Genomic DNA, 144,179 nt, shown 5'->3' with positions numbered 1-144,179 from the left:
ATCTCTTAGTACTATTAGGATAGCATATAATTCTGACTTTTGTACAGAATCATAAGGACTTTGATCTACTTCACTTAAATTTTCTCATTTGTAACCTGCCTTTCTTGATTTATTTGCATCAGTATAGAATTGGTGTGTCCTGCACAATGTGAGAAAGGATCTCTTTATAAGTTGAATTCTCTTGCTTTTGGGATAGCGGTTAATTTATCCCAAAAAATTACTAGAATTTTGGAGCTGGAGAGATGGCTCAGATGTTAGGAGCATTGACTTCTCCTCCAGAGGTTCTGGGTTCAATTTCTAGCAACCACATGGTAGCTCACAACCATCTGTACTGAGAGCTGGTGCCCTCTTCTGTCATGTTGGCACATGTGCAGGCAGAACACTGTAAACATAGTAAATAAATAAATATATATATATAATGTATACTATATGTACATATATATATACATACATACATATATATTGCTAGAAACTCTTTGCCAGGGTTTACTTTCTTCCCATAATTTGTCAATTTCATCTTTATTAAAAGGTACAATAGTTTCTGCTGAGTCTATTCCTGCTAATTGATGAAGTCCTATAGGGAAATGTTTGGTGGGTAATATGACCAGAATGTGGTTAAGGTTTGGACCCACATGCATCCACAGTGTAGGCAAATGCATTACAGCTTTGGAATTGCAGAGATATCCTGACTTATCAGGAAGTCAGGCTATACTTAGAGCCGCAATAGGACAGCTCAGCCCCGGAGGAAAGGTGTCCTGATTATCCGGAAGCCAGGCTACCTGAAGCTGGGGTGCAGTTGGGGATAGTCTCCCCACAGGATATAGGGATCCTGCTCTTCTTCTGGAGAGCCGCTACAGCTGAGTTTCTGCTCTGATCCCTTAAAGGAACGTCCTAGCAATGCTATAACAGAACTATCGGCTTTTCTCCCGCCCAAGATGTTTCTTCTTTTGCTAACACTCTGCTAAAGTGGAAGTCCCTACAGAAATGTATTAATTTCCTCTGGCTTCAGTGAAAAGTTGTTACCTTTTCTACTCTGCCTGACTCAGCCCCTCTGAGGGAGCATCTCAGCAAGGTTTTTCAGCCCAGTTCCCCAAGGATGATCCCAGCCAGGTTCTTCTATTCTGCACTGGCTAATGAAGGTTATCACACAAGACTTTTGAGAAAGAGATTTGGGAGGAAGGAGTCCAGAAGAGTGGCTGCCTCTGCCAGGGAGGGATAAAAGTGGTCCCTAACTGAACAGGCAGAGAGGGCTATATAGGGCTTCTTAGGGGCAGAGTTTTCCCAGGAAGAAGAGGGATTGGCTAGTTTTTCCCTGCTCAAGGATTGGTTAGTTTAGTTGATCAGGGACCAAGATGACTCTGCTTTCACGTCCAAACTGTGTTTCTTTCACTGGTCCTTTTTAGCCTTTTGACTCAAATCTTAGGACCAGGGCATATTCCTTTCACTGGCTCTGATTCTAGGGACAAAGTGTGTTTCTTTGGCACTGGTTTGAGAGTCAGGGCTGTTTCTTTGGTTCCGGGTTCAGGGATAAAGATGTTTCTTTCCCTGGCTCGGGTCTCAGATCCAGGGTGTGTTTCTCTCACTGGCTCTGGGTTCAGAATCAGGGTGCTCAGTGATTGGTTGTTTTTCTGCTCCACTTGTCCCTTTTACCCTACACACACGAATCCACATGTGCCTTCTGCAATTTCAATTAAAGCCAATTCTCTCTTGGCTTCAGCAGATAATTCCCTGGAAATATTTAAGTCCTTGTCACCATCGAAGGTTTTGTTTAAATTAATCAGGTCATCAGGATCTATCCCAATAGTATGCTGTAGCTGGGAAATGTCTCCTCGCAATCTTTAAAAGTCATTAAGAGTCTGCAAGCAATCTCTTCTAATTTGCATCTTTTGGGGGTCTAATTTTTTGTAAACCTATTTTATAACCTAAATAATTAATAGAATCTCTTCCTTGTATTTTTTCAGAAGCAATTTGTAATCCCCAACAAGACAAATTTTTCTTTATTTCTTCAAACATTTTTTTCTAAAATATCTATATTTGAATCAGATAGTAAAGTGTCATCCACGTAATGGTAAACTATAGACTGAAGAAATTGCTTATGTATTATTTCCTTTTTTAAAAAATATTTATTTATTTATTATGTATACAATATTCTGTCTGCATGTATGCCTGAAGGCCAGAAGAGGGCACCAGACCTCATTACAGATGGTTGTGAGCTACCATGTGGTTGCTGGGAATTGAACTCAGGACCTTTGGAAGAGCAGGCAATGCTCTTAACCGCTGAGCCATCTCTCCAGCCCTTATGTATTATTTCCAACGGCTGACTTACAAAACATTGGCACGGGGGGAATAATTTAACATTCCCTGTGGGAGAATCTTCCATAGATATCTCTTAGCAGGGTGAGAATTATTTTAAGTAGGAACTATGAAGGCAATTTTTTTCTCTGTCTTTTTCTTGTAAAGGTATAGTGAAGAAACAATCTTTTAAGCTAATAACCATAAGAAGCCATCCTTTATGCAATAGAGAAAGCAAAGGAATCCCAGACTGTAGAGGTCCCATTGGCTGAATCACCTTATTAACAGCTCTTAGATCTGTCACTATTCTCCATTTCCCAGATTTCTTTTTAACAAATACAGGAGAATACCAAGGGCTGGTTGATTCTTCAACATGCTGAGCATCTAGTTGCTCCTGCACCAGCTGTTCTAAAGCCTGTAGTTTCTCTATTGTTAAACGCCATTGCTTAACCCATTCTGGCTTGTCTGTTAACCATTTTAAAGGTAGAGCTGTTGGTGCCTTTGAAATATCAGCTGCTGTTGCACCCTGTTCTTGAACATCCTGAATGGTTGGTGACTGTTCTTTATAATATTTTGTAATATTTTTCCAGATGTGTTTCTACCTCAAACGAAAGTTCTAAGGATCTGACTAAGGCCCCTGTTCCTTTAAGGAGATAACAATGGATTCCACCCAGGAATGGTTTGCTTACAGAATGTTTTGGTCAATGGTGTGAGAATGACTTGTTTTGCCCTAGCAACAGAATGTTTAACTATGGTAACTATGGATGGTAGCCCATGACCTTCAACTGGTCTGTTCATTTCCTTGTATCATGTTAATGCAATTTTTTTTTTTTTGGTCTTACTCCTATCTTTTGGGGTCAAGGGTATTTTAAGCAATTGGAAATTAAACATGGGCAATTTCAGTATTCACTGGAACTCCCTCCTTGTACTATTCTATGGTTTTATGTCTTATTATTTTTGTGTCTTTGTATTCTTTACTGTATTTCTAAATCCCAGCACCCCTACCATGGCAAGAGGTATTTTTGTCGAAGTTGGTCCCTAATATAGGATGAACCAGGAGATAATTCAATGCAGGATGAACTCTTGCTCTGCTCAGAGAGAAGCTCACACAACTCATTGTGACACAATACAATGCGCTATATGAGAAACCGCAGCAGAAAAGGACTTCTGGTGAGGCCTGCCATCTCGTGGCTTTTTGTGGTATTACAGACTTTTATTGACAGGCCAAAGGATTTTTTTTACCTTTATTGAATCTCTCTAAGGCAGGAACAGAGTCAAGATTTTGGAATGGCGGTGGGGGAGTGGGAAGCGGATTTGGCACGTAAAATGAGAAAAGATAGTTGTGTTTTAGCTCTTATGAACAATTTAGCACAGATTATCTTTCTGCACATATTCATATGCATATAATTGTGTGTGTATGTGTGTGTGTGTGTGTGTGTGTGTGTGTGTGTGGTGTGCTCTGTTCACATGTATGTGGGCAAATGTGCACACACGTATGCTCCTGTGTATTTTCCTCAGTAGCTCTCCACCTTATAAATTGAGCAGGGTCTCTCACTGAAACCCAAAGTTATACATACACACACACACATATGAATTATGTTATTATTCCTCCTTATGTTTTGCCTTATTTTTGTTTGTTTGAGTCAGGGTGTCTCATGTAGCCCAGGCTATCCTGTGTAACTGAAGATGACCTTGAATTCCTGACCTCCTGTCTTCATCTCCCAAAGGCTGGGGTAACATCTAGCTGTGCTTTTGAATGTTCACACAATGGATCTATCGTCTATGACACTGCACGTCAGTCTTCCTGGTGCATTTCCGTCCTTTTTAGACAGGTCACAAGCAGCACAGGCTGGTGCTCACTGCATAGCTGTCCTTGAGCCCAGGCAATGCTCTTTGTCACACCCAGGTAAGTGCTGGGGTTACAAGCCTGAGTCACCACGCCTACAGCCAACTCTCATTATTCATTCTCTCCTTTCTCTCTCTTTCATCTCTGAGACAGGGGTTTGCTTATATCCCAAGTGTTCCTTGAATCAGCAGCCCCTGCCACAGCCTGTGGAGTATGGCGTATTAAAGGCATGAACCCCTGTAAAGGGTTCACTACCTTACAAATTGGCACCATTTCTATCAATAGAGTTCCCTGGGAAACTGGTGTGCTTCCCATGACTCTCGTTTATGTTCATTTCCTTAGGCAGATGGATCTCCACGCCTCTTTGAGACAAAGCCTTCTCCATCTCTAAATGTCCTAGATACCCTGTTGTTTAATGCAAAGGAGTCCTACGGCACACCTCCCCCCCTTTTTATTGATATTTATTGAGCTCTACATTTTTCTCTGCTTCCCTCCCCAACTCTAACTGAGCTTGGAGCTCTCAGATCACTCCAATACATCGGACACACGGAGAGACTGAGTTTATAAACTTGTGTAAAAATAAAGGCTCTTTGCTTTTAGAGGACTTGGTCTTCTAGCTGGTTTTCGGGGGAACTCTGTCTTCAACAGCAAATTCCACATCATTGGAGCAGTGGACATTGGCATCGCCGTGGTGATGATCTTAGGCACAATTTTCAGCCTGATCCTGTGCTGCGCCACCCGCAGGAGCCAAGAAATGATCTAGAGTCTGCCCCGACCCAGAGCAGGAGCATTGGCCCCTAGTACTATTGGGGCTGTTTGGATTTTTTTTTTGCCACTAATATTAGTATTTAAAAGAACTGGATAAATCCAGACCCCCCCTCCCCCAGGAAGAAATAGAGCCAAAAATCTAAGCAGGGAGAGAAGAATCAGAAATCTGGGATTAGCCGGTTCAGTGACTCTGTTTCAGGAACTAGCTGAAGCTAAAGTTAGATTGTAATCTTGAGAATAATCTTGAGAAACAGGGAGTTGCCCCCTTGTGATCATCACTGGTATTTTCGGAATTTTCTATGACGCCCTCCCTGCCCCCTCTGGATTACTGGGCTGTGGTTTCTTCCCTTAAAAAACCCTTCTCCCAGTTACTCGGGGTTGAACTCCTCCCCTGCCTGGGTTATGAGTCTTGGCCCCAGTGCACTGGTACCTGTCAAAAAACCTTGTGTGATTGCAGCAAGGACGGTCTCTTGTGAGTTACTGGGGAGGTTGTGTTATCCCGAGACTTGCGTGAGAGTCTCTCCACACCGGGGGTCTTTCATATTCATTATGCATTTCTAAACAAAAGTTACTCTGTATTTGTCTTTTTAATGCTTTATTCATCATTGACATTTGTAGTTGAGGGATCTGGGGGTTCAATTTGCCTTGACTTATTTATTTATTGGTTATTTTTGCTTGTTATGTTAAGCAAAAATCCTGCAATGAGAGGTGCTATATTTGCCAGACTCTAGACAGTAGATATTGTACATAAAGAGAATTTTTTTGCCTTTAAATAGATAAAAAAGTCTATTAGGGGTGCTGGAGAGATGGCTCAGTGGTTAAGAGCACTGCCTGCTCTTCCAAAGGTCCTGAGTTCAATTCCCGGCAACCACATGGTGGCTCACAACCTTCTGTAATGAGGTCTGCTGCCCTCTTCTGGCCTGCAGAATATTGTATACATAATAAATAAATAAATAAATATTTTTAAAAAGAGTCTATCAGATTTAATCAGGTTGTAAGTTATGCTGAAGACAATTTGATACATAATATTATTACAATGTCTAAGGAAAAAAATTAGCCTGGAAGTAGTGGTGCATGCCTTTAATCCCAGCACTTGGGAAGCAGAGGCAGGCAGATCTCTGTGAGTTCGAGGCCAACCTGGTACAAGAGCCAGTTCTGGGACAAGCTCCAAAGCTACAGAGAAAAACAAACAAACAAAAAGATTAAAAAGATACATTTATTTATTTATGGAGGGTGGGGTGCGCACCTGGAGCTCAGAGGACACTTGTGGACTCAGATCTCTCCTTCCACCATGTGACTCTAGCCTTAGCAGCAAAACACCTTTATTTGTTCAGTCATCATCACCTTGCTTTTAAAATGTACTTATTATAGTGTATGTGTAGGCGTGACATGTGCACATGAGTACTGCTATGTTGTATGTAGGCATGGCATGCCCACGTGGGTGCTGCTGTGTTGTGTATGTAGGCAAGACATGTGCACGTGAGTGCTGCTGTGTTGTATGGGTAGGCTTGGCATATGGGCATGTGAGGGCTACTATGCTGTGTGCATAGGCATGACATGCACGTGAGTGCCACTGTGTTGTGTGTAGGCATGACATGTGCATGTGAATGTCGCTGTTCATATGTGTTGGCATGAATTAGGTACACGTGAGCACTGCTGTGCTGCATGGATGTCTGAGGACAACTTCTTGTTGGAACTGGTGCTCTTGCTCTTCCTTTATGTGGGTTCTGGCTGGAACTCTGGGTGCCCTGCCTGCTAAGCAAGTGCTTTCCTCTCTGAGCCATTGTGTTGGCTTCTATTTCATTTTCAAGATTCACATGCTGGCCGGGTAGTGGGGGGGCACGCCTTTAATCCCAGCACTCAGGAGGCAGAGGCAGGCAGATCTTTGTGAGTTCGAGGCCAGCCTGGTTTACAAGAGCTAGTTCCAGGACAGGCTCCAAACTAGATTCACATGCTGATCCTTTCAACCTTAACTTTTTTTTTTTAGCTATTATAAACGGTATTCCTGATTCATTTCTCAGCATTAAAAGGAAATCAGTGTATAGAAAACATACTGCTAAAAGCTGGGCATTGTGGCACATGCCTGTAATCCTGGTACTTGGAAGGTGGAGACAGGATCAGAAGTTCAAAGTCTGCTACTTTGTGAGTTCCAAGCCAATTTTGAGACTCTGAGTCAGCCCAAGAAAAGAGAAGAAAGAGAAGGAGGAGGGAAAAGGGTAGAGAGAGCTACTGATTGTGTCTATTTTCTACCCTGGCTCAATATGTTTATCATCTCTAAGAGCTTCTTAGGGTAAGCTTTAGGATCTTTTAAGTATAGAATCATATTTTCTGCCAATAGGGATAATTTCTTTCTTCTTCCTTCCTTCCTTCCTTCCTTCCTTCCTTCCTTCCTTTCTTTTTTTCGAGACAGGGTTTCTCTGTAGCTTTGGAGCCTATCCTGTAACTCACAGACTGGCCTCCAGCTCACAGAGATTCACCTGCTTCTGCCTTCCAAGTGCTGGGATTAAAGGCATACAACAACAACACCCAGCGGATAATTTTAAAAAAAGATTTATTTTTTATGTATACATGTTTTGCCTGACATGTATGCCTACAGGCCAGAAGAGGGCATCAGATCCCACTACAGATGGCTCTGAGCCACCATGTGGTTGCTGGGAATTGAACTCAGGTCCTCTGAAAGAGCAGCCAGTGCTCTTAACTGCTGAGACATTTCTTCAGTCCAATGTTTTTCTTTTCAAATTTATATCCTTTTTATTTCTCTCTATTGCCTATTGCTCTGGCTGAGAACTCTAAACCCTATATGGAGTAAGAATGGCAAGAACAGAAGAAATACTTGTGTCCCCATTTGGTACCATGCTGGGATTGCTGTGATGGACAGATGTAAACAGAGACTGCCCATTCACCTCCCAGCTGCACAGACCCGAATAATCACACAGAAACTATATTAATTCCAACACTGTTAGGCCAATGACTCAGGCGTATTTCTAGCTAGCTCTTATATCCTAAATTAACCCATTTCTATTCTGTGTATCACCATAAGGCTGTGGCTTACCCGGTAAAGTTCCAGTGTCTGTCTTTCTCTTTCTGCAGGTACATGGTGTCTCCCTGACTTTGCCTACTCTCTCCCTGTATATATCTCTTCCAGTCTGGTTATATTCTGCCCTGCCAAAGGCCAAAGAAACTTTATTCATTAGCCAATAAAAGCAACATATATACAGAAGGACATCCCACATCAGACAGAACACCGTCACCATTAACAAAACACAGGCTGGATTGGTTGTCCGCAGGATGAGAATAGAACATCACAGGAGAAACAAGATCGATGCACAGAGAAGTTGGGCTGTGACAGGAAACCTCTGAAGACCTGCAGCTACCCTACCATGGTCATGCTAGAGCTGGCAGGACCCCGCAGAGTTGGTACCAGCTGAGGTAAGGGAGCCTTCATCTCCAGTACTGTCAGCTGCTGGATGCTGGTTGGTTCTGGAATGTCTTCAGTCAAGTGTTCTCTAAGTAGGGTTGCCCATGGATGGTCATGGCAACCCTCTCAGGAGCTCAAGGGTAAGATCTGCATTCCCAGTGGGTAAGCTTAATGACCATGACTTCTGTGATCCAGAACCAGGTGGGGGGAATAGCTCCCGAAGCTTCTGAAGATGAATCTCGTGGCTTGCCCAGAGGGCCAGGAGATGCCCTCAGAACGCACAGAAGAACATTAGATGCTAACATGCAGCCAGATATAGTGGCCCTTCCTAGAAATCCCCAGCACTGAGGTTAGCTGAGGCTGGAAGAATCTTGAATTCAGGGCCAGCATGGGCAGCATGGTGAGATCCCATCTTAAAACCAAAACCAGAACAACAAAAAATAGCCACAAATGAAACAGGCTGGAGGGATGGCTCCATGGTTAAGAGCATCTCCTGGGAAACAGGAGGACCAGAGTCCACATCTCAGTGCCTGTGTATTAAGCTAGGTGTCCCATGAGTACCTGTAACTCCAGCTGCTTGTGTACACAGACACACCCCACTTCTGCACACTCACACAAACACGTGTACTTTTGAAAGGCTGTCAACTTGACTACCTTTGGAATTAACTAAAAACCCAAGCCCCTGAGCACACCTGTGAGGGATTTTTTTTTGTTTGTTTGTTAATTGGATTGTTTGAGGCGAGAAGATTCACCTTAAATCCAGGTCGCTTCATGGTGTGAGATCCACAGACCCACCCTAAACTGGGCCAGCCTAAATTGGCAGCCTCTGTAAAGGACAAGAAAGTTTTCTCTTTGCCTGCACTGTGGCCTCCTCCTTCTGGGTTCTGCTGTGTACTAAAGACCAGTTGAGACATCCAGCCCCATGGACTGGACGACTACTGGATTTTTGGCCTTTCTGTCAGAAAACATCCACTATTTGACCAGCAGGGACCCCAGTCTGTAAGCCATTTTAATACCCTCATTAATATATATATTAATATATAACAATATAATGCATTATGTATGTATATATCGATTATATTTATATAATCAATATATTTTTTCAATCAGTTCTGTTCCTTTAGAGAACCCTGGCTGATACACACATGAAAGGTGGTTTTTATTTAAAATTTTTTTCTTGGTTTTTCGAGACACAGTTTATCAAGTGAAACAGACCTAGCTATCCTGGAACTCACTCTGTAAACCAAGCTGTCCTCGGACATGAGTTCTGACTGCCTCTGCCTCCCAAATGCTGGGATTAAAGGTGTGCGCTCCCACCAATCAAGGAAAAGTGATTCTTAACCTAGAATTCTATCCTGACTCAAATTATGAATCAGAAACATGGGAATAATAGAGATATTTTAGAGTGTTTACTTCTCTCTCTCTAATTGTGAAAAAGTATCTCATTAAGTCTAGGCTGATCTCCAACTCACTACAGACCAGAGGCTATGTAGGCGAGGCCCTGCCCGGAACTCAGAGATCCACCTGCCACTGCCTCCTTAGTGCTGGGATAAAAGGCACAGGGCCTGGCTTTGAAGTCTTGAGACTCCGGCCTCCACCTTGCTCCCGAGAACCGGGAATTTGGGTGTGCTCCACCACGCCTGCCTTTGAGCGGTTTCTTTTTTTTTTTTTTTTTTTTTTTTTTTTGGTTTTTCGAGACAGGGTTTCTCTGCAGCTTTTTTATAGCCTGTCCTGGAACTAGCTCTTGTAGACCAGGCTGGCCTCGAACTCACAGAGATCCGCCTGCCTCTGCCTCCCGAGTGCTGGGATTAAAGGCGTGCGCCACCACCGCCCGGCCTGAGCGGTTTCTTAAGAAGTAGTTTGGTCTCGAAAAACCAAAAAAAAAAAAAAAAAAAAAAAAAGAAGTAGTTTGGTAGGGAGTCTGGTAAATCTGCAGGTGTGTGAGGACAGCAGTCTGCGCTGGCATGAGAGGCTGCAGGCAATGCCTGGAGGGAAGTGTTTATTGCTTAAACCACACCATATTTGTGGATGTGTGAATAGTCAGTAAAGTTACAAAGGAAAGTTAAGGATGGTCACTGTAAAAGTCAAGACTACTGGGTTTCTGGTAGAAGGCAGGGAGGGTTGGGAACGGGCACTGCTCTCCCAGAGGACTTCAGTGTGGGTTCCAGCATCCACACTGAGTGGTTCACAGCTTTCTGTGATTCCAGCTCCACAGGGTTTGACACTTGCACCCACATTCAAGTGCACGCATATTCACAGATCTCAGTCTTAAAAATTCAATTAAAAAAGAGGCAGGGATGGGGCTGGAGAGATGGCTCAGAGGTTAAGAGCACTGACTGCTCTTCCAAAGGTCCTGAGTTCAATTCCCAGCAACCACATGGTGGCTCACAACCATCTGCAATGAAATCTGGTGCCCTCTTCTGGCGAGTAGGCATACATGGCGGCAGAACACTGTGTACATAATAAATAAATCTTAAAAAAAAAAAAAAAAAAAAGAGGCAGGGACTGTGTCCAAAGGAGGATCTTGAGAGGCGCTGGTGTTCTGTCCGAGTCGTGAGACCCCGGACAAGACCCCAGAGCCGCTATCTGGTGCAAACACAAACGGGTTTAACCGATTAAACACCGAGCTTGGTCGACTGTCCAATACTGCCGCTCAGCGGGTGGAGGAGGGTGGCCCTGAGCATTACAGGGTTTATATAGGGAAAACCACAAGTGGGTCACAGCCTGGTCGGAGGGTTTTGGGGTCGCTGACATTTAACCTGATTGGTTATGGCGAGGGGAGGTACAGAATTGAAGAGTAAAGTAGTTAAAAATATATCAGGCGTGGCTGAGGCATGTGGCTAGCAGCTGGCGTACCCACGTGGTTAGCGGCTGTCATCAAGGCTCTCATCACTCATCCCAGGGTGGAGTTGGGCTCATTTCTGGAACCTGGGGGATCTTGGGATCCTAGAGAGTGCAAAAGAGGGGTAGTCTCAGCTTGGTTCGAATTTGACCCTCACACTGGCTTTTGTTTTGTGATCTGATTCTGTTTTAATATGTAGATATTTGCTTTCTAGTTCCACATAATGTCTCCTCTGCTCCTCCCTGGCCTTTCCTCCCTCTCTTCATGCATACACACCTATGGCACTTTTCCATTTCTGTGTGCACATGTCCGTTCACAGGTTTGCACACGTCACACTGTAAGGGTGCCCATGGAGTCCAGAAAAGCTTTGGGTTCCCAGGAGCTGGAGTTACAGGTGGTTGTGAGCTGGGTCCTCTGGAAGGGCAGCAAGTGCTCTTAACCACAAGAAGCCATCTCTCCAGCCCCTCTGTTATATTTTAAAATAAATTATTTAAAGGCAGTGAGGTCATCTGCAGCTATACCACCCTGAAGGATCCTGTCTCATCTACAAACAGCGATTTGTACTCCTGCAATCCCCAAACTCAGCAGGACTGCCATGGGATTGATGTCAGTGTGGGCCACATAGTGAGACCTTCCCTATCTTAAGTAAGCACTGGAATAGGGCATGGTGGCACATATCTAGAACTTGAGGGACAGAGGCAGGAGGATCACTTCAGGAAGCCCTGAAGCAGGAGGCCAGCTAGGGCTATACAGTGTGACCCTGTCTCAACAAAATAAAACAAACCAAAATAACCCAAAGTCACAAGGCTGGAGAGCTGTCTAGGTGAGTGATTGAGAGGATTGTGTTTTGCTGCCTTGCAACTGTCTGTGGGTAATTCCAGTTTCAGGGGAACCTAACGCTGCCTTCTGGCCTCCTCAGGCACCAGGCAAGCCATGCACAGACCAAGGCAAACATGCATACATATAAAAAATAATAAAAAATCCCAAACCAATCCCAAATTAACAAACGAACAATCAAAGCCAACCAAAAAGTGCCTCTACCCTCTGAGACATCTTCCCGGTCCTGTGAAGGTAATTCTTTTGGCCTCAGAACACAGTGGAAAATTTCCGACACACTCTGAGTTCTTGGAATAGAGAAAGTTTGGGAACTTCCAGTATATGAAAAGTCCCTGGCACATCCCAGGTGGCCAACAAACACTAAAGTCTATTAAGGCGCTTTCTCCAAGGGGGCACGTTTCTCCCATTGTATCTGTGGCTATAGTGGAAGCACAGTCAGAGTGACAGCAGGTTGGACATAAAGACCACAATGGCAGCAACAGGCACACGGAAAACGTCAGGTGACCGAGCGAGGGGGTTGAAGACAAAGGGTCTTCTCCAAACACCCGAGCGGGACCACCAGAGTAGCCCTGGTCTCATTCTCATACCCTAGAGTTGGCACAGGCCACCAAACCAGAATTCCTTCTTTCCCGATGATTTTAGTGTTTGGTTCTGTTCTATATCGTATCTTTCTGTTGAAGAATTGTTGCTTAAAAATGTTCCACGGTGGGCTGGAGAGATGGCTCAGTGGTTAAGAGCACTGACTGCTCTTCCACAGGTCCTGTGTTCAATTCCCAGCAACCACATGGTGGCTCACAGCTCATCTATTATGAGATCTGGTGCCCCCTTCTGGCTTGTGGGCACACATGGAGGGAATGCTGTACACATAATAAATCAGTAATTTAAAAATATGTTCCACCATAGTGGGCAGTGGTGGCGCATGCCTTTAACCCTAGCACTTGTGAGGCAGAAGCAGGCAGACCTCTGTGAGTTCGAGGACAGCCTGATCTACAGAGCAAGTTCCAGGACAACCAGGGCTACACAGAGAAAACCCTGTCTCGAAAAACAAAGAAACAAACAAACAAAATGTTCCCTAGACCCCAACAGGTTTGGAAACTGTTGGTGGCAGTCTGGACTGAGTTAAAAACAGGCCTCGCTACATTACGGAAGGTGTTTCAAGCATGAGTAGCATTATAGAAAAAGTAAATCAGCCATTGTGTTAGCCTAATTCACCAAGCACTGCTGATTTTGAATCATTATAGAACGAACAACAAATGATACTCTTAATATGTTGGCACTTGGAAATGCCACAAGAGCTCAGTGGGGATGTGGCTCGGTGGGTAGAGCGCAGGCTGGGCAGGTATGATCCCTAGCACTGCATAAACAGGCCATGGGCTACTTGCCTGTAATTGCAGCATTGGGGAAGTAGAGGAAGCGGGGATAAACAGTTCATTCTTGGCTACACGGTGAGTTTAAGATCAGTCCGGGATACAGTAAATAAATTTAAAATAATTTAGACAAAAAAAAGATATAATTAGCACTCGGGAGGCAGAGGCAGGCGGATCTCTGAGTTCGAGGCCAGCCTGGTCTACAAGGGCTAGCTCCAGGACAGGCTCTAGAAACTACAGGGAAACCCTGTCTCGAAAAACCAAAAAAAAAAAAAAAGGATATAATTACATTCCCTATGGTCTGGAGTCAACCACCCTCCTCAGGCAGCTCAGTATTTTCAACAAGCATGGCTTTTGTTTCTTGTTTGTAGACTAAGAGCTACAAACAAGCTCTTGTAGATAAGAGCTAATAGCTTTTAAAAAGCATTACATTTTATTCATTTGTGCACGTGTGTGAAAGTGGCATGTTCCTGCCAGTGTGCACATGCAGAGGTCACAAGCACAGCCTGTAGGAGTGGGTTCTCTTCCACCATGCAGGTCTTGGGGATTAAACTCAGGTTTGTCGGGCTTGGTGGCAAGCACCATTACCAGCTGAACCATCTTGCCAGACCCAGAGTTTACAGCTTTTACCCAGTGGGAAAATGTCAGTCCCCAGGCTGTGCCCCCTCCCCGTGGCTTTAATCACCAAGCAAAGCCTTTGGAGCTTGCAATCCTTTGTGCTCTGTCCTGTCAAGTAAGAGTTTGCGTAACAGGAAGATAGGTTTATTGAGTTCTTTATTCTCCAGAGTGCAAGCCATAAAGTTGGACTTTTGTTTGATCACGCTTCCTTGCTTTTTTTTTTTTTTTTTAAATTTAGGATGTCTTTTGGTGAAAAAAAATGGAGGATGCGGTTTATAAAGACAACTTTTAGAAAATTAGTTGTTAAAATAACAAACACAAAAACCAGAGGCTAGCCTGGCAGTGTGGTGGTGCACCTTTAATTCCAGCACTTGGGAGGTAGAAGCAGGTGGATCACTGTTTGTTAGAGCCAGCCTGGTCTGTAGAAGCTCCAGGACAGTCAGAGTTACACAGAGAAACCCTGTCTCAGAAAACAAAACCAAAAACTAAAACCAAAACCAAAATCATGTCGCAACAGACTGGTTAAAGTCTCTCTCTCTCTGTCTCTCTCTGTCTCTCTCTGTCTCCCTCTGTCTCTCTCTGTCTCTCTCTGTCTCCCTCTGTCTCTCTCTGTCTCCCTCTGTCTCTCTCTGTCTCTCTCTGTCTCTCTCTCTGTCTCTGTCTCGCTCGCTCGTTTGCACGCACGCACCCACGCACACATACACATACACCATAAAAAAAAACCAACCCAACCCAAACCAAATCAGAAAAACCAAAAAGCCAGAGGCTGTTTCTTCCGAATATTTTTCAGATTTTAAAATTTAGACAGAATCTCAAAGGGTGGGGTGGCGCACACCTTCAATCCTAACACCCAGGAGGCATTGGTGGGTGGATCTCTGTGAGTTCCAGCCTCATCTACAGTGCTGATGACTCTGCCTCAAAGAAATGAAAAACTGGTCTGGCTGTGTCAGTCCAGCAGAGGCAGGAGGATTTGTGAGTTTGAGGTCAGCCTGGTCTACACAGTATTTTTGTGTCAGAAGCAAAGAAACAAACTCAAAAACAAACAAAAGATGGGACTGGAGAGATGGCTCAGCGGTTAAGAGCACTTGCTTTAGTCCAGGTTCTATTCCCAGGACCCATGCAGTGGCCCCAGCTGTAACTCCAGCCCCAGAGAGTCCTGCGCCCTCTCTAGCCTCTGCAGGCACTGCACTTGGTGTAAGACATCCATGCAGGTCAGTCATACACAAATGAATAAAATAATAAAAACAAAAAAACAACAGCCCTAAGCTCTGCCTGCCTCTGTCTCCCAAGCACCAGAAACAAAGGTGTGTACCACTACGCCCTGCATTCATTCTCATACCTCATACTGTTCTGATTTTTGTTGATTCAAAATACAAAAAAAAAAAAAAAAAAAAAAAAAGTCTTGTTCCTTCTGGCAATTCCATTGCAAGTTTAGATAAAGATTAAGAATTTGCTTGCATCATCTCTTCCTATCTGCCCCGTATTTAGCAATCTGTTGCAGATGATTCCCAGTAATTGGGGGTGGGAGGTATACAGACCTCACGATTGGCTTTTAGTATAAGTAGGTATGCTTATCGAAAAGTGCGAGAGAAAGGTCTGTTGCTGCCGCAGCCTCCCACCCAATTTCCTTAGTTGAAAACAAGAGGCAGTGAGGGAAGGTGGGGTCGCATACGTAGTATTTGTTCCCTCAGAGGGTTAAAGGAAAGCTTTGCCCAGAGCATTCAGCCAATGGGGGTTTATCTTGATGAGGTAATGCTTTCAGCCTAGGCTTCGTTGGCAGCCCTTCTCACTGCTGGGTTTTCTATGGGAGGCTCGGAAGGGATGCGTTTTTCTGGAGCTTGCCAAATTCCCTCGTAATTCCTCGCCGCCTCTGGCAGAGCTGGTGTGCGGAGTTGCTGAACGCAGGTGACCTCTCAGAAGAGCTTGTCATCGCATCTCTTTCTTCAAGTACCGGGGTTCTCAGCAGTGAGAGCACGAACACCGGCAACCCAAGGGTCTGCAGCGTTTCACTTAGCCTTCTGTGGCTGCATGATACTGCCTCCAGAACCACCCCTACCCTCACACCCCACCCCACATCCCTACCCGTACTCCAGGGGCTTTTCTCCAGCCACCTTTCCTCTGTGGGTTTCTCTTTGGCTACTTCCCCTCCGGTGAAATTGCGTGGAGTCCTAGATGCAAGAATAGGCGTTTTGGTGGTTGTTTTTTGTCGCTGTTGTTCTGTGCTAGGGCCTGAACCCAGTGTCTCATGCCTGCTAAATGCAAGTCTGATCATTACATGCCCGGCCTGAGCTAGTTTCTCTCAGTAAACTTGGGCCACCTTCCTTACACTTAGACAAAGGAGGTCCTGAGTTCAATTCCTAGAAACCAACGGGGTGGCTTACAGCCATCCGTAATGAGATCTGGTGCCCTCTTCTGGCCTGCAGGCGCACATGCAGGCAGAACACTATATATAATAAATGGACACATAAAATTTAAAAAATAATGTAAACTACCAGCAATGCTGGTCAAGGAAATAAGGAAAACATCAAATTACAAGTTTTAGATAGGAAAAGGAGTCTTATAGCTTTGAGGCCTGTTCTAGAACTCGCTTTGTAGACCAGACTGGCCTCAAACTCACAGAGACCTGCCTAGGCCTCCCGAGTGCTGGGGCTAAGGCATGCGCCACCACTGCCCAACTGGGAAAGTGGTTTTTTTTTTTTTCTGTGACTTTGTTGACTGCTTTTAGGTACAAGAATCACCACTTATACACACACCACATACATACATACACTACACCATACACACACCACATACATACACCACAGACCCCCCCCACTATACCACTTACATACACACATACAAAACACACACACATGCATACATACAAACAGCACATGCATACATACATGCACACATACACCACACACACATACACTGCACCACATACACACACCTCAATATACATGCACATATATATACTATACCACATACACACATACATACAAAACATACACACACACCACATACATACATACACTACACCTACACACACACACACACACACACACACACACACACAGCCTCCTATGCCCTCCTGGTCTCTTTCCAGCTCACCCCACCCACCAACTGACAGATCTCACCCTTTCCAGATTAGATTATTGCAGGAAAACAAAAGACCAGGAAGAAAGGGATGATAAAAAGTCCTGAAGGCTGCAGGAGTTTTCCCAGAGCTCCAGCTTGAATACACAGTCTCCCAGCCTTTACTGGAGGAGGCTGGTACATGGCACGCTTTGGAAGCTGGAAGGAACACGGTAACCTTGCCATCCCCAGCTCTCCAGAGCCTAGCCCAGGGCCTGGCACACTTTTATTTTATAATTATTGGAAAGTTTTAATCAGATAGAGGTGGAAAGAGCAGTTTAATGTGCTTTCATGTATCCATCAATCATTTTCAAACAATTTTCAGTTTATCACCCGGGTATCTCTCTAATGTTCTGGGGGGAGAGAATTTAGCAGTTTCTCTGATGTGATTCGACTCAGCCTTCTCTTGAAAGACAACAAGTAATACAAGCAGGTCAGAGTCATATTTTGTATTTTATAGGTTACAAAGAGTTCAAGAAACCACAGCAAAGCACAGTAAAGAAACAAAAACCCCAAACAAAAACAAAACAAAAAATGTGCTTTGTTTTTGTTGATTTTTTGTTTTGTTTTGTTTTTGCTTTGAGAGACAGTTTTGCCACGCAACACTGACTGGTCCGGGACTGGTCTGGAACTGTGCAGCCCAGGTTGACCTTGAACTCAGAGCAATTCTTCGGCCTCAGTGCCCTGCTTGTTAGGATTACAGGTGTGAAATACCGCACTCAGAGGAGAAAGGAACAGCCTGTCCTGAGCTTTTAATGAGATGATCATAAAGTAATCTCTTTGATTACCTACAAAAGGAGATGCTGAGACTATATATATATATATATTTGTTCTTTATACCTGTGACTGAAAGTTCACCAAGGGGCTGGAGCGATGACCACCATGGTTATGAGCATGTACAGTTTTTACAGAGGACCCTAGTTCAGTTCTCAGAACCTACACCAGGCATCTCACAACCATCTGTAACTCCAGCACCAAGGAATCCTATGCACTTTCCTTTGGCCCCTATGCTCCAGCACACGCCCCACTACCACGTACACATAATTTAAAATGATATAAATCCTAAGACTATGTTTCTGAAGACCGTATGGCACAGTGTTATAATTCCAGCTACTCGAGAGGTTGGAGTAGGAGACTTGAAAGTTCAAGGCCAGCTTGGGCAAAATAGTGCGATCCTGTCTCAAAAATCAATATAAGGGGAGGGGGAATGACTAAGACGAAACTTCTGAAAAGTAGCTGCCCAGGGTTCAAGTCCTTGAAAAAAAAATCAAAGTAGTGCAGGACATGGCTTTACAAGATGATGACACATTTGTGGGAGGAGAGCAGTCACCTCAAGCGCTTTTGTCGGGTTCTGGGATCCCTGCACCCACTCTGACGCTGACTGAATGGGGCCAAGGTCTTCGCGTTTCTTGGTGTTCCCATTTTATTTATCTTTGACCCTTGTCCTGTGGGCTGGTTCTTTATCTTCTAAGGACAGAGATAAAATAGCCGGCTAAGTCTAAGTCTGCCTGAACAGCCTTTTGGGCTGCGCCAGCCTTGGCTCTGGGGAAAGGGCGGCTGCTGCAAAGCCCTGCTTTGCTGTGGACTGGAATGCGGACCTGCTGGGCTGGGTGAGTTCCTTCCCCCTGAGGTCTCCCTGCGGTAAAAGGAAGTTTTGGGAAATGGCAGAGAAAGTGGAACTTTCAGGGTAAAACTGACTAGGGTTTGATTAGGCCAGAGGTGGTGGTGCATACCAGACATTAGCACTTGGGAGGCTGAGGCAGGAGGATTGTCAAGTTCCAGCACAGCTTGTGCTACATTGCAAGACCTGTTTTAAAAAAGAAAAGCCCCATCTAAGGTGGTGACTGGCGCACTGCCCAGTGTTCCATGTTCATGATCAAAATGTGGAAACGGAAAGAAAAAAAAAAAAAAAAAACTAAAACCAAAAAACAAGGTAGCAGGGATGGACGGGCAATCCCGGGGTGACACTGTTACCCTCACCTGGGACACAGAAACTCAGTGCAATCAAAAAGAAGCCATGGCTTCTGCTCCTCAGGCCCATTAGATGACTACACGCCAGGTGTGCTGGCTCGGGAGCCTAAGGCAGGAGAATCAATCGCCTTCACTTTGACGCCATCGTGGGTTACGTCATAAGCTCCAGGCAACCTGACAGGGTGAGATCCTGCCTCAAAAAAGAAAAAGGAAATAGATCATGTACAGTATCTGTTGTTAAACGAGTTCAGGCAAATTTTAAGTGTTCATTTTTTCGTTGTCTTGATTTTTTTTTCTTTTTAAGATTTATTTTATTTTGAGACAAAGTCTTCTAGAGCTCAGGTTGGACTTAAACTTGCTAGTAGTTTAGGATGACCTTGAATTCCCGATCTTCCTGCCTCCTGAGTGTTGGAATTACAGGTGTGTGCTGCCACACCCAGGCCAAGTGTTTTCCTTGGTTGTTAGGGGCTTGCTCCATACAAATACATGCATAAATATACAAGCACATCATAGCACTAGCCTCATGGAAAAAGGCTGGAAACAATGTACTAATTGAACACGTGTCTGTGGAATATTATATGTAAAAAGTAAATGGGCGCCCTGGAGGTGCACGCCTCTACTCCCAGCATTTTGGAGGCAGAGACAGATCTCTGCGGGGTTGGGTCCAGTCTGGTTCCAGATTAGCCCGGGCTATGTGCGTGCATCTATGTATTATTCTGTCTCACAGAACAAAACCACCCACCCCCAAAGAGCAGATGGGCTATTAGGGGGATGCTTTTATTTATTTAAAAATTTGTGTGCATTTTTAGGATTATCTAAGAGGATACCCTTCACAAGATTTACTTTTGTCAAAAAGGGAGTAAAAGCTAGAGTAAAAAGCATTTTCTTTTGGTTTGTAAAAACTTCTTAATTTTGTATATATGCCTAAGTGTATATTGTGCAATGCATGTGTGTAGGAGCCTGTGGAAGTCAGATGAGGCATCTGATCCCCTGAAAGTGGAGTTACAGATGGCTCTGAGCTGCCTTGTGGATGCTGGGAACTGAACCTGGGTTCTCTGTAAGGGCAGTTGGTACGCACTCTTGACTGCCGAGCCATCTCTTTAGCTGTCTTCCTTTGGTTTTATGAGACAGGGTCTTCTTATTCAGTAACTCAGGGGGACCTGAAACTCAGGACAATTCTCCTGCCTCAGCCTTCCAAATGGACATGAACTGTAATACAGGGCATCCTTATGTAGCACAGGCTAGTCCAGAACTTAGTATATAGACCAGACAGCCTTCAAATCCACAGTGAGTCTCCCACTTCTATCTACCTGAGCATTGAGAGTGCAGGTGTATGGCCTAATATCTGGGTCATGAGAACTTTGATTTTTGTAAGGTGTTATCGTGTGGATGTGTGTGTGTGTGTGTGTGTGTGTGTGCGCACGCGCGCGCGCGGCTATGGGCAAGCTGGGCATTGTGAATGGAGGGCCTTGCAAGTGCTAAGCAAGTCACTGAGCTCCACGCTACCACTTGGTGCCCATTTTTTAATGGTGCTGAGTTCCTAATTACTATAACGTGGTCATTGTTTTGTGCCTAAACTCAGGAATGTGTAGTCCTTAAAACTTCGGTTCCATTCCATTTGCTTTTTAGTGTGTGTATGGGAATGTGTGCCACTGTGTTTGTATAGAGAACAGAGAATCACTTTGCTCCTACCATGTGGGTACTGGGATGGGTTGTCAGGCTTGGTGGCAGGCACTTTCACCCCCTGGGCCATCTTTCTGGACCCATATATTACTTTTGTACTTGAAAAAACAATGATGAGTTCAGATAAGGAGGCGCACATCTTTAATCCCAGCACTTGGGAACAGGCGCAGGTGGATCTCTGAATATGAGGCCAGCCTGGTCTACAGAGTGAGTTCTAGGACAGCCAGAGCTATGCACAGAGAAACCCTGTCTTGAAAAGAAAAAGAGGAGAAATAATGGTGATGGGAACTGGCCTGTTTCTCTAAGCGCTCTAGGCTCTTGCCTAGGTCTAGCGTCACAGTTGGGTGGAGCATGGTGAATCTTCATCCCAGATGCATGAGAAGGAAAACTTTAGCCACAAAGAATTAGATAAAAAACTAGAAAGAGAAAGGGGGAGACGAGTGGAAGAGGGCACAGTGGCTTAGTTCTTCCGGCTCTTGGAAGGTAGAGACCGAAGGATCAGAGTTCAAATTGCTCAAGACCAGCTTGAGCTAAATGAAAACTTGTCAATAAAGAGTAAAGGAGGGGGCTAGATGAGATGGCTCAGCGGTTAAGAGTGCTAGCTGCTCTTAAATTCTCACAAGTAACCATATGGTGGCTCACAATCATGTGTAATGAGAGTTGGTGCCTTCTTCCGGCCTGCAGGCATACATGCAGACAGAACACTGTATTTATTACATACATACATACATATATATATATATATATAATAAATCTTTAAAAAAGTAAATGAAAACATCCATGTTATGATGTTACCGTTGTTGGGGCTTGTCTTACAGGGTTACTACATTCAGGTGAGGTATTCTAAAGTTGGCAGATTTGTCCCCCAACTTTTTGTTCCTTTTTTCCGTTCTTCCCATTTTTTTTATAATTTTTTTTTTTTGTTCTTTGAAATAGGGTTTCTCTGTAGCTTTGGAGCCTGTCCTGGAATTAGCTCGTGTTGACCAGGCTGACCTCGAACTCACAGATATCCGCCTGCCTCTGCTTCCTGAGTGCTGGGATTAAAGGTGTGCTCCACCACCACCCAGCTGTCCCCCCAACTTTAATGCTACCCTGGGCTCCTGAGGACTCAGAGGAATGGAGCCCTGGACCTGTCAGTTCTTTCCCCTATGAAGCATGAGGCATCCTTCCCTCTTCCAATCTGGGCATTCATTTTCCCAGTGTCCTTTTTGCTTGCAATAAGCACATTGTCCTTCTCTAGCCCCTCTTGCAGGAGATTCTGGATTCCCCCCACTCCCGGGGTCTCTCTCATCAGTGTCCCTGAGCACTGCCACTACTGTCAGGTCAGTCTTTTATTCTGCTTTTCTTCTACAGAGTCATGGTGATTATGAAGCTTCTGAGCAGTCTCCAATAATTGGGACCCATTCATACCCTCAAGCCCTTCTGAGTTCTGAAGTTTCTTTCTACCATCCTGGGAGACTGCAGGACAAGAGCAGTAGTCAGTTGCTCACTGGTCTTCTGGTACATCACATCTGGGTCTATGGGTGTGAACATCCGGTAGACCTTGACGAGCCCTCAGGAACCCACAGACAATTCCTGGGGCTCTTGTATTACCTCTCTCACCTTAGGCAGATTGGTAGCTTTTCTAGCAGTGACCTTCATTCCTCTTAAAACGTCTTGAGAAAGTTGTTCAGAGCATCCTTCCCTAGGTGAGTGTTGGGGTCCCAGTCAGGTTGAGCAGAGGGGAAAATCCCTCTGCAGGCAAACATTTTTTGTACCACCAGCCAGCTCCCAAATAACCACAAAGAGACTTATTAGTTATAAGTACTCGATCAATTACTGAGGCTTGTTTCTAACTAGCTCTTATAATTTTAACTAACCCATATTTTTTTACTCTATGTACTACCATGTGGGTTTGGTTCCTTTTTCCAGCAGGGCAAGTTCATCTTATCCCCACATCTCCCCACCTCTTTCCATCCCTGAGAGCTCCCTCCCTGCCTGCAAGTCCAGAGTTTCCCAGGCAAGATACAGATACCATACAAACTTCCTTCAAGTATTTTAACATACACTTCATCAGTGTCTTGGGACTGCTCACTTCCCCTCTTAGTCTTAGGTAAGGTTTTATTGCTGTGAAGGGACTCTGTGACCACAGCACCTCTTATAAAGGAAAACATTCAATTGGATCGCACTTTCAGAGGTTTAGTCCATTTTCATCATGGCTGGACAGGGTGACATGCAGGCAGACATGGTGCTGGAGAGGTAGCTGAGAGATCTATATCTTGATCCACAGACAGCAGGAAGAGATACACTGGCCAGGCTTGAGGATCTAAGACCTCAAAGCCTGGCCCCCAGTGACACACTTCCTCCAAGGCCACACTGCCTAATAGCGTCACTCCTTAGTGACCAAGCATTCAAACACACGACTCTATGGGGGGCATTACCATTCAAACCACCATACCCTCCCATAGCAACTCCCTCCCAGCTAGCAGAATTGACAAACACACACAAGAGTCACACAGACAGGCAACAATAAAGTCACCAGGGGCAGTCACCATACAGGCTTAAACCAGAGCTCCAGTGACATCTCACACATACCTGCACGCTAGGATTTGGGCTGTGTCCAGCCTTTCCTAAGTGCACTTTTCATAAGGTGCCATAAATACACTCATCTCTGAAGGAGACAGATCCAGGTGACTTTCTGTAATTGTCCATTTAGGGTGGAGGCTCAGGAGCCTCTGGGGAACCGGGAGTAGAGGCAGAAGTTCTCGTGGCCCTGGAATGTCTTAAGGTGCACACTTCTAGGGACTGTCCTTTCTCCCTGCTGTTGCCCCAGAGGTGGTCTAAGACCCCCAGTTTCTCAGTCTTCAGAAAGTTGTGAGGTGAACACACACTTTTTTTTGACAGAGTATTTTACGTAGTCCTCACTAGTTCTGGAACTAGTTCTGGAGACCAGGCTGACCTCGAAGTCACAGAGACTTACCTACCTCTGCCTCCTGAGTGCTGTGATTTAAGATGTGCACCACAGCCACCTGTCTCCTGCTGCTTCTGCTTCTGCTTCTTTTCTTCTTCTTCTTCTTCTTCTTCTTCTTCTTCTTCTTCTTCTTCTTCTTCTTCTTCTTCTTTTCTGTCTGCTGATAGAGGAGGCATCCTGCGAAGAGAAGGAGCCTTCTCCTGCACGACGGCCGTCGAATGAAGACTTCCTTACTCCGCCTACAAGTCCTCCTCCCTGCTCCCCTCCCCTCCCCTCCCTCCCCCTACTATCTAGCCTCCTCCTCCTCCTCCTCTCCTTCCCCCTCCCCCTCCCCCCTCCTCCTCCTTCTTCTCCTTTTTCTCCTTCTTCTCCTTCTTCTCCTCCTTCTTCTTCTTTGGTTCTTTTAAATAGGGTTTCTCTGTAGCTTTGGAGCCTGTCCTGGAATTAGCTCGTGTTGACCAGGCTGACCTCGAACTCACAGATATCCGCCTGCCTCTGCTTCCTGAGTGCTGGGATTAAAGGTGTGCTCCACCACCACCCAGCTGTTCCCCCAACTTTAATGCTACCCTGGGTTCCTGAGGACTCAGAGGAATGGAGCCCTGGACCGTCAGTTCTTTCCCCTATGAAGCATGAGGCATCCTTCCCTCTTCCAATCTGGGCATTCATTTTCCCAGTGTCCTTTTTGCTTGCAATAAGCACATTGTCCTTCTCTAGCCCCTCTTGCAGGAGATTCTGGATTCCCCCCACTCCCGGGGTCTCTCTCATCAGTGTCCCTGAGCACTGCCACTACTGTCAGGTCCGTCTTTATTCTGCTTTCTTCTACAGAGTCATGGGATTATGAAGCTTCTGAGCAGTCTCCAATAATTGGGACCCATTCATACCCTCAAGCCCTTCTGAGTTCTGAGTTTCTTTCTACCTATCCTGGGAGACTGCAGGACAAGAGCAGTAGTCAGTTGCTCACTGGTCTTCTGGTACATCACATCTGGGTCTATGGGTTGTGAACATCCGGTAGACCTTGATGAGCCCTCAGGAACCCACAGACAATTCCTGGGGCTCTTGTATTACCTCTCTCACCTTAGGCAGATTGGTTAGCTTTTCTAGCAGTGACCTTCATTCCTCTTAAACGTCTTGAGAAAGTTGTTCAGAGCATCCTTCCCTAGGTGAGTGTTGGGGTCCCAGTCAGGTTGAGCAGAGGGGAAAATCCCTCTGCAGGCAAACATTTTTTGTACCACCAGCCTAGCTCCCAAATAACCACAAAGAGACTTATTAGTTATAAGTACTCGATCAATTCTGAGGCTTGTTTCTAACTAGCTCTTATAATTTTAACTAACTCATATTTTTTTACTCTATGTACTACCATGGGGTTTGGTTCCCTTTTTCCAGCAGGGCAAGTTCATCTTATCCCCACATCTCCCCACCTCTTTCCATCCCTGAGAGCTCCCTCCCTGCCTGCAAGTCCAGAGTTTCCCAGGCAAGATACAGATACCATACAAACTTCCTTCAAGTGCTTTAACATACACTTCATCAGTGTCTTGGGACTGCTCACTTCCCCTCTTAGTCTTAGGTAAGGTTTTATTGCTGTGAAGGGACTCTGTGACCACAGCACCTCTTATAAAGGAAAACATTCAATTGGATCGCACTTTCAGAGGTTTAGTCCATTTTCATCATGGCTGGACAGGGTGACATGCAGGCAGACAGTGGTGCTGGAGAGGTAGCTGAGAGATCTATATCTTGATCTAGCAGAATTGACAAACACACACAAGAGTCACACAGACAGGCAACAATAAAGTCACCAGGGGCAGTCACCATACAGGCTTAAACCAGAGCTCCAGTGACATCTCACACATACCTGCACGCTAGGATTTGGGCTGTGTCCAGCCTTTCCTAAGTGCACTTTTCATAAGGTGTCATAAATACACTCATCTCTGAAGGAGACAGATCCAGGTGACTTTCTGTAATTGTCCATTTAGGGTGGAGGCTCAGGAGCCTCTGGGGAACCGGGAGTAGAGGCAGAAGTTCTCGTGGCCCTGGAATGTCTTAAGGTGCACACTTCTAGGGACTGTCCTTTCTCCCTGCTGTTGCCCCAGAGGTGGTCTAAGATCCCCAGTTTCTCAGTCTTCAGAAAGTTGTGAGGTGAACACTCACTTTTCTTTTTTGACAGAGTATTTTACGTAGTCCTCACTAGTTCTGGAACTAGTTCTGGAGACCAGGCTGACCTCGAAGTCACCATACTTACCTACCTCTGCCTCCTGAGTGCTGTGATTAAAGGTGTTCAACACCAGCACCTAGCAACACATACACTCTTTTTTGTTTGCTTTTGTTTTTATTTTTCAAGACATGGTTTCTTTGTTTAGTCCTTGCTCTTTTGAAACTCACTTTGTAGACCAGGCTGGCCTCGAACTCTGAGACCCACCTGCCTCTGCCTCCCAAGTGCAGTAGAACTTTCTTTCTTTCTTCTTCCTTCCTTCCTTCTTTCCTTCCTTCCTTCCTTCCTTCCTTCCTTCCTCCCTCCCTTCCTTCCTTCTTCCTTCCTTTCTTTCTTTTTCTTCCTTCCTTCCCTCCTTCCTTCTTTCTCTCCCTCCCTTCCTTCCTCCCTCCCTCCCTCCCTCTCCCTTCTCTCCTTCCTTCCCTCCTTTTTTTCTTTTTTGGTTTTTTGATACAAGGGTTCTCTGTGTAGCTTTGGAACCTGTTCTGGAACTCCTGGAACTCTCTCTGTAGTTCAGACTGGCCTCAGATTCACAGAGATTTACCTGCCTCTGCCTCCCAAGTGCTGGGATTAGATTTACTTATTTATTAGTGTTCTGCACCAGACTTCATTACAGATTGTTGTGAGCCACCATGTGGTTGCTGGGAATTGAACTCAAGACCTCTGGAAGAGCTGCCAGTGCTCTTAACCACTGAACCATCTCTCCAGCCCCATAAAACTCACTTTTAAAGCCAAATGTAAAGTCTTTACTGCTGGCTAGCAGCTGCATGGGGAACTTGCCCAAATCATGAAACCCTGATCCTTGCAAAGGTCTTTTATGTACAAAAATCACATCCTGGTGACACATTTCAGTAAGCAAGAACAGTTAGCAAAAAGCAGAACTACAGAAGCCAAAAAGCAAAGTTAGTACATTTAGGGGCTTTCCTGGATCCTGGAATTGTAGACTCGATCTTCAATTGATTAGGTCTTTGTTTGCATTTTAGCAGGTGTTGGTATACCTGCTGTGCTAGGTTTTAAGGTCAGAATGGTGCCTCTAACACGGTGTGTCAGTTGTGCTAAGTTCTGGGGGCCTGCTACAAGTCCACAGAACTCCAAGATACCAGAACATCCTGTCACTTGGTGAGCTCATCTTTCACTGCAGGTTGTCCTTGAGCACCACAGCCTCCATCTAGCAAACAAGGACGATGGGCAGTGAGACTGTGAGAGAAGCTTCATTTTCCTGTTTGTGAGTAGCTCCTCGGTGAATTAAGTGGAGTTGGATGTTGGGTGAAGCATCTCTCAGGTCTGGACAAATGACTCTGCCCATCCCCTTGGCTCTCTTGTAAGCTTCTGGGATATTCTAATAATTATAGGTCCATGCATTCTGATCTCCAGTACAGATGAGCACAGCACGGCTAGAGAGGCGACCATGGACGGACACAAAGCCAGCTCTGCAGATACCAAGGGAACTGTAGGTTCCTGCCAAGGAAGTGAAGGCTTAGGCATAATCCCAGCGCATCCACAACAGGCAAGAACCATGTCCTGATGGCTAGAGAGCAAATACAGAGTCTATGGCTGCATTTCCAACACTTAGCGCCAGGCCTGGCAGACTGTAGGTGTTCAGCAAAAATTTACTGCATGGACATTCCAGGAGAAACAAGAAAGAAAACAAATAGCAAACCCTTACTACAGAGGCCCAGCTAGTAGAACAGCCTTTTAATCCCAGGATTCTGGCAGTAGAGGCAGGTGGTTCTGTCGATTCTAGGCCAGCCAGGGCTACATACTGAGACCCTGTCTGAAACACACACACACAAATATAAAAATATCGATACCCCCTTACTATAATCCAACACATTTTGTTAAACTGTGAAGTATGGATGTACTCTTCCTTTTAGTGTGGGTTTTTGTTTTGTTTTGTTTTGCTTGATGCAGGGTCTCCTGTAGCTATTTATCAAAGGCTGTCCTTGAACTCCTTATCTTCCTCCCTCTGTTCCTAATGCTGGTGTTATCGCCTGGGGAACCAGACTCTCTTTCTCTGAGACAGGGTCTCACCTTGTAGACTAGGCTGGTCTAGAGCTCACTATGTAGATCAGGCTGGAACTTGGATTCAGAGAGCTCCACCTGCCTCTGTCTCCTGAGTGCTGAGATTAAAATCATGTACCACTATACCTGGCTAATGTTCTTATTATTTCAATGAGTGTTTTCATGGCGATTGTTTTCAGTTATACTCTTGTAGTAAGACTGTAGTCTGAGCCGGGTGGTGGTGGTAGCACACGCCTTTAATACCAGCACTTAGGAGGCAGAGGCAGGCGAATCTCTGTGAGTTCTAGGTCAGATTGGTCTACAAAGCAAGTTCCAGGACAGGCCCCAAAGTTATAAAGAAACCCTGGCTGTAGTCTGTAAGCATTTGGCTATCAGTTCATCAGTTTGCTACAGGCAAGGCTCCAGTGAGAGATGGAGGAGGCGTCGGGATGGTCAGACACCAGACTCCAGAGCCTCTGAGGAAGAAATGGGCTCTACAGAATACTAAGACCTTTTCAGGCTAAAAAGACAGACAGCAGTTTATTGTTTTGTGAAGGTCACAGTCCGAGCCTCTGTAAACTTTGTTTCCCCTCCATGGATACAAGAAGAGGGAAAAAGAAGAAAGGAACAGCTATTCACTGATATTTATTTAACTTATTTATTTCTGACAATATTGTTAGATTGTGGAAAATAGATGATCACAGGCACTTCATCAAGAAGCCAAAACAAATTTGTCTACAGCAAATGCTCACATTATTGTCATACAAAGAATTCCAAATTGTTAGGCCAAAAATGTGAACTTGGCAAAGATGAGCATTACTGTCCATTGTTCCAGCTCCTCAAACTTGATGTGGCTGGCACCAGGGGCTCTGCGAGTGAATATAGCAGCCGAAATCCACAGTGTTGACTTTGGTCCTATTCCAAAGCCATTATATTTCCGAGAGATGTATGATGAAGCCTTTTCAGTGCAGAGATCATTAATACTATCCCCAGCACATCATAATAGCTGCTCAGGAAATACACACTAAGGGCACGAATGACACCAAGGTTACTTTGAGCTGCTAAGAGCAGAACAGTGTCGGCCATTATTTTGGGCTCTGGCGTGGGATTTGTACACTCTGGAACAGTCTCTTCTCTTTGCAGCTAGTTATGATTTTTGTTTATGAAGAACACACATTCTTGCACTGGTACAATGGTCCTGGGCAGAGTGGCACAGCCAGGCTTCTTGTGCATTCCTCAGAAGAGGCGGCAATGCCACTCTCTAATGGTGAGTTGCTTCTCCTTTCGGAAGATTGGAGTTTTGATGGGTTCTTAGTCTTTGCTCTTTTCACAAGAGAGGCAGGAGCGCCAGGCAAGGAGAAATGAACAAGCTAAGTTTGACTGACTTGGATAGCATTCCAGGGCTCTTCAGGAACCAAAGTGGACGAGCTCCTTTCCCTGTTTGTACAGCCTCCATCCCTCCCCCAGACTGCTTGTGTGTTCTCAGCCATATCTAAAGCCATGCCTTGGTTTACATGTACAACCATTTTTCTAATTAGGGAAGATAATTTCTTTCTTCCCTTTTTTTTTCCTTTCTTTCTCTTGCCTCCCCTTTCCCACCACCTGACAGGGTCTTTCTAGGTAGTAAGGCTAGGTTTGAACTTGCTTTGTATCTCAGGCTTGCAGTGATTATTCTGTCTCAGTCTCCTGAGCACTGGGATTGCAAATGTCCATCATCACGTCTGGCAAGAAGAAATGTCTTTGAAGTTTAGTAGGTCTTAAAAATAGCACCAAGAAGCGAGGTATGGTCCAAGAGTTTTGGGGTTATTGATTTTCATTTGAAAAGAAATTGACCAGGGATAGGGTATATAGCACACAGTTCTGGGCTGATCCCCAGAAACAAACAGGGCCAGCTGTGGTGGTGAATGCCTTTAATCATAGCATGGCAGAGGCAGGGAGGCAGAGAGAGGCAGAGAGAGGTAGGGAGAGGCAGAGATAGACAGAGATAGAGCGAGGTAGAGGCAGAAGCAGAAGGATATCTGTGAGCTCCAGGACAGCCAGGACTACATAGAGAAACTCTGCCACAAAAGCAAAGCAAAGCAAAGCAAAGCAAAGCAAAGAGCACATAGCCGGAAAGATGGCTAAGTGTTTGGTGACTTCTGGGAAGAGTTCCCACACAGGGACTCATCCCTAGCGATAAAGGTCTAAAGCAAAGTATTTCCAGAGATGCTTTCTGGCTCCCAGCAGGAGAGGAGTGGTAAACACTGCAGCACACTGTTTACTAAACTCCCTTTAACACACCAATTCACGTTAGCGGTCCGTGTTCCTGTTTGCCCACAGGGACCCTCGGTACTTGACCAGAGCCACAAGGCTAGTAACAGAGTCTAGAACTCAAAGCAAGTTTCTAATTTTAAGTTCAGTATGCCTAAATGGTTGTGTTTTTAATTTTTTAAGTTAAAGAACTGGGGATAGAAATATCTTTTTGTGCTTGTTAACTACTGTGGCTCAGTTTTTATTAACATGGCATTAAAGATATAATGGCAATTTAACTGAGCAAAACTGAACCCACTCTGAAACTTTGGGGCTGGATGAGATCAGTAGGGACAAGGGGACAATCAAGTCTGAGTTTCCTCCTAGCACCCAGAAGAGACGGGCATAGAAGCCCGTTACACTATGAAGAACTAAATTCTACAAAGGAATGGAAGGAGCCAAGAGGCCTATTTTCATCCTCTGCATGGGCTGTAAGGTGATGAAAGGCAGGGAAGTCCTGACTTCAAGTCTCAGCCCAGGCGTACTTCTGCCCCTAGGCGGCAGACATGCCTGGCATCCTGGACATGCTCTCAGCTGCCGCAATCGCTTGTTCCCTCTCCAGTGATCTGATGCACAGCCTTACCTCTGAGATACACATTACCGAGTTCAGAGAAGTTAGGTGGAATACTTGTTTTACTGTGTGAAAAGTAATCTCTAAAAGAAAAGGTGAAAGATAGCCCATTTCTAAATAACTTTCCTCATCTGGATTAACTTGAGGGGTCTTTAGAAACACAAAGGTCTGGGTGCTTCTCATCCTGGCCAAATAGCTATAGTTTTGACACTAGAAATATATCAGAATGTAAGTTCTAGCCCAGCATGACAGCATACACCTTTAATCCCCAGGAGGTGGTGAAAGCAGGAAGATCAGGAGTTCAAGGTCAGCTTGGTCTACAAGAGACTGTCTCAAAAACAAAAGACAAAAAAGGAAAACAAAACAAAAAAATCCAAATCAAATCAAAACATGACTTCTATGCCTATATATAGTTAAGAAAAAATAAAAATATATGTAATTCTGGAACATGACTGATGAGCTTATAGATCTTCATTACATCAGAAGCTATATTCTCAGTCAAGGAAGACAGGGCTTGGCTCACAAAGCTACTCGGGGCCAAGTGTGATGAATCCCAGGACCCATATTTTGGAAGGAAAGAACCGACTACTGCAAGTTGTCTCTGACTTCCACACAAGGGTGCCCCCCACCCCTAGTCAATCAGCGTAAAAGAAGCTACTGTGTTCACTGTGGAGCATTCTGTGCTGTATATGTGCGTCCTTGGTAGTTACAACTGGGTCTGCTCCATGTTTATCTACCAACGACATATCTACACACTGCCTCCGAACATCCTGGCTGAGAACTGTTGTTTTTGATTGAAAACATTTATTATGTATGTGCTTGGGAAGGGGTGGGCAGTGTGCTGTGGCGTGAGTGTGGAGGACAGAGGACAGCTTCAGAAAGTCAGTTCTCTCCTTCCTGTAGATGGGTTCTGGGAATTGAACTCGGGTCACTAGGCTTGTACAGAACCATTGACAGCTGGTATACTACTGTGTTAATGGAAGTACTAAGACATGACAACTCTTCCAGATTACCTACCCCACCAAATCACCTCATTAAAGCGCCCTTTGAGGTGCATCCTTTTTAGGAATTCCAGACAACAGCAGGACTGCAACACTAACTACAGTGAGCTGAAAGGTGAAGAAGGAACGACAGGATTTCTTTGGGGACTGCGGCTGTATGTGGCCATCTTCCCAGAAGCAGGCATCTATCCGCCTCTGACCTCCAGCAGGTGACAGGGTCCTCAGTAGACCACGCAGTACTTGCCATGCTTTTCTTGCAGTTAGACAGCATAGTGGGCTGTGTCTGACACCCAGGGCTGATGTTATTCTGGCCGCAGAGCAGAGGAATGCTGAACCCAAGCTAAGATGAGACGGCCCTCCCAAGTCTGGATAGGTTCATGTGAGCTTCCTGTGGTCCCCATGAAGGCTGCACAGAGCCACAGCAAGGTCGGAACAACAGCAAGTTCTCCCAGACACTGCATGGCTGCCATATTGTTAGTCACAGTAACTCGTACAGAACCCTTTACCGCCACCTGCAGGAAAGTCGTCAGAAGTAGACACATGCAAACAGACACACAGACAGACAGACACAGACATCTACGAGGAGGCGGCTATGGAGGACTGATCTTGTACAATGATAAGGGGTGGCCCAGGGCCTTATCTTATCTGATAGGGTGGGCCTCCACAAAGATGAATGGTCTTCAACAAGTGGCTGAAGGAAAAAGTAAAACTCTTGCTAATATGGTGTTTTTGCTCAGATCAAGGGAATTAAGGATGAGAAACGATGGGCAAGACAGGAAAAGTCAGCTTTAAAGGTCTAAGCCGAGGGACTATTAACTGATCACACGGAAGAAAGCCCCTTTCTGCGCCTTAATTCTCTCCCTTCCAGGTTGCTCTAGCTAACAAGGTGCAGGAGGAGGCAGACAGGCAGGTTTCCAAGGTGAATGATCTATTCCCATGGTACAAGTTCAAAGGGATGGCAAAAGAAAGGTTTTTGTTTTCGTGACAGGGGTTCTCTGTGTAGTTTAGGAGCCTGTCCTGGAACTATGTAGACCAGGCTGGCCTCAAACTCACAGAGATCTGTCTGCCTCTGCCTCCTGACTGCTGTGATTAAAGGCGTGCGCCACCACCGCCCAGCCTGAAAGTTTTTTTTTTTTTTAATGAAAAAGAATGTAATTTTGTGTGCATGTGGTATGTGTGTATTGGTCCAAGGTGACTCTGGGGAGTCAGCTCTTCCTTGTCCCTTTCACCTTGTTGAGGGGGGGGGGCTCTCATTTCTGCTGCTCTGTCACACCAGTTAGCTGGCCCATGAGCTTCTAGGCAATTGTCCTGCCCCATCTCTCATCTTGATAAAGGAGTGTTGGGATCACAGATGTCCCCAGCTTTCTGTGGGCTCTGGGGACTGAGCCCAGGTGCTCAAGCTTCTACCTGCACAAGCAACTCCACGCTAGTCTTTGTTTGTTTGTTTGGTCTGGTTTTATGAGACAAGGTTGTCCATGAATTCATAGTGATCCTCAGGTCTCTGCCTCCCATCGGGATTTCAGGTCTGTGCTATTATTTCTCACCAAACTTTATTTTTATTTTAAAGATTATAGCCCAATGCTCCACATACTGAATACTCTGTTATTAAGATCTAGAATTTGTCCTCTAAGATATGTTCTTGAATATCCCAGAGAGAAGATGCTCAGTGAATCAATTACCGGTATTGAAAATCTGTACTTTAATACTAGAGCACTCAGAGGCCAGAGAGACGCTCACATCTTAGGCTTCATAGGAAGCATGACTACAGTCAGTTATGCCAGCAAGGGCCGTGTAAGTGGGGCCAGGAGGACTCTGCATTTTTAGGTATTACTCATGACTTGCTTGCTTATAATTAAGCTTTTGGAGCAATCTACTGCCCTTATTTTCCAACTATGGACTTGCAGGTAAAGGCTTTATTTAAAATGTTTAACCTGGTGAAATTCTTTTCTTAAAAACATTCTTACATTTATTTACTCACTTATCTACTTAACATGTGTGGGTCTGTGCCACAGTGTGGCCAGAGGTCAGAGGATAGCCTGTAGGAGTTTCCTTTCTACCATGCAGGTTCTGGTCTCAGACTCAGGCTTGGAAGCAAGAGTCTTTACCTGTTGGTCCATCTCACTGGCCCAGCTGGCTGGGATTTTCAATGTTAACAGTTTCATAGTCTTGTGAAAATGTTCAGGGTTTTAAAATCTTTTCTCTTAAGGATTAGGAAATGTCTGATAAATTAACATGGCTATATCCCCAGAAGCCATTATTTGAAGAAAATGTAAAAGCTGAAAACATATTGTCTTTTCAATAGCTCTTAAGAATTTTATAGTATATTTTGATCTTATTCATCCCTTGCCTACACTTCCTCTAGATCACTACCCCTTCCTTATCCAGCTAACCTTGAGTCCTCTCCCACACCCTCCACCCCCTTTTTTTGAGATAGGGTTTCTCTGTGTCATCGGAAACAGTTACCTCTTTCCTGGATAGAGTGGGAGTCCCACTGAATGTATGTACACACGTGAATACTTTAAAGGCTTTGTTTTTAACTATCTGTGTGCTTCTCTGTGTGGGTATGTACCTGTGTGTGTAGGTGCTCACAGAGGCCAGAAGAGGGGTCCAGATCCCTTGGAGTTACAGGCAGTTGTAAGCTGCCTAACATGGGCACCATAAACCAAACTTAGTTCTTCTAGGAGAAAGGGCAAAGCTTTAGAGCAGTGGTTCTCAGCATGTGGGTCACGACCCTTCTGAGATTAACCGACCCTTTCACAGGGGTTGCATATCAGATAGCCTGCAGAGTGGAAATTTACACGGTGATTCCTAACAGTAACAAAATTAGTTCTGAAGAAGCCACAATCATACTTTTAGAGCTGGGGATGACCACACATGAGGAACTTTAACGGGCCAGGCATCAGGAAGGTTGAGAAGTACTGCTCTAGCGCCATCTATCCATTCAGCTCCCGCAGGGTATTCTTACTCAGGTTCTGTGGTTCTAGACTTCTTGTGGACCCCACCCTTCAGTTATGACAGCATCACCTGGGCACATGACCTCAGGTTACAGGTAACTTCAGTCTCTCTGATGAAGTCTGGGAGCCACTTTGGTCTCTGTAACATTTGCAGAGAGATCACTGCTGAGGGTGACTTATTTTTTATAAATCTTTGTGGGTTTTTGAGACAAGGTCAGGTTACCTTAAACTCATTATGTAGTCCAGGGTGGCCTTGGACTCCCAACCCTCCAGCCTTTACCCCGCAAATGCTGGGACGGCAGGCAAGGGGTACCACATCTGGCTGATCACTTTTTATAAATCTTGTGCCAAGGTCCGTGATTTTTTTATTTTTTACGTTTTCCAGGTTACTGACTTCTGACAAAGGCAGGTAGGTAGGAATTGCGGTGGTTTGCTTTTACTATTTTTGTTGTCTTTTTAAGTAGCTCAGGATGGTTTTGTTCTTGTTATATAGCCCAAGTTGGCCTCCAACTCGAGGTGATCCTCCTGCCTCAGATTCCAGAGTGCTGAGATTAGAGAGGGATGCCACCACACCTCTGCAGTGCTTTATATTTTAGAAACAACTATAGTTCACCTTGCCAAAAACTGCGTTTTTCTCCACGTAAGTCCTCAAAGGCCTTAACAGAAGAGACGACCTAGTCACATTAAGGGTGTGAGGGCGCTGCAAGGTTGGTCTACGTGGCCACACAAGGAAGGTCATAATCCTGGTATCATAGCATCTGTCTTCCTGCCTTGTAGCTCTGATTTAGCATCAGAAGTTCTCTGTGAGCAAGTAGCCTATTAACTTCCACATTCCGATTCCTCTGGGCACCGTGCTCGGAAATCTCTCCGGAGTCTAGGTCAGGTACTTAGGTAGAGCGGGGTAGGGGTGTGATGGGGGCGAGGCAGAGCCCCAGAAATCCCTCATCCGACCTAAATCGCAGGCAAAAGGCAACACTTGGGTCTGACGGGCAGCTTCCTGTGACGGTTTATGCATCCTCACCGTAAGGGTTTCCAGAATCTTCTACGGGGCTCGGGACACAGCTCCGCAGAGACCAGGCGCCCTTTCCCTTCTATGCCTCCTTAATCCTCTCCTTCCCAACGTTCCCGAGTCGACGACCCCCGGCCCTGGCTCGCGCCTGGCACCGGACCAAGGAACCCACAAGTGGGCGGGCCAGAGCCGCCGCAGTCCAGCGCCGAATCCGGGTTGACCGGGGCGCCGCGAGCTCGCCCCGCCTCCCGCGTCACTTCCGGCCCGGCCGCTCGTCCTCCACCCTGCTCCCCTCCCGCTCGCCGTTAGGGAGGCTCCGCGCCTCAGCCACCGCAGCCTCCGCCGCTCCCGCCCCCTTCTCCGCGTCTGCCGCCGCCGCTGCCCGGGGTCTCCGGGGGTCGCTACCGGGCTGGCCCTGCGCCACAGCCGTCGCTTCAGCCTCGCGCCGGAGGCCGCCTCAGGAGGAGACCCGCCGGCCGCCGTGTCACTTCGGGCCTCCGTTCTCGCCTTGTCGACGTCGCCAAGGGTTCTGGAGAAGCGGCCGAGGCCGGGGAACGGGGCTTCGCGGTTCCAACGGTGGGTAAACGGGCGGGTGCCCGGCACTGCGCATGCGCCGCTGTCTGCCGCGGCGGCCCTTCCCCCCCCTCCCACCCCTCCCTCCGAGGCCGCCCCGCAGCCCCGGGTCCCACCCGCGGTGGCCGCTGGGCGCTGCGGGTCGGGGTCTGGGAGGTCGAGGCACAGCCCCGGTGGACATTCAGTCGAAGGGGCTCCTTTTCCGCTGTGAAGGGGAGGGAGAGGCGCTGGCCCTGGCTGTCGGGGGGTGTGGCAGCCTTGGCTTTGCAGCCGCTGCAGTGCGTGCAAGCGGGCGTGCGCCTCAACTCCCGGCCTCGCCTGCCCCCCGCTTCTGCGCCACCTCTGCGCCCACTTCCTCCAAGCTGGGCAGAGGAGTTGCTGCGGGGGTGGGGTGGGGAAAGTGGTTTATTCCGGGCTCGACTGCGCCCCTTCTTAAGGTCACCTGAGATGAATGGTTGCTGACTTCCTTAAGTCGCGCAGAGACCATAGCCAAAATTGGGCTGTTGGTGCCCTGGGACCTCATTTAGGACGCCCTGCGCCAGAGCCAGGCCCGAGGGGTCCCTGTGCAGGGCGTCGACTTTCAGACGGGGCGCCTGGCTAGATAAGCTTCTAGGAAGTGGAATCCGTTGGCACACTCGCCTAGTGGGAATTGTTAAACTCTCTTTGTTTGTAATCAATTAAACCCAAACTGACTTAGAAGAACTGTTGCATAATTTCATCCGGTTTCCTCTTCTGCTTGGAGGAAGCCAAACTGAAAATGGCCACCACAGCTACAGAATATTTAACATTAGATAGCGGTGGCTTGGAAGTTTGTAGGAGATATTAAAAGGATAGTTTTGAATATTAACTTTGTGTTCGGGTTAGTGTGAAGGTGTGCCTCCAACCCCCGCCCCGTTACTCCACCCCCACTCCCACCCCCTTTGTAACCTCAAAGTACTGTTTGACCTGGGTTTTCACAAGTACTGTGTGCTTAGTAAATACTTATTCTGGTCATTACTTGTTTGCCTTTTAGGTACCTTCTCTTTTCCTTTTTTTTTTTTTTGAAGATTTTTATTTATTATGTATACAGGGTTCTTCCTGCATATATCCTGCAGTACAAAAGAGGACACCAGATCTTATTACAGATGGTTGTGAGCCACCATGTGCTTGCTGGGAATTGAACTCAGGACCTCTGGAAGAGCAGCCAGTGCTCTTTACCTCTGAGCCATCTCTCCAGCCCCCTTTTCCTTTTAAATTAGGGTATTTTCTCCAGTTTTACCAGTTAGGTGTCGCAACACAGATGAAGTTCTTACCGTGTGTAGAAGGGCCTATCCTAGTGGCATTATTCTTCGTTGGATAAAGTAGCTTCATTGTAGTATTTTTTTTTTTAATTAAAATGTTTTAGGATAGAAAATGGCTGAATTAAGCTGGGCGGTGGTAGCTCATGCCTTTAATCCCAGCACTCAGGAAGCGGAGGCAGGTGGATCTCTGTGAGTTTGAGGCCAGCTCTGGGCTACAAGAGCTAGTTCCAGGACAGGCTCCAAAGCTACAGAGAAACCCTGTCTCGAAAAACCAAAATCCAACCAACCAAACAAACAAATAAACAAAACAAAAACAAAAAAAGAAGAAGAAAAAAGATGGCTGAATTTAAATAGTGATTTGCCAGTATTCATCATCAGTTCTCTTTTAGGACAGGGTCTCAGTAGCCCCAGTAGCCTCACTCCCTCCTCTGTCTAGCTGAGGAAGAATAACCCTGCCCCTCCTGCCCCTTCCCAAGGGCTGGGATCAGAAGCACACACCACCATGCTAGGCTTCAGATTTTTTTTTTAAAATATATTTATTTATTGTGTATACAGTGTTCTGCTTGCATGTATACTTGCAGGCCAGAAGAGGGCGCCAGATCTCATTACAGATGGTTGTGAGCCACCATGTGGTTGCTGGGAATTGAACGCAGGACTTCTGGAACAGCAGCCAGTGCTCTTAACCTCTAGGCTTCAGATTCTTAAACAAAAAGAAATTTGTTGTGCAGTGTTCTTGTATCCTGGCACATACTGCAGGTCAGAGGACAACTTTCAGTTCTGTCTCTTTATCCTGGTTGGGTTCTGGGATGAAACCCAGGTCATCTGGCTTGGTGACGAGTGCCTTTCCCTTTAAGTCTTCTCATCAGTCCTCAAATTATTTTTGAAAGCATTATAGTAAATATATACCTAAAACTTATCATTTCACAATTGACGTACAATTTTATTTTTGATAAGGCCTTTGTGTATCCCTAGCTGGCGTCACTCAAAAAATCTTACTGAAGCTTCCTGAATGTCGTGATTACATTATAGGTGCGCATCACTACATCCAGCTGGAACAAGTGTTTTTTCCTTCTTCATAGAACCACCAGGTTCTACCTATAGCATGTGCACATATCCCTCCCCCAGCTACAAAAAAAAAAAATTGTGTGTGCATGCAATTTAAAGGGCTTCTGACAGTTGAATCTAGGTGTTCTCCCTGACCTCGAGCTTCTGATCCTCCTCCTTCACCTCTGTTGAGATTACCAGCTTGTGTCACCTGTTGATGTGGTGTTGGGACCGAGAAGGGCTTTGTGCATGTGAGGCAAGCACTCTATCTAGGGAATCACATCTTCAGCCTCTCCTGTGCTTTTGATTGTCGTTTCCCTAAAGGCTGGTTGGTAGTAGGCAACTGAACAATTTTTTTTTTTAAACTTAAGCATAAGAGTAGGCTCACGTGGGCTGGAGAGATGGCTCAGAGGTTAAGAGCACTGGCTGCTTTTCCCGGGGTCCTGAGTTCAATTCCCAGCAACCACATGGTGGCTCGCAACCATCTGTAATGAGATCTGCTGCCCTCTTCTGGTGTGCAGGAAAACATGCTGTATATAAGCAATAAATAAATCTTAAAAAAAAAAAAAAGAGTAGGCTCACGTGCCATGGAGTGTGTAGTGGAGGCCAGATCCCTGGACCTAGAGTTCCAGGTGTTTGTAAACGGCCCATGTGTGTCCTCTGGAGGAGCAGCTAGTGCTCTTTACTACTGGGCTCTCTCAAGCTCTCATTCCATCTTCTTGTAGGTTCTGGGAATTGAACTGCGAGGCTTGTGGGGCAGTGAGCACCTTTCCCTGCTGGGCTGTCTCTGAGCCATCTCGCTGGCCCAAGGATAGCTTTTCTAAGCTTACTGCCCTGGATAGGGCTCTCTTGCTGGGGTGAAAACACCATCACTCACAGTTTAGGCAGGGAAGGGTTTATTTCACCTTTAACTGGTCAGTCTTTGACTGAGGGAAGCCAGGGCAGGAACTTGAGGTGGCACTGAAGCAGAGGCCATAGGGAGTGCTGCTTACTGGCTGCGCATGGCTGACTCAGCCTGCTGTCTTGCGCAGGACCACCTGTTGGGACAGCACCTATCACAACATCAGTCCTTAATCAAGAAGATGCTCCGCAGACCTGTCCATCAGCCAGTCTGGTAGAGGCATTTTCTCAGATGACCCTGGCCTATGTCGAGGTGACAGAGCTAAACAGCTAGCACACTTACCATTTGCGTATTTTGGGAGAAGTGTTTATTGCAAACCCATATTTTTGGTTTTTTGAGACAGGGTTTCTCTGTGTAGCTTTGGACCCTGTTCTAGAATTCATACTTTTTTTTTCCATGTTGAGTTATAGATAAAGTTAGTCTTTATTTTCTGCATGAGTTAAATCTTATTTGAAAATCTAATATTTCTGAACATGAATTACTATAATTTTATATAATCTGTTTTACAGATAAGCAGCAAAGAAGCTGATTTTATATCAAAAAAAGGTTCTCAGCCTAAATTTAGTTCTTAACTAGGCACATCAATCCCAAGAATCTGTTTCCTTCACATCGTCACATCAGTATTAAAAAGGCATCTGATTACACACCTTTATTTCTAGTACTTTGGAGGCAGAGGCAAGCATATCTCTCTGGGAGTCCTTGTCTGTGTATTAAGTTCCAGGCCATCCAGTACTGCATAGTGAGACACTCAAAAAACAATAGATAAAATCTCCCCATTAAATGAAGACCCTATTCTAATCAATGGATAAGTGTTTTTCAGAGACTATTTATTAATAAAGTATTTTTTGTAGCATGCTAAAAATGTGGGAGGAGTTACTAATGTAGAAGAAGGAAGGATGGAATGTTTAGATGAACCCACGTGAGTGAATTGGGACTTCTCCAAGAGAGAACAGTAGGTTCATTTTAACTAGAAATGGGAACAGTGAGGGTGTGGAATAGAGTGTAATGTATGCCACGTTAATACAACAATCACCCTGTGGCTTCATGATCTCAAGGGAAATGGAAGTAGCAGTTTTAGTGAGGTCTATATTTGTTAGCTAGAAAGGACATCCACTTAGGAGCTAGCTGCAGCTTGTAGTCACAGCTCTGGACTTGACCAGTCTTCAGCTGAGCATTTTCTTCTTTTCCTCCTCATCTCACAGGATAGTTGGAGGACTCCGATGGGTAGTGAACTGGAAAGTACTGGAAATGACAGCATCAGTTCAAACAATTGGACTCTAGTTGTTGATTGCTCAAAGCTCACAAAACAAATAAGGATAGTCTTGACCGTTTTTTGTTTGTGGAGTTTAGGTTTGGACCCGTGGCCTTATGCATATCAGGTCGGTGCTGCTTTTGCATATGTGCCTACTTTGTGTGTGTACATCTGTATCTGCTTATGTGTACATGTGGGTGTGGATGCTAGTTTACCTGTGTGAGTTTTCGATTGAAGACCAGAGACAACTTGGAGCGTTGTTCCTCAGGAGCCATCCACTTTGTTTTTTGAGATAGTCTTTCTCCAGGAGCTGGGGCTTGCAGATTATACTAGACTAGCTAGCTAGTCTACCATTGAGCCCCAGGGATCTGCCTGTCTCTGCCTCCCCAGCACTGTGGTGACATGGGCATGTCACCATGCCTAGCTTTTTCTATGGGTGCTGGGGATGGAATTTGACTCTTCATTCTTGTGGGGAGAGCACTTAACTCTCTCTCCAAATCCCACCCCTCTTTTTATTTTCAGAGGAACTTTTTGCAAATTGTGTAAAATGAGATGAGAAAAGTTTTCATCTCTGAGAACCCATTTGTCTACAATAAGTTAGAGAATTTCTCTAATACCCTTTTCTGATTAAAAACAAGTAAATTGTAGTTTTATATTAAATAACAATAAAAATGATAAACTATTTTATTCAGTCATGGTTTCACATGCCTGTAATCCCAGCATGTGGGAGGCTGAAGCAGAAGGATCTTGAATTTGAGGTCTTGATTACATAGCATGACCCTGTCTCTAGAAAGAAAAAAAAAAATTGTTTGGAGAAGATGGTTCCGTGATAAAGAGCTCTTGCTGCTCTGCAGAGTACATAGATTTGGTTCTCAGCATTCATATTGGGTGGCTCACAACTGTGTCTAAATTTGACTCCAGGGGATTGATCCAACAGCTTCTTTTGGCTTCTGTGTGTGTGCGCACATAGATAATCTTAAAAATTATGAGGGGCTGGAGAGATGGCTCAGAAGTTAAGAGCCCTGGCTGCTTTTCCAGGGGTCTTGAGTTCAATTTCCAGCAATCACATAGTGGCTTACGATGTCTGTAATGAGATCTGGTGCCCTCTTTTGGTGTGCAGGGTTACGTGCAGACAGAGCACTGTATTCATAATAAATAAACAATAATACATAAATAATAAATCTTTTAAAAAATATTAAGATAAGGTTATCTTCTTAAGGTCCTGTTCCTCTTAGGCCTTGGTTGTGGTCTACCCTGAAATTAGATGTCAGTATTTTTTAGGTCAGTTATCTCAAAAGTAAGGTCTGACATTTGGACAGGCAAAATAGCTCCTTAAAGTACATGTCTATAGTATTGAGGTTGACTTCCTTCTGTAGAGCATGCTGCATTTAAATTCACAGAGATCTGCCTGCCTCTGCCTCCTGAGTGCTGGGATGAAAAGCATGTGACTGCACCCTCAGCTTTATTACAATTTTCATTTCATTCTCTCTGTCTGTCTCTCTGTCTCTGTGTCTATCCCTCTGTGTGTCTGACGTGTATACCCCACATGTGTATGAGGAAGGTGTTAGGGGAAAACTTTCAGGAGTTGGGTTTCTCCTTCCACCATAGGTGTCCTAAGGATCAAGCTGAGGTCATTAGGCTTGGCAGCAAGTACCTTTACCCGCTGAGCAATCTCTCTAACCCAGTGGTTCTCAACCTGAGTGTCATGACTCTTTTGGAGATAGATATCCTGCATATGAGATATTTATATTACAATTCATAAAGTAGCAAAATTACAGTTATGATGTCACAATGAAATAATTTCATGGTTCCAACCAATTAGGAAGATTGAGAATCACTGTTCTAGCTCCTTAAGCTCCTTGATGTGTTACATATGTGTGTGTTAGTGTTTAGTTATTGTTCATTACTCTGCGTTAGAAATGCCGGGTGACATGTGCTTATAACTCCCCCTGAAATAACAGAACTGTGGGCAATGGAAAACAGTTGAGAAATTTTGTGCGTTTGAATGATTAGATTTGACTGGGAGGCACAGGCAGAATAATTTCTGTGAGCTTGGGGTCAGCCAAGTTTACAGAGTGAGACCTGGGTTTTTGGTTGTGGTGGTGGTTATTTTTGTTTAAGATTTTTGTTAGTACCTAACTAGGAATAGTTGCTAGATCATGTAACCCCAGCATTCTGTGGTGGAGACAGGTGGATCCAGGGAGCTTATTGACTGACTGGTCCGTCAGTAATATAGTGAGAAACTATATCAAAAAATAAAATGGGGAGTGATTGAAGACTCTAGACAAACACATGCAGATGAGAATTGAAAGTTGTTTTCTTTCCTTGTAGATTAACTGCTGAAGCACTGATCGAGTTCTGCGTTTCTTCAATGAGGAACTACAGGCTGATCTTCTGCCATAATCTCAAACAACCATAAATGACAGAAGGATGCTTGCTCAGTGAGGGTAGCTGGTGCAGAAGCCGTTTTTTAAACTTAGGTGTTTAAGTACTCAAAGGTAAGCTTTCTCAGTGGGAATTTTCTGTAAGTATGCAAATCAATGATTCTTGTGGTTAGCTGCTGCTTGATAAACTTTGAGATTTTTAATTAGCTGGCACCAAGTGCATCAAAGAGTAGATGTTGCTTGTATAAGACTATGTAAATTTATGGTTATCTTCTTGTTCCTAAGTACCATTCCTGAAAATTGGTTGGATTGTTTCTTGTTATGAATTAGCTAATACAGCTAATTCAGTGTTACTGTTTTAAACTTACAAATCTTGGGATTCACCTTTTATCTGGCGTATCAGTACTTGAAAAAGTGTTTCTTTCTTTTTAAAAGAGTTACTTATTGTGTATATGGTGTTCTGTCTGCATGTGCATCTGCAGGCCAGAAGAATGCGCCAGACCTTACTACAGATGGTTGTGAGCCACCATGTGGGTGCTGGGAATTGAACTCAGGACCTCTGGAAGAGCAGCCAGTGTTCTTAACTGCTGAGCCATCTCTCCAGCCCCCTAGGTTTTTCTTTAAGATAATCTTTTCTCCTTTTGTTTAGTGAATGGATTTTTATTGAGATTAGTTAGTAGTTTGGACTACTTGTTATCTAGTACTTCAGATACTAGAGACTCACTTATTTGAGGCATTGTCTCCTGGCTTTACGGGTCTCAATCCTGCAAGGAGACAACCATTTCTTCTGAACTAGCTTGGGGGTCTGGAATTTTTTTCCTCACTAAAAATGGAAGCTTAGAACTAAACATTTTTCCTGGAAAAAAAATAATGAGTTACAGCTGCTCATATAGAAATAAATGATTATTCTTGTTCTTATCAGGCCTCGGTTTATAAAGTGACTGATAGCTGGACATATGGTTGTCCTAGCAGTTAGGAGGCCGAGGTAGAAGGATTTCAAGTTTAAGGGCAACCTGAGCTATACACGGAGACCATGTCTAAAAAGGTCCATTAGTTTACAAAGAGAGATTCTTTTTCTGCGTACCCAGTTTGTGAATTGAGGGTTCAGAGATGGATTAGGTTTGACTTATTCCTGCAACTGCTTTATTACCACACTTTCAGAGTGAAAGTCTGCTTGGGGCAAATTTGGCCCTTAATTATCTTGGGATATTAATGCCACTCTCCAGAAACTTTTGGATGACCTTTGACACTGTTAAAGTGTTCAGATAGCCGGGCGGTGGTGGCGCACGCCTTTAATCCCAGCACTCGGGAGGCAGAGGCAGGCGGATCTCTGTGAGTTCGAGACCAGCCTGGTCTACAAGAGCTAGTTCCAGGACAGGCTCCAAAGCTACAGAGAAACCCTGTCTCGAAAAACAAACAAAAAAAAAAAAACAAAAAAAAAAAAATAAAGTGTTCAGATATCACAGAGCATTCAGACCAGATTCTATAGTAGAGGAAAGCTTTTGTAATTACACTGAAATTTGTTTGTAGACTGTATCATGGGCCTAATAACCAGAATATATTTAAATAGTGTACATTCAGGTGTAAAAGCATTTTTCTTTAATGTATTTACTCAAATAGTGCCGCCTGTTAATTATTATAGTCCTTTTTTTCCTTTTTCTATTTTCTTTTTTGTCTTTCATTTGGCAGAAAAGACAGCTTTGATTTCTGGCTGCAAAAAGATATGAGGAAGAGCTCCTCCCCTTCCTTGAGTAACTGCAACTCCGATCTTGCTAACAAAATATTTGGAATTCCACTGGATGAGCTGCAGCAGGGAGGACATCCAGACAATGAGGTTCCATTCATAGTCCGCCACGTTGTGGACTATATTGAGGAACATGGTATACATTTTCTTACTTTGAGGGCTAGCTTTTGTTGTAATAAATACAACTATTCCTTTTTGATTTTGGATTTAGTTTTTTCTTAGTATGGATAATGCAAAGCATGAAGAACAGTATAAACTGTAAGGCTTTAGTATATTTTTCTTAAACTGATTTACCTAGTAATTGCCCAGCTGAGAACATTTTTAGTTGGGGGTAATAGAAACTTTTTAAATGGATATAAGGGTGGGATGAAATAGACTGTCCCTCAGGGATAGTGTGTTGCTAGATGACCAGTTTGCTTTTTTAGCCAAGTCTGGGGAGCCAGGAAGGCCTTTCCAAAGCTTAAAAGTTCTAAGTTGAGAATGAATGTGTGTGGCCAAGCAGTCAAGGTGCAGCTTAACTCTTACCTTGAACCAACATAGGAGGTCTGGAGCAACAAGGGCTGTTTCAAGTCAATGGGAACGCTGAGACAGTGGAGTGGCTTCGACAGAGATACGACAGTGGAGAAGAGGTGGATTTGGTTAAGGAAGCGGACGTCCCCTCAGCCATTAGTCTCCTTAGGTTTTTCCTGCAGGAGCTCCCTGAGCCCGTCATTCCTGGCAGCTTGCATAGTCACTTGGTGCAGCTTTCTCAAGGTAATAGTCGGTTCTTATTTCAGTTATTTATTATTAGTTTTACAGTCCTTTTAGAAATTTGACATGTGGTCAGTTAGTATAGAATTTCAGAGATTTTTTTTTTTTATTTTCTCCATTGCTCTTTGAGTCTTATGTGGTATAGTAAAGGCAACGACAGCTTCTTAGATCTTTGTAGTTGTTTACAATTTTTAAATAAGTATTTTTGTGTATAATGTGTGTGTATGTATTTGTGTGTGGACATTCCTCACCTTCCCACTTCATGGATTCTGGAGACCCAAACACTCAAGGCATCAGGTGTGTGTGGCAAGTGTTTTATCACAGAACCATCTCTTTTAAAAATTATCGTTTATTTCGTTGTGTGTATGGATGTGCACGCTACAATATGCCTGTGTAAGTTAAAGGACAACTTGCCAGACTTGATCTCTATCATGTAGGTTCTGGGTATTAAGCTCAGGCTGTCTTGCTGCTCTCCCTTCCCTGATTTTTTTTTTTTTTTAGAATTGATGTTATTGAGTCAAAGACACAAATAGGTATTCTCTTGGGAAGTTGTCTAGATCATTGGACACAAATTCTATTTATTGTAGGTAAATATGCTATGATGTATCATTCAGGTAATTCATTTGTTTATTGAATGCTTGCTATGTGCCAGGGCACTGCTTTATACTGGGAACACCAGCACTGATCAAAGGTAGTTAAGACTCTTTTCCCTCTTGGAGCCAAAGTGAGAGGAAGAGTGTGTGCCTGTGTGCGTGCGCGTGAGCTTGCTTGAAGGCCAGTGCCAGACATGGGTGTTCTCTCCTTCCACCATGTAGATCTTGGGAGTTGAACTTAGGTTGTCAGACTTTGTGGCAAGAGCCTTTACATGCTGAGCTAGCCCTCTGGTCTGAGCTAAAGTTTTAAAGGTGATATTTAGAGGAATAGATAATAAATACAAAATAAATATGTGGGTGTGATATGTGATGATAAATTGGAGATGTTAGGTATAATTAGTGTTAATTGGATTTTGCTTACGATTGTTATAAGCAACTACCCCCAAAAGACTATTTATTTATTTATTTTTGAGAGACAGGGTTTCTTTGTGTAGCCTTGACTGTCCAGAAATTTACTCTGTAGACCAGGCTGTCCTGAACTTGCAGAGGTCTGCCTACTTTTGCCCATGCGCCACCACTGCCTTGCAAGATTTATTATTTTATTTTTTAATTATTTTTATATGCATTGGTATTTTGCCTGCATGTATGTCTGTGAAGGTGTCAGATCCCCTGGAACCAGAGCTACAGTTTTAAGCCACCATGGATTGAACCTGGGTCCTCTGGAAGAGCAGCCAGGATTCTTACACACTGAGCCATCTCTCCAAATTTTCAAAAATTTATAGTTTTGAAAATTATGTATATACGCGTGTCTGTGGATATATGCGAGTGCAGGATCCTGCAGAATCCCAAGAGAGTGTCAGATCCTCAGGAGCTAGGGAACTAAGACTCCCTACAAGAGCAGCACACGCTCCGAACCGATAAGCCATCTCTCTTGCTCTGCTCTTCACAGAAGTTACCAAATACTTATTGATTTGTCTTGGCTATGTGCTTTTTGTTTTTGTTCTTTGTGTGGCAGGGTCTCTAGTTCGGCTGTCCTGAAGCTCACTATATAGTAGACCAGGCTGTCCCCCAATTCACAAAGCCCTTCCTGCTTCTGCCTCTGGAGTGCTGAGATTAAAGTGAGCACCACCATAGCCAGCTCTTAATAGATTCTTATAATTGTTTCCACCAGTTATAGGTATGATGTTTTAAAAAAACACTAAAATTATAAAACTATTAAGTATAAGAATAATAAAATCATGTGGTGGTTTATGCCTCTAATCCCAGGCATGTTCCATTCAGTTATGACTTCAGAGTACTGGTGTATTTGAATGGACAGTTAACTAATATCACAAAGTATAGGAAAGTTGTTGCATTTAAAAATCTTAAGTAAATCCTGTGACTTTCCCCTCCTGATAGACTTTGGTGTGTGTGAATACATGTGTGTGGAGGCAGCGAGTGATGTCAGTTGTCGCCAGTCATTTTCCTCCTCATGTTTTGAGACAGGGTCTCTCATTGTGTTTGGAGCTCTGGCCTCTGTCTCCCTGGTCCCGGGATTACAGGGGTGTATTACTGCATTTGGCTTCTTAAGGGGATATTGGAGACCTGAACTCAGGTACTTAGTCTTGTGCAGTAAGAGTTCTGCTGATTTAAGTGGTCTCTCCTGACCTGATAAACATTTTAGACCTCTGTTATCTTCCAGAAACGGCCAGTATTATCATGACCGTAGATAATCTTTTACCATTTTTTTCTGTAAGTTAATTTTAAAAACCTGCAGAAAAATTAAACAAAAAATATGAAAGTAATAAATTACTTCATTTTTAAGTATATCTGAGAAGTTCTCCAAAATTAGACCATCATCCATTAATGGGGTTTCTCAAGGCCCCATTTCTGTTAGTAAAAACTCACTGACATAACAAACACAAGGCCTAGCTTCTGTAATCACATTCACTTGGTAAAAAATGAAACCAGAGCCAGGTGTGGGTGGTTTGTGCCTGTAATCCCAGCACCAAGGCAGGAGGATTGCCTGAGTTTGAGGTCAGCCTGGGTCAGTCAGTCTAGGCTACCAAGAGAGGCTGTCTCAAAAACAAAAAAAAAAAACCAAAAAATTTTGAGGAGAAATCCAAGTGAGAAACAGAAACCTTCCTTTCAATTTAGTTGGACCATACAGTGTAGGTTGATTGGTTCTTTTCTGAATCCTGTCACCCTGTTCATTTCTTATTTTCTTCATTGTTCATATAGGAGATTGTCATTGATACTTACTTACTTGTTTGATGGCAGGACAGTGTATTGTGACTTCTTAGAGTTGGCATTAAATGGAAACAGTAGTATAGTCATGCAGGAGACAGTATGATGAGAAAAGTTAGAGCCTGTGAGTATTAGGTGAGGAAAACATCCTACAGTAATCGAGGCTGAATCCTTCCCCGCCTCCCCCTTTCAAACTCTTCTTTCACTTAAGTGAAATGCAAAGCCCTAAGGCGTTGGCCTCTCTGGAGGAAGTGAAGAGGTTTTGAATTATAGTAAAAAAAAAAAATGGCGTGGGTGGAGTAATGTGAACCTGGCAAAATATCTGAGCTTGACTTTTTACTTCATTAAGAAAACCTGTCATTATGTTTTATAGATTATAATAATGAAGATGAATTTGGAAGAAAGTTGAGGTTCCTCTTGCAACAGCTTCCACCTGTTAATTACAGTTTGTTAAAGTTTCTGTGTAGGTTTTTAGCCAATGTAGCATCACATCATGAAGAAATTTGGTCTGCAAATTCTTTGGCTGCTGTTTTTGGTCCAGATGTCTTTCAGTAAGTTATTTCACAACTTTGTTTAATTAAAAAAAAATTGGATTTGTAAGATGGGATCACTATATCATTTCCCAAAAATCATAGGATGCTTGGTGAACCATTATTTTTATTATTTTTATAGTCTATCTGATTAATTCTCACAACATTACTGTGTTCAGGGTACAAATTAGGTGGGTTTTACAGATGGGAAAACTGAGGTATGGAATGATGACATAAATTGCCCAGTTTCATAAAGTGACTCACTGGTTCTTTTCTCATTTTACCTGTAATTAATTTAAGAACTCAGCTCAATTTAAGCTTTTATTCTCAGCATTTACACGGATGTGGAAGATATGAAAGAACAAGAAATTGTGAGCAGGATAATGGCGGGACTTCTGGAAAATTATTATGAGTATTTTGAGAATGAAGAGGAAGATTTTTCATCAAATGATCTGAGTTCAATTACTGAGCAGGTGAGCATACTTAACATTCGATTTCTTAGAAAATAGTTGTGAGAGTGCGCTCTTAGTGACTTGACAGAAACATAATTTACCTGCTAAACTAGAGGTGGTTCTTTTGGTTATCTTTGTAGTGAATGGGCTACACATCCATGTAATGTATGATTGGATTCCATACCCTTATCCCTGCTTCTTGATCTTATTTTAAGGTACTAGGCCAAAAGCATTTATTATTTATTTGTAGTTCTGAGCAGTGGACCTCAGTCTTTCTGCATGCTAGGTAAGCATTCTATTACTGAGATAAATGTTCAACTAGGAAAATGGCAGAGTGCATAGTAGAAATTCCTTTGTACTTCACTCTCCAGCCTCATTATTCACTTAGAAATTGTGCGGTGGTGGCGCACGCCTTTAATCTCAGCACTTAGGAAGCAGAGACAGGCGGATCTCTGTGAGTTCGAGGCCAACCTGGTCTACAGAGCTAGTTCCAGGACAGGCTCCAGAACTAGTCTCCAAAGCCACAGAGAAACCCTGTCTCGAATAAACAAAAACGAAATTGTTGACAGCTAGACCTAGTATTTATTATAGACTTCTCAAATTTGCAGTGTATGCTTGATTATACTTTATATTGTTGTATACTTTTGTGGCTTTCTGTCCTGCCTTCTCCTTATGTCTACATGTCAGCGTTGCTTACATGTCACTACTTTTATATTGTTTCAAACATTAGAAAAATTGGCTTTAAAATATATCGTATTGTACATTACATAGGATGATACTTAAATTAAGCAAGGCTGAAGAGATACGTTGAATTCTGTTGGGTTTGCCCATAGATAGAAAAGGTATTAGTATATTGATCAAAATATCTCCAAGAAGTAGGGTAGTGAGGTGTTTTTCAAGTTGCTGATTACTGGGATTTCTTTTTCTCCCTTCTTCCCTTCCTCCTCCTTCCTTCCTTCTTTCCTTCCTAAGATTTATTTATTATGTATGCAATGTTTTGTCTGCATGTACACCTGCAGGCCAGAAGAGGGTACAGGATCTCATTACATGGCTGTGAGCCACCATGTGGTTGCTGAGAATTGAACTCGACCTCTGAAAGAGCAGCCAGTGCTCTTAACCCCTGAGCCATTTCTCCAGCTCCAGATCTCTTTTCTTTAAAAAAAAATGTTTAATTTTATGTTGTATGTATGGGTGTATGTTATTACGCCATGTGTATGTATGCTTAGTGACTTCAGAGGTCAGAAGAGGGTATTAGATTGCCCGAAACTGGAGTTACATATGCTTGTGAAGCACCATGTGGCTGCTGGGTCCTGGAAGAGCAGCCAGTGCTCTTAACCACTGAGCCTTCTCTCCAGCCCCTGGGATCTACTTTCTTACCCATTAAAAAAAAAAAAAAATAAATTTCTTGATTAGATTGAAGTAACAGAAGTACAGATTTGTGAAGCTTGTTTTTCTTTAAGCAGTTTGGTAAATTCAGTTTGATTTGTTAGTAGAATTGATGAGGTATTTGAGTGCAAGTAAAATAGTCTCAAACTCAGCAGAGTTGTGTTTAAGTTACTTTAATACTTAAGTTAATTAAGGATACTAGCAGGTATGGCTGTCGGGCAGTTCTTTGCTTTTTATTTTAATTTTGATAATTGAAGGAAGCCAAGTTTATTCTTGGCACTGTTTTGGAGTGTCATCCATTAAATCACGTATTTAGTTGTTAAACTCTTGTGAAGGGAGTAGACGTCTGATGCAGGATGTGTTGAAACAGTGAGTGGGGGTGCTTGAGAAACAACTTGACAAAAGTCAGGTGGACTTTGATTGGGCTCTTCAGATGAATGAGAGTTCAGTAGGGGGTTTGAAGTGACAGTTGTGTTTCTTTGTACGGTTGAGAAGGCAGCTAGCAGTGTTCTCCAGTCTGGAGTCTGGAGAGCGGGCATTTCACAAGGCCCTAGAGAAGGGAATTGCAGCAGTCAAAGAAAGAAGAGATGTAAGTATGGGTGAAGGTTTCTGTAAGTGAAGTTGAGGCAGCTTCAAGCTACAAGTTGAAAATAACTATGAATAAACAAGAATTGTTGAGCCAGAAGATCAAGTGGACAAAGGAAAGATGAAGAACTTTTAAAGATTAATGTGGAGTGAAAGGACTTTTTACTCTGCCGTTTATGACCTCTCTGATATAAATAATTGAGTTAGTTATTACTGGAGAAGTTCTCAATGATTGTGCTAGGAATTGGAACTGAGGAGAAGAAAATCCTACAGGCTATATTTTTAGTTGTGATTATAATAGTGTTGATGAAAATATTGGGGATTGCTGGTTATGGAAGGTTTATTGACTTGAATATGATACATTCAGTATAAAGTACATAAGGCTTTCATAGTTCCTAAGAGCTATTGTCTATAGAAGTGCTTTTTTTAAAAAATAATTCTTTTTTTGTGTGTGTGTTAGTGTGTGTGTGTTAGATGTCTATATGTGTATAGGCTAGAGGACAACGTTGGGTGTCTTCCCTGTTGCTCTTTATGTTACCTAATGAGGCGGGGGTCTCTCACTGAATCAGGTGCTCAATGACTGGTTCTATTAGCTGGCTATATGTGCTGGGGATCTTCCTGACTCCCTGTCCCCAGCTAGATTTACAGATGTGCATCACCATGTCTGGCTTCTATGGGATCTTTGAATCCAGACTGAGGTCCTAATGCTTATGTGGCATGCCATTTGACCAACTGAGTTATCCAAATGAGCCAGCTCCTAAAATTATCTTATTTTAGCATGTTTTTTAGCATGTTTGTTATGCATATGTGTTTGTATGTATGTGGACACACTTGTGCAGAGGTGCACACATATGTATCTTATGTGTGTGGAGGCTAGAGGTTGACATTGGTGCTGTCCTTGAATACCTTCCTCTTTGAATATTGTGGTAGGGTCTCTCACTTATCCCCAGAACTTACTGAATTGGGCTAGTCTAGCGAGCCAATAGCTTTGGGAATCCGGTCTCTGCTTCTTGAGCACTGGGATTACAGGTGGACCACCATTCTTAACCTGGCTTTGCACTTGGGCTCTGGGAATCTGAACTCTAATCCTCATGCTTGTGTTGTAACCATTCTGTTCTTTGAGCCATCTCCAGAGTGATTTATGGGAGTGATACATGTTCAAATAGGAACAAAACAGGTAGACTGAATGTTTATTGTTTTTTTTTAAATATTTATTTATTATGTATACGATATTCTGACTGCATGTGTGCCTGCAGGCCAGAAGAGGGCACCAGACCTCATTACAGATGATTGTCAGTCACCATGTGGTTGCTGGGAATTGAACTCAGGACCTTTGGAAGAGCAGGCAGTGCTCTTAACCACTGAGCCATCTCTCCAGCTCCTGAATGTTTATTGTTTAAATAAAAAATAGTTTTAAATTTAAATGCTGTGTATGTATGTGATGTGGTATCATGGCACCCGTGGAGGTCAGAGGACAGCTTGGGGAAGTTGGTTTTTTCTTTCAGCTGCATAGGTTCTAGGGAACAACTTGAGGATGTCCACTCAAGCTTGATGGTAAGTGCTTTATCTGCCGACACTGTCTGTCCAGCTCACTGCCCCCTCTGAAGTTTTTTTTTTTTTTTGTAGCTGTTTTATTGGTAGATGAGGCATTACATTTGTAAGTACAAGTTAAATGGAGTCTATCAAACATATTTACAAATTGAAGTCATTGACTTTTTTTAAAAAAATATTTATTTATTATGTATACAATACTCTGTCTGTGTGTATGCCTGCAGGCCAGAAGAGGGCACCAGACCCCATTACAGATGGCTGTGAGCCACCATGTGGTTGCTGGGAATTGAACTCAGGACCTTTGGAAGAGCAGGCAGTGCTCTTAACCTCTGAGCCATCTCTCCAGCTCCAGTCATTGACTTTTTAAAGAAAATTTTTTGAGATGTCCTAGGTTGAACCTCTAGCCTTGGGTGTGCTAGAGAAGCAGCCTTCACTGAGCTGCAGCATCCAGCCACTGACTGTTTTCATCTGACAGATGATAGCAGTTAGTGTTGAAGAGCTCCTGCTTGGGCTTGTGTAGTCTAATTTAGCTAGCCATGCTGGTAAGACTTTATGGGCTAGTCTGACATTTCCTGGAGACACAGCCTCGCAGCACTTCCTGTCTCTCTGGCTTTCACAGTCTCCATGCCCACTTCCCGGATGATCTCTAGCTGTGGGTGCAGCTGTGGTGTGAGTGGGGCAGTTAGGGCCAGTACCCCACAATCCCTTGTCTGTAATGGTCTCTCCAGTACCCCATAATCCCTTGTCCGTAATGATCTCTCCAGTACCCCATAATCCCTTGTCCGTAATGGTCTCCAGTACCCCATAATCCCTTGTCCGTAATGGTCTCTCCAGTACCCCATAATCCCTTGTCCGTAATGGTCTCTCCAGTACCCCATAATCCCTTGTCCGTAATGGTCTCTCCAGTACCCCATAATCCCTTGTCCGTAATGGTCTCTCCAGTACCCCATAATCCCTTGTCCGTAATGGTCTCTGTCTGGCTAGTTTGATGAGACTCTGGCCCAAGATCTGCTGCTCAGTATTTTAATGATTAGTATTAATTTATAAAAGCTTTTAGGTTATTTGTAGATAATTTCTTTTTTGATGTAATTTATTTTTGAGACAGGGTCTTGCTGAGTAGCTCAGGTTGGTCTGGAAGTCACTGTGGAGCCCAGATAGACTTGAACTCTTACAGGTTTGTGCCACCACATCCAACTGCTGCTTTTGGACAAACTTAAAATAGGTTTCACATAACAACCGTGTTTTTGGCTGGGCAGTGGTGGTGCACGCCTTTAATCCCAGCACTTGGGGGCAGAGACAGGTGGATTTCTGTGAGTTTGATGCCAGTCTGTTCTACAGAGCTAGTTCCAGGGCAGCCAAGGCTACACAGAGAAACCCTGTTTTAGAAAAAAAAATGTTTTATTGACTTTCCCTTTGTATCTTGGTTGTTCATTTTTGTTAGTGTTTACTTAATATAAAGTTGGTTTCATGATGGAGACTTTTTTTTTTTTTTTTTTTTTTTTTTTTTTGGTTTTTCGAGACAGGGTTTCCCTGTAGTTTCTAGAGCCTGTCCTGGAGCTAGCTTTTGTAGACGATGGAGACATTTTATAAATCCTACTAAAAATTACAATTTTGTGCTTAATAATTAAAATGTAAGTCCTTTGTTTCAGGATTTTTTGATGGGGACTGAACTCAGTCCCTTGCAAATGCTAGACTAGTGTTCTATCACAGAGCTACATCACTAGCTAGGGTCCCATTTCTTCATGAAAAATGTAATCAGAAGTTAGCCAGCAATTATGAAACATAGCTAACACATAAAGCATCTTGCCCCTTTTTCCCCCTTGGTAGGGTCTGACTGTGTAGTGAGAGCTGCAGGCAGGCCTGCTTTTCATCCTGCCCAGCTCCCGACCGCCTGGCTAGCTTATGCCCCGAAATAACAACACACCAATTGTATTCTTTTAAACACTGCCTGGCCCATTAGTTCCAGCCTCTTATTGTCTAATTCTCACATCTTGATTAACCCGTTTCTAAATAATCTGTGTAGCACCACAAAGTGGTGTCTTACCGGGAAAGATTCAGCATGTTTGACCTGGTGGCTGGCTTCATGGCAACTGTCTCAGAGAGGAGAGGCATGATGATTGACTAACTTCCCTTCTTCCCAGCATTCTGTTCTGTCTACTCCACCTGTCTAAATCCTGCCCTATCAAAAAGCCAAGGCAGTTTCTTTATTAACCAATGAGAGTCCTCCATCATGACTGTGTGTCTTTGCTTGCCTAGAGCTCACTCTGTAGACCAGGCTAGCTTGGAACTTACTGTGTAGACCAGGCTGTCCTGGAACTAGAGAGATCTGTCTGCCTCTGTCTTCTCAATACTAAACACAAGTGTGCCAGCCCAGCCACAAGCAACATTTTAGAATATCCCCCACCCCCATTTATCCTGAGCTGCCCTCTCAATTTGCCAGGATGATCTTGACCTTTAATAATTGTGCCTCTGTCTCTCATTTACTGAATTTACAGATGTATTTCACGAAACGCAGGTTATTTGTGCCTTTTTTATACTTAATATTAAAATGAGTTAATATCCTTAGAAAATGGAGAAAGGAACTGGAAGTCTTTCGTATTAGATTTGTAAGATTAATTAGGAAATTACTAGATATATAAAAGTGGTTAGAAAATGAAGCTTTAAAATAATTCATTTTGAGACAGGTCTTCTGTGTAGTTCTGGCCAGTGGAGCTTGCGGCAATCCTCCCAGCATCACCTCCCTGGTACTGGAATTGCAGGCGTGTACTGCTGGGCCCAATGAAAACATTCTTACTGTTAAGTGCAAGCTTTTTCATAGGTTATAACATTATTCATATTTATCATGTATCGAAATGCTGTTTGACATAAGCAAAATTAAAAAGTTGCATTGTTCTTGTTTATACACTTGTTTACTTTTTATTGTTATTTAGTTTTGTAGTGCTAGGGAGTAAAACTGGGATCTTGTGCATGTTAGGTATATGTTTTCACGTTCTGTAATTTTATTTCGATATAAAAAAGTTGACACTTTAGAGAAGAGATTGGTATTAGGAAATGAAATTTAAAATGAGTTCTTTGCATTTACAGTATTTTTTTAGAGTAAGACTTAAAATTTTATTAAATTTAATCCTGAAGTTCCTTTTTATGTAGGTTAATGGGCTTTCTGAGGAAGAAGAGGAAGATGAAAAGCTGGAACATATAGAAGAACTTCCAGAGGAAGGTGTAGAAAAGGCAGATGGCATGCCAGAGGGGTTGCAGTTGAGGATGCCTGAGAACACCCTGGAACCAGACAGTGTTGCGGCATCGGCAAGGTAAAGACCTCAGCTGAGCATCTTTAGCTTCTCAGTGTTTCATTCTTACTGTGACTTTGTGAGGCTGAGCTTGGCATGGCGGGGGATACAGTTAGTGTTGGAGAATTAGCTAGCAAGTGTGTTCCCCTGCAATCCCAGCATTTGAGAGGCAGGACCAGGAGGCCAGACCGTGCAGGTTATATATAGTAAGACCCTTTCTCAGGAAAAAAAAAAAAAAGACAATATAAAAAAAAAGCAAAAAGAAAACTAAAAGCCATTAAGGGGTTTTCATTTACCAGTGTTCCACATTTCTCAGAAGAGTTTGTTTTTATGTTGGCTAGTTAGTTGGGTTTGTAAGGTTTTAGAACCTTTGAAATAGAGTTTCTAGAGATGGCAGTACTGTTATTGAATTGACCGACTTAGTTACTTTACTGCAGGATTATGGACTTGTGCCACCACAGCCAACATAGGTCATGATTGTTATCTGATTGTTTCAAAGGCCTGATCCTGACTTTTTAAAAATCTTATTAGGATTGATGCTGCTGCTCATACTGCTAATACCAGTGATGGTAACATAAAGTGTTCAAAGCCTGTGGCTGTTACTACCGCAGATAATGAAGTCATGCAGCAAGATTTTATATTTGAGGATCAGAAAAATAATCAGGTAAGAAATGCTGGAAGCATCATTCTAATTGTCCCATGTGTTCCTTTGATAACAAAAGTAATTCTGCTGACATACTTGTCTGTGTTGCAGATCCCTAAGAACATAAATTCTCTGTAGAATTTAGGAGTCATGTTAGAGAAGTGTAAAGCATCTTTTTTATTATTTTTAATCTTTTGTGCATATTTGTGAGTAAGCTTATGTGTGCCATGGTCAGAAGACTACCTTTGGTGTTAATTTTTGCATTCAGTCTTGTTTGAGACAGGATGTGGTGTTTTGCTTGCATACACACCAGGCTGTTTGGCCCAGGAGCTTCGGAGGATCAACCTGTCCTCCAGCCCATTTTGCTGTAGGCACTAGGATTGCAGATTTGTACTGCTACGTTTTACATGGGTTTGTGTGGCAAGGACATGTACCCAGTTAGCCATCCCCCATCCCAAGGGCCTTTTTGTTTTAGGCAAGGTCTTATTGTATAGCCCTGGCTGACAGGGAACTCTACTAGACCAGGCTGCCCCTGTTGTAAAACAGCGCGAGAGGGACCCTGGTGGGTGGGTAAGGGCTGTGGATGGAGACAAATACGCCATGCAGGCAGAGCGTAAGTCATGAGTTTTTGTTGAGAGAAGGGTAAAGAGGAGGGAAGAGGGAAAGAGAAATACAGAGAGGAAGAGGAGGCAGGACCAGCCTGCAGTGGGCGGAGCTTGTCTCTTAAAGGGACCTTTGCACCTGTGCAGTGGCTTAACAGCCATAGGACTCTGGGCTGGCCAAGGTACTGCCTGGGTTCATCCTGCTAGGTACAGGGCCAGCATAATACCTGAATCCTAACAGCCCCCGCTCTGCCTCCCAAGAAAAGGTATTAAAGGTGAATGCCACCATGTCCAGCATCACACATTTTAAAAGTATTTCTTGGAAAGGAAGTTTACGATGTCCACTGAGGTAGTTAGTGGTATTGTGTTGAGCTTCATTAGTTTCAAAGCTTTCTGTATTTCTTAGTACTTTTGAAGAACATAATTTTCCCCCCTCTTTTCCCTTTACAGTTCTTAGTTGAAGTAGACTCCTATAATAAAAGACAGATCTAAATAAAATCTTTTTGTTGTTCTTATGGGTATAGGTGTTTTGCTTATACCCCATGGTGTGCTCAGTGGAGGCCCAGAGGCCAAAATAGGAGGCATTGGAACCCCTGGGAAGGAAGGAAGTTAAAGTTGTGAGCTGCCGTGTGGGATCTGGGGATTGATCCCAAGAACAGCCAATGCTCTTAACTGCTAAACTGTCTTGGTGGAGGCCACTTATTCATTCCCTAGTGCCCAGACCACAAAAGAATCACACAGACACTATATAATTTGCAATACTGTTTGACCAATAGCTTAGCGAATTTCTGGCTTACTCTTATATCTTAAATTAACCCATTTCTATTAATCTGTGTATTGCCATGTGGCTGTGGCTTACTGGCAAGATTCCAGGTGTCTGTCCCCATTGGTGGCTATATGTAATTTGGACTGGCCGGAACTTGCTATGTAGACCAGGCTGGCCTTGAACTAACAGTGATAATTTACTTTTTTCCCTTAATTTCTGAGATTAAAGGAGTGAGCCACCACACCTGGCAACAAAAGACACAAAAGAGGAGAAAAACAAGCTTAATAAATTATTCCTCAAACCAGGTGGGAATTAGAAGCAACAGTAAATCTCTTAACGGTGACTAAGTGTGTAGATGACGACCAGGAAGGGTGTTTGAACCATAAATAGGGTTTGGTTCTGTTAGGGCAGAGTGATAGGGATTTCTTCTTCCTGGTAGAGGAGATGCGGTACAAATGGAGATACCTTACTGTGTGAGATGTTCTGATGCGAAGGTGGTGCTTGTTTCCTTGTTATTTTCTAAAGCAGTCAGCTCAGAGTAATGTCTGAGAGGCCAGTGTTGTATGCACGTTCAGAATGCTAAAGATCTACAGCTACAGAAACCTGTGAACACTTGAACTGTTGGTGCTGCTGCATAAGCCACTGCACAGTTTTCTTTAAAAAATAATTTAGAGTGCAAACCTAGGATCTGGGTCTGTATGTCAGCAGTATAGAATCTGCCTGCATTGTGAGCGCTTCTGGATTTGGTACCTAGGTCTGAAAAAGAGAAGTATAAAAGCAGCATCTGAACTATAATTTTTTTAAAAGACGTATCTCAACACATTTATTTATTTATTTACTTATTTTATTTATTTATTTATTTTTTTTTTTTTGTTTTTTGAGACAGGGTTTCTCTGCAGCTTTAGAGCCTGTCCTGGAGCTAGCTCTTGTAGACCAGGCTGGTCTTGAACTCACAGAGATCTGCCTGCCTCTGCCTCCCGAGTGCTGGGATTAAAGGCGTGCGCCACCACGGCCCGGCTTCACATTTATTTATTTAGTCTTTTTGAAACATGGTCTCACTGTATAGCTTTGCCTGGCCTGTAACTCACTATCTAAACCAGGTTGGCACTCAGAAATCTGCCTCTGCTTCTTGAGTGCTGGTATTAAAGGTGTGTACCGCCATACCTGGCATTTTTTTTAACACTTTTAAATAAATGAATACATAAGTATGTTACCATTGTAAATCATACAGAAAAGTAGGTGTAGTAAGCAGCTTAGAGTTGTCACACTTACCCATCTTTCCCGTCTTTCCTCTTAATGTAGTCCCTAAACTTACATCCTTTTGCCTCTTAAGTATATGCTGTCTGTTTTGAATATTTTTTTCTTTTGTATGTAGAAATTGGCCTCAGTTACAAAATAGTCCGTTTCGTTAGTGCTCTGATTGCAAGCATAAACTACCACGTATATAACATTTTTTTTCCCGAAGATTTGTTTTAACTGTGTGTATATTTGTGGGTTGAGATATTTATTGCTCACAGAAGCCAGATATTAAATCTTCCTGAAGCAAGAGTTACAGACAGTTGTGAGCTGCCTGATGTGGGTGAACTCAGGCCTTGTGGAGGAGCAGTAGGGAGTTCTTAACTACTGAGCAATTTTTCCAGCCCCTATTTTTATTTTTTACTAGCTTTATGACTTTGGTCAAGTTACAGAGCTTCTGAGCTCCTTTTGACTTCCCTGTAGGAAATGATAAGGTAATATCTAGTACAAGATTAAGATATGGAGAAGTAAATAAAGGTGCTGTGGAATTTCTTACATTCATGAACTTCTGTATTAGACGGATCTGTTTTTCTTATTCTGTTCCTGGTTCTCTGGTTGTTCCTTTACCCTTCTGAAATTTTTATCTTATATTCCCCTAAATATAAGAAATATTCCTGACCTACAAGGTAACCAAAGACTACCTTCACCCCCTTTTGTCTTGGTAATGTGGATGTTGTGTTCTCCAGACTGCTTCCTGTTGAATGTGGGTGAAGAGAGAAAATCTGAGATAATGGCCAAGTCCTGGGAAGACAGTTATGACCTTTGCTGATAGATGTCACCTGTCAGGTTTCAGGAGGTCTCCCATGATCCAACCAGATCCAAATCAACCTGGAACTGTAGTGCCATTTCAATTGTATTTTAATAAATAAAGCTTGCCTGGGGATCGGAAAAGTATAAAAGCCACACTGGCCAGCCTCACAGACCAGGAAGTGCTGACATATACCTTTGATCCCAGTAGCCACACTAGTTGCCATAGAAATCAGGTGGCACGTGCCTTTAATCCCAATGGTGCACACCTTTAATCCCAGAACTAAAGAGGATTATGAGACGGGAGGAGACAGCTCTCAGACACAGTCTCATTCTGAGAGTCCATTTTGGACTGAGGTTGAGATAAGAGCCAGTGACTGGACTGTTTTGCTTTTTGGATCTTCAGGTTGAACCTCAGTTTCTCTCTGAGTTTTTATTGATTGTGTTTCATGGAACGAATGCACAACCTATTGTTTCCTGTGGAAACAAAAGCAAAATCTGTTTTCCAAAGCATTTTTGATTTCCATTTGACAAATACACTTTTGACTTTTTTAAAAAGTTAAGGCATTCTTAAAATATCTAGGCTTATTTTCACAGCAATCAAAAAATTCAAAATCAACACAATACAGGGTCCAGGCTCCCTGTGTTTCCCATCTTTACGTGGCTTTTTTCTTTTACATTACTTTTACTCTCTCTTTAAAGACTTACTTTTAATCTATTTCTATGATGGCCTTGACCCATTTTCTTTCTTAAGCCTATGCCCAGTGTAGAACACACTGGAACCTGTTTAGAGTTTTTTTTTTTTTTTTCTGTCTGACCTCTTTTACTGCCTCGCTCTCTCGCTCTCTCGCTCTCTTGCTCTCGCTCTCTCGCTCTCTCTCAGATTTATTTATTATGTATTCAGTGTTCTGCCTGCATGTATCCCTGAAGGCCAGAAGAGGGCACCAAATCTCATTACAGATGGTTCTGAGCACATGTTGTTGCAGGGAATTGAACTCAGGACCTTTGGAAGAGCAGGCAAAGCTCTTAACCACTGAACCATCTCTCCAGCCCTACTGCATCTCTTTTAGCCTTTTTTGATTGCATGAGCAGACTTTAGACTGTTAAGCTACACCTGGAACCTCAGTATGCTCTCGCGGCTGGCTCTGCCCACTTCTCAGATTGGGTTGTGAAAGCCAAGCCCAGAGCTTGCGCCCTGGTCGGAGTTGTGGAAACCACAAGCAGTTTTTGCTTAGCTTGCAGTTTCTAGTTTCTATTTAGCACTGCCTGCTAAACAGCAGCAGCTCCTCTTAAAGGAGCGGCGTCTTTATTTTTTATTTTCAGCTTTCTCAGGTCCTACATGGAAATTCGGGTCCATGTTGGAATGCCAAAGTGTTGTGTGATGTTTATTCTTTTGCTTTTCGGGGGGGGGGGGGGGGGCTGTCACTCAGCCAGCTTATCTTACCTTAAATTATCCTGTCTACCTTTTGCCTCTGGGCTTTTGTTTTTCTCTATTTCTGTGTGTCTTACTTTACTTCCCTCCCCATGACTTGCTGGTTGTCCTTGTCTCCTTCTCTCATTGCTCCTCCTCTTCCAGATTTCTCCTATTTATACTCTGTCTGCCCCACCTATCCTTCCTCTTGCCTTGCTGTTGGGCCACTCAGCGCTTTATTAGACCATCAGGTGTTTTAGACAGGCAGAGAATCACAGCTTCACAGAGTTAAACAAATGCAGCATAAACAAAAGCAACACACCTTAAAATAATATTCCACAACGTAAGCTGCCCTGTGTGTGCTGGGAATTGAGCCCTAGCCCATTGAAAGAGTATCCGGTGCTCTTAACCACTGAACCACCTCTCCAGTTCCAGGATAAAACATTTTAGACTCCTCCCCCATTCCCCATGTTCAAGGAAGAAGCTTTATAGTTTAGCCACATCTTTGTACATCTGCTTCCCTTTATAATAAAACTGCTAGGAGTTGTTTTATTCCTCACTCTTTCCCTTTTTAAAAATATTTTTGGGACAGAGTTTCTCTGTGTAGCCCTTGCTGACCTGGAACTGACTCTGTAGACCAAACTGGCCTTGAACCCAGAGATCCTCCTGCTTCTGCCTCCCATTCTTTCTTAAACTCATTCCTGCAATCTAGCACTCTTGAAACAGGAACATCTCCAGTTGAACGCTAGTGTAGATTAGGCCTTGTCTCAAAGAAAGAGAGGAATTTTTTCTAAAAACATGGCCATAGGACATATGGATATTACTTCTGTTAATCTTTGTATTGTCTCTGTTATTTCAAGGTCAGTAAAAGTATAGATCAAGAGTTGGTGGTGGGATAGTTTGCTTTTATAATACAGGTTTCTAGATTTTCTTGCAATCTTTTTATTTTTGTTTGTGTGATTTTTAGACCACTGGTTCTCACACTGAGTTTATCTCTTAAAACTTGTTGAAACATCTTAGAGATTTTTAAAATAAGAGTATATCAATATTTATTATACTAGTAAAATTGACTAGTTTTAAATAATTTATTAAGAATAAATTTATTCAGCCGGGCGGTGGTGGTGCATGCCTTTAATCCCAGGACTCGGGAGGCAGAGGCAGGCGGATCTCTGAGTTTGAGGCCAGCCTGGTCTACAAGAGCTAGTTCCAGGACAGGCTCTAGAAACTACAGGGAAACCCTGTCTCGAAAAACCAAAAAAAAAAAAAAAAAAGAATAAATTTATTCATAATATTTTCATTTTATTTTTTTATGTGTATGGGTGTTTATGTGTATGCTGTCTGCCTGCATGTATGTATGTATATGCATGATGTGTATGTAGTGCTCTTGGAGGCCAGAAGAGGGCGACAAATACCCTGGAACTGGAGTTATCGTTGTATGAACTACCATATGGGTGCTGGAAATTGAACCCCATTTTTTCTTTTTTTCTTTCTTCTTTTTTTGCGATAGTAGCAAGAGCTAACCTCTGAGGCACCTCTCCAACCCCCCCCCCCCATAATATTAATAGGGTTGTTTTCCCCTCCCTCACTTCTTCTTTGAAGTAAGGTCTCAGTATGTTGCCCAGTTTACCTTAAATTTGTGTCCAGCTTAGGCCTAGTCTAGTCCCCTGAATAGTTAGGACTATGGGTTCCGTTATGTTTGCATCTATGCATCTGTCCGAGTTTATGCACATGTGTGCAAATGTACACAGAGGCCAAAGGTTGACATCATGTTTCCTCATTATTCTTTGCCTTGTTTTTTGAGATAGTCTTTTGCTGAACCTGAGGCTTGCCGCTTTGGTAGATTTGCTGGCTGGTTAGCCCAGTGGATCCTCTTGTCTCAGCCTTCCCATTGCTGGGATTACAGATGCGCACTGCTGGGCCTGGCCTTTTTACGCTTGCAGAGAAGCACTCTGTTAGCTAACCTGTTGCCCCAGACCCCACTTTTTTTTAGAGAGTGGGAAACAGTTCAGCCTCATGGAGATTTAGTTTTTTCACACAGTCAGGCACTTTTCATGCCAAACAAAATGGATTCTTAAGAATCTAAGAAGGTTGCAAGATGGTCAGTGGATAAAAGTACTTGCCACACAAGCCTGTCGATTTCAGTCGCCATAACCCACAGTGGAGGGAGAGACACAGTCCCTAAACTTTGTCTTCTGACCTTACATACGTGCTGTGGCATGTGTGCTCATGCAAACACATACTAATCGAATTTAAAAATTAAGAATTTAAGAAGAGTCTAAGAATTGAAGCTTTTCTTGATTTTTGATCAAGAATATGAAAATGTTTATGCACATTGTAATATTGAAAGGAGTTATATTATACTTTGGAGACTTGGTCCTTCACATAGCTTAGGCTGGTCTGTAGAGCAGGAGGAGCTAAGATTTTGAGGCTTCCTGCCTCTGATTCTTGAGTGTTGAGATTATAGGCATGTGCCCACACACCTAGTTCTTTTGGATCATTTTTAATTCGTAAATTCATTGAAGAGTAGATTCTTCTGTGCTTCTGAGGCCCAAGTCCCATCCTGTTGGCCCCCCCCCCCCCCGTATGGAAAGAAGTTGCTATTTCAAATGTACCCAAGCCAGAGCCCGTGCTCTGCTAGGCAACTGCTCTACCACTGAACTAGCACTGTAATTTTTGGAGGAGAGAATTCTAAGGAAAGAAGATACTTGTGATTATTGCTTACAAGGAGACCGAAAAACAAGGTCCCTGCAAGTACTTAATATAGCTCAGGTTTTGGGTCGGGTAATGGTGGGGCACATCTTTAATCCCAGCGCTCGGGAGGCAGGTGGATCTCTGTGAGTTTGAGGTCAGCCTGGTCTACAGAGTGAGTTCCAGGACAGGCACCAAAGCTATAGAGAAACACTGTCTCAAAAAATAAAAAACAAGAACAAACAAAAATAAAAAGGGGGAAAAAAGTTCAGGTTTGAGGGAGGTTAAGTTTTGTGTACAGAAACTGCCAGGTCCTAAGACTGTTACAGTAGTGGAGAAGGGATGGTTGCTAATTTGTCCTCTGCCGTCTTCTCTGCTGTGACTGGGAGCTGTTAGACAGCTGTATTCTTCTGTTAGTCTGCAGGTGTGCTGTTAGAGCCTTGTAGTGACCACGGAGACAGCGAAGACGGCCGTCCCGAGAGGTGAGCCTCCTTTTATTGTTGCTGACAAATGGTTTTGAGAATTGGAACAACCTTTTCACAGGTTTTTGGTTGAGAACTTTGGATGAATATATCCATTATAGCACACAGTTTGGGTAATCTTAGAAAGAAAATCAGGCTTTTTACTTTAGCGGTAGATTAGAGTATATTAAGAGCCACAAATAGGCTTTCCCAGCTGCAGACAACCATTAATTATGAACATACATTATTCAGAGATAACACAACCTTAGAGATGACCAAAACTTTCATTTATAAAAAAATTGGAATTTATCGATATTGTAAATGGACATGTCAGTGAGTTAACTGATAGTTTGGGAACTGTGGCCAGCCAACCAAAAATGTATAAAATACTTGCTTCAATGAATAAGTGTGGGATAATTTTTTTGTCCCTGTTACTGTGTCAGAGAATAATCTTGCCCATTTGGTGCTTGTTTGCCCCATCCCTATAAGATGTCTGAGATAATGAGGCCCATCAAATGTAGAGTCCCCGCAGATAAGGTCCCTTTGAGGAAGGACAGTGTTTCAGTCCGTGGACAGAGGCTTTTCCAGTCACTTGACTCTAGTTGCCCTTTGTATCGTTCTGTCCCAAGCTGCCAAGAAGTAGATCCTAACATTCTTAGCAGAGCTGATTTGATACCCTGAAAATGGTCAGGAATGAGCGTTCTGATAGAGCATTACTGATTTGCTAATAGCCTATTGGTCAGGTAAAGTTTTGTTAATGATGTTGTATCTTTTTTTTTTTTTTTTTTTGTCTGAAAATCTTATTTTTATTTAAGCACAAAAATTGAGACATGACATACACATTTGTACATGGAGGAAAATACCAGAAAGTTTACAAAACCCTGGTGGCTGTCATTACCATTCAATGGCTCTAGGGATAAATGGCTGACATCATGAGGGTAGCCTCAGGAGGGCCCCAGTTCCCAGAGGCAGGAGGCTGGCCATCTTGGTGAACTCCTGCATCACTGACACAATACAAGGTCAGGTTTCAACAGTGATCTAAGTGCCACTGTAGTGACACAGCTGTGGAGTCCCCAGGACAAGTGGGGATCCCTCAGAAGGATGGCTCAGCAGTCCTGCCTGCAGGACATAGTTGTATCTTAATTGTGAGTAGGAACCTGCTGTTGGTGGGTAAGTAAATTCTTTGGAGCCATGTCTCTGGAGTGTCCTCATACTCTGAAGGTCCACAGATTTCCTGCTTACAGAGCTCCCTGTGCTTCCTTTCAGGAGGCAGGACTGATCCTCTTCCAGCCCAGGGAATTTTGGAGCTATGGGCTGAAGATATAAGATTAACAGGCATCCCCAGAGTGATGACATCGGGATATGGTAGAACAATAAGAATCCATTTAGTGAGGACCCAGTCTCTTTGGAAAGCTCTTTGTTCTTCAGCTCATGTCTAGGTTAGCAAATTTGTAGATCTAGAGTACTTTGGTTAGGTGGATTGCGTTTTGCATGGTTAATACTTACGTTTTCCAGATTTAGATAATTAGGTCTTTCAGAGTGAGTCTTTGAGAGTGAATCTAACTTATCCTACAATTTGCTCCAACCCTAAATAAAAGAAAGCCTTGAAGCGGTGATGGTGCACACCTTTAATCCCAGCACTCGAGAAACAGGCAGGCGGATCTCTGCGTTTGAGCCAGCCTGGTCAACAGAGTGAGTTCCAGGTCAGCCAGGGCTACACAGTGAAACCCTGTCTTGATTCCCCCCCCCCCAAAGAAAGCTTGTCAGAGAATTAATTTTATTTCTCAGGCCACCAAAGATAAGATACTTATATAAGGAATTAGCTTCTTGTGTTTAAATCAAGGCTTGTCTTCCAAGTGCTCACCACCTATTATGACCACTTAAAAGTAGCACTTAGGTATATTTATAACAAATTGGCACAGATCTCTTTGAGGAACATTTCCCACTGTGGGCATATTGATAGCTTACCCTATTAATAATAGATGCTTTGTTGACTGACCAAAGAGGGTAGAGATCATTTGTGACAGCTTAAAATATGGTTCTTACAAGGGGTTTCATTTTTCTGGAGAAGTAAAAGGTGAATGAAGTTTTCCTTTTTTTTTTTTTTAATGTTAGGTGTTAGGTTTTGCGGTGAGGGTTCAGGAAGCAGTTACTTCCTGTGACAGTGACAGCCTTCAAGGACAGATCCGTGGAGAGAATTAAACCTGTTGGTTAGAACTAATATTTATTTTATGGATTCTTTTTCCAATATGCATCACTTCTCACTGGTTTCTGTATTGCAATTTTTAATTTTTCCTTTCATAGAGATTTTTCTTTTGGTGGTGGTTTTATGTGGGGAGGAAGTGGTGGAGAATATCATTTAATTTTTCCAAATCTGAAGTGAATCTGTGGATCTTTTCAGTATTGTGTGACTTTCAGATATAGGGTTCCAGAGAATGGGACAGTAGTCACTGTCCTCCTCACTTTTAAACGCTAACTGCATTGGGGAAGAGAAGTGTCTAGGAATGAGGTAATAGCTGTTGCCTTTTTAGTCTTCAGATGCTAATAACTATACTTGTGTTTTTAGGAAGGAATATTTGTTATGTGACAGTGATAAATTGCCACACTTGATTCTGGTAAGAACTATCTTTATATTAGAGTTCTTAAAAATGTTGCTTAGATTAATGTGTCAGTTATGTCTAGCCCCTAATTCTTGCATTGGGAAAAGAGTATTGTGTGTTTTAGTTAAGCAGCAATTAATCTGGTTACAAGATTGTGGATTATGAAAGTACTTTCCTAAATTTGAAATTGAAACTTGGTTTCAATTAAGACAATTCAAGTAAGACATTATAAAATGCAAATTTATGTTTGAATATAGTTTGCTTGGACCTAGAGAGATGGCTGCTCTGGCTGCTGTGCTCTTCTAGAGGTCCTGAATTCAATTCCCGGAAACCACATGGTTGCTTGCAACCATCTGTAATGGAATCTGATGCTGTCTTCTGGTGTGTAGGCATATAAGTCAACAAAGCATTCATAGACATAAAATATATACAAACCCTAAAAAAAGAAACAAAACACTGACTCCTCTTCCAGAGGACCTGGCTTTGATTCTCAGTACCCACACATGGTGACTCATCTGTTACTCCATTCTTGGGGGATCTGATGCCATCTTCTGGCCTCTTCTGGCACTAGGCACACACATGTTGTGCATATCATAAGTGGAAGCAAGCATCCACACACACACGTAGAAACGGGACAGTTAGCTTTGTTGGCACAGTAAAGTAATGAAAAATACGTAGGGATATTTGTGTGCTGATTGTGTCTGAGCCAGTTATGAGAAACATCATGGTTATGAAATGCATTCTTTATTTTAAAATGCAGGATTCTAGTAGCAAGATACATGATTTGAATGCCAACACGGAATCAGAAGTAACAGACGGTCAGATTGGTGGTGTTCAAGGAGAAGCAGCATGTATACAGATCGCTCATTTAGATCTGAAGAATGTTTCTGATGGTGATAAGTGGGAAGGTAATTTTACCTAAACATTTTCATTTCCTGATACCTTTATTTGTAATTGAAGTAACCCAAAGCAGTGATGAGATCCTGCCCAGTTCTGGACAGTGTTTGTCATGCTGCTCTCTTTTCTCTTGAAAACAAAAGAAGTTTCTTGTTTTTGCTTTTTGAGGTTTTGTTTTGTTTCCCCAAGCATAATAGAAGGACAGTTCTTTCATGAGTAGAATGTAGCTATGTGATTTGCTTTGAGAATGAGTGCTACCGCTGGAATGGTGCATGTCTATAGTCCCAGCGTCTGGGAGATCAGCCTGGGCTGTATCATGAGATCATCTCAGAGCCACTTCTCAATTAAAAATAAAATCACCCTAGAATAGATTTGGTTAATTATTAAATCAGATACCATTTCTTGGTCTGTGAAGGTTCATTGTATTAGAGTTTAAACAGGGTGTTTAGCTACCTTTTCTTATAATCATCAGTAATATGTTTTTATTTTTTAATTCTTTAAGGGTACTTCTAAGCAAAGATTGTATTGTAGATTACAAAAGTATTTGGGGGAGACCATAAATAGTTTGTACAAAGGAATGAAGTTTAAATTTAACAAACAACATGGGCATAATGTTTTTTTGTTTGTTTGTTTTTGTTTTTGAGACAGGGTTTCTCTGTAGCTTTGGAGCCTGTCCTGGAACTAGCTCTTGTAGACCAGGCTGGCTTTGAACTCACAGAGATCCACCTGCCTCTGCCTCCCGAGTGCTGGTAGTAAAGGCATGCACCATGACTGCCTGGTGGGCATAATCATATTTTAAATTTAGAAAATGTACACTGAATTTTTGCTAAAGGTTTTACATTAAGAAAAATCATAAGTTGTAAACAAATATTGGACTTAATTTAAATGAATTATTTACACACTAGTTTTTTCCTTGGGAAAAATACCAGACTCTACAGTTGACTCTGAAGATGGCTAATGAACTCATGAATAATGCACAGCAGTGCAGCAGGTGTCAGTGCAGAATCTGTTGGTGTGTGTGGGCATGCCTTTACCCTTGCTGTATTTTTATCCACTTTAAAATATTGGAGAAGAGGGAAAAATAAGCAACCAGTTTAGGTCCATGAATCTTTATGAGTCATAAATCACCCGAATAAAGAGAAAGTCAGACAACTCAGGAGTCGTAAGCCGTCTCTGATCATGTGGATAGACTCCTGAGATTGTCGACATACAGTGGCAGTGACCACAGCAACTGCAGTGCCAATGCCCTGAGCTCCTCTTGCCGCCTGTAGGTTTTTGTTGTTCTTAGTTTTTAATGTAGGTTTTTGTTGTTCTTAGTTTTTAATCCCAAGTCCAGTCATTTTAGAAAACTTTCTACCAAATCTTTGTGCCAATTTTTAGTGTTATCCTCCCCGACCCACCAGTTCTAGGTCTCTCTTTGTGAGCCTTAACTTAAACTATATCAAGAAGTTAGTTGGTTTCTGTTTGACTTACTCAGAACCTTTAAAGACACTCTCTTGAGTTAGGAAAAGTTAGCATACTGGTGGTGGTGAAGATCACATGTCCATTACTGCAAAGGATTGGTGGCTAAAAGAGCACCTCTAGGAACCATGGTAGGAAAGGAGTCTCTGAACATGAGGGGAGGATACTGATGAAGCCCTTTTGTCTCTTCTAGTAGGAGATGCAAATAAATAGCCACTCACGATCTCTGCCTGGAGGCTCTGGCCTGCCTTAAACATGGAAGAATGAGGTTTCCCATTGTTTGGAGAGACTGGTGTCTCTAGTTCCAGCTTTCTGCAGGTTCTCAAAGAGAACCTGATACTGGGTGTTTCCCTCTGTCAGAATTCAGATATGACTTGTCAGATGAAAGGAAAAAGCCCCGCTGTTGATTGCATGGCTGCTTCATTATCCACCTGACTCATCGTCATGATAAATCCATGCAAATCCCTTTCCCATTTCCAGAAAGGAGTTGGTGACCTTCAGAAACTCAGTGCCAGTGGATAGATGAGTGAACTTCTAACCCTGGGAGAGCATGGTTGTCATTAGTCATGTTGTTCTAACCTTGCCACAACTGCCAATATTGATTTTCTGCAATTAGGTGTTGGAATATTAAAAAAAAACTTAATTTTTTTTAGCTTTGTGTACTTTGAAATCTGTAGACATATTTTGCTTGTTTGCTGTGAGTCTGGTAGTGAAATGGGGATGACTCGACAAACTGTGGCCCTTCTCTTTAGTCCCTAGTAAGTGGGGTTTTGTTTTTTCTCACAGGGTAGTTAGCAGAGCATAGTCAGCAAGCGGGTTGCACATGTCTATCACAACCAGTGTGGCTTTGTGGTAGCTGTTCAAAAAGTCTTAATGGTGGACATCATCTTTCCCTCAGTACTAAGTCTCTTAAGGAGCATGACGCATAACAAAGGGAGATTTTTGTTACTTTTCCCTTTTTGGTCCTGGGGATAGAACCTAGAGCCAGGAAGATGCCAAAAAGCACTCCATCACTTAATGATACCCTCAGCCTTTTATTTATTTATTTTTTTGGGGGTGGGAGTGGGGTTCAAGACAGGGTTTCCCTGTACCTTTGGAGCCTGTTCTGGCATTCGCTCTGTAGACCAGGTTGGCCTCACACTCCCAGAGATTCACCTGCCTCTGCCTCCCGAGTACTGGGATTAAAGGCATGCGCAACCACTGTCCAGCATCCTCAGCCTTTTAAGAGAGTGTTTTCTTTCTGTCAGTCTTACTAAAAGGTTTCAAAGGGTCCTGGCTAAGATGGCTCGGTTCTTCATCCTTTTTCTGAGATTTAATAACAGTCATTTTTGGGTTTGCCTTACTTGATAAAATATAAATGTATATTTGCTAAAGTTTGGTTAGTAATTTCTTTGCACAATGTTTTTGAGCAGAATGCCTAACTGGTCTTAGGGAAATGTTTTGGTATCCTTGGCTTTGTGTTATGTGTATGGTTTGTTCTGCCTGTGCTGTGTGTTCACTGTAGTGTTTTTTGCCATTTTTTCCATTTTATTAGCATCATGCCTTATCACTTTCCCCCTCATTGATTTCAAAACAATGCATCTGCAGAGAGATGGGGAGGGTAAGTATGGTTCACCGTAGTTTAGTTTTTTTCCTTTTTGTGGGTCACTTTGTCTGTCTTTTCATTAGCCCTTCTCCTGTTGTCCCCAAATCTTGGGAAAACTTGTGTTAAAAGCTCAGAAAAAAATGTTTTTGTTAATTTTTTTTCTTAAAAAGTGGCAATTTCTCAAAATCTTTGTTATTAGAGCATTTGCTGGGACACAGGTACAAGGGTTGCTTTGAAATCACTGTATTGCTGAGTTTGTTGTGGGATCACATACATGTTACCCAACTTTTAGTCACCAAACTGATCTAGGTTTCAAAAGCAAGCTATTTTCTAAAAACTGTTAAAAGATAATGTTTTAAATGGCTGATACATAACATTAAACGATATCGCTGAAGTGGTTATCTTGATTATTGTCAAAAGGAAAACTTAAAATTTTGATATGTTAACTCATTGTTCCATTAGGTTTTGCATTTTACAATAGCAGTATCATCAAGATTTAAAATTTAAAAGTCTAATGTATAGCTAAGCAGCCCTTCCTTTCCCACACTCCAGGGATGTGTAACGTTAGTGTTGTATGTGGCATGTATTTGTAGATGGTGATTGTGAGCAGAGGCATAGGCTGTATTAACATGGCTTCAGTGAGAGTATACAGGATGGACCAGTGCTGTTTTATGCTCACTTAAATACTGTTGCGGGGATTAAAGTGTGTGTGTATCCTATTTATGGGAACCTCATAACAGAAAGTAACTATCACTTTTAATGTCAACTGTTAACATTTTTTCATGTTTTTATTAACATATTGTGAACAGGGTAAGTTGGCTCCTCACTCCTAATATTAGAATTCTTATAGTGTTAGCTTCCATTTCTTAGTTCTGTGTAGTGTGGGGAAAACTTTCATATTTTAACATAGGCAGCCATACCATCTGCTAGTGAGAGAGTTCATACACCCAGTGAGTGTTGAGTGTTCATTGTTTCTAAGACTTGTATTGAAAAAGTGTTTTTCTGTGTAACAGCTTTAGACTATTGGGTTAGGATTATATTTAATACCATCTTTAGAATTAAATTTAAGAAACTTAATAATGTGCTTTCTTTATTTGTTACTGGGTTCAGGCATTTAAGGTGAATCTCTTAATGAGAGGATATCAGGAATGAAGCTTGGATATTTCTAAACCCCAGCAAGCATTATGAATATGCTATAGTGTTTCTTGCGTTGATGTTTTCCAGCATATAGATATATATGTGTGCATATATTAATAAACAAATACATAAGATGACCCACTGGAAATGTTACAGACTCAGGACACTCATAGCTCTGTCCTTGTGTTTGTCTCACAGAGCCGTTCCCTGCATTTAAGTCTTGGCAGGAGGACTCAGAGTCTGGAGAAGCTCAGCTGTCTCCACAGGCTGCAAGGATGACTCACCATCCCCTGGGAGAGGACTGCCCTCCAGTGTTATCACATCGCAGTTTAGATTTTGGACAAAGCCAGCGTTTCCTCCATGATCCAGAAACACTGGATTTCTCGTCCAAGGCCCTTTCCTTCACTAGGTACGTGATGTCACATATTTGAGAGGCAGTTCTTATTCTGTACACAGGTACTGCTAGGCCTGTAGTTTAAAGCTGCTGTCCCTATTTCTGGAGCCTCATGTTTTGTAATTCCCTGGTTGTTGCATTTTGAATTTATTGAGGTTTATGTAGTACTTGGGGTTAACTGTTAGACTGTAGGCACTTCTTCATGGTTCGGTCCTCATTCATTCATTTATTTATTCATAATTGGAATACAAGACTGAAGGGGAGAAGCTGACTAGTTCCCATTATTCTAATTGAAACTTAATTTTAATTGGATTCCTTAACTGTCGTGGAAGTAGAAGGGAGATAGTGGTGCTGGCATCCTCTTGCAGCGTCATAGAATGCACCTTATTCCCACGTGCCACTGAGTGGGCCAGGGTGCCTGCTGCCTAGTCAGTCTCTGACCTCCGTACTCTGTGTGTGTGTGTGTGTGTGTGTGTGTGTGTGTGAGAGAGAGAGAGAGGAGAGAGAGAGAGGAGAGAGAGAGAGAGAGAGAGAGTTCAAAAAGAAAATGCAAGAAAAGAAAACAACAGCAAAATCTCAGAAATGTTCAAGCTGTGGCAGAAGCATAAAGAAAATTCACATAAGAGGGAATATTGGTTCATCAGTTCCAAGACAGCAATGTCTGTCTTCCAGATTGAAGCTATAGTGCTTTTTCAGTTTATGGAGTTGGAACAGGGTCAAGAGCCAGACTTTGTTAAGAACTCAAACACAGCACTTCATGAAATAATAGTGGAAAGAACAGGTTTTTTTAGCAGGTGTCCTTGAGTTGCAGCTTGTCATTCATGTTTGACAAATTAATTTTGCTGTTGAAAATGAAAACTCTGATTACTTTTATTCAGATAAGTTTAAAATGTATTATTATTCCCGTTGCTGTGTGTGATGTGCTGGGGATGGGGCTCTCTCGTGCCATATGGTGCATGTGGAAGTGAGGGGACAGCTTTGTAGTCAGTCTGCTCTCCTCCTTACGTGGGTTCCAGGTGTCAAACACAGGTCATTAGTCCTGCACAGCAAACTCATTTATCTCTTGATTGTCTTGCCGTTCTAGGCAACTTTTTTGATGGTCAGAAAAGATAGGCATTGCTGGTGTTCATGAAGGTACAGACACTAATATGACTATTATACCTCTTCCAAAGAACGCCTCCAGATCAAGGGAGGTGTGCTTTAGGGTTGCTGCTGCATCTTTAGAAACGGACTGGTCACATAGGTCTGAGATTTAATACTCCTTTCTCCCAACTGGACTCGACAGTGAGCAGGGAGTATTACCTAGTTCTTAACACAAACAACCTTCTCCTTAGGGCAAGGAGGAGTTTCTCGGGATGGGAGCAAGTTGTCTCAGCAGATTTTGGAAGCTATTGTGTATATCTCGTAGGTAGAAAGGCTCATCACCCTCCTTGCTTCTGGGTATGCCTGCGTTCTGAGGTGGAAGCTCCCCCAGCTGGCTGGCCTGGGTACATACCAGGGAATGCTGTAAAGAACTGGGGCAGACACTAAAAACAGCAATGCCTGCAAGCAAACCTTTTCTGCCATATTGGAAAACTGCTGAGGCAGCAGCCCAATAGCCCAGCAGCATGGCAAGATACTTTTAGGTTAACTTTCTAAAAATAAAATTCAAGTTTTATAAGTGCTTGAAGATATTTTTCACATTTAAAATGACTGCAGACAAGTACTCTGGTCAATAAAAACAACTCAGAAATTATGAAGTTCTGACCTGTTTCTGTTATGCCTTCATATCACTGTGTTTGTGATTATTATTTGTTTATTTATAAACAGGATTTTGTTTAGCCCAAGTAGCTCCAGACTACCGAGATGCATACTGTGCCTGGTTTCTATGGTGTTAAGGACCAAACACAAGACTCCTATATATGTGCACTGTACTGACTGAACTACATCCCAGGACTTAATATTCTGATTTACATGGACTTTGTTTTATCATTTTAAAAGCCAACATTGAGATGGGGGTGATTAGAGGATCAGGTATTAAGAGCACCCACACTATGCAGCTTACAGCTATGGGTAACTCCAGCTTCAGGGGGCCTCATGGGCACTGCACGCACTTGTCCATATTGGGCTGAAAAGATGACTTAGTAACTTAGAAGCATACTGCCCTTGCAGAGGACCCAAGTTCCATTTTCAACACTCAGGTGGCTCACAACCACATGTAACTCCCATCTCCAGGAAGGTCTGGTCCTTCTGGCTGCTGAAGGCACCTGAATTCTTGTACATACCCCCTCCCCGCCATATACAAGAGTAAAATAAAAATTTAAGCAGCTAACATAGCATATACTTCCAAATGCTCTAATAGTAGGATACAGCTTCGAATATTTTCTGTAGGAAAAAATGCAACAAGCAAGCATCATTATAAGTGATACTAAATAGGAAGTGATTGTATTGTAGCACAACAGGGCCCTTTTTTCATTTGCTTTTAAAGAGCCTTTGTGTAGAGCGCATGCACTGCTCTGCCAAAGGACCAAAGCTGGATTCCAGCACCCGTGCCAGGCAACTTACAACTACCTGTTACTCAGGCTTCAGGAGAATCTGTCGCCTTTGTCTGACATGCATCAGCTTGCTCACATACAGACACAGACAGACATACACACATAATTAAAAATAATTTTTTTTGAGACAGGGTTTCTCTGTGTAACAGCCTTGGCTGTCCTAGAACTTGCTTTGTAGACTAGGCTGGCCTTGAACTCAGAAATATGCCTGCCTCTGCCTCCTGAGTGCTTGAAAGAGAGTGGAGGGGGAGGGAGAGAGGGAAGGGAAGAAGAAAGGAGGAGAGCGCTGTCTGGAATGAGAGACTGAACAGTTAGCACTGGTGAAGCTCAGACATGCAAGATAGGGTTTGAAGGCTTCACTGGGAGCTGCATGGTTTGTGTGGCTTCCTATCCCTGTGAGTCCTTTTTGGAGGGTTTTTATTCTCAGCATTGAATGTAAACACAGGTTTTAAACTCTTTGAGGAATGTGTATGCAACACACCACTTCCTTCCTTCCAGCTAGCATTCTTAACTACAGTTCTTTGGGGTTGGGACATGGTTCAATGGTTGAGTACTGGCTGCTCTTGCAGAGGACCCAGGCTCAGTTCTCCACACCCACATAGTGGTTCACAACCGTCCATAACTCCAGTTCCTGGGGATCTGATGCTCTCTTCTGGCTTCGAAGAACACTGAACACACAGTGATATACAGGCAAAGCACCCATACATATAAAATAATAGTAATGATAACATCAGCAATAATAATAAACAATACAAACCTTTTGACAGGGTTCCCAGTATTGTTTATTGTTGTTGTTGATGTTGTCATTACTATTATAATTCCCTGATGGTCAGTTTAGGCAGCCTTCTGACAGGCTGGGTCAAGTTGCCTAAACTGACCATTAGGGAATATCAGTAAAAAATCTTGGTCATTTAAATACATCCCCCATCCTAATTTTAATTATGTGTATATATGTTTTTCTGCGTGTGGGTTTGTGTGTGTAAGTGCAGTGCCCACAGAGGCCAGAAGAGTCAGGTCCCCCAAGATTGGAATTACAGATGATCATAAGCTACTGAGAAGGTGCCAGGAACCGAACCTGGGATCTCTTGGAAGAGTTGCCAGTGCTCTTAACTGCTAATTCATCTCCTCTTGAGACGCATTTTGTTACCATATGTGATAGCTAACTTGTTTATTGACTGTCCTTTAGTATTAGGAGTTTAATTTCACTTAAAATTACTATTTTCATTACGGTATTACATGCTCATGCCACAGTGTTTATATGAAGACCGGAGGGAAAACTGCTGCATCTAGGCGCTGGCCCTTCCTTCACTTTTATGATGTCCTTACTAGTAATAGCAACACATCAGGACAATAAGTAATACCATTAATTATTGAAAATTACAATAAAAATTACAATAAAATTACACTTGAAAATTTAACACACCATGTTGGCCTGTTGTTTTAATTCAGAATTCGAAGGTCATCCTTTAGTTCAAAAGATGAAAAGAGAGAAGACAGAACACCATATCAGTTGGTCAAGAAACTTCAGAAAAAAATCAGACAATTTGAGGAGCAATTTGAAAGGGAAAGAAATAGCAAGGTAAGTTTGTCATGTGGCCTATAACAAGTTTAAATTCATACTACAGCCGAGAGAGGAGGGTCTTAGAACAGGTGCTCCAGCTCTCTGCTCAGAACATACCCGAGATCCTAGAGAAGCAGTAGTGGTCCTACACCCCTGCGAGCCAGCAGGTCCTCAGGTCTGGATTGCAGGGGCAGTGTTCTTGTTTTTATGTTTTCATGTGCAAACAACATTTTAGAATTTTTAAACTAAATTCTTTACATTAACAGATCAAAGTTCTGCTCTGATATAAACCACAAGTAACAAAAGGGGAGGGAGGGAATGAAGAAATTGTGTACTTCTAATGATTAGAACCTGTATGTCAGAAGTCTAATGCCTAGAAATGAAACACTACCTTCAAACCAGGCTCCTTCCAAGCTGTCTGACCAGGAAAAGCTTGATAACAGATTAAAGTGAAGTGAGTGAGAATTGAATGAAATTTATGTTACAGGAACCATAAAATACTATGAGGAGTAAATTAATGTAACTTTTGTGTATTACAAATGTCAGTGATCCTTCTCCATAACTTTGTAGCCCTCCTACAGTGACATTGCAGCCAATCCGAAGGTATTAAAATGGATGACAGAGCTTACAAAGTTACGGAAGCAAATTAAAGGTATAAGTGTGCATCTTGTGGAAAATCTGCATCTTAAAAGCATAATTCTATACAAAAAGTTGTTATAAATTTTGATAATTTTAAATCTTGGAACTGGTGTACACCTTTAATACCAGCATTTAGGAGGCAGAGGCAGGCAGATCTTTGAGTTCGAGGCCAGCCTGGTCTACAGAGCAAGTTAGTTCCATGACAGCCTGAGCTACACAGAGAAACCCTATCTTGAAAAACAAAACAAAATAAAAAATAATCTATTTTGGAGCTTTTTGGGGAAAAAATAGATTTTCTTTTATTTTTAAGGCCAGTAGTGCATATTAAGAAATGGGAATCTTTGTGCTGTGTTCTTTGTAATCTCTTGTCTTGTATGAGTATTATTACTCTTTTGAAAGATCCCTACATTACATTCATAGGTGCATTGATCCTATACAGTTTATCTAAAATATGTTCTAAATATCAAGTTGCTTTGGGTTTTGGTAGGTACTTCATTAAGATCTTTGTGCATGGGTGGGAAGTAAAATTTTAACTAAGCTAATATAACTAGGAGCTGGGAGTATTGCTCAGTGGTGGAGTACTTGCCTACTATGTGTGTGGCCCTGTGGTCCATCTCTAGTCCCTAGGCTTAGTGAATTTTTGAAACTATAAATATTAACTGCTAAGTTATAAATTTTTCCTAAGTCATAAATTATGCCACATATTTTATAGTATAGTGTTAATATAGTTAAGTTTTATTTAGTCTGTGTTTACTGAGTGTGCTTTAATAATTACCACTTCTTTAAAAGTTGCTTGTGTGAAGAAAGGGCTTACAATGTGGATCATTGCTTTGATTCATTTGAACTTAGTGAAATTTTTAATATCTAAGATTTAAGACACTGTTCCTACAGTTGTAGACTTTAGTCTTGTGGTTAAGGTCATTGTTTTGAACCCTTTTTTAAAAGGGTTATCTCTCTCTATAGTTCTAGTAAACATTTCCTTATTAGTTTTTTTAAATATTCATTTATTTATTATGTATACAATATTCTCTCTGCATGTATGCCTGAAGGCCAGAAGAGGGCACCAGACCTCATTACAGATGGTTGTGAGCCACCATGTGGTTGCTGGGAATTGAACTCAGGACCTTTGGAAGAGCAGGCAGCGCTCTTAACCACTGAGCCATCTCTCCAGCCCCCCATTTCCTTATTATTTAAACCACTTTCCAGCCATTAATTATTATATTAATTGACTAAGCAGCCTAATGCTCCAATTCTCTCCCACTGTTGCTGTCCTGTAGCCTGTCCTTTGCACACCACCAGAAGTATCTTTTAAAAAGTACTGTTACGTTTTTGTTATATTCTCCCACCTGGTTTCCCTTTCTAAGTCTAAACTCTATACCATAGCTTTTAAGAACTTGCACACACTGCCCTTTGTAGATTTTTATCTTGTTAATGTCTCATTTTCTGTTCTCCATCTTAGAAGAATTTAGGGCTTTTGACCAGGCTGTTGCTTCAATTGGGCACAAATGCTTTTTCCCCAAGTCTTCTGTGCTGGGTATAGTTGAATGTGGAATGTTCTATTCATTCCACGTTCAACCAGAATGACACCATTCAGAGAGGCCTTCTTTGTTTTTGTTTGTTTTGTTTTGTTTTTCCAGTAAGTAGCCCTTACTGTCCCAGAGCTCTGTAGACCTGGCTAGCCTCCCGAATGCTGGGATTAAAGGCATGTGCCACCACTGCCCAGTTAGAGAGACATTCTTTTCTTTGTTAAGCCTGTATTGTTCTTCCTCCACAAGGGATGCTCTTTAGCACTGTGACTCCCACTTTTATTTTTGTTGTGTGCAGTCTAGAGTTCAATGTCAAACACCTTTCTCAATAATTTTTTTTTTGAGACAGGATATCTCTGTGTAGCCCTGACTGACCTAGAACTCACTGCGTAGAACAGGCTGGCCTTGAACAGATATCCACCTGCCTTTGCCTCCCTAGTGCTGGAATTAAATGCGTATTGCCACTAAACCCAGCCCATGCTCAGATTCTTTAAGACAGGGTCTCTCATTGAACCTGGAGTTCACTGAATGGTTAGCCTGGCGAGGCAGTAAGCCTCAAGAGAGCCTCCCACATCTGCTTTTCCTGGGCTGGGTTATAGGTGCTGTGGATCTGAACTGAAGTCTTTAGGCTTGCCCAGCAAACACTTTCCCAACTGAACAATCTCCCCAGTCCTCTCTTATCTTCTTCATAGCACTTAGCAGTTGAAATAACTAAAACTATTAATAGAATTGTTTTTCCTTCCTTGAAAAACAGTATGTACACCATAAAAATGTGTTTTTTTTAAAAGAATCTCATTTCTTTTTTTAAACTTTATTAACTTTATTTCATGCGCATTGGTATAACGATGTCAGATTCTCTGGAACTGGAGTTACAGACAGCTGCAAGCTGCCTTGTGGGTGCTGGGAATTGAACCCGGGTCCTCTGGAGGAGCAGTCAGTGCTCTTAACCACTAAGCCATCTCACCAGCCCTAAAAATGTGTTTTGTTTACATCTCTTTGGTGCTTATAAAGGTATCATGCTTTGCAGTAGCCTACTTGTAAATATTATTTAAAGGGACAAGTAGGATAGTTCCCTTGCTGTGTGTACACTGCATGCTAAATGTGTGGCTTTGAAATGGATGTTACTGATTATTAATCATCTTATTTCTGAAATTTAGATGCAAAACACAAAAACTCTGATGGAGAATTTGTACCTCAGACACGTCCTCGGAGTAACACTCTTCCAAAAAGTTTTGGCTCTTCTCTAGACCATGAAGATGAGGAGAATGAAGGTGAGCCCAGAGTCATTCAGAAAGAGAAGAAGCCGTCTAAGGAAGCCACTCTTGAACTTATCACAAAAAGATTGAAGGAAAACCGTGCTGAGCGTCACCTTCCTGAGGATATCAAGGTAATGCTGAGCTATGGTCTCTGCTGGGGTGGGGAATAGGGGGACCTTTAAGAGTGCCTGAAACAAACTAACTAACTAGCAGCCTGACTTTCCACTCTTCAGATCTGCCACTTGAAAGTGTGCTTTTAAACCTGGAGTACTATGCATTGATGCATGCTGTAGATTGCTGGCAAGATACTGGTGTGTAGAGTCTAAAATGATTACTGATATGTGTGGATCCATGCTTCTCCATGTGCATGGAAGCCAAAGGCAGCCATCCGGTTAGGACTCTGTCTGCCTCGGTCCCTAAGACAAGATCCCATTGCACCTGTGAGCAGGCCCCATTACCCCACAAAGTCCTCTGTGAGGTGAGATTGCTGGGGAGTCTGTCTCGGGAACCTGACACACCGACAACAAAATACACCTCTCTGATGGTGTAGATATGTGAGTCTTGTTTCCCTGAACAGGGCTAAGTCAGTCAGTCAGTAATCATTCCTAAGAAATGTAATTCATGTAATCCTGTTAAGAATTAGATCATCTAGGTTTTTGCTGCTGGTTGTTTGTTTGTTGTTGTTTTTTTTTTGTTTTTGTTTTTTAAACAGGGTGTCATGTGGCCCTGGCTGGGCTCAATCTCACTATGTAGCTTGAACTCCTGATCCTCCTGCCTCCAATTCTCTAGTACTTGGATTACAGATATGGCCATCATGCCAGGCTTTTGAGTGGTATCTTTTCTTTTTATCTTTTTTTGTTTGGTTTACCCTCCTGCAGCTTTTTCTTTTCTGTTAGAACAGCAGTCTCCTCCTGCTGCAAGTGGTCTGGTCACATTAGCTTGGTTCAGATTTACAATCCTAGATTTAAAAGTTCAAACTTAGAAATGGAGTGACAGTTTTTATAGGTCTACACTCAGCTGTTGCCTACTGCATGAGGGGAGTCCCAAGTGTAATTTGTTATGGGGTGACTGTTTAGTGAATTGTTTGTGATTTGTAACTTCCTCTGGTAAGAGGCTGAGAACTGTTTGCTGTTCCTGGAAATATGTAGAATTTATTTGGTCTAGTTGAAGGGTATCTTGTGAAACATTGGTTTATTGAGATAATGGATGAGTCTGTGGAATAAAAGGAAAATTTGTATACAAACACGTGGGGAGTTTTGCCTGCTGTGCCATTCAGAATATTAAAAGATAAGATGGGTGTATTACACTGTAAAGAACATGTCAAGCCGGGCGGTGGTGGCGCACGCCTTTAATCCCAGCACTCGCGAGGCAGAGGCAGGCGGATCTCTGAGTTCGAGGTCAGCCTGGTCTACAAGAGCTAGTTCCAGGACAGGCTGTAGAAACTACAGGGAAACCCTGTCTCAAAAAACCAAAAAAAAAAAAAAAAAAAAAAAAAAAAGAACATGTCAGCCCATATAGAGGGAAACATGAGGTCATAGGACAGAGGTCTAAGGTTTCAGTTGGACCTTTTTGAGCTTTCAATAGGATCTTTACACTATATTCCTAAGGGGTTTCCTTAGAGACCTGGGGTTGTCTGTTTATGTGTTGAAATGTGTGTCTGCTTTCACTAGTCTTTTTCTTTGGTGTCTCATCTATCATCTATCTATCTGTCTGTCTGTCTGTCTGTCTGTCTGTCTGTCTATCTACCTACCTACCTACCTACCTATCGTCTGTCATATCATCCATCCATTTTTGTGCCAGTTGAGTCCAGGGACCCTTGCACAAGCTGCGCACATGTGCCACTGAGTTCCATCAGCAGTCCTTGTTTTTTGAGAAAGGCTCTCTCATTGTGTAGGCCACATTGACCTTAAATTCCTGACTCTCGTGCTTCTGCCTCTAGAATGTTGGGGTTATAGGCCTCTGACCACAGTGCCTTGCCTGTAGTCACTAGTCTTTTTTTTTTAAGTGTGTGAGCGAGTGAGTGAGTGTGTGTGTGAGCGGGTGCGGGTGCGCGTGCCACAGCGTACACAGGGAAGTCTTAAGGACAACGTCATGAGTTCTCTCCTTCCGCCATGTGCTCTGCAGATTGACTTTGGATTGACCTGAGGTCCTCAGGCTTGTGGGTCAAGTGCTTTTAAACATGCTGAGCCAGCTTTCTGTCCATATTTATGGTTTTGACAAAAAACTTTGAAACATAAAATGTCAAGCAATTATGAAAGTTTGCTGTGTGCTAGATAGGCACCATTACAAGTGCTTTCACATGGATGACTTTGGACCTTTGAGGAAGAATGGAGTATTTCTGATTTATAGATTGGGATATTAAACTCAAGGTGGCTAAGGTACCCAAACCGGCATTATTAATTTATGCAACATATAAATTAAGCCATAAAAATGTATTGATTGACTTACTACGGAGTTTGAATTGTATGGGAAACTAAAAAGTATAGCTGCACGTCCATAGCCAAAGAATGCATTAGCCAGTTCTGTTTTCTGACTACACTGTGGGAGTGAGGAGAATAATGACACCAGTTTTTCCCCATTCTAGAAAATGACAAAAGATCATTTGATAGAAGAGAAAACGTCTCTGCAGAAAAGCCTGCTTTACTATGAAAGTCAACACGGAAGGCCGGTAATTCCTCCCCGCTAAGACGATTTGCTTTCTCCCTCTCTAAGCAGTAGAGACCATGTTGGGGTCTGCACTCTTCAGTGCTTTTATCCAGCACTGTTCCCTAGAGTTGGGAGATCACCTACTAACTTAAAAATTAAATTTGGGGTGAGGGGATCATATTATTTGTTTTTGGTGTCTAGATTTCTAATAGTAAGGTTACTTTGCTTCACTTTTTTTTTTTTTGGCTTCAGGTGACCAGGGAAGAAAGGCACATTGTTAAGCCTCTCTATGATAGATACAGGCTTGTAAAACAGATGCTGACAAGAGCTAGCATTACTCCTGTCCTTGTAAGTAAATTAAACAAATGTTTGGTTTTGTTTTTAAAGACAGAATCTCACTTTGTAGCCCAAACTGGCTTGGAACTCACTAGTCCAATCAGGCAGGACTCTTCAGTTGCATAACCATAGGTATGCATGCCATGCCTAGCACGAGCATTTCTTTAGTTCATTTTGACAAAATATATTTAAGAAGAGAGATGAAACAAATTTTCATAATATTTTTGAGACATACATGGCCAAGGCTGAAAAGTTGTTGAGATGATGAATTTTAAAAAAATAGGAAATGCTTGTGACTATTTTCTCGGCACCTTAGTCAGCACTTACAGGCGTGTGGTATTAAATCCTGACAACCAGCACACGGTTAGAATATGGCGACACTGAGATCTAGGCGGGTCTTGTATGCAAATGTACCTGCGTAAATGGCAGAAGTGGTGCTTAGACGTTGTGCACCTCACCTAGCCTCTGCTTCAGTTCTAGTCATGGATACTTTTGTACTGACCACCATGGAGGTGTACCTCTAGCTGCATTACAATATCAATGGGTTTTAAACATTGATTTATGTAAATGTGTACCATGCTAAGAGTAGCGGTCAGAGGACAGATTTAGGGGATCAGTTCTCTCCTGCTATTCAGGTTTCCAGGGTTCATACTCAAGGTTTTTAAGCTTGGCAGTGAGTCTGAACCATCTTGCTGAGCCTATAAATGGGTTTTAAAGGAAGAACCTGATAATGCCAACTACCAGGTGTGTGGCACCCACTTTTAATCCTAGCACTAGAGGCAGGCAATCTGAGTTCAAGGCCAGCCTGGTCTACATAGGGAGTTCCAGGACAGCGAAGGCTACACAGAGACAGACCCTGTCTCAAAAAACAAAACTAAATTAATCAAACAATGCTAATTCACAGGGCCAGAGAGATAGTTCAGCAGGTAAAGGTGCTTGCCATCTGACCTGCTCTGCACACACATGCTGCGGCACATCCACATCTCTCACACATACATAACCACACTCAAAATTAATGGAATAAGATACTTTACATGATGCTTATCTGTATTAGTGTACACTAAAACAAAGAGAAAATAGCTTATTTAAAATGGGGTCTTGCTGTATTGTCTGAGGTTATTTTGAGTTGTGAGCGTATGTGCGTGATCTTTTGGCCTTAGCCATCTAAGTAGTTGGGACATTGAACATGCCAACTACTTAGATACAAGTCAGGACTACTCTTGGAGAATTGCAAGTTTGATGCTAGCTAGAGCAACTTAGCATAACCCAGTCTTAAAATGTTCTTAAAAGTGGAGTGCTGGAATGTTGTTAGTGGGCTAATGATTATCTTGCATGCTAGGATGAATAATATTTTAGGATTTGATTTAGTTTAGTTTTGCTTCTAAAGAAGAATCCGATGAGGTCCTGAGACTCCAAAATAAGATGCTTGAGCTGGGTTTGGTGGCACATGCCAGTAATGATACCATATGAAAGGGCTGAAGCAGGAGATTTATAATCCACATATTCAGTCTGTGCTACGTAGTGAAACTATGTCTCAGACAAAGGGCTGCACATCACACTGTGTGCTTGTGGATCTGCCAGGCTTTTCTGAACTATCAGTTAATACCCTTACTGTATCATGAAAGTAAAATGTAAGAAAAGCGAGTCTAGTAAAGAATTTTTTTAACATTTTAAAGATTGCTCTTAAGATTTTGAAAATAGTTTGTATATATTTTTTCTTCCTTCCTTCCTTCCTTCCTTCCTTCCTTCCTTCCTTCCTTCCTTCCTTCCTCTTTCTTTCTTTCCTTTCTTTCTTTCTTTTTTTTTTTTTTTTTTTTGAGACAGGGTTTCTCTATGTTGCTTTGGAACCTGTCCTGGAACTCATTCTTTTAGACCAGGCTGGCTTCGAACTCACAGAGATCCTCCTGCCTCTGCTTTCCTGGTGCTGGGATTAAAGGCGTGCGCCACTACCGCCCAGCTTGTATTTTTCATTTTTATTGAAAAAATTTTCAGACTATATTTTGATTGTTCATTCCCCTCACCTCCCAGTCCCTCTCCATTCTCCTAACCCCCAACTTCATGTTCTTGCTTTTTCAAAAAAAAGAAAAAAAGAAAAGAAAAACAACAAAAAACAAAAAGTAGTAGTAGTTGGGCAACGGAACCACACTCCACGTTTTGTGTGCTTCTGTTTTACTTTAGCAGTTTATTTTTTGGTTTTCCTGTTTTGAGTTTTGTTTGCTTGTTTTCTGGGGGGCTGCTGGGGACTGAGTGAGTCTGTTAATGTGTCATGAGACGAGTGTGAAGCAGCATTAACCTTTCAATCTGAACTGTAGAACTGGTGTTGCTGATTTTACAGGGATCTCCCTCCACAAAGCGCCGTGGTCAGATGTTACAGCCGATCATAGAAGGAGAAACAGCACATTTTTTTGAAGAAATCAAGGTAATTGTGTAGAAAAGTCATTTTTTAATTACATTGCTAACAGGAAAGTAGAAAGTCATGACCTAGATGGCTCTGCTTGGTCATCGTTTTAGGAAGAAGAGGAAGATGGTGTCAGTCTGTCCTCTGAGTTAAGTGACATCTTGAAAACAGCCATACACACACAGTCATCGTTGGAAAATTCAGAGTCTGATGCTGAAGAAAATCAAGAAAAACTGGCTCGGGATCTCCGCCTGTCAAGTACTCGGGCAGCTTCTATGTAAGTACTTGGGTTTGTGATTTTAGCTTATTTCATAATAAAACTTCCATATCAAGAATGCTTGGAAGAGCCGGGCGGTGGTGGCGCACGCCTTTAATCCCAGCACTCGGGAGGCAGAGGCAGGCGGATCTCTGTGAGTTCGAGGCCAGCCTGGTCTACAAGAGCTAGTTCCAGGACAGGCTCTAAAAAAGCTGCAGAGAAACCCTGTCTCGAAAAACCAAAAAAAAAAAAAAAAAGAAAAAAAGAAAAAAAAAAGAAAGAAAGAAAGAATGCTTGGAAGATAATTAAGAGATTATTAGAAATTGCTTTGTGAGATACTTTTATAAGTGTGATTTACAAATATAGATTGTAGTTCCCGTTGCCTTCCCTTTTGTGTGTGGAGGCTGCTGCTGGTGGTGCCATGGATGGAAGACAAACTGTATCCCCAGACCTCATTTTACCTCTGTTCTAAAATTGTGTGAGAGGTACCCTTTGCCCACTGCGTGGGTCTGGAGGTCAAAAGACAGCCTTAAGTGTTGGTTCTCACCCCTGCCTTGTGTCGTAATTTCTCTTGCTGTTTTGTGCTGTGTCTCCACATTGTATTGCCATAAGAGTGCTGGAATTAGAGATATGTGGCACCTTGTTTGGCTTTTTACATGGGGTTCAGGGATCCAAGTTCATGCATCAGGCTTATACATCAAGCCTGCTTTGTTGAGTCCATCTCCCTAGCCTATAGGTTCCTATTTCTTTATTAAATATTTCAATTTAAAAATGTACTCAACTTGTAACAGTTATAGGAACCAACTGAGAATTTGTTTTTTATTGGCCTGCTTATCTTTAGGTGGATTTATGACAGTGGTTCTCAACCCTTAATTCACCTTAAAATTAGGAAGGTTTGTGTGTGTGTGTGTGTGTGTGTGTGTGTGTGTGTGTGTGTGTATTCATGTGCACTTGTAAATCAGAAGACAAACTTGGATGTTGTTCTTTAAGAGCCATCCCCCTTTTTAAATAAGACTCTTGTTAGGTTTTTTTGTTGTTGTACTTTTTTAAAAAATTTCATTTTAATAATGTGTATATTTGTATGGATTTGTACACATTGTGATCTTCTTGATGTGGAGTTACAAGCTATTTTGAGCTGCCTACACATGGGTGCAAAAACCAAACTCAGGTCCTCTGCAAGAGCAGTAACTACTGAGCCATTTCTGCAACACACACTCATTTTTACTTATGGGTGCTTATGTGTATGGGTGCTTTGCTTGTGTGTATGTTTCTGTACCACGTGTGTGCCTGATGCTCCCCGAAGGGCAGGAGAGGGCTTCAGGTCTCTGGGACTAGAGTTATATACAGGTTTTTTGTTTGTTTGTTTGTTTGGTTTTTTTTTAAGATTTATTTATTTATTATGTATACAGTGTTCTGTCTGCGTGTATGCCTGCAGGCCAGAAGAGGGCACCAGATCTCATTATAGATGGTTGTGAGCCACCACGTGGTTGCTGGGAATTGAACTCAGGACCTCTGGAAGAGCAGGCAGTGCTCTTAACCTCTGAGCCATCTCTCCAGCCCCCATTATATACAGTTTTGAGCCACCATGTGGGTGCTCGGAATTGAACTAATCATTGCCCCACCCCCAACCCCTTTTTTGAAACAGTGCCTCTCATTGACCTTGGGCCAGGATCTTTCAAGAACTGGAATTATAGGTGCACACCATTGCACCCAGAGACTTTATGTGGGCCCTGAGATCAACTTCAGGTTCCTTGAGGGCTGTGTAGCAAGCACTTGAGCAGTTCCCACAGCCCTAGAACAGTTTTGTGATTTAATTTGTAGTGGAGTGTAGACATTGGTACAGCCTTAGCTGTAGGGAGGACTAGAAGCAGTGTTAATAGAATAAAGAAACTGTGTCCTTTAGTAATGCTTTGCTTCCATTTTAACTTTAGGCCTGAATTACTGGAACAGCTTTGGAAAGCAAGAGCTGAGAAAAAGAAACTACGTAAAACGTTACGGGAATTTGAAGAAGCATTTTATCAACAAAATGGAAGGTTTGTTAAACATTGTAGATGTTGACATCTTTCTCCTTTTACTCACAAAATGTATGTTAAGATAGTGGACTACATGGATTAAAACACAAGTACTGGTGCTGGCTGCAGCCAATGCTGCTGCCAGTTTGACCCCCAAGACCTACATAGGGGAAGAAAAGAATCAGCTCCTAAAGGGTCTTTTTTATCTCCACACGACACATGCACTCTCATGTTCCCACACACTAAGAAAAAGAATTACACATTGCTTATAGGATGTTAGCCCTGAAATAAGTTTTAACTCTAAGACTAGAGCTTGGTGCAAGAGCATTTGCGTAGCATGTGCAAAGCTCTGGGGTTTAATCCCCAGCACTGCAAAGACACAAAAAGAAAATTACGTATATTATTTTTATATTGTATAATTAAATACATATGTATGGGCATACACACATATACATATACATACACATATACATATACACGCACACACATAACTATGTAGACCAGTTCCACTGCTTCTGCCTCCTGGGATTAAAAGGTGCGCATCATCACTCCCAGCAATTTTATAACAGTCTTTTATGCTCTCAAGACCCGCTGTTATTAAAGTCAAGGAAAAGTCATAATTGGAGTAAGCATATCAAATATTTTAAGGTTTGTTTAAAGCCATTCTTGTTGGTTTGCAGTGCTGGAGCTCAAACCCATAAGGCAAGCATTCTATCACTGAGCAGTATTTCCAGCCCCCAATGATATATGATATGATATGATATGATATATATTAGTGACCTGTCTCTCTGAGATGACCTCATTATGTAGCCATTACTAGTCTGGAACTTGATATATAGACCAGGCTGGCCTGGAACTCAGAGATATGCCTTCCTCTGCTTCCAGAGTGCTGGGATTAAACACCATAGGCTCTGCAAGATAACCTTGTGCTGTGGAAACACAGTGAAGAGTGATAGAGCCAGGAGATAATTTTAGAGTTTCACATCTATATGGGTTATCAAGTATGATTTAAAAAATGTGAGTACTAGGAAATGGCTCAGTCAGTAAAGTGAACCTTCACTGCTATGAAGCCTGCTCTGTGGACCTGAGTCTGATCCTCAGAGCCCAAACCAGTTGGTGGGTATCTGATGCTGTATCGCTGGGACTCAATAGCCAGCTAGTGCTGTGGACGTTTGTTTAATAACGCAAAGGTGTGTGGCATTTGTTTAACTCTATGAAGCTGTGCTACTTTGCCTGTCTAAAACACCTGATTGGTCTCACAAAGAGTTGAATGGCCAATAGCAAGGTAGGAGAAAGGGCAGGCAGGGCTGGCAGGCAGAGAGAATGAATAGAAGGAGAACTCTGGAAGAGGAAGAAGGAATGAGAAGAGGAGGAGGACTCGAGGCCAGCCACCCAGCTACACAGCAAGCCTCAGAAGAAAGATGCAGAAATAAAGGTAAAAGCCTAAGAGGCTAAAGATAGATGGGATAATTTAAGACAAGCTAAGGCCAAGCATTTATAAATAATAAGATCCTGTGTGTGATTTATTTGGAAGCTAGGTGGCAGATTCCTCTCCTCCCACCCCCAAGAGTAAAGAGTAAAAACAACCACTAGCAAGCTAGCTTCAGGCAATAGGAAAAAAACAAGGTGGGTAAGACACCCAAGTAAGACACCTCTGGCTCATGCACACACATATGTACAACATATGTATCCACAAAAATGTGTAAGAAAATCTAAGAGCTATAAAGGCATTTTCCATGCAATTCCTTTATATTGAAAGAAAACAAATTATATTTGAGGTGATGGATGCTGAAGTACCCACTAATGGAGTGGTTAACTCAATATGTAAGATGACTCGTGATAGCTGGGCAGTGGTGGCACATGCCTGTAGTCCCAGTACCAGCTTTATTTTACCCTAAATTTGTAATATTACGCTCCATACTAGGACAACTTTTAAGTCAGATTTTATCTTCCCTAGGAATGCCCAGAAAGAGGATCGCGTCCCAGTGCTTGAGGAATATAAAGAGTACAAGAAAATTAAAGCCAAGCTTAGACTTCTGGAAGTTCTTATCAGCAAACAAGACTCTTCAAAATCCATATAAAATATGTTCCCTGAAAATTGACATCATAAAGTCAGTTGTGTTCTTTGAAGGTTCATCATGTGTACTTGGCTTGCACTTGAGTTCACTCTGTCAGGCTCTCAGAGACCCCTCCCCTTTGTACTTGTCTGTGGTTCAGTAGGGAGAGGAAGGCTGCTCCACATACCGCAGACTCCTCCACACTTAGCAGATATGCAGATCCCTCACTGTTTACCATAGATACAGCTATTAGCAAAAGACAAGAATTTTATTCTTTTCACTTGAAGAACTTTGGAAATACAAAGCTTTTCTTGTTTACTGTTTTGTTTTTTCATTACTGAAGAAAATTGAGAGGAAAATCTTCACACTGAATTCTTCGGTTGCCTTTTTCTTACAGAATGACTGAAAATGTAAAAGAAAAGCCTATAAATGAGACATATGCAACTGTATTCTGTTTTTCCTAGAAAACCAAACTGAATTTTGAAATCCTAGTGTGGAGCACCTTTTTGTGTAATTCCCAGAGTGACACCTGCACAGATAGGTACTTAGCCAGAGTTTGCAAATCCGTGGTCTCACCTGAACGAAGATAACGTGGGTAGACCACAAAGCAGCCTTGCTTAGTCATTTGAAACATTGCACACATCCCTCAGCTGAATCACATCACATGCTGCCTACAGGACTTCAGTTACTGTCTCCCAGCAATGATGTGACTTGTCTGGATCAGATCCTGCGCTGTCCCCCCACCCATCTCCAGATAATGTGAGAAAATAGCCGTGCCAGTATGGAGGGACTTGGATGGTGCTCAGGTTTGTGTATTTTATCACATGGGCTTCAATTGGCACAAGAATGATTGCACCTAAGTAAATGTGTTCTTTACAAGGGCTATACCACTGCAGCTGTACATGTCCATTCAGGGGCTGCATCACCCTCTAAAGTGACCCCTCTCACCCGGCCGCTTACAGGATGTGTAGTGGTATGCCCCTTGTCACAGACTCTCCGCATCTCTTTTCCTTTGGCTTTGCATGGCTTTTCTTCAGGTACTCTGCTAATCATTTTTATGGAATAGTAACTTGTGTTAATAAAACAGATGTGGGTCAGGCTTTATCTGAGTGGATCATATCTCCCACCCCCCCGCCCCTGGTGCTCTTTTGAATTGATAAATGTTTCACTTTGCCCATGCTTTGCATGTAATGACTCATGCATGATTTTCTTAATATTAATAGTTTGTTTCATACAAATGGAATTTCACAACATCTTTAATAAGGTGAGGAAAGCATGAACCTCGAACTTCTGGCACTATTACCCAGTAAGAACGTGAGGTTGCTTGCTAATAAATAGTGTCCCCCTCTCATTCGTGTGTGCAATCCTTTTTCGGAGGAGAGGGAAACGCCCAGCGGTAGTGAGTGTGGAATTGGAAGATTTTTAAAAAGCACTAAATCCATCCTTGTTTGTGTGGTTCCTTTTGATATTGCTAGGTCATTCATAATGTAATTTTAGGAAAGTAATTAAGAATGCCAAAAAATGTGTCATTTGATTTGAGCCCATCATGTGGTGTACTTTTTAGTTTCTTTTGGTCTCCAGACAGGATTGCTACATGTAATTTTATGTGCACTGTATATTTTTATGAATGTTTTATTTTGTATACCACATGCAAAAATGTCCATGTGCACTATTTAAATGTTAAATAATATATTCCTTCTCTATAATGCTAAATCTATTTGAGTACAATATTTTTATAAGTCTGTAGCCTGACTGTCTTCACTGAGTTGCGCTGCGTCATGGTTTGGGCATTAGTAGTAGTTGGGCTGAGTAGTGAGGAGACGGCTCTGACCGCACTGTCGTGACTCACGGCTTAGTGGTGGTGGAGCTAGGCACCTGCGAGAGCTTTACTTTGGTACAAATAAAAATTATATCTATATAGAAATATTATATAGATATATATATATATATGTTCACCAGTATAATTACATTGCTGTGTTTGTTTGGCACTTCATTGTACAGACTTTTGTAATAAAAGGACTTTAATGTTCCAAGTCATTGTAAATGTATGATGTTTTTCTAGAAGGTTGTCTTAGGCTTATTTAAATCGCCCTACCCAGTGATGACGTAGAGGACATACTAAGGTTGCCCAGCAGGGAAAAGTCCATACTGCTTATCGGAGCTATTTAGGAGAATGGGCAAACTACCTTCACTGTCCCCGTCCGTCCCCCCCCCCCCCCCCCCCCCCCCACACACAGGGCTTCATGTATCTGGTCTTGAAATCGGTATGTAGCCAAGGACCTTTAACTCCTGCATGGTGTGATGTGCACCTATCGTCCCAACTGCTCCAGATACCACAGCAGAAAGGATCTCTTGAGCCCAGGAGTTCAAGGCTAGCCTGGGCGATTTTTTTGGGCTGGTGTATGTGTGTGTGTGTGTGGGGGGGGGTAGGTGTTCAACACAGGGTTTGTCTGTGTAGCCCTGGCTATCCTGAAACTCATTTTGTAGACCAGGCTGTCCTCTGCCTCTGCTTCCCAAGTGCTAAAATTAAAGGTGTGTGCTACCATTGCCCAGCATTCATGTTTTAAATATATACATTTATTCATGTTTTAAATATATACATTGAGCATTAATGTGCAAATTGAGTGCTGTGGTTGAATATGGCATTGCTTTGACCCACAGGACAGAACATACGGCTATTCTGGAGGGACTTATATAGCTTAGGAAAGTAACATTTTCCTCCAGTTTCTAAAGTACTAGTAATACACAACTTTCCAACAAGAAGGCTCTCAAAGGTCCCTTGTCTGTAATTTCCAAACAATTTACGGCCTTAATATGCCATCCTTTTTATTTTTAGGAAACTTGAAATACTGTTATTTAGAAACCAGATGAAATCTGCATTTGAAAGTGGTAGTGGAATTTCTGTGTTTAGCTACAGAATTGTTGTATATGACTTTTTCTAGGCATTTTGGAGTCTAGAATGGAGATTATTTTATGTATGTTGTTCATACATAGTATTTTCCCAAAATCTTACAACTTCGCCTCTGGCCAAAGGAAGTGAGAACCTGGGACGTGCCAGGGTTGAAACTACCATCAGTTCATCTGTCTCTGCCTCCCATCCAGCTATTGGCGATCTACGCTGTGACCTTAGAGATCTGCCCCCATGACCAGGAAGCACTTGGTAAATGTGTGGGTGGTACAGTGGGCTCCCTTCAGCTGCACTCGGTTCATGGAAGTCATCCTGTTAGAACTGATAGCTGCTTCTTGGCTGGAGATGTAGTGCGGTGCCTAGCATTTGCAGGACTCTGCACTCAGTCCCCAGCACAGTGGAAGCAATGAAGTAACCAGAGATGGCAGCGTGTGTAGGAGAAAATGCAGTAAGTACCTCACAAGTCTTGCTGGAGCATTGCACCTCTTCACAGTCTTACCTCCAGTATTGTTACTGTAGCTTTCGCATCACTTGGTTTAGTTTTAAACTGATGTAGTGTAATTCCTTTTCCAGCTCCACAGCATATAGAAAGAGTCTAAAAGAGAGTTTAAAAGTTAGTAGTGATATGCGTGATAGTTGTGTGCAGTAGACAGCTTATTAATGCCGGCCATGATGTGCTTTGAGGAGATGGGTTGACACATCTCACAGGGCAGCGGTAGTGCTGTGGTGCTGACGGAAAGCTTGTGAGAACAGGCCTGCTGTGCCCTTCATCTGTCTCACTTTGTAAAATGTGTGTGTGGTTTTACCTGCATTTATGTCTGCACCATATGCATGCATGGTGCCGATGCTCTCCAGGACTGGAATTAGATGTGAGCCTATGCTCCTACCACTGAGCCAGCACTCCAACATGGTGGCCTCCCTAAGCAAATGGAGTTGTGTGCTTTAATTTGGAAACTGCAGCAAATGAAAGAGGCAAGTATAGCAATGTGGTTCTGGCTCAATAAAATAACACATAAAACCTGTGTCCTCAGACTGCATAGCCTGCTGTGCCACGTGCCACAGTTGGTACATGCGACGAGGGCTTACTCTCGAAATTCTTGCTGAGTGACAGGCTGGTAGTCATCTTGAAGGTCTGTAGAATAATACTTTTTCTCAAGCCTCTCCTTCCACGTTTTCATCTGCTCTGCCCCTTGGATCTCCTGTCAATGTAGGGACAAATAGAGGTTGCAGTCGGTGTGTGTCAAAGACTCGAAGGTGACAGGCCAACAGCCTGGTGCCTGGGTTCTGCCCCAGCAAAGTCACCCCAGAAGACTGGCCGTGCGATGTGCAGTGCGCATGGGCAAGGGCGAATTCGGGCCGTATTTGCTAACTTCCTGGCTTTGACTTACCAAGGCTGAGTATTGGGCCCAGAGTCCCATCACACATGCTGTGCACTCGCTCTGCCCGAAGCTACACCCACCCTCTTAACTGTGCACGTGTGCCTCAGGGTGCATCTGTGGGCATTCTTTGCCCTCCCAGCAGCTTTTCTGTCAGACTTGTACAGGTGTGACCCTTTAATCCCTGCCTTGGTTAACGGCCTGTATGCACCAGCGCCATGTACCACAACACAAGTCCCTCGCCAGAAAGTGTGTTATTACTGCCCCTTCCTGATCTGGAGAGGGGGAGAGGGAGAGAGAGAGCGAGAACAGAAGCTGCCTCTTCCAGAGGGAGACAAAGAGGAAGAGATTCAGGCTGCAAGCAGGAAAGAAGATCTGCCCGCCTTAGCAGATGGGGGAGTGGGTGTGGCTTGTCTCTTCAAGGGACAGAACAGATCATTACATTCCCATCTCTTTTTTATAATAAAAAGGCAGAGGTTAGGAAGTTAAAGGAATTGGGGTGGTGGATTCTCAAGACTGCTTCCTGCTTATTTGTGGGCATCGTCTGGGGAGGGGGGCTGAACTACTAGATGCCCAGGCTGATTATACTGTGGGTCCAAATACACCTGTCAATCTTTTAAAAATTCTGGCTGTGAGAGTGCACACTTGTAATCTCAGGGCTGGGGGTGGGGACGGAAGGACCTTTGGAGTTTATTGGCAAGCCAGTCTAGTCCAGCTGATGAGCTTCAGGCCAATGAGAGACCCTGTTTTAAAGGGGGTAGATGGCCTTCCTGGGATAACATCTCTGGTCTGTGCACATACCCGTCCATACATGAACATACCCACACATACATGCACAAGAAACACCCCCAGATTTGTTGGAATTGACATGAGTCTTTTTAATAGAAATGACCTATTAACTCAATTTTATAAATAGATGTCCGTATTCTTTAGGCAGTTTGTTGTGCTCTGTCATAAATGGGGAAGACTCCTGATTTTGAGAGGTGTACAGGAGGTTACAACTGTTGCCATAAATTATTTCTGTTAATTAGAACTAATAAAGCTATCACTTGTGTTTAGAAAAAATGAATTAAAATCTTACGCTTTCACTAAAGCCTTCTTTTCTGGCTTGCTGGGCCAGATCTCCGGTGGTTTTCCTGCTGTAAATGCAAAATAAGCATGAGAGTAAGAAGAGGCAGCGAACCGTTTACAGTCAGATCTACAGCAAGGAGCGGGATTGTGTCATGAGGAAAGACATCCTGCTGCTCATCGAGGAAAGGGAATTAACTAGGACTAGCTGTGAAGCAAATTCACTTCTTGGCATCAGGAGACAAACGTGAGCATCGTGTTAGGCACAAGTCCTGTTCGTAAGCGTCACCGTAAAACATTTTTATTTTGATAGTTGAACACACCGTGTACTGCATGTGTTGCTTTAGACTTGTATGAGGGAACTTACTCTCCTGTTTTCCTGTCAGAGTCTTCCCTGAGTGGCAAAGTTTGTCCTGTGCTGTTTTCAGTGCCAGCCCCGAGCCTCACATGGGGGGCAAGTCCTCTACCACTGCACGACTGTCAGCTCCAATGAGAAATCAAAGGCTTCTGGGTGTCAGAAAGACAGTGTGTTTAGACTCCCCACACCGGATGGAGCCTTAACCCTCACTGTTTCTTCTGTCATATAGGGAGATGCTCCCATTTTAGCCTCAGTTTAACTTAGGCTTTCTTGACTTTATAATGATGCAGAAGCAGAAGCCATACTTTAAGATGTGACTTTTGGTCTCCCAGGGTGGCAGTATGTGGTAGGATACTCTGACTATGATATGCAGTAGCAGGGAGCAGAACTCTGCCAGCCACGGACATGGTCATGAGGGGAACGGTCGCCACTACAGATCGTGGTGTTGCTGGTAGGTTTTAGAGCTACAAAGCCAGTAAATTACATGTTACAATACATGACTATCAAACAGGGATTCTCTTGGCTGACATTGTCCCACTATAGACTGATGTGTTTTGAGCATATTTAATATACACAGGCTAGGCTAGGCCCATTTGGTAGGTTAAAGGTGCTAAATGCTCTTTCAAGCTAATACAGTAGTTTTACAGGTATGTAACCCCATCCTATGTTGAACATCTGTGTGGAGGCTTGAATGAGAATGTCCCATAGGCGCACACACGTGAATGTCCCATAGGCGCACACACGTGAATGTCCCATAGGCGCACACATGTGAATGTCCCATAGACGCACACATGAGAATGTCCCATAGGCGCACACATGAGAATGTCCCATAGGCGCACACACGTGAATGTCCCATAGGCGCACACATGTGTATGTCCCATAGGCACACACATGTGAATGTCCCATAGGCGCACACATGTGAATGTCCCATAGGCGCACACATGTGAATGTCCCATAGGCGCACACATGAGAATGTCCCATAGGCGCACACATGTGAATATCCCATAGGCTCACACACGAGAATGTCCCATAGGCGCACACATGTGAATGTCCCATAGGCGCACACACGTGAATGTCCCATAGGCGCACACATGTGAATGTTTGGTCCCCAGTTGGTGGAACTGTTTGGGAAGGATTGGGAGGTGTGGCCTTGGAAGAGGTGTGTTGCTTGGGGAGGCGGTGAGGTTTTAAAAGCCCACATCATTCCTAGTCAGCGCTCTGCCTAGTGCTTATGGGTCAGATGTCAGCTCTCAGCTACTGCGCCGGTGCCACACCTGCCTGCCTCCAAGCTCCCTGCTGTGACGGTCATGGCTTCACCTCTGGGACAGAGAGCCTCAGGACCTTTCCTCTGAACGTTGCTTTAGTTGTGTCCCTTGACAGCAGTAGAAAAGTGACCAAGACATTTTGTATGAAACTTGAAAGTGATAAAATCTTAACGTCTTACATTTTCTTGTCTTCACTATCTTGAGCTTTCTTCAGTCTGAGTTTCTCGAGAACATTAAGGTAACTCTGGGTTAATTAAAAAGAGTTTAAAAATTAATCAGAAATTATTTCCTGTATTCTTCACATTCAGTCAAGATCCATGAGCTATGACGTGTTTGTTGTAGGAACTCCTGCCTAAAGAGATGTCTGGCACAGTGTCATGATCTCGTCACCATCTTTCATCCCGCCCTTGTGGAAGCAGCGGGTGCTCTGAGGGGCATCACTGGAATGTGGTGCAAAGGTGGGGGTGGCTGGGGACCAGACCAGGAGGGATCAGGTTGGGGGAGGATGGAGGGAGACAATACTGGGAGAGACAACTGGAATTGGGGGGCATTTCGGAGGCAAGATAGAAACCTAGTGCAATGGAAACTCCCAGGGTCACACTACAAGGGTGACCCTAGCCAAGACTCCTAGTAATGGGGGATATGGGACCAGAATTGGCCACCTTCTGTAACCAGGAAAGATTTCCTGTGGAGAGACTGGGGCACCAACCCAGCCACAAACCCTTTGACCTACAATCTGTCCTGCCTGCAAGATGTGCTGGGGTACAGTTGGGCCTGCCAATGACTGGTCCAGCTTGAGACCATGCCCCTAGAGGAAGCCCACCCCTGACACTGCCTGGAGGGCTAGGGACTGGAGGCTGGACAGCCCAGAGACCTAGGATAGAACCAAACACGATCGGCGAAAAGAAAAAACAATGAAATGATTCTTAATGGTACTCTGCTATACTCATAGATAGGAGCCTAGATAATTGTCACCAGAGAGCCTCAGCCAGCCGCTGATGGGAGCAGATGCCAAAACCACAGCCAAACATTAGGTGGAGCTTGGGGAATCCTGCAGAAAATGGGAAGGAAGGATGGTAGGAGCAGAGGGGCCAAGAAAACCCACAGAAACAACTAGCTAGGGCTTATAGGAGCTCATAGAGACTGACAATCAGGGAGCCTGCATGGGTCTGACTAGGTTCTCTGCCTATATTTTATGGTTGTGTAGCTTGGCCTTCTTGTTTGAGTCCAATGGGGGCTGTCTCTGAATCTTTTGCCTGCTTTTGAGACCCCCCCCTTCTTCCTATTGGGTGGCCTCATCCAGCCTTAATGTGAGGGGATGTGTTACAACTTGATATGCCATGTTTAGTTGATAGCAAGTATGTTAATACTCTACTGCGTACAACCAACAGCATACTCAGGATATCAGAGCTGAAACCTAAGGCTGAGCTCATTGTGGGGAGACCACCTTAGCTACGCCCACAAGACCACAGCCACTGACGTCTGGGAAGTGCTCTTGGAACTGTGGGGTGTACAAGCTGGTCAGTAGGAGTGCTGGCGAGTTCTGTGTCAATTTGGCATGAGCTGGAATCATTTGAAAAGAGGGAACCTCAATTGAGAAAATGCCCCAACTATTGCGGAGTCTGTGGGACATTTTCCTGACAAGTGACCAATGGGGAGGGCCCTGCCCACTGGGGCAGTACCACCCTGGGCCCATGATCCTGGGTGGTTTAAGAAAGTAGGCCAAGGGCTGGAGAGGTGGTTCAGAGGTTAAGAGCACTGCCTGCTCTCCCAAAGGTCCTGAGTTCAATTCCCAGCAACCACATGGTGGCTCACAACCATCTGTAATGGGGTCTGATGCCCTCTTCTGGCCTGCAGGCTTACACACAGAATATTGCATACATAATAAATGAATAAATGAATGAATGAATGAATAAATAAATGAATGAATAAATGAATAAATAAATATTTTTTTAAAAAAGAAAGTAGGCTGACTGTGCCAGTAAAAGCATCACTCCTCCGTGGCCCCTGCCTCAGCTCCTCTTCTGATGTCCCAAGCTATAAGCAGAAATAAACACTCTCCTCTCCGAGCTTATTTTAGTCCTGGTGCTTTATCAACAGCCACGAGGAGATAAGACAGGACAGGGCAGATTCTACCGTCCAGAACAGGACGTTAGCAAGTCCAGCTGTGAGAAACGGTGTGAGCAGAAGGCAGGGTGGGAATATGTGTTATGCAGCCTGTACTTAAGTTAGCAATACTCTGCTAGGGCTGCAGTGAATCCAAGGCCAGCCCTGCTCTACACAGCAAGTTCCAGGCAAGAGTGCACCAGGAGAACATGGCTCGGGAAGACCCAAAATAAACAACAAGCAAAAACCAACCAAACTGGGGCTTACAGTATAATATACAGAAGATGGAAAAGTAGAAATTAGCTCATGACAGCGGAGGGTAGGTTGGGACTGTGTTGTGTGCGGGTGGGTGGCTTGGGAGAGCCGAGTGAGGAAATGTGGCCCAGGTAACCTGCTAGACTGACTCAAAGCTGAATGAGCTGGGGTCAGGCTAGAACAGGTAAGAGGATGTTATCATATGGGAATGATCTCTTGGTGGCAGAGTTTAAAGGGTCCTTGAGATAGTGTGAGCAAGACCTGCACTGGCAGAGAAAAATTACAAGCCTTGGGGACAGACGATCAGAGAGCCACCAGGACAGAGTTCAACGTTTGAGCCAGGAGAGGCTAAATAATATAATACTGCCATGAATATAAGGAGAGCGAGGCAGACAAGGGATACAAAGGCTGGGTTTGGCTGTGGAAAGTTGCTAGTATCTAACAACAAACTTTTGGGATCAACGAAATAGTTACCATCTATCACCAGACAGTGCTTTGTACTCAGTATTCGGGCTGTGGAAATTTTGGCTAAACTGTTGGAGCCAGAGGGACTGGAGATGTAGCTCAGCTGATAAGAGTACTTACCTTGCTTATATGAAGCCCAGGTTCCATATCAAGCAACCATATCAAACATAAACTGGGCATGCTGGTACATGACTGGAGTCCTTGGACCCAGTGGGTAGAGACAGGAGGATCGTAAGATTACTCTTGGCTGCATAGTGAGTTTGAGGCCAGCTTGTGAGGCGTGAAACTCTTTCTCAACCAACAACAAAACAACCCGGGGGGCATGTGTCTCATGGAGGGTTTAAGTGATACAAGGTGTTTTAGAATTATAATTAGGAAAGTAAGTTAACTAACCTTCTTAATTATTTTACCAAGCTCAAAATCAGGTCTTCTGCCGATTGAGTAGTCTGCCTTCACTTCAGAATATGTGTCGTTGATTATTGCCAAGAACATGTTCTGAGGAGAAACAGTCAAATAATTTTCTCAATAAAAACTTACTTAGGAGCCGGGCGGTGGTGGTGCACGCCTTTAATCCCAGCACTTGGGAGGCAGAGGCAGGCGGATCTCTGTGAGTTTGAGACCAGCCTGGTCTACAAGAGCTAGCTCCAGGACAGGCTCTAAAGCTGCAGAGAAACCCTGTCTCGAAAAAAACAAACAAAAAAACTTACTTAGGGGTGGGCGTGTAGCTCAGCATTAGAGTGCTTGTCTAGTATGTCCTGAGTTTGGTCCCCAGCATCCCATCGCATGCACACACGCGTGCACATGTGCACACACACGACTTCTGCAGCTGGATTTGCAGCAAGTGCCTATAGTTTGGCTTCTTGGGAAATGAGGAAGACTCATGAGCCTTATTCCAGCAAGGCCACACTCCCTAAATCTCCCCCGAATAGCTGGGAACAAGTGTGCAGGGCCACAACTTTGTGTCTAGTCTGAGATGAAGGAGAAAGACGGGTGTCGTTCTTACCAGCAGCACAAAGAACACAAAGAAGATGAACGTGATGAAGTAAATGGGCCCCAAGATCCAGTTGGCCTGCTGGATACCAGCGAAGTTAAAGTCTCCAAGGACAATCCGAAATTGTGCAAATCTTTGATGAGAAGAAAGAAAAACATTAGAAAATGTTCCAGCTCTTCATTTAAATACATGACAACTTGGGGTTGCTAATAACGTCTCTGGATGCATAAGGCATATGCTCTTGATTTTTTTTTTTTTCAGTGCTGGGGACTAAACCCAAGACCTCACGCATGCTAGGTTAAGTGCTTTACCACTGAGCCGCAACCCAGCTCCTCCCCTCTGGCTTTAATTATGCTGCCACAACATCCTAAAATTAGACAGAGCATGGTAGAACACAGGGGAGGTTGAGGCAGGAGATCAGGAGTTCAGTGTCAGCCACATTACATAGGAAGTTTAAGGCCTTTGTAGACTACATACTCATAGCAGCCTCTCCCAAAGGTGGCTCCACTGGGAAAGGAGCTGCCATGAGAGCAGAGGAACCTGAGCGTGGCCCCCAAGCACCCATGTGCAAGCTGAGCATGGAGGTGCATGTTTGTGATCCAGGTGCCGGGGCAGGGGTGGGGTGGGAGGCAGGGAACCAGGGTAGATTCACTGGCTGCCACCAAGTAGCTCCAGGTTCAGTGACAAGCAGACCTTGTCTCAGAAAATACAACTGAGGGGTGGAGATGACTTAGCAGGTCAGGGTGCTTGCCCCCAAACTCAGAAAATAAGGCTCCTACATGCTGTCCTCTGACCTTCACGTGTACCCCCCCCACACACACACACAATTGAAAAACCAAGTGGAGAGAGATTAGAGAAGCACCGGATGTGGCCCGCTGGCCTCCACCTGCACACACATATGCACGAGTCCACAAAGATCATATGTACAGCATGCATGTACACACATGCACGAGCCCACACAGATCATATGTACAGCACACATGTACACACATGCACGAGCCCACACAGATCATATGTACAGCACACATGTACACACATGCACGAGCCCACACAGATCATATGTACAGCACACACGTGCAAGGAGCAAAACGAGGAACTTCAATAGCTGATCATGCAGTTGAGGAAATGGTAAATGTTCAGTTCCTCTTCATGCGCCCACACATACAACAGAGTATCACTCGGTCACGGGGAGAGGGAAATGCTGTCACTTGCAGGGATAGAGGAGGAGGACACCATAGTGAAGTCAGCCACAGACAGAAGAGCACATCGCTTTTGTCTCATGGATGGGAACGCATGAATAAAGGACGACCCAAAAGTGGAGGAGGGATTGTCCACTGCGAAGGCATAGCAGGGATGTGCTAGCACTTTCTGTCGCTGTCCAGGGAAGGAGTCCACAGAAACTGGAATTCTCTCATACAAACTGAGTTGTTCTATCTACTCAGAAGGAGATAAACTGTAAACCAGACTTGACATGGTGGCTTATCCCTATAATTCTAACACTCAGAAGGCTGAGGCAGGGGCATTGCTGTAAGCTTGAAGTCAGCTTCAACATAAATCTGTTTTTCTTTTTTTTCTTTTATACTGGGTCTACTAGCCTTGATCCTCCTGCCTTAATCTCTCTTCTTTCTTTTCCTTTTATCTGTCTGTCTATCTATCTTTTTTTTTTTTTTTTGAGACAGGGTTTCTCTGTAGCTTTGGAGCCTGGCCTGGAACTAGCTCTTGTAGACCAGGCTGGCCTCGAACTCACAAAGATCCACCTGCATCTGCCTCCCGAGTGCTGGGATTAAAGGCGTGCACCACCACTGCCCAGCCTCTATTTTTATTTTTTGAGATGAGGTTTCTCTGGAACCCACTTTGTAGACCAGGCTGGCCTTGAACTCACAGAGATCCATTTGCCTCTGCCCCCTTCCCCCACAAGTGCTTGGGATTAAAGGTGTGAGCAACCAATGTCTGGCTTGCCTCAACCTCTTGAGTCCTGTGAATATATGTGTATGCCCTATACCTTCCTTTTATAAAGCTATTTTTATGTATTAAAAAGTTATATGTTTTTGTATTTAAAAGGGAGTCTGGCCTCAGCTCAGATCCGCCTGCTGAGTGCTGGATACAGGCATGCACCACCACACCTGGCTTTAGACCGCTGCTGTGAATCACAAGTCTGCCAGTTACCAGGGAAAACCTACCCTGGAGACAACTTCTGTGGGAAGCACAATTTCCTCTGCTCAAGGGTGAGCACTATGGAAACACTGGGGCCCTCTTCCCTTACATGTTCTCACTTCCGGTGAAAAATTATTTTTCTAACTTGACCTACCAAAGATTAAAAAACAGATAGCACCACCCATTTTGGTTGTCCAGGGGCAGACTTCATTTTGAACGTGGTGGATATTTAGCCTTAAGTGAACTACAGGACTAAGTTTTAAAAGAACTGTTTGTCCCAGGGCTCGCTGTGGCTTCCCAGGCAGAGAGCATAAAGACACTTGTGCTAAGAGCTTACATGGAATTTTGAAAAGTGGAAAAGTCATCGACCTGTGACCCGAAAACAAGGAACCCCAGCTGGGCATACGCGGAGAATATAATAAAGAACATGACGGCGAACCCCACTATGTCCTTCATGCAGCGGGACAAGGTTGACGACAGCTGAGACATGGTCTCATTGAAGCTTATGAATTTGAATATCTGAAAGAGATAAAACAAGAGTCAATGTACTCAATATACTCAGAGCCGCTTAGAAGCAGGAAAGTTAATTTCAAAAGAATCCTTCAAGTAAAAGGAGACAATGGGAGTCTAGGGTGTTTAGAGATGTCAGTGATCATTTAAAGGTCAAATTAATATCTTACTGTTTTGGATTTGTATGAGGGGTTTGTGGAGAGAGTGTGCCACCGAGTACAGGTGGAAGTCAGAGGACAGCTTGTGGGAATTAGCCCTTTCCCAAGGATCAAACGCAGGCCACCAGGCTTGGGAAGCACCTTCACTTGGTGCCAGATTACTTTCAGGATTCACTTACTGCCTGGCGGTGGTGGCGCACACCTTCAATACCAGCACTTGGGAGGCAGAGGCAGGTGGATCTCTGAGTTTGAGGCCAGTTTGGTCTACAGAGTAAGTTCCAGGACAGCCAGGGCTGCACAGTGAAACCCTGTCTTGAAAAACAAGCAACAAAACAAAACAAAAATGTACAAACTAGTGGGGGAACTGCTCCCCCTCCATATGAGGTAACAGTTTTCCTAATGCATATTTACTTGGATTATGTAATAAAAGAGATGTAAATACCTTTATCCATGCAAAGAAGATAGTAATAGCAATCATGTTGTTATAGTAGATTTGCCAGTACGCGAGGAAATAGAAGTCTGGGTAGTTTTCAGTGTTTTTCAGCAGCCGTCCGAGTAGGACAAAACTCTGCAGGTTACAGTATGCATAGAAAGAGACAGCCAGGAAACACAGCTGCAGGGGAAGATGGCAAAGGCCATTATAGTCAAGAGGTAGTTGGAGACCATCTCTCTCTCTAAATTTCTCTCAGCCTTTTTTAAATGCTTAACAAAAGGGAGGAAAAGATAGGATCTAGGCTTTTAAAGTAACTTTGTGAAAAGTAGCTTACCACTGGGCAGTGGTGGTGGTTCATGCCTTTAATCCCAGCACTCAGGAGGCAGAGGCAGGCGGATCTCTGTGAGTTCAAGACCAGCCTGGTCTACAAGAGCTAGCTCCAGGACAGGCTCTAAAGCTGCAGAGAAACCCTGTGAAAGAAAGAAAGGAAGGAAGGAAGAAAGAAAGAAAGGAAGGAAGGAAGGAAGGAAGGAAGGAAGGAAGAAAGAAAGAAAGAAAGAAAAAAAAAGTGGCTTCTCAAGTCTGTTTTTGTCCAAGACACAAGGGAAACCCCAGCCAATCAACCCCGCCTGTGACTGCTCGGCAGGGGACTTGATCAAACTGAGTCTAAGAACACACAAATGCCTCTCTCGTCTACTGCAGTTCTCTGTGCTTTCACACGGAACAGCTCTTAGAATTTCATGCATCCCCATTGCCTGGTCCTTGGTCCCAGTTACAGCACAGCGTGGTAGCAGCCCCTGTGATCAGTTTTCTGCTGCGTTTCCCTTCCAATCCACGAATTGCGGGTGTGAGGTCACACTGTCTCCAGCTATCGGAGCCCACAGACTGCAAGCTGCAGGTGACATGGAGCGGTGGCAGAGCAACAGCAGGCTTTACTTGGAGATGAGGAAGCCTTTCCGGCAGAGGCCCGTGCCTCACCTCCCGCCTCCCATGTGTCTGTATGTGACCTGCAGAAAACTGTGCCCAGCTGGCTGGCTAGGGCAAGGCCTTGCCGTGGTTTTCCCACTGTCCTTTGCAGTTTGGCCTTCCAGCTGCGGTCTTGACTTCTCTGCTTGGCAGGGTGATAGCCCATGCAGAACATAGCTATTATAGAAATGGAAGTCGCTCAGTTTACACTTAAAATATTAGAGTCACTATGTCTTACAAAAAAGACAGTACTTCCTGGTAGTCCTAACTTGTCTGCCCGTCGCTCGACAGTCTGAGGGCTTCTGTGTCACCCCACCCAAAAGATGAGTCTTTCATACTGTGGAATACTAAAACCAAACCAAACAAAAGCTTGCAGTCGACATAAACACACCTCCTCAAGATGCTGTACCGAGCTCTTTGAACACCTTTGGATCCAGGTTATCTGAGGAGATTTATAACTGCTTGGAATTTTTCCTTTGACAAACACTTACACAAATGTGACATTACTGGGACACTAGAAAGGCAGATGGGACATTTATTTCTTTATGGTGTGTGATATGTGGTATGTGCATGTGGATGCATACACTGGGGTGAGCAAGCAGAGGCCGACGGAGGATGTCAGGTGTCTGCTGTCCCTCTTCCTTATTCCCCTGAAGCAGGGTCTCTCCCTGAATCAGGAGCTGACAGCAAGGCTCAGCAATCCTCCTGCTTCTGCCCCACACAGTGCTGGGGTTCAGGGATGCATGGCATCTCCCCGCTTCTTTACATGGGTGCTGGGACTCAGCCTCAGGCCCCCATGCCTGCACAATGCCTGCACAGCAAACAGTCTTACCCACTGAGCCATCTTCCTGTAGCATGGATAATAAAAAACCCAGAGACAGATACTGGGGTTCAGCTTGAAGGTCAGAAGAGTAAAGCAGCCAGCCACTGGCTCTTACCTCTAACTCAGACCGAAATGGCGATCCTGCCTCCACGAATCCTCAGACTGCGCCTGAGACCTGTCTCCTCCCATTTTATATTCCTCTCTAGGGCTGGAATTAAAGACGTGCACCACTACTGCCCAGCTTCTGTGGCTAACTAGTGTAGCTACTGGGATTAAAGGTGTGTGTCACCACTGCCTGGTCTGCATGGCTGACCAGTGTGGTGGTTGTACTCTCTGATCTTCAGGCAAGCTTTACTTATTAAAATATGAATGACATATCACATTATCCTAGGCCATTTCCTTTGTTTTTCTTTTAAAGATTTAATTATTAATTATGTATACGGCATCTGCCTGCATGTATCCCTGCAGGCCAGAAGAGGGCACCAGATCTCATTATAGATGGTTGTGAGCCACCATGTGGTTGCTGGGAATTGAACTCAGGACCTCTGGAAGAACAGTCAGTGCTCTTACCTGCTGAGCCATCTCTCAGCCCCTTCCTAGGCCATTTTCTTATTTTAAATTTTAGATTAGGTCTCAATACGTTGCCCAGCCTGGCCTTGAACTACCTCAGGTTCCCAAGCAGTTGGGGTTATAAGCACTCTGTGCTAAACCTCACACACATACATTTTGGGAGTGTGGATATCAAGACTTCTTATGAGCACTGAATCACAACACGGCACACACTTTCAATTCCAGCACCCAAGAGGCAGAGCATGGCAGATCTCAGTGAGTTTAAGGCCAGCTTTATCCACATAGCACATTCAGAGACAGCCAGGGCTCCAACGACCCTGGGGAAGAGGGAAAGGGGGGGACAAGAAGGGACTAATTTTTCATGGAGTCTTATGGAATCCTCTAGGCTCTTGCTGGCTGTCTCACGGACTACATCAGAGAAAACCAACAGACTTTTTTAGGGGCGTAATGACAGCTCATTTTATATTTGATACTTGTAGCTTTTCAAGTAAGTCTTGGATAAACAGAAAACCCTGTGTTTTATACATCTCCAGCTGCCAGGAGCAGATGTGAGCCCTTAGAACACACCGTGGCTATACTCACCGCCAAAAGCAGCAGCTCCAGCCAGTTCCAAACACTTTTGAAATAGGCGCTCTTAAACTCGTTCAGCTTTCTCAGTTCTTGTGTTATGAAGACGAAAAGGAAAATACAGAATATGATTTCACAGGACGCGATGAAGTAATCGTAGTGGGTAACGTATCTGAGGAGCTTCACGGAATAGAACTGCCACGAGGTGAGGAGCCCGCCCGTCGCAGGGAACTCTGCCACCAGCCTGGAAATGAAGTCCGTGAAAGGTTTTCTAGGTTTTAATATTTAAGTTGCTGTAAAATTTCTAAGCCAATAATGACATATATGTCAACATTGATCATTTATTTTGTACAAAAAACATTTCCTTGGGGGCGGGAGAGATGGCTCAGTGGTGAAGAACACTTCCTGCTCTTCCAGAGGACCTGGGTTCAGTTCCCAGCTTCTACATGTGGGCTTACAACTGGCTGTAACTCCAGGAAGTCACAGATTGGTGACATTAGCAGTATTAGTCTGGTTGACTTCAATGTATGTGTGCTGGCTGGTTTTATATCAACACAAGCTAGAGTCATCAGAGAGGAGGGACCCTCAACTGAGAAAATGCCTCTGTAAGATCGGGACGTAGGTAAGCCTGTAGGGAATTTCTTAATTAGTGATTGATGCCCCAGGGAGGGCCAGCCCATTGTGGGTGGTGCTAGTGGTTCTGGGTGCTGTAAGAAAGCAGGCTAAGCAAGCCAAGGAGAGCAAGCCAGTAAGCAGCTCCCCTCCATGGCCTCTGCATCAGCTCTTACCCTGCTCCCTTCATGATGAGCCATGGTTGGACAACGTGAGCTGAAATAAACCCTTTCCTCCCCAAGTTGTTTTTGGTCACAGCTTTTTATCACAGCCATAGAAACTCTAAGACAGTGTATGTGCTGACCTGTAAACATCAAGACCACACAGCCTGCTAAGACCAGTATTTTCTGGCTACCTTAGGATACAAAGCGCTGTACAAACAGAAGTACCACAACTTGTTTCCCAAACCAAAGCATAGAAAGATGTTGAGGCTGTTCACTGCTGTTCCCGGTTCTCCACAATTTTTGGTAATTAAGAACTGGCAGTAATTTAAGAAGCCACTGTTTCAGGGCTGGAGAGATGGCTCAGAGGTTAAGAGCACTGACTGCTCTTCCAGAGGTCCTGAGTTCAATTCCCAGCAACCACATGGTGGCTCACAGCCATCTGTAATGAGATCTGGTGCCCTCTTCTGGCCAGCAAGCATACATACAGACAGAACACTGTATACATAATAAATAAATAAATCTTAGGGGAAAAAAAAGCCGCTGTTTCTCCCACAACCCTAAGGCACTCTAACTCTAAGTGCAACTGTCTTCCTACCTGAAAATGCGAGTGGAAAATGCTGCCTAGCAGGTGCGGCCCGGCATCAGAACTGTGTCCTGCACACAGCGCACACTCGCCATTGGGTAAGGGAATGAAACACAAGAAATGTGCAGACCAGCAAACGAAACGGGGAAAAAGCAGAGTTGACTCAGTTTCTCTGACAGGGTATAGGAGAAGTAAATAGAAATGACCACAGTGTTGACCACTGCTTCCTTTTTTTTTTTAAAAAAGTTTCTTTCGTTTACTTTTTGTTTGTTTGTTTTTTGAGACATGGTCTCTCTTCATATCCCTGGTTGTCCTGGAACTCACTATGGAGACCAGATAGAGCTGCCACTGCTTCTGGAGAGGGCAGGGTAGAAGGCATGCGCCACCACGCTCAGTTTAACCATCACTTCTTATACTGAATCCAGAGTCATAAAAAAAAAAGCGACAGTAAAACATTTCCAAATGCACAACGACTAAAACTTAATTCAAATCAAATGTGCAGTGAATCAGATGTGCTTCTGGCTGGGCCAGCAAGCACCACAGGACTTCACTGCAGCCCATGCCCAACACACAGCTGTAGCAAGGCACCGAGCACTGCTTCACACCACACACACACACACACACACACACACACACACACGCCACCAATGCAGATGGCCTCAAACACCTGCGTCAGGTTCCTGAGCACTGCGTGAATTAGCGTTTTTTATCGCATGCGGGGTCTTCTGCTCCTAGAGAAATGGAATGATGGGATTGTGGGAAACAGACTTGGAATTCTCCCACTGCCATTCCTGCGTATGTAGGTACCAAACAAGACAGCTTTGAAGTATATTGTGTTAGAACATTTTATTTTATTTTATTTTATTTTATTTTTTGTTTTGTTTTTCGAGACAGGGTTTCTCTGTAGAACATTTGATTTTAGAAGTTGCTCTTTGTAGCTAGGTGTGGTGCACCTGGAAGGCAGAGGCAGGAGTGTATCTGTGAGTTCAGGGCCAGCCTTATCTACAGAGTGAGGTCCTGTTTTAAACTGGGGTAAGGAGAGAGAAAGGAGGGAGAGAGAGGAGGAAGTGTGGAGAGGGAGGAATAGAGGAGGCTAAAGGAGGGAGGGGAAGAGACGGGGAGGGAAGAGGAAGAAGAAAGAGAAAGAGGGAAGAAAGGATGCGAAGAGAAAAGGAGAAAGAAAAGAAAAAATGCTGTTTGAGTTACTCACTTGAGCTATTTAAAAAAATAACAATGAATTTTGGCTTGGGATTAGGTCAGAATTTCCAGCAATTTCTGTCATGGCTTTGAACCTACTTCTACCATTTGGTACTACTCATGTGACGTGGTCTTCTCGGCATTGACAATTATAAAATCCAAATATTGATCAAGTCTGAAATATGCTGAAGATGCTCTGTCTACAGTCTCTACAGCATCAAACATTCAGCTGAGGTTTGTCTATATGTGTATCAAAGAATTTGATGGTGCCTGTCTCTCTGGCAACTATCTCCCGTGCCTCCTTCCAAACAGGAAACTGCTGTGCTTAGCAATCCGCCCGTCCTATCACTCAGGGAATGGAGGTTCACTTTTCTGCTGAACACAGTCAGCGTGTGCTGTTTCTCTCCCGTGTTTGATTCTAGAACCTCTTCCACGGCCTGGGTTTGGAGGCGACGCTAACTGAAAGAACTGTTGGCTGCTCTTCAGAGTGTCTGTGACATCTGCACACAGCTGCATCTGGACCAGTCACCCCGGTGAGTTGAAGATACGGCTGACCCCAAGGAGCACAAAACTGAAATCACCTGAGAAGCATGGAGGCAGACTTTTGAACTTACCATGAAAATTATTTGCCTTGATTCTGAAATTGTTCCTACATGGCAGAAGTCATTGTTATTGTTGCTGTTTGAGGCTATTTAAATTGGGATTTTCCTTTACAACAAAAGCCTCCAAACTGATCCGGAGGTCAAAGAGCTGAGTTCCAAGTTAGGCCTTGTATCCACTTCTTTCTGTTATCTAACAAGCCAGGCCTCAAAGCCTGGCTTCCAATAAATATTTCCTGTGTGTCTACAGACTTCAGTGGACCGTCCAGCTGGGTCAGCCAGGCTTGCTGATAGAACCACCATTTGACTGGCTCGACTCAGCATCTTGGAGCTGGCTCTGCTCTGCCTGCCCATCTTTCTCCTGCTTCCAACAAGTCAACGTACACATCCCCCCCTTCACCGCAACTGCAGACATGCAGAGAGAACGACACACAACCGCACAACCTGCTGGTTGCCGCATATCTGCTAGCATCCCATTGGCCAAAGCAAGTCACATGGTTGAGCCCACCGGCAAGGGCCGGAATAGACCATCGCAGTAGTACAAGTCTAAGAAGAACCAAAGCTACGTTTGTAGTGTATAATATACTCTAAAAAAGTCTAGGATGTGGCCACTGTTAAATGTCATTTGAAATTTAAATAGTTAAAATTCTAATTGTGAATAGTTAATTCAGACGCATTCGCTCGTGTGTGAAGGTCAGAGATCAGAACTGGGTGTCCTTCCTCTGTCAATCTCCACCCTGTTTATTTGAGACAGGATTTCTCACTGAACCCGGAGTTCGCTAATTTGGCTGACCAATGAGCTCCTGGAATTTGTTCGGCCCCTCCTCCTGCCAGCACACGGTTTTGCTCATCACTGAATTCGGCTTTTACGTGGGTGTTGGAGACCCGACCAGGTCCTCGTGCTTGTGCAGTGTCCTGGTTTCCGGGGGCGGGGCGGGGGGCGTTCTTTGTTGTTGGTTTTATCACCTTGACACCGGCTAGCGTTAACTGAGACGAGGGAACCGCGAGATAACGCCCAGCTCATTGTGGGGGGAGCTGGTCCTGGGCTGGGGGTCCCGGGTGCTAGAAGTAAGCAGGCTGAGCAAGGGCACGAGGAGCAAGCCAGCCAGCACCACCTCTCCACCGCCTCTGCTTCAGCTCCCACGTCACTGATGGACCATGATCACGAGGTGTAAGCCAAGCAAGCCCTTTCCTCTCCAAGCTGTTTTTGCCCACAATATTTTAGCACAGCAATAGAAACCCTCTGACTTATCTGCCCTGCCTATAACCCAAGAGATTTTAACAATCTGATTTTATGAAAAAATTATGACATCAGATCTGTACAATTCCAGAAGGACAGAAGCGGCAAGTTTATATATCCTCACGTCATGCAAAACTGAAGTTTTGGTGGCAAGATGACTTCACAGTCACACAAGTCTGACCACCTGAGTTTGCTTCCTGTCCACTGTGGGAGGAGAGAACAGACTCCCCAGAGCTGATCTCCACACCTGGCACCATGGTACACACCTGCGCATGAGCGTGCGCGCGCACACACGGATCATAAGACCTAGCATATTGTATGTGACTCTTTGTGTTCCTAAATGTGTCCTGAAATAATGAAGAGTCGGATGATGTCGCTCTATTCTCTTCTGCACCCTTGGCAGAATGTCACATTATCTTAAAGCTAGGACTTTAGCCAGGCGGTGGTGGCGCACGCCTTTAATCCCAGCACTTGGGAGGCAGAGGCAGGCGGATCTCTGTGAGTTCGAGACCAGCCTGGTCTACAAGAGCTAGCTCCAGGACAGGCTCTAAAACTACAGAGAAACCCTGTCTTGAAAAAAACCAAAAAAAAAAAAAAAAAAAAAAAAGCTAGGACTTTAACCTCAGCACGGGTATGCAGAAACTGCAAACTGCACTGGAGGCTTTGAATCCTTTTAAAATTCCATTTGCCAAGATCAATAACTTCTGAGTTACTCACCTGACGATGCAAAACAGATTGACGTTAGCATTGTATACGGAAAAGTCAATAAAAACAACCCTGGTCCCTCTTGTGATCCAGCTGTGGAGTCGAAGGTCAGCAAATTTGGTTTGGGTTTCAGATTTGGATTTTGATAATGTGAATATATACCCTCCGTCTCGGTACACACCGACAAATCCCCAGTGCCAAGGGGCGTTGGCAGGAGAAGGTGAGTACTTCCATCTGTTAGACATCAAAAGAACAACGGCAATGAGAAGCCCAGGCAGAAAGCACTCAAGAATTTAAGCTAACCTTTGATTTAAAAGAAGTAGCTTCAAAACAGCTGAAATAGAAAGTTCAAAGTAGCTGAGACAATTGACCCAGTGTGTTTTAGTGCTTATCATGGGCAACAGACCCATCCAATGGTTTTGCTGTACACTTGTGGTATGCCTGCATTTATTCATTCACACATACCCACAGTTTGGGGGGAGGGTTGGTTTTTTGAGACAGAGTTTCTCTGTGTAGCCCTGGCTATTCCCTCTGTAGACCAAGCTGGCCTTGAACTCACAGAGATCCACCTGGTTCTGCCTCCTGAGTGCTGGGATTAAAGATGTGCACCACCACTGAATGGCTAATTTTTTTCAAAAATGTTTATAGTTAAACCTCTGGGTTTTAACTTATAATTACAAGAAAACCAAAAGAAGAATATCTTGACTCCCCATTTTCAGTCTCCCTATTTAGTTTTCCCCAAACATATCTGAAAGGTGTGTGACTATATGTATGACTTCATTACATTAATAAAAATTATATAAGCCCTTACAAATGCCCCAAACTCACCCAGCCTGGGCTATATGTATGGTAATACCTGGTCTCTGAGTAAGATAAAATAAATTCCCAAACTCATACAAAGAGTAAGTCAACAGACAAGAAGCCATACATCCATCCTGAGATTGGAGGAGGCTACGTAAGAAAGGAAATGCAATCAGAGTTTGTAAGGAAAATATAGACTAATGAGTAAAGACGGTCAAGTGTAACTAAGACCGAGAGGCTAAGAGGAAGAGAGGAGGCAGGAACTTGGAGGTGGCAGAAGAGAGCTGCGGTGACAGATCACCTGCCACGTGGAAATGCACACAACTGTAAAATGTCAGCCCTTGGAGGACTGCCTTAGAAACAGGAAGTGAAAGAGCAAAGAACAGCTGTCTCTACAGAGTGTGATGAGCAAGCAGGAAAATCGATCTTTATAAACATTTGAATAACAAATAAATACTCAATACAGAAGGGTCGGCTCTGTCCCCGGCCATGATTATCACAGGACACCCGACCCAGAGAGTGTAAACAGCCCCAACACCAGAAACATCTTTGTCTAGAGGAGGTGGTACCAGCGGCTTTGGGCTTTCACGGTTCAGTGTAAGGTGGTGGGGTCTACACTTCCTCCCCCTATATGCCACAAACTCTAACTTCCTACAACTGCAAACCCCTAACAAACTTGTGTGAGCTGTCCGGGTACCTTAGCACGGCAATAGAAAAGTAACTAAGACAGCGTCTTCCGCAGGTATCATCAGATACGATGATGAAGAGCACCGCTGCCCTCTTTTAGTAATGGAGCCACAGACATCACTAAGTTGGGTACAGTGAGGAGGGAGGAGAGGAGCAGAGGATAACACCAAGCATAAAAGCCAGCTATTGGGGCAGGAATCTGTAATCTCAGAGCTGGGGTGGACACCATTGGATCCCTAGAGCTCATTGGCTAATCAGTCTAACAGAATTGATGAGTTCCACCTCTAGTGAGAGACCCTGTCTCAAAAATGGAAGATGGAGTGATTTAGAAAGACACCTCTTTTTAAAAAAACATTTTAAAACAGATTTATTGAATTATTATGTATGCACACCAGAAGAGGGCACCAGTTGAACTCAGGACCTCTGCGGTGCTCTTTTTAAAAAAAATATTCATTTATTTACTTATGATGTATACAATATTCTGCCTGCATGTATGCCTACAGGCCAGAAGAGGGCACCAGACCTCATTACAGATGGTTGTGAGCCACTATGTGGTTGCAGGGAATTGAACTCAGGATCTTTGGAAGAACAGGCAAGGCTCTTAACCCCTGAGCCATCTCTCCAGCCCCTCTGCGATGCTCTTAACCACTGAGCCATCTCTCTGGCTCTACAGAGACACCTCTTATTGATATTTGCTTCCACATGCCGTCCAGTGTGACTATACATTTTATATACTACATCAACCCTCCCACCCTATTAGATGGGGTCGCTCGTGTGTTCTGAGTGCAGCTATAGCCCAGGCTTCTTCCCCTGCTGTTTACAGAGAAAACCACTGCACCCAGCAGCTCCCAGCCCCCGTCACTCACAACACAGACTTACTTCTGTAAAGATACAAGGTACCTGCTAGAAAAGGTCACCGGTTTCATATTGCTTACTCTCTATCACTTTTGAGGCCAAAATCAGACAGGTCTTCGTTTTCAGCTGTGTATTTATCGTAACAGTCGCTCACCAGCGACTGAAAGGCTGAGTAGACCTTGCACGTGTTGTTGCGGACTCTCAGCTGCCGTACCCTGGGGACTCCGAGAAGAATGTTCTCGTAGTAGATACGGCTGCTGTTCTTCAAATTGTACAGCTGCTGGTTGTTGTACCACGAGTCCCAGTACAAGCCCTCCAGAAGGGGTCCTTCCATGAACTTCACAGAGAAGGGCAGACATCATGGGAAGAAGAAGGAGAAGAAGAAAAGCCTTCATGGCAACAGAACCTGTAGTCACACATGGGATTCTGAGTGTAAGTATTGACCGAGACACCACTTCCGGCAATGCCAAAGGTTGCTGGTGAAGGCCACAGCGATGGCTACTCCTCACTGACCCTGTTCCATCCTAAGTGATCCCAAGGATGCCTTTCCCCATTACTTGTTGTCTCTGCCACCGGCTGCACAGTTAAAAGGGTAAGGATGATTTCTATTCCCCCTTTGCTACTCATGACCTCTTGGATCTTATTTGTCCTTTCTTACTAGGTCCACGCAGTTTACAGACAGTTGTGAGCTGTCATGTGGGTGCTGGGCGGTGATCTCCTCATCACCAGGACAGAATACCGGCCTCAACTCCGGTGTAAGGGACGAAAGATTTGTTTCAGTCCACCTTAGCAGGAAGCGTGTGTCAGAACAGGGCGCCTCAGACCACGGTGGCCAGGAAGCAGTGAAATGCCTGAGCTTGCTGCCAAATTCCCCGGGTACCTAACCCTCTCGGAAAGAGGCCGTCACAGGCACAGGTCTGTTCCGTCACCTACGTACCTAAGCTAACCACCGTATCCACCCCACGCTCAGAAAATGACGGTCTCCTGGGTAAATTTCAGCTTCCCCGTGTGGCATTCACGATCTGACCTTTGTCCATTCGTTTCTACTTCACCTTCTCGGGGCTCGCACTGCAAATTCGGCTCCACAGCATCGCACCCAGCGCACGCTCCCTATTCCTAGGGTACCTTTTCCTTACGACCCTTTAAAATACGTCCACACTGCCGTCAGTTTGGGAGAGCCGTCCCTCCCTGCCGCCCTCATCCTTTACATCCAAATGTTTGTGACACCAAGACCAGAAGTTCTCCTCCTTGGTTACTCTTCCTTCCCCATGACTTGTGCTACAGGTAACAGAAAACGTGTTTATCCCAGTGTGAGTGCAGAAGGAGCCACTCTCGTGTGATTAAACACAGAAAGTCATGCACACATTGCTTTTTTAAAAATTATATACAGCATATTACTATAACACAGCGGAAGGTTGCATATATAAAATTATGACTATTATCCTTTCTGGGCAATTAAGAATTTGTAAGAGCCGGGGATAGCAGTGCATGCCTTTAATCCAGTACTGGGGAAGAAGGGGGGCAGAGGCAGGTGGATCTCTGTGAGTTCAAGGCCAGCCTGGTCTACAAGAGCTAGTTCCAGGACAGGCTCCAAAGCTACAGTGAATCCCACCTCAACCCTCACTCCAGAAAAGAATTTGTAAGACTGTCACTCACATATTTTATATACACAGTCCCAGGCTGACGTTAGTGCTCACACAGCAAGTCTTTTTCCAAGGGAAATGGGAATATTTGAGAAAAGTATCAAAAATTTGAACTTATGAAGACCAGTATCACATTGTGAACATAAAGATTCACAATAAAGGGGCTGGAGAGATGGTTCAGTGGTTAAGAGCACTGCTTGCTCTTCCAGAGGACCCAGGTTCAATTCCCAGCACCCACATGGCAGCTCACAATTGTCTGTGAACTGTCTGGAACTCCAGCTTCAGTTCCCTCACACAGACATACATACGGGCAATACACCAAAGTACATAAAATAAAAATAAATTTAAAAAAGATCCATAATAAATGCCACTGGTTGGTTTTCTAATAAAGGAATAATACTCATTTTAATTAATTCTTTAGCAAACATTCCCTGAGAATTTCCTACGTGAGGCAATGGCTTATAGACTGTGAATTTGTTTTTTTTTTTCCCTAAAGCTGCGGCCCGAACCCAGGCCCTTTCACTTAGTAGGCAAGCACTGTAACACCGAGCTAGCCTCTAACCCTTGGCTTATTGGCTATCTAATGCTACTTCATCAAGTCACGCATCTTACCTTCCAAAAGTCAGTTATGCTGCGAATGGACCTAAAGCTGCTTCTGTCGTCATTGGGGAGGGACGTGTCCACAAACAGAGACGACATCACTTTGTTTAAGTAGTACATATGTGGATTGACCATCCCAAAAGTCACTGAGGAGAGAATGTCTTGTTTCAGTTTGTAATTTAGCACCCCGCTTCAGCAGCATTCAAAAATATTAATTTCCCCTGCTTTAAAAAATTCAACATTGTATAAGTATAACTTTTTACAATTATTTTACATTACACACAAACACACACACACACACACACACACACGCACGCACGCACGCACGCACGCATGTGCACCCTGGTACAAATGCAGAGGTCAAAGGACAATTTGTGGAGCCAATTCTCTCCTTTTATTATGTGGGCTCCAGGGACTGGGACTGCACTCAGGTCACCCTGCTTGGTTGCCAAGTGTCTTTACCCCTGAACAGTTTCACCGGCTCTGCTGTATCTACTTATTAAAGCCAGAAATAGGCAAAGCAGGTAGAAGCTTCTTCAACCCTCGTACTAAAGGGAGACAAGGGTTCTTCAGGTTTTATACATATATATTTAATATTTTATCTTTAAAAATGAAGTCAAACCAGGCGGTGGAATCGCACGCCTTTAATCCCAGTGCTTGGGAGGCAGAGGCAGATGGATCTCTGTGAGTTCAAGGCCAGCCTGGTCTATAGAGTGAGTTCCAACACAGGCTCCAAAGCTTCACAGAGAAATCCTGTCTCAAAATGCTCCCCTCCTCAAAAAAAAGTCAAATTAGGGCTGGTGAGATATTTCCACACTTAACAGTACTTTCCATGAAAAGCCAACAAGTAGAAGGGGAAGGAAAAACAACCACGCAGAGTTGTTCTCTGACCACATGTGTATGTGCCCCTCATTCATACACACAAATATTTTTTAAACGAGGTCATATCATATCCATGATTCTACTGTTGGTTTTATTTCTCCACATTAAAACATGTAATACCACCTTGAATTCAGCCAGTGAGAGTTATAAATCTCATCATAGGGATGCTAACTGCAGAGTTACATCATAATTATGGAATATCTGGAGTGTGTGTGTGTGTGTGTGTGTGTGTGTGTGTGCGCACGCAGACATGTAAATGGGTGCTCATGCATGTGGGGGCCAGAGCTCAACATCAGGAGGCGTTCCCCAGGAGCCACCCACCTTGGTTTCATTTTTGAAACTGGACCTCTGATTAGCCTGGACCTTTCTAAGTGGGCTAGGTTGGCTGAACAGCAAGCCCCAGGGGCCTGTTTCTACCTCCCCAGCCCTGGGACTACATCATCACCACACTCTGCTTTTCTGCATGGATTCTGGGGACCAAACTCAGGTTCTCATGTTTGTGTGGCAAGCACTTTACAGACTGAGTTATCTAGCCCAGCACGTAGAGCGCTTACACCCATGCTTTGGAACATAGGAAATTTGTTTAGCATTTTAAAGCAATAGTCTTTCTTTCTCCCCTGCTATAAACTATCTTATTTTATTGCCAGAACTCCCCAGTTAAAACAAACACAATATGTGGGACGAGCAAGATGGTTGAAAGGGAACATATTGCGTCATCAAGTCTGACAAGCCGAGCCAGGCATGATTAAGGCGGGAACCAATGTCACACGCTGTCCACTGACACACGCTGTCACATGCACACAGCAAGTGAGCGTATGCCGTTTTCCAACAGTTGTGGTTATTCTGCAGTGGCTAATGAATCACCTTACTGTAGATTTAGGCTGTTTTAAGTGTTCAAAACTCTCTGAATCGGTGGGATTATAAATAATCATTTGGCTCATATTTTCTACTTTCTAAATGCTTGGTAATTAGCTTGTGTTTGTGTTATTGCTATAACAAAGCCTTTATTGACCAGTCTTAGGTTCCTTATCTAGTTGGCCACAATTGTCTTTAATCTTGAACACCCAGCCCTACAATATCAATTGACTGTGTAATTGGTACACAGGCTACACATTTGGAGATGAGAAAAATCCTGTATGTTAGCTTCTAGCTACGTGCATTGGGCGATTTAAATACAAAACATCACCAAGTTTTCCACCTACTAAATTGATGCCATGGACCCATGGCAGCAGGGGTGTGTAGTAGGTTGAGATGTTCTCCTTGCCTGCCTTTAGTCAACACAAGTGTATTTTATTATTAATTATGCAGCAGTTTAGTGACAAGAATGAGACTTATGGTCATCCCCAAACTTTATGTTGGGTCCCTTTTATACTTTTTATTTATGGAACCAAACTAATACATCTCTATCACTCTGAAAGAAATTAAATTCAATTGTCATCCCGGGGGACTATGTTTAAATAGATTCTCCAAATTAAAAAAAAATCATATTCAGTCAGTGTTGACCATGGAAGTTTCTCATTAACCTGTGGCCTAGCTTTGCCCTTTAGAAACTGGAAGGCCTGTCCATCATAGGATAATGATCTCTAAAATTTCTCAGCTGAATCTTGACTTTTCACACCCACACTTGAACTGCTAGTTCAGCTGGCATTTTTAGCTACGGCTGTGTACTTACGTATACACAGGTTTATTAAAAACACAAAGTAGAGTAATAACTCCTCAAGCGTGGTGTTAACTTCTGCTTCCCGTCTGTAATGCAAGTCATGTTTGGAAGTCCCTGCGAGATGTAAGACAAACATTTCTTTATATTACCGGGCAGCAATAATGTACGTAAGTTACCAAGATGGGGAAAACAACGATTTTTAGTGCCTTCTGGTTCCTTTTTACTTCTCACTACTAAATTTTGCTATGGAGCGGGCTGTCATCCTATGATTTTCACATACATCACAAGTGTTGCCCCCACGGTTCTGTTAAGACACAAATCAAACACCTCCTTCTGTCCCTAATGCCTTCTTCGCCCTCATCGCAGCGTCTGGGGAAGACCAGGTCCAGCTGCGGAGCAAGGGCTGCAGCTGCAGCGGCCAAGGGCGCGACTCCCTCAACGACCCACACCCACGGAGGTGACAGCCTAGCAAGGGACTGCACTCTCCCCTCGGTGGCAGCGCTGGGGATGTGGGTCAGAGTTCCTTCCTGGGTACACCCACCCTCACCTCCTCGGTACCACCAAGTGGCGTCGGCCATCGCGGACAGGACCACACGGTCCGTTCCACTCCGCCCGTTCCACCCCGCCCCCCGCGCCTGCGCTGTAGCACCGCAGCGCGCTAACCTGACAACTGCACCAGCCCGAAGTGCGCAGGGCAGAAGCTATTGCGCTTGTGCGACAAGGCACAGCCTCGCTTGTCGCTTCACCTTCCAAGGTTTTGGTTGTGGCTCTTAACCCAGGCCACGGGTTTATTTATACCTTCGTTTTCTGAATGCAAATAAATAAATAAATATATAAATACATAAATAAATAAATAAATAAATAAATAAATTTATTTCACTGCCTACAGCATTAACCAAGTGGCTAAAAAAGTAGTCTTATTATTGATTTAATAGAAACAAATTAATATATCACAAAAACAAACGCTGATGGGCATGGTGACCCAAATTCGGTCATACAAGCCTTTAGGAGGCAAAGACCATAGAGGGTCTGGACTTAGGGGCCAGCATTGGCCTAAATGTGGAGACCTGGCGTCAGAACACAAACCCGCTGAGCTCCAGCCACAAATCCTCGGTGTGCTCACAAGTCAGTTAAACACCTCTAGGTGCGGAGACAATCGCTGGTCGGTATCTAGATGTGCAGCTGTGGGTTTGTTTGTGCGTGATATGACCTGGCAGGAGGTGAGGCATGAGTAGGCGAAACTTCAGAAGTTTGTACTGTGTGTATCTGAATTATTTATTATGAAAATGGAGAAATTTAAAGTATACGTAATACAGGGGTCTCCAGAGAAACATAGCTGATGGAATGAAATCCATCTATAAAAAGGGATTTAGTAGAGTGACTTGCAGGCTATGGTCCAGCTCGTCCAACAATGTCTGTCTACGCCCATGAATCAGCAGTGGTTCAGTCCGAAAGCCTGTGTGTCTCGTTTGCTCTTCGGCATGCGCCAGAATCCCAGAGATGTAGGCTCTATCGCCGGTGAAGCGGGAGCAAGGGCAGGCAGGCAAACGGCAACTTTTCCTTTGGGTAGGCAGCCAGAAGCTGTGCCAGGCTTACGGTGGGTCTTTGGAGCCCAAATGATCCAGTTAACTAAAAGTCCCTCACAGGTGTGCCTAGAGCTTGGGTTTTTAGTTAATTCTTGACGTAGTCAAGTAGACAACCAAAAATAGAATCGCATGTCAGAAGCACCTTTCTAGCAACTCTATGTGATCTATGTTGTATAAGGGCACGCTGGAGAGCTCACACGGAAGGCCTCACACAATCTACCATTGAGAAGATGGGGCCCTGGTTGTTTTATGCTATGGTTGCATGACTGTACCACAGAACATAACTGTCTTTGTAAAGGCTTGTTAGCTGGTTCCAGCCTTTTGGCATGGTGGGTTGTTAGGAGACTTTTATGTGTTCTTTGTACTTTTTCTTCAGCCCTGGGAATCATTGATTTCACAACTTGTTTTTCTTTGGTCAGCCCCAAATAGTATCTTGTAGTTTTAATCAAAGACTTTTCCTTAGTGCAGGCGAGACAGGGCATTTCCCCTCTGCCCCGTGCCCTCCCAAAAAAAGACAGTGGAAGTTAAGACAGGGGCATGAGAGGGGAAAGAGCCCTTCAGGTCAGAATCTAGTGCACCCCTTCTTGCTGACCGAGAATCAATGAACTTTAACGCCAACATTGTCTGCAGAGATCATGTATGTTTCCCTAAAGACATCTCAAATAACGATGTTAAAAACAAAAAACAAACAAACAAAAAACCCACAACATATGAGCCAGGTGATTCACTCCTGTAATCCAGCACTCCTGTAATTCACTCCTGTAATCCAGGGAGATCAGTAGTTTGAAATTGTTTTTGGTTGCATAGCACATCCAAAGGCAGCCAGAGCTACATGAGACCTCATCGTCAGGGCGGAAAGACAATTGGGCAGATAGTTTAGGTCAAGTGTGGTGTTGAATCTCAATTGTTAATTTGATACGTTTGCGAAGCAAGATCTTCCTTTGAGGAATTGACTCTACCAGTGGCCTATGGGCATGTCTGTGAGGCATATTCTTGATTGCTAATTGATGGAGACCAGCCTACCCCACTGTGGGCAGTGCCACCTCTAGGCAAGTGGACCTAGATTGTATAAAGGAAGTAAGTCGAACAGAGCCAGAAAGCAGCATTCCTCCATGGTCTCTGCTTCGGTATCTACTGCCAAGCTCCTGCCTTGATTTCCCTTGGTGATGGATTATGACCTGGGACTTGTAAGATGAAATCAACCCCTTCCCTTTTAATTTGTTTGTGGTCACTGTCTTATCACAACAGCAGAAACCAAATTAGGACATCCAGGGCTTACTGCGCAAGTATCAGGACCTGAGTTTGCACCTCAGACCCCAAGGCAAAAACTCTGGGGAGGTGGCACACACTCAGAAGCCCAACTCTGAGAAAGTAGGTCCTGGGGTTCACTGGTCAGTCAGCCTAGCCCACTGTGAGCCCCTGGCCAAAGGGAGACCCTGCCTTGACCAACAAGAAAGATGGTTCTCCCACATGCACTGGCACACACGTTTCATACACACATGTGCACACACATGAACACAAGAGTGCACAGATGCACAAAACAAGCAACACAAAAACAGCAAATGAACACTGCTTACTTAAGCCCTGATGTTTGTGGCCTGTGTCAGCACCCATCCCTAAATCTGTCTTTCAGAACTGTCAAGCATCTATCACCTTGACCAAAGAATGTTTGCTGTGGGAGAGGCCAGGAACTGGGGGCTTTTGAAAGGGCTCTGAGGAGGGAGGAAGCCTCTCCAGAGGGTATTTTTCACGTGGTTGAGATTTGCATGGATGAAAGATGCGACAGTGGCTGTCCTTGAATTCTCCCGTGCTGCTTCAGCCCCTAAATCTCAGAGTTTCCGGTTACCTCTTCTTTTTCCCCCTCTCTCCCTTCTCCTCTCCCTCCTCCTCTTCAGCACAGTCTCAAAGTGTAGCTCAGGGTGGCCTCAAATCTAAAACCTTCCTGCTTCAGCCTCCCAAGTGCCCAGATATTCAAGCATGTGCTACCTCATATGCTTGTTCTCTGGGATAGTGGTTTGTAGGCTGGTTTTCTTTGCTTTATGTTTAAAAACCACCTATGAGTGAGTGCATGTGATCATCGTCTTTCTGTGTCTGGATTACCCAGGTCTGTGTACCGTTCTCAATCCCTTTTATGAGTTGATTTATCTATGGTTTCTAAGACTAGACAGTCTTAGGGACAGATTACTCGGGCACTATGCTTGACAGCCGTGTCATAGGGCAAAAGACACAAAATATACGTCCCTGATGACCTGGAGCCCCCAAACCAGCCCCCGAGTACCTATTTCTTGACTTCTCTTACACACAGAGCAAGACATCTGTCTTGTCCAAGTCACGATATTTTTTGCTTGTTTATGAAGACAGTCGTCTTAAACAGCATAATCTGTTTTCTCTCATGTGGAGATAGAGGTCATTCTTAGTCAAGTCTTAAGATAACTTGTTTGGTTTGTAAAACAAAATATTTTAACAAAACCCCAAACTAGTGCAAATAGATTCAGTATTAGAAGGTAAACAGTTCTGTGGAATGTTACAAAAAAAGACTTAATGTTGGGTTGTTTTCTGGATTTATAGTGAAAGGAACGTTCTTTTCTTTCCGCTAGGTTTATTCAAGAGCTAGGAACATGGACCTGGGGATTCTGGTATCTTTTCTGCTAACAGTCAAAACAGCCTGCAGAAGCATGAAGCCTAACACAGCAAAGTAAGAGAAGAGATAAAAGAAACCAATTTTGTTTCTTTGTTTTGTTTTCTTGAGACAAGGTTTCTCTGTGTAGCCCTGACTGTCCTGGAACTCACTCTAGACCAGGCTGGCCTCGAACTCACAGAGATCCGCCTGCCTCTGCCTCTCTAGTGCTGGGATTAAAGGCGTGCACCACCATCACCTAGTCTTATTTCATTTCTTTTGCACACACACTCATACTGAAAAGTGCATGTGGTGTGTGTGTGTGTGTACATGTATGAGGAGGTCAGAGGACAGTCAATCTTAGGTATGTCATCCTCCAGAATGACATCCACTTTCTTTGAGACAGATCCTCTTATGTCTGGAGTCACCAACTAAGCTAGACTGGCTTGGCAGCCAACCCCAGGGACCATCCTGTCCCAGTCCCCCTAACTCAGGGATTAAAAGCATGCACCCCAGGTCTACTGTTCTTAAATGGGCTCTGGGGATTAAACTGAGGCCCCCGTGTTTGCAAGGCAAGAGCATAAGGAACCAATATTGTTCAATCCCTGGGATTTAACTGAGGTCCGAACTGTATACAATCGTTGAATTTTTAGTTATTTCAAGTAACACATTTTCCTTTGCTATCAGTCCTTGGCATTCTTCTTTGAGGGGCTGCTCTGATCTTACTGTGCAGTGAGCCCCAAGGGAGAGTGCTACAGAAGAATTTGAGGCTGGGTGGGGGTGCGCACCTTTGGTCCCAGCACTCTGGAGGCAGAGGCAGGTGGATCTCCGAGTTCCAGGACAGCCAGGGATACACAGAGAAACCCTGTCTCAACCCTCCCTGCCCCAATGAGGGTGTGTCACTGCTGTGGTTTGATGTGGTTTGCCTTTCTGGAGTCGTTGTGTTGGAAACTAGACCCTCCGGGTGGTGGTGGTAGGATGGTGTGGGACTTTACAGAGGTAGGGCCCAGGGGGAGGTTCTTGACTAGCTGGGGACAGGCTCTCAGAAGGTTTAAAGTATTTCTCATCACTTCTTGACATTCTTCCAATTGTTATAAACCCCAAGCCTGCCCCACCCAGTTCTGCCATTTCCTATCTGGTGATGTGGCACTTGCTCCCTCCCTCACTCCAACTTACTTTTTACATGTCTTTATTTTTATTATTTATTATGTGTGCATGCACCCGTGCTTTTGGGGCGTACGCGCCATGGCACACATGTGGTCAGAGGTCAGCCCATGGGAGTTGGTTCTCTCCCTCCACTATGTGGGTTCTGGTGATGGAACCCAGGCTGTCATTTTGGGGTGCAAGCACCCACTGGGCTTTGCTGCTGGACCCTTCTCTCCGACTTTTACCACCCACCATGAGTTGATGTATGAAAAAGGTCCTCACCAGAGCTAAGCTGATGCCAGCATTATGCGGTACCCTTGCACTTTCAAGATTACAAGCCAAGTGATTCTTTTTTGTTTATATAGAGCTTGCATTGGTGTTTTGTTATATTGACCAAAAGCTAGCTGTGCAATGTTTTTTAAATAGTTAGGACATCATTGGCAGGAGCAGAGCAACACGTAGCTGAGGACAACCTCAGATGGAAACCAAAACTTAGACCATTTTTTGGCCCTGCACTGGACAAGGGTGACATTCAAGACTTGGAGAGCTCAGAAACACTCCGTTTACAATAATAAAGTCAACATATCATAGATGAGATTGGATATCCGCAGAGATCTGTGTCATAGATCCAAGCAGAAAGCGCTCAACTTACTAACCACGAGTCAATAAGAAAAAGAAGTCAATAAGATACAGAGGGGACGTCCTGAAAGTGTCCCAAGATGCAGGATGTGGCGTGGCCCTGCATCCCACAGACTGGAGACACTCTGAGCAGTCAGCCTGAGCATCCATCCTCTTGGCAATACTTCCATGCACTGACCTTTATACTTCAAATCGCTCAAGCTAGCACCGTTTCCACTCAATACTCTTCAAACAAACTGGAGATCATGACTTTATAGCTCGTGTTAGCACAACTGAGTAATAAGAGAGTCCAGATCAAAGCTCCCATGGAGGGCAGAATGTCAAACTGCAGGCCAGGTACAAACACCAGGTTTAGATGGCAGAGTAGATTCAGAATTTAGGGAACAGCTATGGAACTAGAAGGGACATTCTCGAAGCCAGAGACAGTAATAAAAGATCAAGTTGGGAATGAAGAAAAAGATTTGGGCAACTAGTCAAACTGGGAAGGTCTCTGGAAATCGGGAGGGAGCTGGCTTGCCGGCTGAGAGCCAGGTGGATAGGAACAGGATCCACTTCCCTTGGTTCTAGTTATTTGCATGGTAGAATTCCTGTTGACTGGGGTCCAGGTACTTTCTTCGTAATGTTGGCAATGCCCTAAAGCTCTTTTGTTCTCACTTTTAAAGTGCAAATATCTACAAAGAAACTGAATGCATTAAACTTTATCTCCCAGCTAGCAGCCTAAGCAACCCTTTCAGAAGCAGAATCAAACACCCTCTAGTTTACTACTTAAAAGAGCCTCATTGTTTAGAAGTGAATGACTTTCTAGAAGTAAATTTTCCTAACTTTGTATATGAAAAATTAATACAAATAAATGTAAGACTTACTCAGAATAAATAATGCAGGCAAAACATATGTATAGCCAAGCCACAATTATTACTGTGCAAAAGTAGGTGGCTATCATTTCAAACATTTGCTCGCAAATCCAGCATAGCCGTGACATTACGGTTATATAAGCCATGAGGCTGTAGCTTCCCACATTCTATGAATCTTAAAGTGTTTGTTTAGATTAGAATATAATCTCTTCATATATATTTTCTTGGGAAAGAGGAACCAATAATGACCAACAGGCAGGCTGCCAGGTCTGAAAAGAGCTGTTGGCTTGGCTTTGTTTCAGTGCCTGTATTAGAATGTGTTCACAACATTTTCCGCAGAAGACGATTTGCAGTGCTTGAGCTTGGAGAACACGGCATGCACCTCCATTTTAGAGAAAATACCCACTCAGCCAGACCCTACAATTAGAAAATACCCGAAGCTGTGCACAAACACACACGGGCTTTCTCAGATTCAGAGTTTCGTGTGAAAAGCTTCAGCCCACCCTGGATAGGTGCTGCACTTATAACGAATTTCTGGATTATTGCTCACTTCCCCTCTCCTGCTCATGTCTCCAGGCTGGCCTGTGACCTGTGCTCTTCCTTTTCCCTTTTAGCCCCATCCCCTCACTCCCAGAAATGTTAACAACTAGGAGAGATAGCCAGCATTAAGTATGTTTGGAAAAGTCATATGGAAATCTACTATTTATAAACTTCATATCTATTTATTATGTGTTATACATGTGTAATTAAAGTTCCCCTACACAGGGACAAGGCTCTTCCCACAAGCCAAAGGCTGCCAAAAAAAAAAACCTCATCACCAGGTGTGTGACTTCTTCCAGCAAGGATTCCAAGCATGGGCTGTGACCATTGCACTCGGTTGCCCAAGAACTTGATGAGAAGACCTTACTGCTGAAACACAACACTTTCATGGTCACAGGACATGAAGAAAATCAAGCTAACACTGACAGAGAAGCTTCCTCCCAGAAGGCTGGTTTTCTGGAAGGTTCTATACAGGCTGCTAGGGGAGCAGCTATCAATAGTCTTGATCCAGCTGTGCATCCTGCAAGGAACAATAAGGATTGACCTGGTAAGATATACCCATGGGTGCAGTCATGGCATGAGGGTTACGGGGTTAGGCAGCTGCTTCCTACCAGGGGGAAATGCATGCCTGGTTCTAAAAATCTCATCGCTGACTTACTATTCCTATGACTTTTATGATCTTTGCACCCCCTCTTCCGTGGTGTTCCCCAAGCCTTAGACGTGGGAGGTGCACTGTAGATCTACCAATTGCGGCTGGGCACCAAGCAATCACTTGTTCTCTGTATTTTGACAGGTTGTGGTTTTCTGTGATGGTTTCTGTCTGTGGCAAAGAGACGTTTCCTTGGTGAGTAGTGAGAACTACACTTATCTGTAGATATAAAGATAAATATATAGAATGTAGCTAGAAATTATGCTGGTTTAGCAAAGTGGCGACTGTAGACTCTCCTCTAAGATCCACGAAGTCACTAGCCCTCAGTGGTTGGCTAAGTTTCCAGTACCAGGCATGATTTCCCTCCCGGGGAGTAGGCCTTTAGTCCATTACAGAGCGGTTGGTATGCCAAGGTATGAGTGTAATTACTGCGCCCTTAGGGTTATTACGACACGCTGGCCATTGTAGTTCATAGGCACCTTAGGGGGGTAGGATTCCTGGTTGCTTCTCTGCCACAGAAGCTTGCATGGCACATTCAAGTACCATAAAAGCTGGTTCTCATGCAGGGAGAAGGCTCTCAGTTTTTGTGTATGTGTGTTTTGCTTGCATGTATGTCTGTGCACCACATGTGTGCCTGGTGCCTACAGAGGCCAAAAAGAGGATGTGGGCTCCTCTGGAACTGGAGTTACAGATGATTGTGAGGTGCCATGTGGGTGCTGTGAATTGAACATGGTCCCTTAGAAGAGCAACCAGTGCTTTTAACCACTGAGACTTCTCAGCTCCACCTTCATCTCTATTAACTAACAGACATATATACATGGAGATACCATCCTTTAAATGATATATAATAAACAGACATATATACACGGAGATATCATCCTTTAAAATTATATACAATAAACAGACATATATACACGGAGATATCATCCTTTAAAAATATATAAGTACAGCACTCGGGAGGCAGAGGCAGGCGGATCTCTGTGAGTTCGAGACCAGCCTGGTCTACAAGAGCTAGTTCCAGGACAGGCTCCAAAGCTACAGAGAAACCCTGTCTCGAAAAACCAAAAAAAAAATATATATATATATATATATATATATATATATATATATATGTAAAAGGTTATAATGTCTCGGTCTTGCGTTTGCTTTATAAAAACTTACAAGGGAAACCCAACTCAAATGAGTTCACTTATTCTTTGGGTAGATGACTGTGGTGGTTTGAATAAGAACAGCCCTTGTAGGCTAATGTATTTGAATGTTTAGTCATCAGGAAGTGACACTATTTGGGGATTTGGAGGTATGACCTTGTTGGAGGAAGTATTGCTGAGGTTTCAAAAGCACATGCCAGGCCCAGTCTTTCTCTCTCAGCCTAGTATCAAGATGTAGCTCTCAGCTACTTGTCCCACACCATACCTGCCTCCATGCTCCCTGCTGTGCTCCCTGCCATGGTAATGGTAGCCCAGGAAGCTGTAAGCCAACCCCAATTGAATGCTTTTCTTTATAAGAGTTGCCTTGGTCGTGGTGTCTCTTCCCAGCGATAGGACAGTGCTTAAAGCACTGAGAGTCTGTGCTGCTTCATATTCTGTTGGGCACATAGATGTGCCTCGAATTATTGATGGACATGCAACTTGGTCCCAGTTTTACATTTTGTCCCCATAAAAAAGGTGGCAGTGACAATTCTTGTATGCCTGTTATTTGGTGCCAGTGTGCCAGTGTGCTTATTTCTGAGGACTAACAGGAGTGGGGTGACTGAGGCAAAGGTTTATGTATTTCAAACTACAAGGGGCACTGACAGAGAGGGGGCATTCCTCATGGTCTATATTGGATTCATAACTTCCAGTGCATAGGCGAGCATGTTCCCTTCTGCGGTCACCCATTACCGCCAGCTACAGGGGTTAATATTCTTTTCAACTGTTGAATTTGACAAAAGGTGATTGCTGGGCTCTTCATCATTATCAATTTATTTTTATAATTAATTTCACCTTGAATATGCACACAAGAAGTTCTGAGTAGGGAAGACTAGGAGGAACAGGGTCTTATTGTATAGCCCAGGCTAGCCTGGAGGCTGGGTAGAGACAGATTTATTACTACACAACAGTAAATAAGAATACTGTAGCCAAGTCTGATCCTTGGAAGCCACATGGTGGAAGGAGAAAATGAATCCTACAAGCTCTCCTCTGCCCTGCACAGTGCAGTGTTTCACATACATTCCTGCCCCACAAATGTTTTGTTTTTCTAACCTAAAACAATGGATCTTTTCCCAGTTGAGATATTGTCTGCCTGTTAGTGCAAAGGAAAGACCTGTGTGGATCCACAGCAATTCAGAGACTGCCTCACTGGTGAGCTCTCGGGTGACACAGGCAGCCACTGCATCCGAATCTGAAACAAAGGATTCCTCTGAAGCAGTTCTTTCTCCTCCACCAATGTGTAGGTTACAGGCATTGAACTCTGGAGGCCAGGCACAGCAGAGGGAATGACAACGTGAGTTCAATGTGCAGAACCCACAAGATGGAAGGAAAGAATTGACTTCCACGAGCTGCCCTGTGATGTGCACACGAATGCGTGGCATCGCATGGGCACCCCTGTGCATAGATGCACACACAAACAAGTAAATGTCAAAGAAAAACTTTTAAATGTGTAATCTAAAATTTTGTTTGGTCATGGCTAATGCCGATGGACTATGTGCAAGGTGAGTAAACAGAGGTAGCCAGCACAGACAAGAAATGGAGACAGGGCCGGGTGGTGGTGGCGCACGCCTTTAATCCCAGCACTCGGGAGGCAGAGGCAGGCGGATCTCTGTGAGTTCGAGGCCAGCCTGGTCTACAAGAGCTAGGTCCAGGACAGGCTCTAAAAAAGCTGCAGAGAAACCCTGTCTTGAGAAACCAAAAAAAAAAAAAAAGAAATGGAGACAGGAAAACAAAGGAAAGACAGACACAAGAGAGGCAAAAGGAACAGATGTCAAGACCAGCTTTCCAGTTCACAGGCCCGTGGAGCCCTGTTTACCCACCACCACACCCCGGGATGCAGTCAGTAGGCTTGTTTTCACTGTTGCACATTTGAGTGGGTTTGAGGATTTGCCCCTTATGAAACATGTGACTGATGAGGGACAGAAAGAAGGACAGCATGATCCTTACTACATTTCAGCCCTGATTATAAAGCTGGGGCAAGGAAGGGTTGGGATATGGAGGTATGCCAGTGTAGTGTAGGGTGTGTATGTTCATATGTGCAGGTGTCTGCACACAGAAGTCCATGCCTGTGTAGAGGCAGAAGGACAACCTTAGATGCCAGTCCTCTGGATGGGTCCACTTGCCTGGAACTCACCAAGTGTGCCAGGCTGGCCCTAGCGATCCAGCTATTGACACCTGCCACGCCAGGCTCATAAGCATGTATCTGGCTTCTTCTTACATGGGTTTTGGGTACTGAATTCGGGTCTTCCAGTTTACAGTCTACCATGAAGGGAAACCAAAGCATGAACCTGGAGGCAGGTTGTGAAACACAGACCATGGAGGAATGATGCTTACTGGTTTGTCCTGATGGCTTGATTAACCTACTTTCCTGTATCACCCAGGACCTGCAGAGGGATGGCATTGCTCCATGGCTGGGCTTTTGCTGGACTTTCTTTTTGGGACTGCCAGCTCCCAAATAATGACATGGAGACTTTATTAATTACAAATCTTGGCCTTAATTAGGGTTGTCCACAACTAGCTCTTATAACTTAAATTAATCCATTCATATTAATCTACATTCTGCCACAATGTATATCTGCCTCCCTCTGCATCTAGCTGGCAAAATCCACCTCTTTTCTTCCCAGAGTTCCTATCACTGCCTGGAAGTCCCGCCTATTCTTTCCTACCTAGCTATTGGCTGTTCAACTCTTTATTAAACCAATCAGAAGGTACCTTTCAGGCAAAGTAAAACAGTAACGTATTTTCACACAGTGTGATCAAATATCCTGCAATACTGGGCCCTCGATTAATCAACCATTAATCAAGAAAATACCCCACAGACTTGCCCTTAGGCCAATCTGATGGAGGCATTGTCTCATTTAAGGTCCCCTCTCTCCAAAGCAAGCAAGTCAAACTGTTTTCAAATCCAGTGATCATGGGTAATGTAAGAGATCTTCTTCAGATCTGGAACAAAAACTCAGCCTGAGGATGGTCTTACTTTTAAATTCCACTTCTGCTCAGAATAAATCCTCCTCATTCTTAAAATCTTCACAAGAGTCATAGACTATCTAACAAAAACTTCAGTCCCAGTCATGAGAAACCTCCTTCTGAGTTGCTGGTTAGGAGAGTTGAAGAGACTCCCCAAGCAATATAGACTATTGCTGATGCCCTGGGTTACCTCCCAGAAGCTGGAAGTAAGTTCTCAATTCAGAAAACAACCATGCACGTTGGACACAGGACTCAGAGGGGTCTGACCCAAAAGTCTCCTCCCTGAGGACCAGCTTTCCTAATATCAGAAGGTGCTGTGCAGACTGCCAGAGGAGGCAAGCCCTCAGTAGCTGCCAATCACAGTGATTATCAGTCCTGCGTTACTGTGATAGTGGCATTTAGATCTTGGGGCTTACCAAAAGTGGCACTTATATTTTGGGAGGTTACCAACAGCTGTCTAATTGGACTTAAGACCTAATGAACAGCAGGGAATTCATCTTGGGTACGCTCTTTCCTAAACCAGTGTAATTATTCCTAAGTGTAATAAAATATTTATCTGGCTTTTACTCCCTGTGAGTCTTATCTTTAAAGTTAATATTTGTAAGGTCTTTGACACTAGAGGAGATCTTTCATATACCTTTTGAACAGCCTACAGTTGCCCTGCAGAGATGACCTTCAATAAAGGTGTGACCGGACTAATGCTACTTCAGCCAGACAAGCTTGACTTCTGACTTGGATGTAGTTATTCATTACAAAATGAAGGCTGAGGGATGGAGAGATGGCTCAGTGGTTAAGAGCATTGTCTGCTCTTCCAAAGGTCCTGAGTTCAATTCCCAGCAACCACATGGTGGCTCACAACCATCTGTAATGGGGTCTGGTGCCCTCTTTTGGCCTGCAGACATACACACAAACACAGAATATTGTATACATAATAAATAAATATTTTTTAAAAAAATGAAGGCCGACTCCGCTAAAACAAACAGGTGGTTTCCAATTGTCAGACTTCCCAAGGGACATGGATTACTGCCTGTTGATAATGGCGGGAATTCTGAAGACCAATAACAGACACATCTGTGTGTGCCAGTCTAGGGTCCACAAGCTATTTTCTTAGACTTGTACAAATGTGCATCTATCCTGCAAGTATGTTTACAGAATATGGTCACTCCATGAGCATGTGTGCGTGCACACACACATACACGCACACAGTGTAACTCTGCCTGGACTGGAACTCTATGCAGACCAGGCTGGCCTCAAACTCACAGAGGCCTGCCTGCCTCTGCTGGGATTAAAGGTGTACACCATCTCACCCATCCGTATTTATTTTTTGAAATGTTAGTAGTAGCCTTTCTTTCTTTCTGGTTCACCATACTCTAAATGCTGTTGTATATCATTCTCATGTATTTTCTTCATATTTTTACCAATAATTTCATATATTACCACTGTGATTGTTTTAAAAATGGCAATGCTATCTTTTCTCTTTATCATTCTGTAATCTCTATATTCACGATAGCTGTAAATTATTTATCCTATACTCCAGAACATTTATTTTGATACCTGAGGTTTAATTTTAGAAAATTTATTTTCTTATCGATGCACATTTAAATAGATTTCAGGTTTTCCAAGGTTCAAAACATGCTGCAAGAAATCTTGCTCATCAGTCGTTTGACCCATCCACAGAAGAAGCAAGATGTGACTGCACTGAATAAGGTACCGAACCATGTGGCTAACATAAGCAAGAATAATGGGCTAATATAAGTTATAAGAGTTAATAAGGCCGGGCGGTGGTGGTACATGCCTTTAATCCCAGCACTTGGGAGGCAGAGGCAGGCGGATCTCTGTGAGTTCAAGGCCAGCCTGGTCTACAAGAGCTAGTTTCAGGACAGGCTCTAAAACTACAGTGAAACCCTGTCTTGAAAAACCAAAAAAAAGTTAATAAGAAGCCTGAGCTAATGGGCCAATCAGTTTATAAGTAAAAAGAAAAAAAAAGGAGAAAGAATTCTTGCTCGTATCTACTTATGAAACTGGAGTTTCTCTGTGGTGTGTAGCTACAAAGAACTTCTGGGTAAACATATCTTCAGGTTTCAATTTGATAATGCCGACTAGCTCTCCAAAATGGCTATCATAACCTAATGCATGAGGGCTCTCGTTTCTCCCACATCATTGTTGATTAATGCTGATTTTGTCAGTCACGGTAGAGAGACTTTGGTCCCACAGCCTGCACTGCCCACTGTCTGACTTACAGGGATGGACATACTGTGTCCATTGGCTCTTCTCTGCTCAGTTATATTAGGGCCACCAAGCTTCCTACTTCATTTATTTGGCCAACTGAAGGAGGTCTTCCTTGACTGAGTTTTGGGTTAACACCGTAATTGTGCCATTTTCTCTTGTTATCTTCAAACTGTGATTATTACTGTTGTTTTGTTTTATTGCGACCCTTATGTTTGCTGGGCACAGGCTCTGCCACTAAACTACCTCCAAACGTTTGATTTTTGTTGAGACAGGACCTCCATATGTAATTTTCACTGGCTTCAAATTAAAATTTCTCCTGCCTCTGCTTTCTGACAGCTGGCATTACATGTTCATGCCATCATGCCCAGCCAAAATTATGATCCCTAATTATTGTCTTTCCTAGTGATTGTAGTGATCATTCTTTTCAACTTTCTTTTTCTTTCAGGATCAGCAAGATGGTTCATCAGGTAAAGGTGCTTGCTTGCTACGTGGGCCTGATGCCTGGAGTTTAGTCCCTGGAACTCATGTCAAGTTAGGACAAACAATTTTACAAACTTGTCCCATGATACAGGCAAGCACACATACACACACATACACACCGTACATACACACAAGCACACATACACACACATACACACCGTACATACACACATCGTACACACACAAAATAAAAAACAAACTTTCTTAAAAGTTTGCTTTTATGTCAAACAATGCTTCTTACTTGCTGTATGTGCACCATGTGTTGCTTGGTATAAGACGGCCAGCTGATCCCCTGAAACTGGAGTTATGGATGGTTAACATGATGTGGGTGCTGGGAATTGAACCTGGGTCCTCTGAAAGAACAGCAAATGTTCTTAACTGCTGAGCCATCTCTCCAGCTCTGCTTCTCCTTCTTAATTCCACTTCTCTGCTATAAAGTCCATTTAATGCTGTCCAACAGACCTACATATTCTTTATTTTTATATTTGCATTTATATTTTGTATGTATGTATAATTGATTGTTTTGTTTTCAACTTTCTGGATGGTTTTGCATGTGCCTCTTGAGGCATAATTTTATTGTTTGCTTATGGCATGGGTACTCATGAAATCGATGGTTTTGATCTTTGAGTAAATTATCTATCCAGTTAACGCACAGTGATCTAGATCTAACGGGCTATGGCTTTACTATTTTATTATTATAATTATTCCTTTTCTCTCTTCTTTAGGACATGACAGATCCTCCTCTGAGATCCATGACTCCACTGGTGCCGGGTATGTGACCAGGTCTCTAGTACCGACTTATTCCCCTCTTCCTGAATGTATCTGAAGCCCATTAGAGAGCTGCTGGTTACTGCCAAAGTACATGTACCACTATTGCATCCCCAGGGTGGTCGTGCCGTACTGGTCATTGCTGTGGTTCATGGGCATCGTAACTGGGTAGCACTGTTGGTTCCTTCCCTCTCTGAGAGACTTGCAGGGATCCTTCTGGTACCATGAGAGCTCGTCCTGGGGGGGACATTCAGGTCAGCTCCAGCTCACAGTCCTGTTTCCTGTGTCTTGAAGCACAGCATTTTCTACAATATATCCCCTCATATGTTGAATATACATTGTTTCTTTCCTGTCCTTCCTTTCTTTTAAAAACATAAGTATGTGTTGTGTCATTTGTGTGAAGGTCAGAGGACAGCTTGTGGGAGTCAGTTTTCTCCTCCCACCCTGTAGGTCCTGAGGGTTGAACTCAGGTTGTCAGGCTTTGGAGACAAACACCCTTACCTATTCAGATGCCTTGTTAGCTTGAGGTATAATTTTTTAAAAGACAACTTAAGCTGCAGGGTTTAGAAATAAATTGTATGTGATGGAACTCTGACGAGAATAAGTGACGGTTGACAGCAAAAGTCAAGATATGCTCGCTTTCAAGGGAAAAGAATTGGAATGGGAGCAGGGTGAGCAGGGGACCTGTGGGAGCACGAAGAGCAGAGGGCCTGTGGGAGCACGGAGAGCAAGGGACCTGTGGGAGCACGGAGAGCAGAGGGCCTGTGGGAGCACGGTGAGCAGGGGACCTGTGGGAGCACAGAGAGCAGAGGACCTGTGGGAGCAGGGTGAGCAGAAGAAAATACCCACTTGAGTTCTAGTAGAGAATAAAACCAAGATCTAGACAGGTTCCAAAGCTACAGAGAAACCCTGTCTGGAAAAACCAAACGAAACCAAACCAAACCAAACCAAACCAAAACAAAACAAAACGAAACAAGAACCCTTAACTATCCCCAATACTATAGGCTCTTAAAAGAACAAAGAAAAAGACAGGTGAGTCACAAAAGCAAGACTGTGTGTAAGGAGAGAGGCCACTGGCAAAGAAAACCATACCCATTGCCTAATTCCCTCAGTGCAGTTACACAAGCTCCATATGGATACAGGTGTGTATTCCTCTTCAGACATACAGTCCACAGCTGGAGACTGTCCTGCGTGCGGTCACTGTACAAATGCCCTTGGCAGATATGACAGGTGATGTACAGGTGAAGATTATTGTTTTCCTGAAAACGTATTTCCAGTTATGTTGTGAAAATGCTATTTGTGGATGTGGGTGTGCAAATGCAGTGGCACAGGTGTGAAGTTCAGAGAGCTTGGCAGGAGTGTGTTCTTGGCTTCCATCGTGTGGGTCCTGGGGATCGAACTCAGGTCATTCGGCTTGGCAGCAGATGCCTCCCCTGCCCCCAGGTACTTTGCAAGCTGATTTGCAAAGAAAATGAAGGCTAGAGTAGAAGAATGTTTACTGGTCCGTGGAGAAGAATAAAGAGTGGGGGTGCCTGGGCAAGCACCCCACTTCACTGGGCGTGAGTCTGCACGCCAGCGGCCCTTGCTTGCAGCACCCAGAGCAAGAGCAGCAATGGCAGCTGTTGCTGAAGGGCACCATGGAGGTGTTCTCGCTCTCTCCACCTTGGAAGGCTTATTTATAGCTCCGGGCTCGGCTGTAAAAGGAAATCAATGTAAAGATGAACTAAAACAGGAGGTTGTGGCTCACATCTTCCTCTTCCGGCAGCTTCCGTCTGTCCTGCTATTGTGGAATTTATTAAAAACAACCTAGTAAACCACAAAACAAGTTCTAACCCATCTAGAAATTCTATACGTACCCATAATTGACTTTATACCTTTTTATTTCAATTTTATTGGATGTGTGTAGGTGTTAGAAAGCCTGTCTGCCCACCACTTGTGTGCCTGGTGCCCACTGCTCTCACTTAAACATTTGTTATTCCTGGTGAAGTTTAGAACATTTTGTCAAATCTCCACCGTTGAGCCTATGTTAAGACTTATGGACCTATTTGTAGAGAATTAATGTTTCTCTAAATTTCCCTGGGTTTATTGTTTCTCAGCTAGGCTTTATAGTTTTCTTCAAACATATCTACTACATATTTTATCAGTTTGTGTTTATCTATTTTATGTTTTTATGGGCTGGGCTTTGGCAACATGCAGCGTTGAGGCTGAGGCAGGAGAACTGTGGGTTCAAAGTCAGCCTGGGTCATATAGGGGGACACTATCTCTTAAAAATTAAATTATTTCTTGATGTTTTGATTAAAATCAAGTGTTTTTATTGTGTTTAGTTACCAGTGGCTATAGAAAAGAAATTAATGTGTGTACATGTGTGTGCGTGTGTGTATACATTGGTATGAGGTCAGTGGACAGATTGGGTGTCATCCTCAGGCATGGCATCCACCTTCTTTGATACAGTTTCTCTTTACCCTGGAGATCACCAGACTCTCTTGACTGGCCAGCGAGCTCAGGTAGCAGCCCCTCTCCGCCTGTCCAGCACTTGGTTTATGAGTGTACACCATCAGCCCTGGGAACCAAGGCTGATGCACTTCACCAATCCAGGAAAAAAATGTATTAACAGTATGACTAATAATTTGCAAACCCTCAGTTGAATATGCAACAGAGTAAAGGTTGAAAGCCGTGAAAACTTCTTTAACTATATCCTAGAAAATAAAAAAAAAAAATCATTCCTAAGGATTGAAAATTTTTTGCTGTAATTATACTAAGACCAATTCTTTTTTAAATGTAATTGGGTTGGTTTGCCAAATCTGATATCTACAAGGAAACTTTGTATTCAGGACACAAACTCAGGCCTGGCCTTCCCCTTGCCTGGTGCAGCCCGATGAGCTTGGTTCACTGGAAGGAAAATGCCTCCACCACATCTTTACAGGTGCCCAGACTTCTTAGTTCCTTTGCTTCAAACCGGGGGAGTCCCTTCTCTAAAATGCAAACCCTGCTGAAAAAAAAACAGACTGCAGGGACTGGGAGCAGAGGCGCTCACCATTAGAACTAGCGCTCAGGAAGTAGGCGGATCTCTATGAGTTCCAGGCCAGTCTGATCAACACAGCAGGCTCCAGATTTGCCAGGGCTTCATAGTGAGACACTGTCAAACAAAACAGAAAAGATATTTAAGCTATTACGATAATATGAATCGACCATCACTTTCTTCCCAGTTTACAGCTAACTAAAGAGTTTTTAGTAAATGAAATCGACAGAAGGTGGTGGAGCTGGGGACATGGCTTAGAGTTCAAGAGCGCAGGCTGTTCATGCAGAGGACCCAGGCTCAATTCCCAGCACCACATGGTGGCTCACAACCTTGTGTAACTCCATCTCGAGGGGATCCAATACCCTCTTCTGGATTCCATGGGCAGTGCATGCATGCAATGCACAGACACACATGCAGACCAAACACCCATACACATAAAATAAAATCTCAATTTGGGGAGGTGGAGTTAGAGACAGGGTTTCTCTGTGTAGTCTTAGCTATCCTAGAACTTGTCCTGTAGACCAGGCTGTCCTTGAACTCACAGAGATCTGCCTTCCTCTGCCTCCTGAGTACTGGAACATGCACTGTTACCATGGCTCTCAATTTTCTTTTTGAAGAGAGCAAAGGGCAAGAGATACTAGCACATTGGCTGTGTGAGTGTGTGGGGGTCTAAAAAGCCAAGAAAAGGGAGCGGAAAAGTTTCAGGAAGAAATCTGCATCCTTAGTACATCACAGCCCTTCCTTAGGTGTGTGTAAGACAGCTCATGGATAAACAGATTCACTCACTTTGTGGCTTAGTCTACAGCCTGGCCTGCCCAAAGCCGCACATCCTGAGTTATTTTGGGGTGGCCACTAAGCTGCTGCTCTGACTTCCTTTCCTCAGGGATACTCACTAGAGTGTGTGCCAGAATCTTCCTGCTAACAGATGTTAGGCCTGTGCCATAAACAGCTGCCACACATTTTGCACTAAAATAGAACAATCAAGTGTCTATTTATACAGTTTTAAGTGTCTCCTTGTAAGATAAAAGAGTTCATTGCCATCAGGTGCTGGGTCAGGTCCCTGGTGAGCTCTCTCTCCTAGTCCTCAGGGGCCTGACCAATACACAAGGGAGGCCCCCAGGGAAGTCTTGGGAGAGTGATGAAGATGCCTGTGACCCCACACAGTGGGGGCAGGTTCCCCACTCTTGGTATTTCTGAATTCATTAAATGCAGAAAACCAGTAACTCAGCCAAAGGTCTCTGCTTTCTCTACTCCTAGGGGCTTGGGGAAGGTGGAAGGGAAAGCTAACGGAGTTGAAAAGTATCTGCTGCTGGCGGAGCTCAGCGTCACTGAGAGCAAGTGGTACCCGACAGTAAAAAGAGCCCAGGCGGGGCCCTGGAGGGGACTCTGTTGGTAAATGCCTGCGGACCCCAGTGTGATTCCCAGAATCCAGGTGTGAAAACGGGACAAGGCTGTAGTGTGCAGAGAGAGAGAGAGAGAGAGAGAGAGAGAGAGAGAGAGAGAGAGAGAGAGAGAGAGAGAGAGACTCTAGGACTTGGTATGGGTTTTTGAAACATCAAAACCCACCCCTACTGACACACTTGCTTCAACAAGGCCACACCTCTTAGTCCTTTCAATCTTTCCAAACAGTGCCGCTCCCTAGAAACTAAACATTCAAATATATGAGCCTATGGGGGTCATTCTTACTCAAACCACCACAAGTTCCAAACCAATGAGAGACCTTATCTCCAAAAAAAGCAAAACAAACAAGCAAGGTAGAAGGCTCTGAGGACTGCCACTCCAGCCTCTATGTATACACATTTGCACACATACACACGCACATGAAATGGTTAAATTGGGGGATTTTATTGATAATAGTTTTCTTTCTTAGTGATGAGAAAAATTTGAATATTAAGTGACTGAAGTTTTTTTTGAACCGTCCAATGAGAGCTACCAAGTGCTGTTATGGCTATTGCTTATTATGAGAGCCCGAGAGCTTGGTTCCTACCGCCCTTGACTCCCGTGTCTCTTCAGCGCCTGCAGATAGTAGGTCCTTAATAAATAGCGGTTTAATGAGTGAGGAGCAATCAGTGCTCATTGCTTTCAACTACTTCACGTCTCTCTCTTGGCCAAAGTCAAGTACAACTCATTAGCTTTTTGAAAACAACATAAAGCCTTTAGCAACTATTTCTAAATAATTGGGTCCTTCAGGGGTGGAGAAGACTTTCTGGAATCAATTTTACAAGTGATAGACCCGGCCTTGCCTAGTCTTTGGTCTCACAATAAGTTGTCCTGAAAACTCCACCCGTGGGGTTGGGGATTTAGCTCAGTGGTAGAGTGCTTCCCTAGCAAGCACAAGGCCCTGGGTTTGGTCCTCAGCTCCAGGAGGAGAAAAAGACAAAAATAATAAAATAAGATAAAAAAACAAAGCAAAACAAAAACCCAAAAATAAAACAAAACTCACCAAGTTAACTGGCACACATAACCTTTTACCTAGGCAGTGGTGGCACAAGCCTTTAATCCCAGCGATCAGGAGGCAGAGGCAGGAGGGTCTCTGAGTTTGAGGCCAGCCTGTTCTATAAAGCGAGTATCAGGACAGCCAGGGCTACACAGAGAAACCCTGTCTCGAAAAGCCTAAATAATATATATATATATCCATGTCCAGTTGTCCTCTGGACATCATAGCCTGGACTTTCTACGCCAAATAATTATTGATGCTTTTACTAGTTAGGTCCCAAGATGACCGCTTAACTCCACTCAGCTCTGCGAGGCTAGAGCAGTCTCAAGCAAATGCAATCCCATTCTATAAACCGCTGCTGGCCTTCAGTCCAAGGTGATTTTAAAAGTTCTTTTCGAGTAGAACAAATTGAAAAATTGATTTAAGGTAACTAAATGATTTATTTCAGGAAAGTATTACTCTGAGCCAAATGTGGGGCTCACACATAACCCTAGCACTTAGGAGGGGAGGTCAGGAAGACTGCTACAGGCTCAGGACCAGCCTGGGCTACACAGCGAGTTCTAGATCAGGCTGGAAAATGAGAGTCTAGATCAAAAATCTACAAGTTACCCTGAAACTCAGTTGATGTTGGCTTCTGTTTTATTTGATCAATATAAATGTGAATCTTCTATTTAACGTAAGTCTTTTGAGCTGGGACTAATGTTGCATACCTTTAATTCCAGCACTCAGGAGGCAGAGGCAAGTGGATCTCTGTGAGTTCAAGATCAGCTTGGTCTACAAAGTGAGTTCTAGGATAGCTAGCACTACACAGTGAGACCCTGTCTCAAAAAAAAAAAAAAATCAAACAAGCATAAGTCTTTTGTGACTTATTGAAGATGTTTGCATCTAAAATTCATTGCATTGCTTAATATAAAAGTCATGAACCTGATAAACAACTTAGGTATAATGTCTTCCTATAAAGACATGAACTGTAAGTAATCCCATCACCAAAAACCAACCAACCAACCAAAACAAAACAAAACCAAAAATAGACCCTATAGTGGGATGTTTTACTCTTTTGGCTTTTTGAGGGGCCCACCACCCAGCTCCCAGATAAATCACACAGAGGTTTATTCTTAGTTATGAATGCCCGGCCTTAGCTTGGCTTGTTTCTTGCCAGCTTTTCTTAACCTAAATTAACCTGACTACCTTTTGACTCTGGGCTTTTATCTTTCTCTATTCTGTATACCTTTCTTTGCTTTTTTCTCCGTGGCTTGCTGTGAAGTTGGGTGGGAGGACCTTGTTCTCTCTCCTCCCAGAGTTCTCCTTCTGTTTATACTCTCTGCCTGTCGGCCCTGCCCATCCTTGCTCCTGTCTCACGCTTGGCCGTTCAGCTCTTTATTATGAACATCAGGTGTTTTAGACATGCACAATAACACAGCTTCACAGAGTTAATCAAATGTAGCATAAACAAAAGTCACACAACTGAAAATAATATTGCCCAACAGAACTCCCCTTAACAGCCCATCGCTCTGTTTCATGTGTCAGTGTCTTGAGTCATTCTCATGTCTGATGTACATGTGATAGAGATTGAGTATATTGTATTAAATATCAATTCACTTATTACCGCATGCAATTCGATTTGCGGTTAGTTACTACTGATGTCTTTAAGTACAAAAAATGTATAAGAGTGATCAACAGGTTAGAGGGTCACTTGTAATTTTTATAATATTTTATGAAGGAACTTATAATGAATACAATAGCTGCCACGGTGTAGAGACAGTAAACATATGTTAAAATAGGAGAAGTGGCAGGAAGATTGGTTTGGGAAAAGATCTGACACAAAATTACCCTTCAGGAGAGAAGGCCTTGTGACCATGAGATCCATGATCCGGCCTCGAGGTGAGAAAGCTTTCAAAAGAAGACAGTGTGGATGGCGTGCTTCCCTTTAACTCCTGAAATGAAACTTCACTAAGAATTAAAGCTAGGGCCGGAGAGATGGCTCAACAGTTAAGAGCACCTGGCTGCTCTTCCAGAGGACCAGGGTCCAATTCCCAGCACCCACATGGCAGCTCACAACTGTCTGTATCTCCAATCTCACGGGAATCCGAAGCCCTTCTTCTGGCCTCTGCTGCACATTGCACACATGTGTTATACATACATGCAGTCAAAACACCCATACTCATATAAACAAGGGATAAAATGTTAAAGAGAGATTAAAGAAATAAAGCAGTTATAGCTAAATAAGAGTAGGAGAGCTAGCGGTCACGGACAGGGTGATAGGGGAGTGGGCAGACCTGGGAGAGAGCCTTCAGAGAAATCCCCCGAACAAAGGAAAATATCTGGCTTTGATATTATTTCAGGTGATGGTAGGAAATTCCACACCGTGTGATTTAGTCTGGGGTAGCCGACTTGACGAGGAGTGTAGGGGAGTCAACTTACTGTGAAGGACAAAAATTAGAGTCTGTGAAGTTACAACACAGCATCGCTTCTTAATTCTGTCACATAGAGAGAGGGAGAAGGAACAAAGGGGAGAGAGAGAGAGAGAGAGAGAGAGAGAGAGAGAGAGAGAGAGAGAGAGAGAGAGAGAGAGAGAGAGAGAGAGAGAAAGGATCTGGCCTCTTAGAATGTCTTAAACTCACAAACCCATGATCTAACAGCATCATGATTTTTTTGGACTTACACTTTATTTTAGACTAACAAAGCCTTACTTTTAGTAGGTTTTGTTGCTGTTCTTAATGGATGGGCTCACTCTGTTGGCCCAGGCTGGCCTAGAACACTATGGCTCACATTAGCTTTAACTTCATGACAATCCTCCTGAATCAGCTTCCCAAGTGCTAGAACTATGAGTTTGCCTAGTACATGTTTTTTGTTTGTTTGTTTGTTTGTTTGTTTGCTTTATACAAATTAAAGAGTTGCTAGGGAAAAAATGTGGGGGGAAAAATAAAGTTTGTCCTAACAAAACTTATTCTAAAGACTCCCAGTTCTGGCTGACAGCATCAGTTTTAGAGAGACCATCAAGGGGAAAGGGGGAAAGGCTGTGTGGTGTACTCGTGCTTGCGAAATGGAAGCGCATGCCAGCTCTCAGCACTGAGCAAACGCTATTTCTGCCTTTAAAAGAAGCATGTCCTTGAGTCGTCTGGCAAGGTCATGTGATGATTTACTGCTGAGAGCTGAAGGACCTGTGGGCCAAAACACCTCCCCAAACGAGCAAAGAAGCAGGAAGTCTGGAGACAGTGCAGCGATAAGGAGCCACCCAGTCAGCTTGCTGTGTGCCAGACAGCAGCCCGACTTTAACCAATGAACGGCGTTAGGTTTGTTTCTTGCCCACATCTGGCAAGCCTGGATGATTCATTTCCCTTGGGCACAGGTTAGTCCAAGGGGGTTAAACTGGAGCCGAACAAGTTGATCTTACTTCTTTCTAGATGGCTAGTCTTCGCTATCGACTCGAGTTCCCGCCTTGGTTTTCCTGGATGGTGGGATGAAGCAGGCTGCTTTCTTCTCTGGTTCTTCCCGAGAGAAGCTGGGCTCCTGTAGGGCATGAACTTTCCCAAGAGCACCCAGATAGTAAATGGAGCCAGGTTGTCAGTTTCAAAGTCTACATCCCAAGCCTGTGCATGCCCTGGGCTGGTTCTTGATATGAATACAAGGTCTCCACCGGCTGTCAGATCTCAACGTGTCCACTCTATCTGGAGAG

General features: G+C 43.7%; 2 protein-coding genes across 9 annotated transcripts; one reads left to right on the top strand and one right to left on the bottom strand.

Moving 5' to 3' along the window:
* The first annotated feature begins 36,014 nt into the window (after positions 1 to 36,014).
* Positions 36,015 to 92,220, top strand: Fam13b (family with sequence similarity 13 member B). Of its 6 annotated transcripts, XM_038329653.2 has the most exons (22): positions 36,015 to 36,316; positions 43,122 to 43,288; positions 44,864 to 45,054; positions 45,459 to 45,671; positions 48,861 to 49,038; positions 49,349 to 49,490; positions 56,139 to 56,299; positions 56,810 to 56,942; positions 64,849 to 64,913; positions 67,459 to 67,507; positions 68,253 to 68,400; positions 71,385 to 71,450; positions 72,771 to 72,981; positions 76,950 to 77,079; positions 77,632 to 77,713; positions 80,384 to 80,613; positions 83,067 to 83,150; positions 83,381 to 83,476; positions 85,800 to 85,883; positions 85,976 to 86,139; positions 88,050 to 88,151; positions 90,088 to 92,220. In XM_038329653.2, the coding sequence occupies exons 3-22, from the start codon at positions 44,898 to 44,900 to the stop codon at positions 90,209 to 90,211; spliced, it is 2,619 nt and encodes an 872-aa protein (XP_038185581.1). In that variant the 5' UTR covers positions 36,015 to 36,316; positions 43,122 to 43,288; positions 44,864 to 44,897; the 3' UTR covers positions 90,212 to 92,220. The 6 variants fall into 6 exon arrangements, with proteins under 6 accessions (XP_038185581.1, XP_038185582.1, XP_038185583.1 ...); XM_038329654.2 differs by lacking the exon at positions 71,385 to 71,450; XM_038329655.2 differs by lacking the exon at positions 83,381 to 83,476.
* Positions 92,221 to 93,584: 1,364 nt separating this feature from the next.
* On the bottom strand, positions 93,585 to 119,966 carry Pkd2l2 (polycystin 2 like 2, transient receptor potential cation channel). Of its 3 annotated transcripts, none has more exons than XM_038331060.1 (14): positions 119,936 to 119,966; positions 119,401 to 119,502; positions 116,859 to 116,992; positions 114,684 to 114,940; positions 112,273 to 112,494; positions 107,176 to 107,404; positions 104,244 to 104,414; positions 103,471 to 103,652; positions 100,992 to 101,112; positions 100,382 to 100,483; positions 97,342 to 97,406; positions 95,553 to 95,607; positions 94,182 to 94,294; positions 93,585 to 93,690 (listed from the first exon to the last, which is right to left on the bottom strand). In XM_038331060.1, the coding sequence occupies exons 1-14, from the start codon at positions 119,964 to 119,966 to the stop codon at positions 93,606 to 93,608; spliced, it is 1,869 nt and encodes a 622-aa protein (XP_038186988.1). In that variant the 3' UTR covers positions 93,585 to 93,605. The 3 variants fall into 3 exon arrangements, with proteins under 3 accessions (XP_038186988.1, XP_038186989.1, XP_038186990.1); XM_038331061.1 differs by having other exon boundaries at positions 104,244 to 104,369; XM_038331062.1 differs by lacking the exons at positions 100,992 to 101,112; positions 103,471 to 103,652.
* Positions 119,967 to 144,179: the final 24,213 nt, after the last annotated feature.

The sequence above is a fragment of the Arvicola amphibius genome, chromosome 5, assembly GCF_903992535.2.
Source record: "Arvicola amphibius chromosome 5, mArvAmp1.2, whole genome shotgun sequence".
NCBI classification, from domain to species: Eukaryota; Metazoa; Chordata; class Mammalia; order Rodentia; family Cricetidae; genus Arvicola; species Arvicola amphibius.
Note: the sequence above shows the minus strand (reverse complement) of the source record. Positions and strands in the feature narration are given on the sequence as shown.

Bases quoted from the DNA above. Each gene is read 5' to 3' on its own strand.
- Fam13b (XM_038329653.2), top strand. From the start codon at position 44,898: ATGAGGAAGAGCTCCTCCCCTTCCTTGAGTAACTGCAACTCCGATCTT. The intron at 45,055-45,458 runs GTATACATTTTC...GAACCAACATAG, and splicing joins GGACTATATTGAGGAACATG to GAGGTCTGGAGCAACAAGGG. The intron at 49,491-56,138 runs GTGAGCATACTT...CTTTTTATGTAG, and splicing joins TGAGTTCAATTACTGAGCAG to GTTAATGGGCTTTCTGAGGA.
- Pkd2l2 (XM_038331060.1), bottom strand. From the start codon at position 119,966: ATGGCCGACGCCACTTGGTGGTACCGAGGAG. The intron at 107,405-112,272 runs GTGAGTAACTCA...CTTCATTTCCAG, and splicing joins AATCTGTTTTGCATCGTCAG to GCTGGTGGCAGAGTTCCCTG. The intron at 100,484-100,991 runs GTAAGAACGACA...GTTTCTCCTCAG, and splicing joins TTGTGTTCTTTGTGCTGCTG to AACATGTTCTTGGCAATAAT.